We start from the raw sequence: 144,179 nt of genomic DNA, 5'->3' as shown, positions 1-144,179 counted from the left end.
CGAACATTTCTTCCATATACAATTAATAGTTTTCCAAAATAACTTTTTGGAAATGTTCAATTCCATTTTTTCATTAAATTTAATAAACATGTTAATGTAAATTCTTAATTAGGTGTATAATACTTCTTTTAAAAGCACTACGTATCGATTTTTCTGTACATAATGTATATAAGGAGATATATCATACTGAAGTTTGTGTAATTTTTACGTTCTAAAATTTTGGACTTAAAAATCCCTACTACTTCAAAAAATTCTGCAATCAAAAATTCCATAAGCAGGTTTCTTAATATAGCTGTGATATATATATATATATATATATATATATATATATATATATATATATATATATATATATATATATATATATACATATACATATACCATACAAATTTCGTCACATTTGTATGAATATTGTGGAAGAAAAATGGGATTTAAATGTAAAATTACAATTGGCAAACAAAGCATTATTACTGTGATAAATAGTTTGAATTCGGCGGAACAACTTCGTGACAAGAAAAAAGAAACTCAACCCTTTCAATTTTAGTCAAAAAACTTCACAAAAATGATCAAAATATCGATTTTTATCTCCGGAGTGTCGCCTTAATTGTCAGTTGTCCTAAAATGGCGAACTCTCCGTGGCGCACCAGCCCCTCACTGCTGGGTTCCGTGGTTCAAATCCCGGTCACTCCATATGAGATTTGTGCCAGACTCCGTTGGTCCCTGTCATCTTTCATTCCAGCAACACTCTCCAGTATCATTTCGTTTCATATGTCAGTCATTAATCATTGCCCCAGAGGAGTGCGACAGGTTTGGGCAGCCGGCACAATTCCTATCCTCGCCGCAAGATGAGGGCTTTATTCATTACCTTTCTGACCCGGTCGAATGCCTGGGAACAGGCTGTGGCATTCTCATAGAGTATAGCGAAAATGTAAGACATATTGGCTTAATATTTGTCAAACATCTGTCTTTGCTGGCCCACACTGTACTGTCACTTACCTGCATGTAGAAAAATATACTGTATGTTAAATCACCCCGCGTGGATGGGGGCAGTAGTATGCCCCGTCTGAGAAAAGATGTGACTAAAAGGGATATCCTACTTGGAAGAATGAGTCAACAATCATGGGACCCCTAGCTGAGTCTAGCATTTACTTGTGTAGACTTCGCATTTTCATCTTTTCCATCCGACCTCCCTTGATCATATCTTCTTCTCTACCGATCACGACAGTGTTAGGTTTCGCGAAGGTTAGTAGTCTTTGACTTTCAGGTCTTTTCTAGACTTTTCCTCTTGCGGGTGGGTATGGCAGAATCCCCTTCCTGACGTAAAAGCCGATCAAAACTGTAACTCCAGGGGCTCGCAGCTGAACTTAGCAAGAGCCTTGTCGATAGTTCAAAATTCAAGACCTCCCCGGAATAATGATGTAACCACCAAATTAGTAATTTTTAAGGAGAGAAGAAAATTATTTTTGGATTTATTTCATGGTATACACTATTTGAACCAGTTGCATATGCAAGTGTACAATTGAGTTCATCTGTTAAAAACAATATTTTATTGTTATAAATTAGGTTTTAAAATTAATGTATGAATTGGAAGTGATACAATGGAACCCCGATATCTCGAATCACCTCGGGAGCTAAATTTTATTTCGAGTTATCGAAATTTCGGGATATAGAGAATACCGTTTCAGAGGATGTATAGCACATAATTGAATCATATGGATCTACGGGATTATACTGAATACATTATTTTAACAGTACTTAAAAATATACAAACAAACTCTGTTTAACGACAAAGACACCTCCGTACAGGCCACGAAGGCCCTCGGAGGAGTGGAAGGTGAAGGCTTCCACCATTGTTAACCGCGGTACGTGATGGGGTAGAGTGGTTAGCTCTACGCCCGGCCGCCTTTGCCCCCAGGAATTAACCTGGTACTCATTTTTGGTGTAGGCTGAGTGAACCTCAGGGCCATATGCACCTCCGGAAGTGGAAATCTCGTTTCTTAAATGTTACGACTTCCTAACGGGTATTCGAATCCACGTCCTTCCGGCTCTGTTTAACGGCATCACTATAATTATAACCCGTATTAAGTTACAGTAACTTTTTTTTTCAAGACAGGATACAGTACATACAGTAGTGAAACAAAAAACATACCTCGGTTAACACATTTGGAAAAACCCGATAGCATCTTCTGTTTGTTACTTTTGACCTTTCCTCCCTTCACAATGAAACTTCTCGTCAATACCACGCAGCCGAGATTCATAACTGGAGCTTGTCATCCGCGACTTCGATGGTTGCTTTTCTACGTGAACGCTAATTAATTTACACCCGAGAAACAATGAGGCTTCCCCGATTTTCCGATCATTAGAAGTTTTAGTTCTTCGGTTCCCGTCATATTAGCTCCCAGCATCACTGTAAACCTTTCTTTACACATTAACTATTCCTCGAAAACCACAAACGTCGTATTCCACAGTTAATGTTGTACAAAATGCGAGTTACAGAGTAATTTTTTACTTCAAGGGAGGAAAGGTTTGCTTCGAGAAATCGCGAAATTGGTGTAATAGAATTTCGAGTAAGAAAGAAATAAGTAGAGTAACTCGGGGAGAGATGGCCCACATTTTGCAGCAAGTCTTCGGCAATATTTCGATTAGCTTATTTTTATGCTAGACGTCATTCCTTATATCTCTCCTCACTGCCTTTTGAAGAAAATGATCTGAATGTAAGTAGATTACAGAAAGAGATCGTTTATTTGAAAGTGTGCGCCATCTCTCCCGTAGTGTCCGGGTGAGATGGTGTTATGTACTTGATATGCTAAAGAGAGAAGAAATTAAGAAGTAAAATATGATTACAGGTTCAATACATTTATTTGCCTTATTTACATTCACTTGTCTATTACTCCTTGGCCATTAATGAATCAATAAATTATTTAAACTTCAAGATTTATCCCTCAGTCCTTTTAGGATATTTTTTCTTTACTCCCACTCGTCCACAATCATTACACAAGTTCTTATACACTGAACACAATTCATGCAGCCACTTGTTGCAGACGGTGCACTTAATCCCATCGTCCTTTTTTTTTTTTTTTGTGTCAAAGAATGATTCTCCCAGCACTCCACACACTTGTTGCAACCTTCAGATATTGCATTATTTTGCCCATCTTGAATCATTTTAGCTGCTTCATTGGAATGAGATTTTTCTCCTCTCCTACTCTTTCCCGTTGTGGCAGTGGTTGCAATTTTTCTTTGCACTTTGTTCTTTTTGTTCACCGAGATTTCTCTTTTGTTGGAGATATTACGCTTTAAAGTTGCATTAAAGGCATGAACCACAAAATTTGATTAGGTTGTTCTCCATAATTAGTATAATTTGACACACAATTAAACAATATATATATATATATATATATAGGCTATATACACTGACTGACAGAGCAAATGCAACACCAAGAAGGAGTAGTCAGAACTTTATGCCAATTGCAGGGTAGACTGACGTCACTGAGGTATGCTCAATATGTGAAATGCGCCGCTGTGCTGCGCACGTAGCGAACGATAAATGGGACACGGCGTTGGCGAATGGCTCACTTCGTACCGTGATTTCTCAGCCGACAGTCTTTGTAGAACGTGTTGTCGTGTGCCACAGGACACGTGTATAGCTAAGAATGCCAGGCCGCCGTCAACGGAGGCATTTCCAGCAGACAGACGACTTTACGAGGGGTATGGTGATCGGGCTGAGAAGGGCAGGTTGGTCGCTTCGTCAAATCGCAGCCGATACCCATACGGATGTGTCCACGGTGCAGCGCCTGTGGCGAAGATGGTTGGCGCAGGGACATGTGGCACGTGCGAGGGGTCCAGGCGCAGCCCGAGTGACGTCAGCACGCGAGGATCGGCGAATCCGCCGCCAAGCGGTGGCAGCCCCGCACGCCACGTCAACCGCCATTCTTCAGCATGTGCAAGACACCCTGGCTGTTCCAATATCGACCAGAACAATTTCCCGTCGATTGGTTGAAGGAGGCCTGCACTCCCGGCGTCCGCTCAGAAGACTACCATTGACTCCACAGCATAGACGTGCACGCCTGGCATGGTGCCAAGCTAGAGCGACTTGGATGAGGGAATGGCGGAACGTCGTGTTCTCCGATGAGTCACGCTTCTGTTCTGTCAGTGATAGTCACCGCAGACGAGTGTGGCGTCGGCGTGGAGAAAGGTCAAATCCGGCAGTAACTGTGGAGCGCCCTACCGCTAGACAACGCGGCATCATGGTTTGGGGCGCTATTGCGTATGATTCCACGTCACCTCTAGTGCGTATTCAAGGCACGTTAAATGCCCACCGCTACGTGCAGCATGTGCTGCGGCCGGTGGCACTCCCGTACCTTCAGGGGCTGCCCAATGCTCTGTTTCAGCAGGATAATGCCCGCCCACACACTGCTCGCATCTCCCAACAGGCTCTACGAGGTGTACAGATGCTTCCGTGGCCAGCGTACTCTCCGGATCTCTCACCAATCGAACACGTGTGGGATCTCATTGGACGCCGTTTGCAAACTCTGCCCCAGCCTCGTATGGACGACCAACTGTGGCAAATGGTTGACAGAGAATGGAGAACCATCCCTCAGGACACCATCCGCACTCTTATTGACTCTGTACCTCGACGTGTTTCTGCGTGCATCGCCGCTCGCGGTGGTCCTACATCCTACTGAGTCGATGCCGTGCGCATTGTGTAACCTGCATATTGGTTTGAAATAAACATCAATTATTCGTCCGTGCCGTCTCTGTTTTTTTTCCAACTTTCATCCCTTTCGAACCACTCCTTCTTGGTGTTGCATTTGCTCTGTCAGTCAGTGTATATGTCATTAAAAACTGATTGGAGAATGGAAACACATTTTACACATAAACGGAAATTCAAAGAATCCGCGCCATCTCACCCGACATTTGGGGAGAGATGGCGCACCCCTGCCCCAGGAACTGCGTTGGCCCAACATGGCGTATATCACACCAGCATAGTCGTTAACTAACCTATTGTCGCGGCCACCAAATTAGGCCGGTGAGGAAAACTGCGCTGTCGTCAGATATGGGAACGGCGAAGCGACAGATGGTCGAGAGTCGCTTACCTCCGGGCACGGATTGGCAACGCTGATCGTGCAGTGCTGTCAAACTGAAGCCCATCCGCTCCAGGCCACCTTACCCGAGTCATTCCCTGCCATGCAACTGTTGAGCTCGCACCGTAAGTGCAGTTAAAGATTGTTAGTGAATGTGAATTGATTTGGGCTCAAGTCAAGAGAGAAGTGGCAGAGAGGAACAAGACATTCAAAATGAAGGACGTAGAAAAACTCACGTCAGAAGCCATAGACAGTGTGACTGCTGCAGACTGGGAAAAGTGCTTCAATCGCGCGGAAAATCTTCAAACAGACGATCGGGCCAAGGAAATAGTAAGGGACGAAAGAATGGAGCCATTCATCATCATCAATGTAAAGGACGACTCGACAGATAGTGAGATGACTGATGACAGTGACTAAGAAATCTTAGACTGCCTTGAAGCTAGAAATCGATTCTTACTTCATTATAAATTAATGTAAACCAGTAGCGTATCCTGGAATCTACACTGAGGCATGCAACTAGTAACCATGCAGTTAACACAACGTATTAAGTAAATTTCAATTCTACTCACCCTAATTACATGTAGGTGAACTCGAGCCAAACAGTTTTACTGTAAGTTTCTGGATTGAACGTGCGTACACAATACTTGTTTTCTGTTTTTAAATTTACGAGGGTCCGCCTCTGTGGTGTAGTGGTTAGTATAATTAGCTGCCACCCCCGGAGGCCCGGGTTCGATTTCCGGCTCTGCCACGAAATTTGAAAAGTGGTACGAGGGCTGGAACGGAGACCACTCAGCCTCGGGAGGTCAACTGAGTAGAGGTGGGTTCGATTCCCACCTCAGCCATCCTCGAAGTGGTTTTCCGTGGTTTCCCACTTCTCCTCCAGGCAAATGCCGGGATGGTACCTAACTTAGGGCCATGGCCGCTTCCTTCCCTCTTCCTTGTCTATCCCTTCCAATCTTCCCATCCCCCGCAAGGCCCCTGTTCAACATAGTAGGTGAGGCGAGGTACTGGTCATCCTCCCCAGTTGTATCCCCCGACCCAGAGTCTGAAGCTCCAGTACACTGCCCCTGAGGAGGTAGAGGAGGGATCCCTCACTGAGTCCGAGGGAAAAGCCTCCCCTGGAGGGTAAGCAGATTAAGAAGAAGAAGAGGAAGAAATTTACGAGGGAAGGTTGAGGTCTCCCGGCTTTAACTATTTGAATCTTTTCATCAAACGAACGGCCAGTAAATGGCTTTTCAAACTGATTTACAATTATATCCGTTTTAGACTCATCCATCGTTAATACCACATCTGCGCAAGATATAATAAAACACCGAAAATACAATGAATTAACTCACTAGTTAGCCACAACTCAAGCACTGGAGGTAAGTCACCCCAGTTGCATTGGTCAGTTTCGTCACGTTGGGTTCTCGCTGGGGGGTAATCTGTGGGTCCCGTTCGCTGTAAAGATGCCGACTTTCTCCAAGTTGCTAACAGATGGCAGAGGGTAGCACGGATATAGGGTGACAAATTCTGACCAAGTTTCAATTGCAGCGACATCGTTCGGAGGGTTTCAGAACTACGTCTGCCACCGAATGCAATTTTAAGATTGAATGCCTTTCTTCCTGAACTCGTCCATTCGCTGTCTCTTTCTTCCTAGAGTGGTGTAGACGGCGAGACTACACCAGCACCACACGTAGTCAAGCAACAGAACCAGTACAGTTGCGCGGACCTTTTGAACTTCTGAGAGATGAAGTCGTTAATATTCGACTTGAAACAACCTAAAATCGTACATCAGACAGTTCTTTGTGTTATCATAACGCATGCAATGAATGCCTTGCATTCAAGGAGAATACGCCCCTGATGTAAACCTATTATTTAAAGTAGTTCTTTTTCTGTATCACTCAGTACAATATACAGTATTCAAATATTTAAAGTTATAATGTAATAAAACTGATACAGATTAATATGTAATCCGAAAGTAATTACGGCCTAATTTGGTGGCCGCGACAACAGTCATTCGCCTGTGGCAATGCAATGTTAATTTAGCTTGAACAACCCAGTCAGTGGGCTTTTATATCATGTTGCAGCAAAACTTTGAAGGTAGAGAAGATGAACTTACCAGAAATATCCGGGTCTTCAGGCGAAATCACTTGCACTAGGTGGCATCCAAACAGATAGCTTTTGTTCTCACGTACACACTGTCACTGCCTTCGTGATACACAAGCCGTACTGTAGTTCTGATGACGTCACGCTTTGGGTGGCTACGCATCCGCTCCGCTTGAAATTAACACATTCATTTATATTACTTAAGAAACCGTGAACACTTTATAAAACCAAAAACAATTCATAAACATTTGTTAGTTCTGTCATACAATGCATAACCTTCCCCGTAATGTTCTATTTCTCGCCTATATCCGTTCGTTTCTGTGAGTACAAGCTAACACTTTGAGATATATTCTTGCGATTTCTATTCATTTTCTCTTCATCTGGAACATTCACATCATTCACACTGATAGAAAACAAGCAACTAATTACCAATACAGTATACTACACATGTGAATTATTCCTGTACCACCAATTCAGTACATACAAGAAAGATTACGAGAAAGCTACCCTCCAAAAATAACAAAACATTTACTGTCACTGTCATGAAATTCAGTTATTGTTTTTAAAAAATGTAGATTTTAAACAGAAAATAATGCCTACCTATATAATTATTTTCATATTCAATTTTTATGGAATAACCCTGTTCCATTGCCTATGATATGAAATTTGATAGGAAATATTTCACAATACATTTCTATCTAAAGTGGTAAAATGCATAAATTGGATTTGAATTTTCAGATACACCGAATTCAAATAAGCCGTAAGTCTGATTACATAAAAATATAATGTTACCCATGTTTTTGACATAATAAGAAATTTTAACTCACTATCTGGACGAAACACTCTTATTTCCCTCAGGATTTAGTCTTCAGGAAACTGGTTGATACAACTGTGTGGTGATTAGCTATTATTTTTTCCCTAGGAATAGCCTTCTTCCATAACCTAACTCTTTCTTCATCAGAAGGAAACACAAATACTGGAGTGTACGCTCCCCCTTTATAATTCGCTTTGCAGCCAGGCACACAGCAACTCTTAGTATGGTGATTTCTTTCACTGGTAAACTTAATTAAATTATATACACATCGTGGATGATGATAATAAAACGCTCAATGCACTAACTCAGTTCGTTTTACACTATGGATATAACATTACACGAATAAACTACAGAATTAAAACACGGCAAAGCGATATCCTTAACCTGTAGCCTCACATGAATACAGTGCTCACACTAAGTTTTCTTCACTAATTGAGGACTTTTCGCCTAATAATGCAGTCGATAACGACTCCGTCTGATATATATCTGAGTAAACATGAGGCCAACGTAAAAAATTTCAATAAAACAGCGAAGAATTCACATGTAACTCAATTAAATCACGTGCTAAACTTCCCCCCTAACGATCAGCTGATTGCTTTCGCGCGCTTGCTACAGTACGGCCTGTACTTCACGAAGGCAGTGACACTGTACACACTCAAAGCAGTGGTGGAGCGATCTAGCGGGCGATTGCCGCACTGGCCTACCCTGTGCCATCTCACCCGGTGCGCCATCTCTCCCGGAATCACTATACACCTGAAGAATAGGACAAACGGGCGGGAAATTTAAGTTACTTCGAGATACTGAAAATTCGAATAATGGAGCTTCGATTGTATGTCTTACGTTTGTATATAACAGAAGATAAATCCTGTAGATGCACTTGGAACACAAATCGTAGCAAATAATATTAAGTAATAATAAAAGAACAATAATAAAAATGTCAAGAAAACATTTCAAAATCATCATCATCATCATCTGTTTACCCTCCAGGTTCGGTTTTTCCCTCGGACTTAGCGAGGGATCCCACCTCTACCGCCTCAACGGCAGTGTCCTGGAGCTTCTGACTCTTGGTCGGGGGATACAACTGGGGAGTATGGCCAGTACCTCGCCCAGGCGGCCTCACCTGCTATGCTGAACAGGGGCCTTGTGGAGGGATGGGAAGATTGGAAGGGATAGGCAAGGAAAAGGGAAGGAAGCGGCCGTAGCCTTAAGTTAGGTACCATCCCGGCATTTGCCTGGAGGAGAAGTGGGAAACCACGGAAAACCACTTCCAGGATGGCTGAGGTGGGAATCGAACCCACCTCTACTCAGTTGACCTCCCAAGGCTGAGTGGACCCCGTTCCAGCCCTCGTACCACTTTTCAAATTTCGTGGCAGAGCCGGGAATCGAACCCGGGCCTCCGGGGGTCGCAGTTAATCACGCTAACCACTACACCACAGAGGCGGACACATTTCAAAATACAGATGTGATTTCTTCTATGGCCTTTATTTATATGATCTATTACACCTGGTGATGAACCAACATAAGCACTGTCATCATCTTGACTGATGTTCCATCCTTACACCATGAAGGACAAAGTTCTGCCGGCTGCAAACCGGCCTGAAGTTCAAATGTAAGACACCACAGCAAAAATATGTTGGTTACATTCTTATTCCAGGGAGGTCTTCAATTCCTGGGGATCAGAGAAATCGTCAAGGAAAATTGAATGTGTTAAAGCTACGTTAATCATCCAAATGAATCATTCTGAACCTTATTTAGAAATGTATGAGAAAGTGAAATGGACAACGTCCTGATAACGAAGTCGTTGTTGTCACAGAAATACGACTCGTACACATTGTTGGCGCCATGATGGCTTCAATTGCAATATTGCAAACATTGAAATGGTCCAGAGACATTGTACAAATTTCAATTTCTTTTATCTATCTATATAAGTAAAATTGTAGGGGGTCCGCTGTCTGTAATTTCTTTTGTTTTGCCAATTTTTCAGATATTTATCCGTTTTAGGTCAACTCAAGACCGAATCGGTGGTTTTTACGTTTCGTGTCTGTTTGTTTGTCTGTTTGTCTGTCTGTTTGTCTGTTCCACCATCACGTCGAAACGGCTGGATAAATCTCAACCAAACTTCATATTTAGAGTATACTCATCCCGGGGAAGGTTTCGATATGCATATCGTTTTAAAATCTTTGAATACACGGGGGTTTATAGGAAAACCAGAATGGTTTTTCCACCATCACGTCGAAACGGCTGGATAGATCTCAACCAAACTTCATATTTAGAGTATACTCATCCGGGGAAGGTTTCGATATGCATATAATTTTAAAATTTTTGAATACACGGGGGTTTATAGGAAAACCAGAATGGTTTCTCCACCATCACGTCGAAACGGCTGGATAGAACACAACCAAACTTCATATTTGGAGTACACTCATCCCGGGGAAGGTTTCGATATGCATATCATTTTAAAATCTTTGAATAGACGGGGGGTTTATGGGAAAACCTGAATGGTTTTTCCACCATCACGTCGAAACGGCTGGATAGATCTCAACCAAACTTCATATTTAGAGTATACTCGTCCCGGGGAAGGTTTCGATATGCATATCATTTTAAAATCTTTGAATACACGGGGGTTTATAGGAAACCAGAATGGTTTTTCCACCATCACGTCGAAACGTCTGGATAGAACACAACCAAACTTCATATTTAGAGTATACTCATCCCGGGGAAGGTTTCGATATGCATATCATTTTAAAATCTTTGAATGGACGGGGGTTTATAGGAAAACCTGAATGGTTTTTCCACCATCACGTCGAAACGGCTGGATAGATCTCAACCAAACTTCATATTTAGCGTATACTCATCCCGGGAAAGGTTTCGATATGCATATTGTTTTAAAATCTTTGAATAGACGGGGGTTTATAGGAAAACCAGAATGGTATTCCTCCATTTTCTCTTATACTATTGAAACGTCTCTTCAATATAAACAACTTTCGTTATGTTCATAATTTACATTAGGTGTACTCTTCACATGACGGAGAAATTTACAATTTTCTGCGGGTATCATGCTCTGCATTGAGTGACCGACAGACCGACAACGAACCTACAGGTTACCATGGCAACGTCTCTGACTGCATGCCAGCAGGGAAGTAACGTATTGCCATTTTCCTCATCATGCTTTTAAATTCGTGGTTGTTCCTTGGGTAGAAGGCAAGAGAGGCGTCAATCGGCCTATCTGCGGGATATTGGCGGAATATCGTTGGATGTTATAACCGCCCTCGAATAGATTAAATAATAACACCATTAGTCATCTTCTTATTATTTGTTTACCTAAGAATCACTGGACCTAAATTTCTCCTCTGTTACCGCTTTATTATATCCACAACTCACACTAGCATAATTTATTGAGGGGCATTTGATTTTCCAATACATTCACTTGGCATTTACATATTTGTCGTTATCCGGCTGTCCTCAGTTATAATCCATTTTCTATCCTTTCAACTTTTTTAACTGTATTATTTTCTTCCTTAATTACGCCGTATGTACGCGAGTGCTACAGACTACTGGATGTATTTCCACCAAGACTCATATTTAGAATACACCTGTCCTTGATAGGTTTTAGGGAAAATATTGTTTCTAAATCCCTGAACTGACTGGGGGTTTGTACGAAACCGAAACAGTGATTTTGCACTTCCACAAAATATACACAACCAAACTTAATGGAAATCTACCTACCTTGGTAGAAATTAATTTCTAAACACTTTTTCTCATGCGCATCATTTCCATACGAGGATTAATAAGGGAGATATCATTAACGGACCGTTTTTCTGTACAAGTCCCATCGGACTTAACTCACGAGCGGGTGCGTGTAAAGCGTATTCCTTACAACTTGAAAACTACTGAAGACATTCGAACCAAAATTTATATTTAGCATCCACCTGTCCAAAGGTAGGTTTTAAACGTAAATAACGTTTCATGTTCCGGAATGGACTGGCGGTTTATAGGGAACCGAAATGGTGATTTTACTCTTCCACAATATACACTGACTGACAGAGCAAATGCAACAACAAGAAGGAGTGGTCAGAACTTTATGCCAATTGCAGGGTAGACTGACGTCACTGAGGTATGCTCATGATGTGAAATGCGCCGCTGTGCTGCGCACGTAGCGAACGATAAATGGGACACGGCGTTGGCGAATGGCCCACTTCGTACCGTGATTTCTCAGCCGACAGTCATTGTAGAACGTGTTGTCGTGTGCCACAGGACACGTGTATAGCTAAGAATGCCAGGCTGCCGTCAACGGAGGCATTTCCAGCAGACAGACGACTTAACGAGGGGTATGGTGATCGGGCTGAGAAGGGCAGGTTGGTCGCTTCGTCAAATCGCAGCCGATACCCATAGGGATGTGTCCACGGTGCAGCGCCTGTGGCGAGGATGGTTGGCGCAGGGACATGTGGCACGTGCGAGGGGTCCAGGCGCAGCCCGAGTGACGTCAGCACGCGAGGATCGGCGCATCCGCCGCCAAGCGGTGGCAGCCCCGCACGCCACGTCAACCGCAACCGCCATTCTTCAGCATGTGCAAGACACCCTGGCTGTTCCAATATCGACCAGAACAATTTCCCGTCGATTGGTTGAAGGAGGCCTGCACTCCCGGCGTCCGCTCAGAAGACTACCATTGACTCCACAGCATAGACGTGCACGCCTGGCATGGTGCCGGGCTAGAGCGACTTGGATGAGGGAATGGCGGAACGTCGTGTTCTCCGATGAGTCACGCTTCTGGTCTGTCAGTGATAGTCACCGCAGACGAGTGTGGCGTCGGCGTGGAGAAAGGTCAAATCCGGCAGTAACTGTGGAGCGCCCTACCGCTAGACAACGCGGCATCATGGTTTGGGGCGCTATTGCGTATGATTCCACGTCACCTCTAGTGCGTATTCAAGGCACGTTAAATGCCCACCGCTACGTGCAGCATGTGCTGCGGCCGGTGGCACTCCCGTACCTTCAGGGGCTGCCCAATGCTCTGTTTCAGCAGGATAATGCCCGCCCACACACTGCTCGCATCTCCCAACAGGCTCTACGAGGTGTACAGATGCTTCCGTGGCCAGCGGCCTCTCCGGATCTCTCACCAATCGAACACGTGTGGGATCTCATTGGACGTCGTTTGCAAACTCTGCCCCAGCCTCGTACGGACGACCAACTGTGGCAAATGGTTGACAGAGAATGGAGAACCATCCCTCAGGACACCATCCGCACTGTCATTGACTCTGTACCTCGACGTGTTTCTGCGTGCATCGCCGCTCGCGGTGGTCCTACATCCTACTGAGTCGATGCCGTGCGCATTATGTAACCTGCATATCGGTTTGAAATAAACATCAATTATTCGTCCGTGCCGTCTCTGTTTTTTCCCCAACTTTCATCCCTTTCGAACCACTCCTTCTTGGTGTTGCATTTGCTCTGTCAATCAGTGTATACAGAACAAGACCAACCTGACTGGAAATCGACCAAACGTGATGGAATTCCACCTCTAAACCTTTTTTTTTTTCATGTGCATTTTTTCGTCAGGAGGATTAATAAGGGAGATATCACGAATGGTCAGTTTTGCAGGTTAAGTCCAGCGGATATAGCCCAAAAGGTGTTTTACATGGAGCAGATTCTTTATCTATGTAAATCAAATCGTAACGACTGTGTGCCTCTACACTGACTATTTTGGCGAAATTTTCGTACAGCTTTCCGTTTAAGGGGTAATAATGACCATCTCCATAATTTTTGGTTTAGTTTCCTGAAAGTCCTAATTTTTACCCGCCTCGCCCAAAATCCAGATTGCGGCATAATCTGCCAGAAGAAAAAGAAGATAATTGAAATTTGACAAAATTATACGTTTTAGCCTGTAACGAACGGAAAACTACCAAGATCATTAATTTTTTCACTTTTTATCCCCGAAGAATATCGAAATATGCAGGCAATTTTAATGATGGTGCAGACCTTCGGAAATTCCTATCACATAACGGATTGCACAATCTCCGTTCAATTTGAAATGATATACAACCTTGGTCTTATGACTTTTTGCTGTATCTGTATCCATTTTACGTTTGATTTTTCTCTATTAATCGATGTTAAGTCAATTTGGAATTTTCACATGCATAATTCATACTTTCAATTACTTATATGAAATACAGAATCATCAAACTCTTCACGAAAATTGGCCCACCCAGTAGCCATATATGAGCCAAATGCTATGTATGTAGCTGTCACATAATTATCCGAAAAGTAATGTAATGTGAGATAATCTTACAAAACCTTTACCCTGTTCCACGTTTCTAACTCAATCTGACCCAAGACTAGATGACATATCATAGGACCAGCCATTTAGGCCACTAAATCCGGCGTGTCTTATGGTATAATCCTTTGTCGATATGACGTACGTTTAGTAGCAGTTAATCTGTAAATGAAGGTCTTCAATATTGTAAACACGCATATACTTTCGTATGTCGATCTATATATATTCACTGATGTCGATTTGTAGCGATCGAGAAAGGGTGGGTCTGCCATTGTAATCAGTACTCCCCACACCGACTTTGACTGGCAGTAGGAAAGGGTTCCTTCTCCAACTCCTGTGTAACTGTCATTAGTAAGGAAGGCCTACAATTGTAATGAACAGTTCCCTTCTCGATTTGACTTGTAGAAGGCAAGTAAGCATGCAGTTTTGTTTAAAACTCCCCTACCCGATTGTGTTTGGCAGTAGGCAAGGGTGCCCGCCATTATAAAGAAATGTCCTTATCTAAAATGTGACTGGCATTAGGCATAGTGGCCTGCTATTTTGATGGAAACTCACCAACTTGGTGTGACTGGCAGTAAGCTGGCTGGAAGTAGGAAAATGGGCCTGGCATTATAATGATAACTGCACAACTCAATTTCGAGTGATAGTAGGGTAATTGCCTGCCATTATAATAGAAACTCCTCAACTGTAATCTGTCTGGAAGTAGGAAAGGGGGCTGCAATTTTAACGAAAACTCCCCAAATCGATTCTGTCCGCGTAGAAGGCAATGGGGCCTGCAATTATGATGTAAACTTCCCAACTCGATTGTGAATGGCAGTAGGCAAGTGAGCCTGCCGTTATATCACAAATCCGTAACAAACACTTTACATTGGAAACAACGTACGGGGACCTCCCCATGCTCTTTCTCGGATAACGCTAAGAGACATGCAATTTTAAAACAATCTTATTTACTGCATGTACACTATTTACTTCGATATTCGAATACAATGTAGAATACCGTAGCGAAGCACGGGTACATTCGGTAGTTATTAATATTATTAATTCATACTACCTATGCCGACGGCCGTAGCCGTGTTGAAACACCGGATCCCGTGAGATCTCCGAAGTTAAGCAACATTGGGCGTGGTCAGGAGTTGGATGGGTTGCCACGCGCTGTTAGTGGGGGGTAAGGGAGCGGAAAGGAACTGGCCACCCTACCGCACGTAAACTCCGGCTCAGGAACACCTCTTCGGAGGTTCGGACCAGCCTTCGGGCAGAGTAACCCTTACCTTACCTATACTACCTATGATTACTTTTAGTTATTAATATTTAGATATAAATAGATAAGATACCTAAGCCAGGCGAGCTTTATATCAATCCTGTACAGTATCACAACAGCTGAGGAGAGGGGGTGGGAGTGGTGGTTGTAGTTGTGGTGTTTTCAAATGTTCAATATGAACCATTCATTTGTTCCGATTTCGGGCTCGGGAAATATGGTCCAAACCAAACCAATCCCATGGCGCAACAGCCCCGATGGGCCTTGGCCTACCAAGCGACCACTGTTCAGCGCGAAGGCCTGCAGATAAGGAGGTGTCGTGTGGTCAGCACGACGAATCCCCTCGGCCGTTATTCTTGATTTTCTAGATCGGGCTCGCCACCTCACCTTCAGATAGCTCCTCAATTGTAATCACGTAGGCTGAGAGGAACTGAATGGACCTCGAAACAGCCCTCAGATCCAGGTAAAAGTCGCTGACCTGGTCGGGAATCGAACCCGGGGCCTCCGGTTAAGAGGGGTCGGTAGAGGAAATATGGTCATCGAATGTATATATACCGCGTTCAGTGCCCAAACTAACAACAGCTTAATGTTCAACGTTTGCATTCTTGGCTGTAAAATCATGAAATACTCTTCCCTCGACTTTATCTACTACTTTTCTGAATATTTGAATTTCGGAACATTCTCCATTGTATCACAAAGAGAAATCAAACGCAAGCATTTCTTACGTTATTAGGGATATCCTTAATGTGAAGTTAATAGTAAGTCAGAGTTTCCTTACTAGAGGGCAAGAAAAACACCCTTCTTAGCTAAATGCACGGCGGCTGATGTCAGTCTCTCTTCCTCTGAGCGTAGAAAGCTGGATTATGTTTGTGTCCTTGGGAGACACTAGGCCTGTTTTCCGACTTACTCGTATCTCGGAACAAATATTTGTTTTTAAACCTCGTGCCGTACTATGGCCTAGTATTATGACATCGTTCAGAGGCTGCCAAAGGCTTTGCGTAAGAAGAAACAGCCAGCAGCTAAAATAGTTTAATTAAGAAACTGACTAGCCACTTCGTGTGGCCTCAAATGTAGAATGAGCGGTGAAATCGTTCTTCAGACACGGACTTGTAAAGAATCTTTGTGTTCATTATTATTATTATTATTATTATTATTATTATTATTATTATTATTATTATTATTATTATTATTATTATTATTATTTTACGGCGTTATGCCCATCTGTAGAGTGTGATAGAACTTGTTTAGCTGATGCTGATTTTTTCTTCTCCCCAAATCTCTTCATCTGGGCACTGAACATTTTCTTCCGGTCTACAGTCGATGATTGGTATTCATTTTCTCAGCAAAATGATGATTGTTGACTGCGGTTTTTTTTTTTTTGAAATGGAGTCGATATTGAATAATTTCCTGTCTAATTTCCTGAAGGTCTTTTTACTACAGTATTTCACCAAGCCAGTTCTTGACTTTCATTGAGAGAACAAGGTTGAGAATCCTTTTGGTGAAACTGTCATTGTTCGTTCAGAGAATGTGGCCATAGAACTTTAATCGCCTGTCCCTGATGGTGTCGGTGATCTTTTCAGAATGCTGATAAAGCTCCTGAGGCTTCCGTTTCACCAGATTCCCTCTGAGTAGACTGGACCAAAGATTTTCCTCAATATTTTCCTCTTCTGTTTCTCTATGTCCTTTATAAGTGATCTGCCTCCAATGATCAAGGTTTCCTACGCGTATACTGCTTCAGGTTTGATAATTGAGTTGTAATGTTTTAACTATGCGTTCCTGTATATATTGTTATTATTGCCAGCCCCATGCTCCCTTTTGCCCGGAGGTCGCATGTTCGATTTCTGGCCACCACAAATTGTAATCCTGGCCGAGGGCTGGAGCAGGGTTCACTCAGCCTCGTGAGGCCAACCGAGGAGCTGCCTGATACGAAAGACAGTCGGCTCGGTCTCAATAGCCAAGCAATACCTATAAGAACTTCGTCATGTTGACCACGTGGTTTCAATACCTACAGGTCATCTGGTTGGTTGAAAGTCGTCTTGGCAGGTCAGTGGTCTTAATGGGTGAAGGGATTGGTTTGGTTTTGTATTATTTATGTATTATATTAGAGAAAAAGGTCTAAAGAAGATATTTCGAGCCGAAATTTCTTAAAAGGGAGAAAAGTACGACTTTTTTCTATCTGTTAAACGGCGCAATTACACACGTTGAGCTGGGCATGGGACGTATCAGCCGTGACTTAAATTAAAGCTCATCCCAGGAACATGCCTGATGAGAGAATGGGAAACCATATAAAACCATTTTAAGGCGATCGAGAGTGGGAGTTGAACGCACCATGTGTCAAACGAAAACTCACAACCGTATGATCTGTACCGTATAGTCTAGTCAATGGTTGAAATTATCCGTTCCTAGAAGAGGAGGGGAAAGATTGATACTCGAGACGCCAGTAGTAAAATGACCGGCACGTAACTTGGCGGCTCAGGTAGAATGCGCATCGTCGCGACGTCGTTTGTGATGATGAGTTATGGTGAGTTGTACGTTCTTGTAGAGAGTGGTTGGCATTCAGTGACTGCGCTGTATTTTAAACTGTAGGCAATAAAAGGGCAGTACATTGGAGCCACCAGCTTCACAGAAGCAAGAAAGGGGCATGATTTTGCAAGGGGTATGTACCTGCAGTGTAGATGGCATACAGTAAAAGACCCAGTACAGCACCTTGATCGACTCGTTTTTCCACTTGACATACATCCCAACCCAGGACCGCACCACAGACTTCAACAATCAACTCCCGGACACCACTATCAAGTCAGAAACATCCACCCAAACAGGGGGAGAAGTGTCTACTGGTGGAGCGTTATGTAATGAGGTGGACGGACAAATGCACCATGTGGCGTGAGCCTTTGAACCATGCAATGCATCTTTCGAGAGGAAAAATTATAGGAACATACCTCTGGTAACCCGGTGTTTCATTCTCCAGACAAAAGAGTAAGCGGCAACGGGAATGGACGAACTAGACCTACGAGTGCTTCCTCGTTAAGTTCTGGAATTTTATGTCGGGAGTTTTTTTGTTTGTTTTGTATTCAATTTGCATTACGTCGCACCGGCATAGGTAGGTCTTATGACGACCATAGGATAGGAAAGAGTTAGGAGGAAAAAGGAAGCGACCATGATTTTCATTAAGGTATAGTCCCAGCATTTGCCTCGCGTGAAAATGAGAAACCATAGAAAATCATCTTTAGGGCTGCCGACAGTGGGGCTCGAACCCACTATTGCAACTAAGTGTATACTGAACGAACAAACAAACTAACTAACTAACTAACTAACTAACTAACTAACTAACTAACTAACTAACTAACTTTTTTGCAATTTGTTTTACGTCGCAACGACACAGATAGGTCTTATGGCGACGATGTGATAGGAAAGGTCTAGGAGTTGGAAGGACGGGGCCGTGGCCTTAATTAAGGTACAGCCCCAGCATTTGCCTGGTGTGAACGTGGTAAACCACGGTAAACCATCTTCAAGGCTGCCGACATTGGGGCTCGAACCCACGATCTCCCGGATGCAAGGTCACAGCTACGCGCCCCTAACTGCGCGGCCAACTCGCCCGATAACAAACAAACACATATATTACAGATTAGATTCAAATAAACATAATTATGTTTAAGACTCTTCATTCTCGAGAACATGGCTGCTGCGCAGAAAGTAGCCCTGTCTCTCTCTGCGCGGTCAACTGCCAAGTTATGTGCCGCCTACTATAGACCTCACTGGCGAATGAAGTACGGCAGCATTAGAAAATGTAAGAAAATGAAATCTTCTTGTGTAGCTGTACTTACAAACTGAATTACACTCTGGACTGGTCTGGAGAAGCAGACATGTTCGAAACTCTTGTCGTCCCCTCACCAATCATATCTGCACGTATCAGGAAACATCCTCACAGTTCCGCATTCCATAAATGTCACAAGAAGATGAGAGAGTTTCTTAGCTGACATTCTTGTACTCCGATATGGAAAGCCCAAATGGAGAAGCTCCCAGGATTTTGGATGCGTTATGGGAAATAACAATCCCAGGTTTATGTAAGTGACCTTTACGGTAAACAATTTCCCAATTTTATGATGAATATCTGTTCTTTACATGAATATTTAATTTTCACGACCGCATTGTGTTCGAAATAAACTTCCAGCTTATGAAGTCGTGTTCAATATATACAATACATGTCGAAGAGATGTCAAATACAGAGCAAAAATGACCACCCGGGCACTAGTGGTGTCCTAACCGACAACTTTTCGATTTTACGTTCGATGCTCTACCGATTGAGCTATAGTGGCCCTGATCATATTTGTTCTATTGGAGAGAATCTGAGCTACAGGTCTGGCACTTTAGAGAGCGCGCTTGTCACCAACTTGTTCCAACAGAACAAATTTGACTTAGGCAGGATCCGACGTGAAATGGGAAAGTTGTGTGTTTGGATCGCGCTGGTGTCCGATTGGCCAATTTTGTTCTGTACTTGACATTGCAACTTCTCAATATTTTGGGCGCCAATTGAAATTTCTCGATATTAATATTATCTTTAGTAGCCCCACGCTTGGGTGCCAATTGAAATGTACCTGTAACACTTGCCTCATTGTTGGGCGTCATTTGCTGATTCTACTGATTAATAATAAAACCACTAAGTGAGATGGCAGTGAGGTAAGGGGCACTCAGCTGTGAGCTTGCATTCGAGAGATAGTGGGTTCTAACCCCACTGTCCGCAGTCCTGAAAAATGGTTTTTCGTGGTTTCCCATTTTCACGCCAGGCACATGCTGTGGGTGTACATTAATTAAGGCCACCGCCTCCTCCTTCCCACTCCTATCCGACCGTCGCCATAAGACCTATCTGTACCTGTGGGACGTAAAGCAAATTTGTAAAAAAAATATTTAAAAGCATGGCGCAACAGATCCACTGTTCAGTCCAAAGGCCTGGAGACTACGAGTCGACGTGTGGTCAGCACAGCGAATCCTCTCAGCCGCTATTCTTGGGTTTCTAAACCGGGGTCGCCATCTCACCGTCAGATGGCTCCTCAATTGTAATCACTTAGGGTGAGTGGACCTCGAACTAGCCCTTAGATGCAGATAAAAATCCCTGATCTGGTCGGGAATTCAACTGCGGGGCTGGCATTTATTATTTTATCATTATTATTATTATTATTATTATTATTATTAATCTGTTTGTCCTCCAGGTTCGGTTTTTCCCTCGGACTCAGCAAGGGATCCCACCTCTACCACTACAAGGGCAGTGTCCTGGAGCTTCAGACTCTGGGTCGGGGGATACAACTGGGGATGATGACCAGTACCTCGCCCAGGCGGCCTCATCTGCTATGCTAAACAGGGGCCTTCTGGGGGATAGGAAGATTGGAAGGGATAGACAAGGCAGAGGGAAGGAAGCGGTCGTGGCCTTAAGTTAGGTACCAACCCAGCATTTGCCTCGAGGAGAAGTAGGAAACCACGGAAAACCACTTCTAGGATGGCTGAGGGGGGAATCGAACCCGGGCCTCTTGGGGTGGCAGCTAATCACACTAACCAGTACAATCCCGGAATGTATGGAGCATATGTGCGTAGGGTATACTAAATAGTACTTCCTCCGTGTACATTGTACCGAAGAAGGACATAAACCCAACTGTAAAATTGTGAGTTATATAATAATACATTCGAAAATACGGGTAAATAGGTGCCAAAGTTCACCAGAGGCTTATAACCCATCGACCTAATGACGTCTTGAGTGCTGTTCTTAAGTGAGTTTTTAAGTAGTGGCTGGATTTTTATTGTGTAAGGTTGTGCGTTTGAAGCTAATCGTAAATGATCAGACCTGGCGCCATTAGGCTTGCGGGATGAAGGGTTTAGGTGATGATGACCTTGGTTCTCTTTCAACCGAGACCTTCAGATTCATATTTCCCAAGCTCTCTGATGAGGGAATTTTCAGTCAAACTGAGTTTGGCATAAAGTGCTTGCGCTTGTTTCTTAATGCGTTGGGTAAGAGGAGTAATATTATACTCCATATATAAATCAGAGTGTCTCATGTAGCAAGGCGTCCTGGTGATAAAGCTCACCGCTTTGTTCTGATCTCGCTGCACTGCCCTAGAATAGGACTGGCATACTGTAGGGTCGACCGTATGATGGTCTTGTATAACAGGAACCTGTTTCCTGTTGTGAGCCCATTTTCGGCTTTCATAATCGGAAGTCATTTTGAAAGGCGGCGGCTAATCATTGCCGCTATGTTAGCAATGTGTTGTTGATACGTAAGATCTCTGTCTATTATAAGCCCTAGGTATCTGACCACCTATTAACTTTCCAAAACCCAGCTCGATAGCTGCAGTCGCTTAAGTGCGGCCAGTATCCAGTATTCGGGAGATAGTAGGTTCGAACCCCACTGTCGGCAGCCCTGAAGATGGTTTTCCGTGGTTTCCCATTTTCACACCAGGCAAATGCTGGGACTGTACCTTAATTAAGGCCACGTCCGCTTTCTTCCCACTCCTAGCCCTTCCCTGTCCCATCGTCGCCATAAGATCTATCTGTGTCGGTGCGACGTAAAGCAACTAGCAAAAAGTAACTTTCCAAAAGAAATTCAGAGGATCAGGGTCACTTCTTGTGACCTGAACTCTTTGTTACATTAATTTTGACTTTCCGCTTCTCTAGCTAAGGTTGTGAGTGGAGAGTGTGTCCTGAAGATTGATTTTTACTCTAGCTGGTTGCAATGAGACAGATGAAGTTGCCGTATCGTCCGCGTAAAGCTTCGCGTGCGTTTGCTTAAGCATATTCGTCACAAAAGGGTTGAAGAGAGGTGAGACCATCGACCCTGAGGCACGCCTGCGACGAGAGGGTGGGGGTGGGGGGTGGGGGATGCTCGAAAGGGGTCCGTTTATCTCGACCTGGAAGGTGTGATACAACCGGTAGTTTGTCAGAAACGTAATGATATTGTGTGAGAAACCAAGCAGACAAAGTTTATAAATGAACCGTTGGTTCCACACGTGATCAGTTACAATCGAAATGCCTAGGAAACAGATATAAGTCTCTTCCTGATACATGTTCTTGCTTTGTAGCTGTACGTTCGGCCACGACCTAGATTTGCAGAACTAGTTATTACAACCGAAGCGGTCAGTACATCTCTCCTTACGGAAAACATATTTTCCATCGGAGTCATAAAACAACCCAAGCGCTCAGTACTTCCTTCGTTCCAAAATATTAGGTATACACAACAGATAACACAATTCCTAGTCTCTCACAAATATAATACACATATAATAATATGCCATCTGATCTTAGTCAACTACAGTGCAATATTTAAATCGATTTTAATACGTACAATATTTAATCCAATAAGTTATATTTCTTTATAAAATAGGCACATCGATCGTAGTTGATAGCGACTACATTTCACACATTTAGGAGTTGTAAAAAAGAGCATGTTACAACATCTCGTCGGTATGTTTTTTCTTAAGTTGACGGAAATCTTTATCTCAGAAAGTTAATTAATTTCTCATTGGCGTGATGGAGTTCCATGATCTAGGCCAACGATGAGGATCTGATGTTCTTTATGAACGTTCCCTCAACTGTGCAGTATGCGAGCACAGCAAGGTCGGCAGTGTCCGTCAGGTGGTCGATAAGATGGGGCTCTTGTGGTGCAGCGGCTAGTATACGATGCAACTGTGTACTCTGAAACTCAGACGTTACTTTCTTCTCATCATTCTGCTGTAGTTATTGCAATCATGGCGGAAAATGTTGCGTAGTTAAAGCGGCGTTCTACATCTCCACATGTTCGTTTTAATTGACAGCGGGAACATTTATATATATGTACAGAGCATGAAGGAGAGGCAAAGTATTTATTGTGTGTAAAAGTGCTGACAAACGTCAAAAAGTTTAATATTAGGAGACATTATTGAACAGGTGTATAAGTTTATACTCCGCACGGCCTTACTTCTAAATTGAAGTTTCGCAAAACAAATGAGCATCGCCTTCCCTCTGTTGCCAGCGCGCTACGCCTGCGAGAACAGCTGATGCAATATGACCGCGGTAAACAGCCCTTGTAAATTGTAATACAGTATTCAGAAAAACGAATGAATATGGATTGAAAACAAATTCACAAGAACTACACTTTCTAACAATATCTGGCACTAAAAGAGAATATATTATTAACAATAAAAGAGAATGAGGAAATAACGCTCACTAACGGCTAATGGCTGGGACAGAAAAGAGGTTATGGCCTACAAAGGGAACACTCTACTGATCTCAGAGTCACTGGAACACTCTAACAATATGACAAACACACTAAATATTGAAGGAAAATTCAAAAGATCGCGAACCGTACCGAATATCATACACGCTGAGCGAGATAGGTTAACCACGTGGCGAATGTAAATATTAGAGTTGGCAACTGGGTTTCGAGATCGTGCTCTGCCGATATAAATCGATATGAATGGCAGCTTGGGATTGGTTGGATGTCTATGCTTCAGCGCATAACCACCAGACAGAGCCAAAATCTGCTAAAACGTCAATTTAGAAGTAGAGCCGTACGGAGTATAAGTATCTTGTAAGTATTGTGACTGAAGACCTTCACTCTATAACAGACAAAAAAGCTCGAATTGCCTTAGCCAAGGAAAGCTTCAACAAGAAGAAAAAACGGTTTTGTGGCCCGCTAGAGAAAGATCTGAGGAAGAGACTTGCAAGGTGTTACGTATGGAGTATAGCTCTATATGGCGCTGAAACATGGACATTAAGGAAGGAAGAACAGAGAAGAATAGAGGCATTTTAGATGTGGATTTGGCGAAGAATTGAAGGAGTAAAGTGGGAAGATAAAATATCAAATGAAGAAGTTCTGAAGAGAGTAGGAGGAGTGAGGAGCAAGCTGACCGTAATCCAAAATAGGAAGAAAAATTGGATAGGGCATAATCTAGGACACAACACTCTACTACGAGTAGTAATTGAAGGGATGATAAAAGGAAAATGAGGAAGGGGAAGGAGACGATATCAGTTATTCGACAGCGTTAGAAAAAGAAAGGAAGATTATGCAGAAGTGAAGAAAAGGGCACAAGGTCGAGAGATATGAAGGTCACAGCCATGACTGGACCTGCCGGATGGCAGAACAACCTATGATGATGATGATTCTATCTGTCATGCAAAGGATTATGCTTCTGAGGAGGAAAAGCTGAAAGAGAATTATTTTTCTTCGGTATCTGAGGGGGATATTATATATATAACTTTAAATTCTCATGAGATTGGAATTATTATTATTATTATTATTATTATTATTATTATTATTATTATTATTATTATTATTATTATTATTATTATTATTATTATAGCTGCCTCTGTGGATCCGTGGTAGAGTGTCAGCCTCCGGATCCCAAAATAGTGGGTTCAAACCCGGCAGAGGTAGTCGGATTTTTGAAGGGCGGAAAAAAGTCCATTCGACCCTCCATGTCGTACGATGTCGGCATGTAAAAGATCTCTGGTGATACATTTGGTATTTACCCGAGAAAATTAATTCAATCTCAGCCATAGACGCCCAAGAGAGATTCGGTTTACTCTAGGTCCGCTAGATGGCAGACAGAGTAAACCGGAACGTCGAAATTGACGAGCAGACAGCCACATGGCGTCAAATCGAAATGTCTGCAAACGGTAGCTGAGGCCATACGATTATTATTATTTTATTATTATTATTACAAATATAGTTTTACTCACGGTGGTATATGAGTGAGACTATCCTATTCTATTATTCTATTATAATTTGTCCACTTATTAATATATAAACATTTAGAAAAGCATATATCGTAACTAAAAATAGACAAGGAAAATATATAGTGAAACCTGAGAAAATGATTGGTTAAATGATACGATACGGTAACCAGACCCCGTTGACTGGACCCCAACACACTGCTTACTTATGTGTCTTTTCTGCTGATTAGTGTTAATAGAGAATTGTTGTCCAGCTATACTTCCTCTTAAAACAATAATAACCACCCTATCACCTCTCAAAACGTAAAAACAATGCAATGAATATTATGTCGATGAAAATATTTACAAGAAACATTTTACTTGTAAATTTGGAGCAGTTTCCTCTCAGTTTGTAGAGAGTACAGTTCTTCCTTGCGTATTTTAATAAGATCCATACTAATTACATTAATCGCATTCGCTGGTCTCTTCTCTCCAACGAGAAAAGGAATTTATCTATACACCATGCTGACGGGGTTAACCAGCAACAGCAGAGATCTGTGAACCCCGTTTGAGGAGTGCAACCCGCCGAGCAAGACTGAAGAAAGAGTTGCCTGGCAGAACACTGTCAGGCGAACTCACGTGATACTCCAAAACCGTAATAAGATCATCCACCTACGGTACGTTTCCATCCGCCATTCGAGAACCTTGTTTCTTTTGACGTCAAGCAGACGTCAGCAATAGAGTTTTGCTTTCTCATACTCACAAGATCAGACTGTGTACGCACAAGAAGAGAAGCCAAACAACGTAATTCCGAAAATTAGTAAATGCTTTTGTACGATGTATATTTTTGGAGATGAATGGGAATCGCGTGAAAAGCAATATCATGCCCCCATTCAACAAATCGGACAAGAGAGAAAATAAAGCTATTGAATGACATTTCAGAAAGCTCATGACTGCATCTATAAATCGTAGAAGGGGTCATAAAATTGTATAGAATAATGAATAGCATTCCAGGAAGTTCATGGCTCCATTCCATAAATCAGAGTTGATAAAATAATTGTCTACGTAGATTGACAATTGAATAACATTCCAGGAAGTTAACCACTGAATTCTATAAATTCGAGAAGGGATTATAAGTTTTCGCAGAATTTCATGCTAATCTCAAGCGATCAATATTTAACTTGATACTTTCACTCCCCAGATTATCAACAAATGCTTCTGATTTCAAGTTGGCAAGTTCGATCCTTGCTCCATCCGGTGGTATTTTTAAGGTTCTCAAATACGTCAGCCTCGTGTCGGTAGACTTATGGGCACGTAAAAGAACTCCTGCGGGACAAACTTCTGACACCTCAGCGTCTCTGAAAATCGTCGAAGTAGTCAGTGGGACGTAAAAAATAATAATATTATTAATTAATAATTATTGACAGCCGCCTTGCAGCCTTCTTTCTCAGGTCGTGGTGGTGATTGTTGTTTTAAGAGGAAGTACAACTAGGCAAAAATCTTCTATATAACACCAATCAGAGATAAGAAAATGGAAGGGATCCGACACTTCGAAAAATAAAGGTATCGGCCAAAGAAAGACAAAAGCCATAAAGGGCGTAAAACGAAAGACTCCCTAGCCCTCGAATACTCTATTAGCGTCAGGGTCGGAAAAGAGCAAGAGTTGACCAATGGAGGTCAGATAGGGTAGATGAAAATGAGGAACCTGGCACAAGTAAGCGGAATCAATGCCAAGGTTCAGCTAAGGGCCCCGTGGTCGCCAACAAACGCTCCCAAGTTGAGAGCCCGTAGGGCCCCTTTAGTCGACTCCTACGACAGCCAGGGGAACTGCGGGTGTTGTTCTACCACCCCCACCCATAGGGGGATCCATCTTTTCCATCCGACCTCCCTTAGTCAACCGTAGTTCTGTTATAACACCGCCGGTATTAAGTTTGCAAGTTCTAGGAAACGTTTAACGCTTTGCTGGCGCGACCTGGTGTTTACAGTGCACTATGTCTTCTGGTATGGACTAAGACAAATGTGTTACTTTCATTGATCTGTCTCAGTCTCAGTCTTGGATTTTAAGAGGGGACGGTTGTCCAGCCAGTCTTACAGTATATAGGGCTGCGAGGTGTCCCATATTATACGCGATTTTCCGTATCCGAAGGTCCCGTTTAGCAGTATACGAGGCGCCCTTTTTCTCATATTTAAACAACTCACTTCTACAGTGGTTAAAATAATCTGTTTACTGTAGCATTTACTGATCATGAATTTCAGTTCATTATTCTTCATCTAGCAATTCTGCATCATTGCTGGAAAAAGTTCGTGACTTCAGTGATGCTAATATTCTTAAGCAACTAGAGGATTTACGTTTTAAAGATGTTACATTTTCTGGTTTGTAAATATTATTAATTCTTTTAAATTTACTGAAATTTGTCCAGTTTTTAATTTGGATGGCTTTTATGGAGAATTTTCTTCCCATAACATTACATTAAATGGTGCTGGAGCTAGATATAAGATACCTATACTGATACTGGTAGTGATGAGAGTTGTAATATGAACTAAAAACTAGTGAATTCTTCCTTTAATGTTAATTTAGATGCCGTTATATATTTATTGAAAAACTCAACGACTTTCCAGACATTCTGGATTGCCACAAAGACAAAGTTTAACTACCGTACATCAAAAAATTAACAAAATTAGATTTGAACAATTAATAACACATTTTACAGTCTACAGCATTAAACATTTGGAAATACAAACAAGAATAATACATTGGTTATTAGGTGATTAACGGGAGCTACTGTGAATACAGTAGATGTTCTTAAAGCGGCAATTACCAAAAGATTGATTCTGGACTTCTGTAAGCCGAGTATATTTCAGAAATTCATTAAAACACTACTTATAGTGCTACGTGCTCCTGTCATTAAACCCAATACTTCCACCTCTTCTAAATGGTACTTTCCCCTGTAAAATTCGATTGTAGGTGTGTAGATGTCCTTTTCAGCGTTAACCTCCCCAAGCTGGCCGGTGTGATGCTCCATTCTGAGCTATAGTATACTAAATATGTTCTAATTATACCTGATTCGAATGCGTATGTTGAAAGAGTTATTTTTTCAGTTGCCGGGCTGAGTGGCTCAGACGGTTAAGGCGCTGGCCTTCTAACCCCAACTTGGCAGGTTCGATCCTGGCTCAGTCCGGTGGTATTTGAAGGTGCTCAAATACGACAGCCTCGTGTCCGTAGATTTACTGGCACGTAAAAAGAACTCCTGTGGGACTAAATTCCGGCACATCGGCGTCTCCGAAGATCGTAAAAATAGTTAGTGGGACGTAAACAAATAACATTAATTAATTAATTAACTTTTTCAGTTCTTAAATCAAATGGAATGATGAAAGGAATAGACTTTTCAGGAACTCTGATCTCACTTAATGTTGGTCATAGTTGTCAAGAAATTTCATGACTTGTTTAAGGAAGTTTCAACATTATTGAAAAAAAGGCTAAAAAGTTAAAAAATATAGGTTTTGAACATTTTATGCAGAAAATGAAACAGCAAAATACTATAATGAAGTTTGTGCTTACAATGTAACTATGTTGTTGTTGTTGTTGTTGTTGTTGTTGTTTGAGTCATCAGTCCATAGACTGGTTTGATGCAGCTTTCCATGCCACCCTATCCTGTGCTAACCTTTTCATTTCTACGTAACTATTGCATCCTACATCTGCTCTAATCTGTTTGTCATATTCATACCTTGGTCTACCCCTACCGTTCTTACCACCTACACTTCCTTCAAAAACCAACTGAACAAGTCCTGGGTGTCTTAAGATGTGTCCTATCATTCTATCTCTTCTTCTCGTCAAATTTAGCCAAATCAATCTCCTCTCACCAATTCGATTCAGTATCTCTTCATTCGTGATTCGATCTATCCATCTCACCTTCAGCATTCTTCTGTAACACCACATTTCAAAAGCTTCTATTCTCTTTCTTTCTGAGCTAGTTATCGTCCATGTTTCACTTCCATACAATGCCACGCTCCACGCGAAGGTCTTCAAAAACATCTTTCTAATTCCGATATCAATGTTTGAAGTGAGCAAATTTCTTTTCTTAAGAAAGCTCTTCCTTGCTTGTGCTAGTCTGCATTTTATGTCCTTACTTCTGCCATCGTTAGTTATTTTACTGCCCAAGTAACAATATTCATCTACTTCCTTTAAGACTTCATTTCCTAATCTAATATTTCCTGCATCACCTGCCTTCGTTCGACTGCACTCCATTACTTTTGTTTTGGACTTACTTATTTTCATCTTGTACTCCTTATCCAAGACTTCATCCATACCATTCAGCAACTTCTCGAGATCTTCTGTAGTCTCAGATAAAGTAACAATATCATCGGCAAATCTCAAGGTTTTGATTTCCTCTCCTTGGACTGTGATTCCCTTTCCAAATTTCTCTTTGATTTCCTTTACTGCCTGTTCTATGTAAACATTGAAAATGAGAGGGGACAAACTGCAGCCTTGCCTCACTCCTTTCTGGATTCCTGCTTCGTTTTCAAAGCCCTCGATTCTTATCACTGCTGACTGATTTTTATACAGACTGTAGATAATTCTTCGTTCTCGGTATCTGATCCTTATCATCTTCAGAATCATAAATAGCTTGGTCCAATCAACATTATCGAATGCCTTTTCTAGATCTACGAATGCCATGTACGTGGGCTTGTACTTCTTGATTCGATCCTCTAAGATCAGACGTAAATTCAGGATTGCTTCACGTGTTCCTACATTTCTTCTGAAGCCAAATTGATCTTCACCCAACTCAGCTTCAACTTGTTTTTCCATTCTTCTGTAAATAATACGTGTTAAAATTTTGCAGGCATGAGATAGTAAACTAATGGTGCGGTAGTTTTCACACCTGTCAGCACCGGCTTTCTTGGGAATAGGTATAACAACATTCTTCCGAAAATCGGATGGGACTTCTCCTGTCTCATATACCTTGCACACTAAATGAAGTAACCTTGCCATGCTGGTTTCTCCTAAGGCAGTCAGTAATTCAGAGGGAATGTCATCAATTCCAGGTGCCTTGTTCCTATTGAGGTCACTCACAGCTCTGTCAAACTCTGACCTCAAAATTGGGTCTCCCATTTCATCAGCATCAACAGCCTCTTCATGTTCTAGAACCAAATTATCTACATCTTTACCTTCATACAACTGTTGGATATGCTCCTGCCATCTTTCTGCTTTGTCTTCTTTCCCTAGAAGTCGCTTTCCATCTGAGCTCTTAATATTCATGCACCTAGATTTCCTTTCTCCAAAGGTTTCCTTGATTTTCCTGTATGCAGCATCTACCTTTCCCAAGACCATACAGCCTTCGACATCCTTGCACTTCTCCTTCAGCCATTCTTCCTTAGCTACCTTGCACTTTCTATCCACTTGATTCTTTACTCGCCTGTATTCTTTTCTGCCCTCTTCATTTCTAGCATTCTTGTTTTTTCGTCGTTCATCAATCAGGTCTAGTATCTCCTGAGTTATCCACTGATTCTTAGTTGATCTTTTCTTCCTTGCTAACATTTCTTCAGCAGCCCTACTGACTTCATTTTTCATGACTCTCCACTCTTCCTCTATAGTGCTTGCTTCAGCCTTTTCATTTAGTCCTTGTGCAACATGTTCCTTGAAACAATCTCTCACACTCTTTTCTTTCAACTTGTCTAGATCCCATCTTTTTGCATTATTTCCTTTCTTCAATTTCTTCAACTTCAGATGGCATTTCATGACCAACAAGTTGTGGTCAGAGTCCACGTCTGCTCCTGGGAAAGTTTTGCAATCCAATACCTGGTTTCTGAATCTCTGCCTAATCATAATGAAGTCTATTTGATACCTTTCAGTGTTTCCAGGTCTCGTCCACGTATACAGCCGTCGTTTGTGGTGCTTGATCCAAGTATTGGCAAGGACTAAATTATGATCAGTGCAGAATTCAACCAGCCGACTTCCTCTTTCGTTCCTTTGTCCCAGTCCAAATTCTCCTACTGTACTACCTTCTCTTCCTTGGCCTACCACTGCATTCCAGTCTCCCATCACAATTAGATTCTCGTCACCTTTTACATATTGTATTAAATCTTCTATCTCCTCATATATTCTTTCGATTTCTTCATCATCCGCTGAACTAGTAGGCATATAGACCTGCACTATTGTGGTGGGCATTGGTATGGTGTCTATCTTGACGACAATAATTCTTTCACTATGCTGGTCGTAGTAGCTTACCCGCTGCCCTATTTTCTTATTCATTATTAAACCAACTCCTGCATTTCCCCTGTTTGATTTTGTGTTGATAATTCGGTAGTCGCCTGACCAAAAATCTTGTTCTTCCTGCCAACGTACTTCACTTATACCAACTACATCTAACTTTAGTCTATCCATCTCCCTTTTCAGATTCTCTAACCTACCACAACGATTCAAACTTCTAACATTCCACGCTCCGACTCGCAGAATGTCAGTATCCATCTTCCTGGTGATTGCCCCCTCTCTCGTGTAGTCCCCACCCGGAGATCCGAATGGGGGACTAGTTTACCTCCGGAATATTTTACCCGGGAGGAAGCCATCATCAGTACATCATTCATACAGAGAGAGCTGCATGTCCTCGGGAGTTAGTTACGGCTGTAGTTTCCCGTTGCTTTCAGCCGTGTAGCAGTATCAACACAGCTAAGCTATGTTGAGTATTATTACAAGGCCGTATCAGTCAATCATCTAGACTGCCGCCCTTGCAACTACCGAAAGGCTGCTACTCCCCTTTCGATGAACCATTCGTTAGTCTGGTCTCTCAACAGATACCCATCCGATATGGTTGCACCTGCGGCTCGGCTATCTGCATCATTGGCACACGCAAGCCTCCCCACCGCAACAAGGTCACAGGAATAGCACAGTAAATTGTATCTTAGTGTTTTCCTGAAGAAACATCGTTATGACGCGTCGACATGACCTGTCCCTTATTAAACCAAACCAAACCCCATGACACTACAGCCCTTGAAGGGCCTTGGCCTACCAACGTGTCCCTTATTGGTATTTTAAAAACCTGGCCACCCGAAGTACACCACTCATCACCGCCACTCTTTCTAAGCCATTTTGTTCTCAGAGTTGTATTTCCCATTTATTATCCTTTTTTCTGTGTCATCACTTAGAGCCCGGATTTTTATGCATTAATAGGTTAGAATGCAAATTTACTCAAGCGAGTACCAAGTATAGTTTACCTTCACAACGATTAAGCTGTCAGGTTTGCATAAACATTAGAGGTACGACCCATCAGAACCTCTATAATTTATGTTACTCTTGCTACATTGTCGAAGAGCGGGTGACCGACACTCCGTGCTAACCAAATTAGATTGCAATCTAACCTGTCACTGTACAAAAATCCGGGATTTACGCTATCTCCTCTCCGTTGCCATGTGCATTCGGGCACGAACCATTACTGTAAGTCTACCAGCTGTAAAGCTAAATGCAGCCTGGAAGGGAAGGAAGTAAGTCACCTGTATAACTGTTCCCGAATGAAGCCTGACACTGAACTGTCAAACGGAGTGACACATGTCAGCTCGTTAAACAGACATATTTAACCGGGCGTTATGAAACGTGCACTACTTTGTTTTTCTCCACTCCTGTCATTTCCACAAGGCCAAGGTCCCGCCAGAGCGATGGCCAAGCGTAAGGCGACAGACAGCAAGGATGTAACCTAAAACGTGAACACCACTCCCAGCGAAATGTTAAGCCATTGAATGAGATTCTTCAGTTCATACGCTACGATAACTAAAGCAAATGGATAGTTTCATGCGAGTGTTTTATTTTATTTTATACATTAATCTTACAGCACTAAGTATTGCCAAAAAATTTAACTTTATTTTGTGTTGTTAAGGTCATCAATCCATTGACTGGTTTGATGCAGCCCTCCATGCCACCCTACCCTGTGGTAATCTATTCATTTCTTCGTAAATGCTACATCCTACATCTACTCCAATTTGTCATATTCACACCTTGATCTAATTAAGGACACAGACGCTTCCTTCCCACTCCTAGCCCTTTCCTATCATATCGTCGCCATAAGACCTATCTATGTCGGTGTTACGTAAAGCTAATTGTAAAATAATTAAAAAATCCTTGGTCTATCTCAATCTTTCTTATCGCCTACACTTCCATCAAAAACTAATTGAACAAGATATCCCATCATTCGATCTCTTCTTCTCGTCAAATTTCTCCAAATCGATCTTCTCTCACCAATTCAATTTAGTATATCTTCATTCGTGATTCGGTCTACCCATTTCACCTTTAGCATTATTATATAATACCACATTTCAAAAGATTCTATTATCTTTCTTGAGCTAGTTATTGTCTACGTTTCGCTTTCATATAATGCCACACGCTAGATCAAAGTCGTCAAAAACATCTTTTTAATTCCTATATCAGTGTTCCAAGTTAGCAAATTTATTGTGTTAAGAAAGGACTTCTTTGCTTTGCTATATCCATCTACTTCCTTTAAGACTTCATTTCCTAATCTAATAGTAGTAATGCTATTGTTTTTGCGTCCCACTATTTTTTTTTTTTACAATTGGCTTTACGTCGCACCGACAAGGATAGGTCTTATGGCGCCAATGGGACAGAAAAAGCTAGGAATGGGAAGGAAGCAGCCGTGGACTTCATTAAATGCCTTGGTTCTTATCGCTACACTTCCCTAAAAAAAATAACTCAACAATATATCTTATCATTCGATCTCTTTTTCTAATCAAATTTCGCCAAATCGATCTCGTCTCACCAATTCGATTCAGTATTTCTTCTTTCGTGATTCCATCTACACATCTCACCTTTAGCATTATTCTTGGTGTGAAAATGGGAAACCACTGAAAACCACCCATTAATTATTTTTGACGGTTTTCGGAGACGCCGAGGTGCCGGAATTTTGTCCCGCTGGAGTTTTTACGTGCCAGTAAATCATCTACTGACACGAGGCTGGCGTATTTGAGCACCTTTAGATTCTACCTGGCATAGCTTAACGCTTTCAAATACCACCGGACTGAGCCGGAATCGATCCTGCCAACTTGTGCTTAGAAGGCCAGCGGTTCTTCTCTCTGACCTACTCAGCCCGGCATCTGGGATACTGATCTGTCTCAGATCTTTCTCACTTTCTTGGAACCATCTCAACTTTGTCACCTTTGTTCGTGTGAAATACTGATTATCTTAGTCTATTATTATTATTATTATTATTATTATTATTATTATTATTATTATTATTATTATTATTATTATTATTATTATTATTATTATTATTATTATTATCTACTGTTCTGTTCTGGCTCAACGAGGAAAGCAAGTGCTACAAGATAACCACTATCTCTCAACTCTAATTAGAAAAGAAAAATTAAGTGTTCCTATACTTCGAAAGATGTGGAGGTGAAAGGTTCCTCGAGTTTCTTAGCTTTCATTTTTTTCTATCCGACCTCCATTGACCATTTCTTATCCCATTCCGACCACGACGGCATTCAGTTTTTGGGGCCTTAGAAATGTTTCATGTTCTCATCCTTGGTGGTCCACATCTTTCTTCTGTGGATACCGAACCTCTGTCGTTTTACCTCTAATGAGTGTAAATAGGGAATGGTTGTCTAGTTGTACTAAGAATAATCACCACCACTATCAACCTCGAGCCTCGGAATCTTAATACTGTCGCGTTCGGAAGAGAACGGGAATTGACGAAGGGAGGTTGAATGGAATTGATAGTGAAGTGTAGGTGGAATCAGGGCCAGACTTAGCTAGATGCATCATGGTTGACAAATCATTAACCTAAATTGAGCCCCTGGAGACGAGGGGAGTGGAGAAATTTGCAACTCCATTGAACTACAGCGCTTGTCAAAATGGTCGATCTCACTACGCCACTGTTCGTCATTAACTCGTCTTAAGTGTTAGAACGTGTTTGAATTAAAGTAAATTAATCGTCTGCCACCTGGGATGTAGCCAACGCTGCAGCGGGAGATTCAGAACCGCCACGACCTAGTTTAGCTGAGGGCCTTGGACAGAAGGCCGACTGTACACAAACATCTCCCGCCTGCTGAACGCGACCCTCAGTCTATCTCGTAATGCTGGGGATTCCCTAACCAACCTGACACTGACGTCATTGCCGGACCCAACGGTCGGGGTCACGGTAAGCGGACTAACACCCAAACCGAATTCCTCGCACATAGGGATCACCTTACAGTTAGATACACCAATGCTCCGCTCAACAGTGGCGCTCTTCAAAGTGGTTACTTTCACGTCTGAGACTAGTCTACACTAATATTATAAAAGAGAAAGTTAGTCTCTATATGGAAGTAAATCTCGGGAGTCACTCTCAACTGATTTCAGTAAATCAATGTTATTCCTTGACAGAATATAACACTTTAGGTTCCATCTGTTCAATATATCTTATGCTATTCATATTGAATAGTCAAGTTGTGTTCAAATGCAGTCGTGGCGATTACACGTGTTCTTCTTCTTCTTCTTCTGCTCGAATGGGTCACTTAGGACCACGCGGAATCAACCTTTGTTGAAATTTTCTCCTCGCCCAATAGTTCTTAATTTTCATCAATTGTTGTAATTTCTGTTCCACCGACCAAATAAGTCGTGCTGGTTTCTTCTCGTCTTCCTCAAATCCCCTTGTGTGAACAATTTTCCTAATTACATTTCTATCCTGTAGATTTGGTGATCATAATTCAGTGAGGTCTTTCTCTACTTGCTTATACCATTTTGATGTCGTACGTTTGATTTGCGTCCGCCTCTGTGGTGTAGTGGTTAGCGTGATTAGCTGCCACCCCCGGAGGTCCGGGTTCGATTCCCGGCTCTGCCACGAAATTTGAAAAGTGGTACGAGGGCTGGAACGGGGTCCACTCAGCCTCGGGAGGTCAACTGAGTAGAGGTGGGTTCGATTCCCACCTCAGCCATCCTGGAAGTGGTTTTCCGTGGTTTCCCACTTCTCCTCCAGGTGAATGCCGGGATGGTACCTCACTTAAGACCACGGCCGCTTCCTTCCCTCTTCCTTGTCTATCCCTTCCCATCTTCCCATCCCCCGCAAGGCCCCTGTTCAGCATAGCAGGCGAGGCCGCCTGGGCGAGATACTGGTCATTCTCCCCAGTTGTATCCCCCGACCAAGAGTCTGAAGCTCCAGGACACTGCACATGAGGCGGTAGAGGTGGGATCCCTCGCTGAGTCCGAGGGAGAAGCCGAACCTGGAGGGTAAACAGATGATGATGATGATGATGACGTTTGATTTGCAAAATATTGTGTATTTGTTAAGTAAGTCTATTGTTATTCATTCTTTCCAAATGGTTTATAAATTAATTCCGTCGCAGTCTCATCGTATCAGTAAGTTTAGACATTTTTGAGTGTAATTCTAAGTTGAGTTTGGAGTATTCCATTTTTAATTCTTGGCCCTAAGATTTTTTCTCATGATTTTCCTTTTTTAATCTCCAATTGTTCCTTTAAATTTTTATGATGAAAATTGAGGGTTTCTGAAACATAAACAGCTTCAGGTTTGATCACTGTTAAGTAATAACGAATTTTACTGTTGCAGGACAAGCATTTTTTGTCGTGCATTGTTCATCTATGTTGATAACACAGGAACTTTATTGTCACAGGTTGTATAAAAACACGCCGTTGGTTTCAGCCAGTGTCACGTAGCGCACTTGCGATCCTGTCAACTCGGAGATCCATGTTCAAATTCCTCCCCTGGGAAAGTTCTTTTCTTGGATTGACGGTCTTAAGGTACGCGCAGCTCTAGCAGCACCGCCTCACAAAGCCCATTTGAATTCGCCCGCGAAGCGATCTGATTGGCTAACTTCAGAGCTGATAAAATGACAACGGTGTGAGATATCGATTTTTTTTTTTTCAAATTATTTATCAGCATGACCAACCCTGTAACGCTCATATACCACCCTGTATAGTCCTACAAGTTACATTCTTGTCTCAGCCACTCATCCTAGTTTTAGTTAAATTGGTTACTATACTGTATGCAGTGATTTAGTTGGAAAAAAATCTTTATAGGAACTCACCTTATTAATTCAGCAATTCCCAGATGGACTCGTATTGGGTGTCAAAATCAGCGGCCTCATGTTTCCGACAAGTCGTTTCATCAAATGAACGTCTCCTCTTTCGTACCCATGACTTGACATATGGTTGTGGATTAAATATATGCACAGGAGGTCAAACGCTGCTTATGAAAATAAGTCCGCTTGATCTTGTAACCAGCAGCCTATTTCTCTTTTCGGTGTGGATCTCATTCATGGTACTGAAAGCTCTTTCAGCTTCTGCTGAAAAGATGGGAATACTCTGTACATTCTTGATTAAAGGCATCGCTCCACTGGAATTTCCTTGGTCTCGACATACTTTCTAAAAGCATTAATGTACCTCCTCTTGTCTGACATGTGGAAAAAGTCACAAAGGTTGCCAACACTCTCATCAGCATAGCAGCTATCCAAAGTAGAAGTGGCGGGCCAATTTTGTATAGTACCTTTGAATCACTGATAATTATGAACATAAAACCGTAAGGTTCAATATTAGTCCGCTAGAGTACACCCATGACGTTTCAGCGCTATGTATGGATTATAAGATTTTCTTACTGAATGTAAAAATGTTACGTCATTCTAAAGCGGGGAAATGTTTTCCGGAACGGCGTTCCGGCCCGTTCCGGTCCAACTAAACCACTGACTGTATGGATTTTGAAATCCTCTCATTTATTCTATTTTGTTCCCAAGTACTGTATAAGTGTTACTGGGGAATATATATTTATAACAACGGCAGGGGTTCTACAGAGCTTTCAAAGCAGGGTGCTAGCTGGAAAAGTTTGTGGACCACTGATGTAAAGGAAGGTAAGTAACTTCACTGCCATTTCACACATTCACACAATTCGGGACCTAGTAACTTGCCACTGTACTGTAACTTTGCACGTTCGCCTAAGTCCATTATAACTCACTGCATTCATGCTTAGAACTTACAGTCTATGAGAGTATAGATTCAGTAATCGTACTCTTGACCGGCCGCGCCGTGTAGGGGGTAAAGCGTCCGCCTGTCAGCCGGCGGCCCCAGATTCGATTCCCGGGCGGGTCAGGGGTTTTTAATTGTAAATGATTAATATCCCTGGCCTGGAGACTGGGTGTTTGTGTCGTCCTTAACGTTCCTTTCCTCACATTCAACACTTTACACTTCCGCCATTTACAAAAATACACGCAGCTTCCTCACATACGGTCCAAGTAGGGGCAAAAAACTCTTTCTAGGTCGACGCTCCGAACAAATAGCATTATTTTTTAAATCATACACTTCCTATTTCTGCACTAGTTTAACATTTTGTACTTGTCCTGTTTTGCACACGCAGTCGCGAAATAGCGTAACGTCTACCGAAGAAACATTAGTACTAACACTAAGGCTATTGGGTCCGCCTCTGTGGTGTAGTGGTTAGCGTGATTAGCTGCCACCCCCGGGTTCGATTCCTGGCTCTGCCACGAAATTTGAAAAGTGGTATGAGGGCTGGAACGGGGTCCACTCAGCCTCGGGAGGTCAACTGAGTAGAGGTGGGTTCGATTCCCACCTCAGCCATCCTAGAAGTGGTTTTCCGTGGTTTCCCACTTCTCCTCCAGGCAAATGCCTGGATGGTACCTAACTTAAGGCCACGGCCGCTTCCTTCCCTCTTCCTTGCCTGTCCCATCCAATCTTCCCAACCCTCCACAAGGCCCCTGTTCACTATAGCAGGTGAGGCCGCCTGGGCGATGTACTGGTCATCCTCCCCAGTTGTATCCCCGACCCAGAGTATGAATCTCCAGGACACTGCCCTTGAGGCGGTAGAGGTGGGATCCCTCGCTGAGTCCGAGGGAAAAACCGACCCTGGAGGGTAAACAGTTTACGAACGAACAAACTAAGGCTATTTGGTCATATAACATTACCAGAGCAGGTGGATCATAATGAAACTAATCACAACCTTAGAATAGTTTAAGTATCATGTCACTCTTTTCAAATAAATTATTTTGAAAATGAATACATAACAGTTAGTTGATAAAAAAATAAAGCATTCATTTCACCATTTCTGAACTATTTTATGTCTACATTTCCTTTGATATCCAAAAATTTGGCTGACAGCAGATTGTCCTCAGGATTAAGATATTTTAAAGGATCCGAGGATATCTCTACAGGATAGCAAAACAAAGAAAGTTAAGTGTATTCAGTATTACATAACGTACAGTAATATTTATATATAAGGTGATTAAGAAAGCTAAGTAGATGGTATTTAATTTCTACATTAATACTTAATAATAACATCAAAGCTACATGGAGAATAATTAACGAGTATATAAATAATTAAATACCCAGCGTAGCCCCTAGATATTATTATAAACCTGTTGTTTACAACAGACTTCTTTCCGCGAAGATTGAAGTATGTGGTTGGAAAGTCTTTTCCTAAGGGCGGACCATTCGAATTTAAAAAATTTCGATCAGTACTACATTTTCGTTCATTATCTTATTTACAGTCCGCCTCTATGGTGTAGTGGTTAGTGTGATTAGCTGCCACCCCCGGAGGCCCGGGTTCGATTCCCTCCTCCGCCCTCCTGGAAGTTGTTTTCCATGGTTTCCCCACTTATCTTCCAGGCAAATGCCGGGATGGTACCTAACTTAAGGCCACGGCCGCTTCCTTCTGTCTTCCTTGTCTACCCCTTCCAATCTTCCTATCCCCCACCAAGGCCCCTGTTCAGCATAGCAGGTGAGGCCGCCTGGGCGAGATACTGGTCATCCTCCCCAGTTGTATCCCCCGACCCAACGTCTGAAGCTCCAGGACACTGCCCTTGAGGCGGTAGAGGTGGGATCCCTCGCAGAGTCCGAGGGAAAAACCGACCCTGGAGGGAAAACAGATTACGATACGATCTTTCTTACAGCATTAAAACAAAATGTCGATTTCTCAACATGGCTTTAGAAGAAATTCTCTATTATAAATGAAGTCTCTAATCTACTGGACTACGTAGGAGTCTCAATGTGTAGCATTGTGATACCGGTAGTACACGTATCACAAACCCACATTATACCGTATTAATTATAACGTACATTATTTTTAAAGTCTCCGTGGCTCAGGCGGCAGCGCGACGGCCTCTCACCGCTGCGTTCCGTAGTTCAAATCTCGGTCACTCCATGTGAGATTTGTGCTGGACAAAGCGGAGGAGGGACTTGTTTTTCTCCGGGTACTTCGGTTTTCCCTGTCATCTTTCATTCCAGCAACACTCTCCAATATATTTTCATCTGTCAGTCATTAAGCACTGTCCCAGAGGAGTGCGACAGGCGTCGGCAGCCGGCACAATTCCTGTCCTGGCCGCAAGATGGGGGCTTCATTCATTCCATCCCTGACCCCGTCACTGACTGGAAAACAGGTTGTAGGTTTTCATTTAATTATTTTTGAGATTAATCTGATTTATCACCTTTCACAAAAAAATAATGTGTATTATCCTGTCATTTGGCAAATCTAGAATGTCCTGGGTCAGATTAAATAAACAAAAATACACAGTATTAATTTATTTCGTATGTTAAGTGTAAAGGCTGGAAGGCTTACTGTAGTGGATGTTGTATTTTAATATTGTATACGATACCTGGGAAATCAGAACCATTAACAGGAGGCAAACCATTGATGTAAGGTAGCATTGCGCTATCTGAGCTATATTTTGTCGTGGCTTGATACTGACTATCTTGATAGTCTAATGGAGTCTGATATGTGTTGTTTTCCAATATGATGTGTATTGCTGCAGAGCGTATTATACACTGCTTACATGGGCAGAGAGTGTAGGTACCACGTGTACAAGGATCTGACTGCTTAAAAATCTATGTCCCGTTCGCAAGGGATAAATAAGCAGCTTGTGTTAATAAATTGAAAATCTTTTTAAACCAATTGATAAAATAGGCGTGAATTTTAAGGTGCTGTATTAAGTGAAGTAATTCAAATCAGAATACCATGCGTCGATGGTTAAGTATTTATACACAAAATAAGTGAAGAGTATTCGAGACACATTTCTTTGCCGTTGCCCAAGTTCTAGCTACAAACGGTAGCTCATCTTTTGTAATATTTATTGAACCCATGACCTTTGAGTCATAAGGAGCCGGAGTCCTAAACTCATTACATGAGGCACCATATAAATTACAGGTCATGAGGAGCCCTAGTCGAATCTTTATTTCTGACCAAAGATGGCACGTGGAGAACATGTAGGGTGATTCTCATTCTCACGCTACAGAAATTACGTCACCCACACGTGTAGAATGTGCAGGGATACAAAGTAATTTGGCGGAACTATTTTTTTTTTTGTTTGTTAAAAGTCCATTTTAAGAAGAATTGCCGACGAAACCCCAGTGGTAAACGTCAGGAAATTGTAAGTGAAACAGTTTGGTTGTTAGTGGTAAAGACTTTAGAAGGATAATTGTCGAAGAAACGCGTCTGCTTGTTTAAATTATGTTACATCGACAAGAATATAGTGCCTAGCTTATGAATTAATTTAATGACTCAGTTGGTTAAGAGAGACCCTTAACACTTATCATCAACACAGTTACTGTACTGAACTAAGCAACTATCTGTTATGTCATAATCAGACGTAATTACATTTTCTGTGAGGTGAAAACAGTGTCAGTAAACTTTTGGCGATAGCTCGATTAGCTGCGACCAGTATCCAGTATTCGGGTGAGAGTGGGATCGAACCCCACTGTCGGCAGCCCTGAAGATGGTTTTCCGTGGTTTCCCATTTTCACACAAGGCAACTGCTTGGGCTGTACCTTAATTAAGACCACGGCCGCTTCCTTCCCAGTCTTAGCTTTTTCCTATCCCATCGTCGCCATAAGACCTATTAGTGTCGGTGCGGCGTAAAGCCAATAGAAAAAAAAAAAAAAAAAAAAAAAACTTTTGGCGGTGAATGCAGATGGCATGGGAGTGGGAGAACATTTGATAAAAGCACGCCGCGGGATTTGCAGTTTCCGCATTGTTTCCAGTGAATTTGAGGCGAACGCACGTCTTTCAGACTAATATTGTAAAGTTGTCAAGGTAAGGTAGTTTTGGCCAAAGGTGGCTATATAATGTCATCTCCACGGTACCGGTATTCCGAAATGTAGAACCGTCATGTAGATTCACATCCAGGCAACAGATGGTCGTTATAATGCCGAAATCCTGCAGTTGAATTAGAAAATATCATTATTTTGCTTTATTGAATGTGCGGATCGGTGATTTGACCAAGAACGTGTTCGGTTCGCGAGGAAGAGAACTTGTGAAGGGCATTTGTTTTTATGTCGTTATTTTCAGGTGAATGATATCAAATAAAATGAAAGGAAGGTTATGTTTTGTAAAGCCACTATCCGTCTAGATAAGAGACTGAGAAAGGCTGGTGAGCCTGTTATGATGCGAGGCCACGTACGACTTCCAGGTATGTAAACTACCCTGTAGTAAAGTGCATTTGTTTATTTCATTATGTCATCATTTTATTTGTGTATCTGTAACGCATTTTGGTCACCCATTTATTTCGTGAAAATGTCAGAGGAATATGACGAAAGATCATTTTATGTTTCTTGGATAATCGGGAGAGCCGCGAAACTAGCGTGTGAAATGTTGTACAGTAGTAAATTTGATGGCTGTAAAACGAATATAATGTATAGAGCGATGTATCATTTCCGTGCGTTTATTTCCTATATTTGTTGTTTGCCAAAGTTAACATATTATTACCACGAAGTTCTGTTCAGTGTAAAGATAAAATTCCTAAGTGCAATCCGTGGTTTACCATTTAGAGCTGTTGCGTAGTAATGTTGTGGAAAGCACACCATCCTGTGTTCGGAGCTGTAAATTTTTCTAGGGAAGGTACGAGGCAAAATTGGTGTGTGATTTGTGGAAGAGAAGTGTTATTCCAAAGGTTTGTTAAAATCTGTGTAGAACTGATGAGACGAAAATGACGGTAAAATTTTTGTAAGTCAAGTTGTGAGTTTCGGTTTTGGAAATATTGTGTTGTCAAATTCAGATATGCGAGGAGAGATGGTTAGTTTGTCACAGATTGTTTTATATAACAACATAGTGGATCAAGGAAGTGAGGTATTCCATATTATTGTCGTGAAGAGAATTTGAGGTAGCAAGTCTTGCAGAGATAGGAAGAAATGTGGATCAGGTGACTGAAATTTTGTAGTGTTGGAGATATTTTTGTCCCGGGATTTTCATTGTAGGGAACGCGAGGATTTGTTTTCTGTAATTTAATGATATGGGAATAGGTTGATTCCATAGTTAGGAGCCCACGTGAAACCGTTGGACCTTGAGGGATAGGAATCTTTCAAGTGACGTTTTAAATTAAATCTCTTCGCATATTCTGTGTTGGTTAAGAATTGTATTTAACGCGAGTTGTCAGCGAGGCGAGGTTTCATTTGATACGGTTCAAGATAACGTGTGTGCTTTCTTTAGAGATAGCGAGGAGGGGGTCTTCTTTCCAGGTAATAAGCCACCTGTTCTTGGCCAGCGAGGCAATTCATTGTCAGACAGAAACTGTAACTGAGATTTTGTCATTTATAATAAATGTTTGGAATTAGATCTCATTATTTAAGAAGAGAATCGTTTAGTAGAGAACTTGAAATTCATTATCGGGCGGCGGAAATGGCACGATGTTGTGTTATGTTGTGAATACCCATTTTCAGAGGTGTAAACATTTTGAGAACCCGTAGTGATGTTGCTTTGTGTTGTTGAGGGTTGACCAAAGCCTAGCAATTATTTTGTTTTATTTGAATGTCACGATAGCTGGTCTTTCCATAGAGTTCGTGATGGATGATTGTGTTGTTGTTGTTGTTGTTGTTGGTTTCCGAGGCACAAATGTACGTTCATGTGGTATGAGGTCATGCTTGTGGAGCACATGGGGTGCAATAGCCCATCCACCCTAGAGTTGGGTGAGGGGCATTACGACACTTGAGTCTCATCAGCCTAAAACCATTCGAAGGAGGTGCCGAAATTAGCCTCAAGGATAACCGTAGGCGTTATAAGCAATTGACATGGGTTGTTTTATTTTGCGTTGTGTGGAAATTTAGGCACATTATAAGATTTAAGGTTAGGATTATCCAAGCTAGTTTCTTAATAATTATTAGTGTTATAATGTCCAGATCCATTGCTAAATGGTTAGCGTACTGGCCTTTGATCACAAGGGTCCCGGGTTCGATTCCCGGCAGGTCGGGAATTTTAACAATAATTGATTAATTACCCTGGCACGGGGACTGGGTGTATGTGTCGTCTTCATCATCATTTCATCATCATCATCATCATCATGGCGCGCAGGTCGCCTACGGGAGTCAAATCAAAAGACCTGCACCACGCCTCTCCGGAGGCCACACGCCATTATTAGCGTTATAATGTAAACTTGTTGAGTGACATCATGAAATAAATAAATGATAGCGGTGGAGCACAATGTATTTCGCATTCCAGCTGCGGAACAAGAAAACTATGAGCATAAACCAATAGTAAATACATTTTTCGTAATAGGAATGTTTCTGTTAAACATGTCGAAGTGATAACGAAAACGTAATTGAAACCGTTAGGGAGTTTAAAGAAACCACTTCGTCCTTGATAGATACATTTGTTGTTAATTAGGATTATGAGATTACTTAATTTATTAACTTCATTGGAACCGTATTTTGAGAATTAGCTTAAAACCAAGTGACTAACTTGAAAATGTATTCTGGAAATCACAGTTTTATTATTCTGGGAAATTCCAACTTATTAACGTAACGATTAAGGGGACATGTCCGATGGCAAGGGACTTTACTGCCACAAGTGTTGTGAGCGTTTTTTGTTGTTGTTGTTGTTGTTATTTTGATTTTGTTTTGTTGAGTCAGATATGCTGGGGATTTATTAATGCCGAAACCGTGGTCGCCAACTACTTTAACATAAATGTGTTCAGCCTTCAGCTTAGAAGTTTGGATGGTCATGGAGTCATCAAACTCAGTGACTTAGATTAGGGCCATCTGCCAGTATAGCACAATTTTTCTTGCGGTCATCATCCATAATCACTTTAACGTAAATCACAAAATTAGATGTCGGTCCATGACATAGTCGCAAGTCACATCGATTCAATTAAGGGTCCATACCGTACAACCACTGTGTGGCACATACCCATTGGACTGCCTTAATTATACCAAGAGTCCAGAGCTCGTGTTACAGGGCTGGATCATCACGAATCATTATGGTGGTACATGCAGTGGAAACCGATAAGAGGGATCTCCAGACTTTCTTTATTTTATTCTTAAATTTAGACGGTGGTTTCTTGTAAGGATGCCCCTCAAGCAATTGAGTTAAGGTCTCCAAAGCCAGCGTCTCTCATCATCGTTGTTATTATTTTTTAAGATAATAAACAGGATCGATTTCGTTGATCATGCTGTTGTGAAACGTCACAAGTTTATTCGATTTCATTTCCAATGATAAATAAATGTATACTTTCAAACCGAATCCACGCATTGCAGACATTAGTTTAAAATTACTGAAACCCGCTTCTCACCTAAGCAAGTGACGAAGAACCCGTCAACGACCCAAGACAAATATCTCATGCCGATTTGCTCATAGGTAAGGAAGGTAGGTGTCCTTCGAAGGGCACCCGAGCTTTCATTATGCATATCGCTAGAAGAATGCGTTCGTTTCTGGGTGTTAATTTTGCTGATGTTCCGGTTTTCAATCGGCACAGTACGTCGGATGTGCTGAAGACAAAACTGGATCTCCTAACATCACTATGTAGAGACAAAAGGGCAGCGTTACAAAAATGTTTGCAAAGTTTGTGTTGGGAAGACTTGGGAGAAAGGAGACGAGCTGCTCGACTAAGTGGTATGTTCCGAGCTGTCAGTGAAGAAATGGCGTGGAATAACATTAGTAGACGAATAAGTTTGAATGGTGTCTTTGAAAGTAGAAAAGATCACAATATGAAGATAAAGTTGGAATTTAAGACGACAAATTGGGGCAAGTATTCGTTTAGAGGAACAGGAGTTAGGGATTGGAATAACTTACTAAGAAGCCAAACCCCATGGCGTAACAGCCCCGAAGAGCCATGGCCTACCAAGCGACCGCTGTTCAGCCCGAAGTCCAGCAGATTATGAGGCGTCGTGTGGTCAGCACGACGCATAATCTCGGCCGTTATTCTTGGCTCTCTAGACCGGGGCCACAATCTCACCGTCAGATAACTCCTAAATTGTAATCACGTAAGCTGAGCGGACATCGTACCAGCCCTCAGATCCAGATAATAATCCCTGACCTGACCGGGAATTGAACCCGGGACCTCCGGGTAAGAGGCAGGCACGCTACCCCTACACCGCGGGGCCGGCTCGATAACTTACCCAGGGAGATGTTCAATAAATTTCCAATTTCCTTGAAATCATTTAAGAAAAGGCTAGGAAAACAACAGATAGGGAATATGCCACCTGGGCGACTGCCGCAAATGCAGATGAGTAGCCTAGTGATTGATGATTGTGAAAGTTGTTCATTCCGGCGTAGTACAATCCTGAATGCTTCATTATCAGGCAATATTCTGGTTCGCTATCCCATCAGTAGCGGCTATTGGGAATTAGAAGGGAGGGGGGACAGAAAAACTTATAGACAAAAAATGTACGGAGATTCTGCAGAACACAGTAGGGCGGAGGGGTGTAGAAAACAAAACTGAAAAAAATGGATGCTCTCTGAGCGAATTTCGACAGAGAAATAAGGGTTGAAAGTTTACCAGCTTAAATGCGGTGACAATAGTTTTTTGAGATTTTGATTCGATGGTATACAAAAAACTTTCACCAAGAGAACAATTACATTACAATTAAATAGAAGTACGGCATTACTGTATTATACAATGTAAGCCACTTAGTATTTTACTACACAGTAAGAAAGTTAGAAAATGAAATGGCGTATGGTTTTCAGTGCCGGGAGATCCGAGGACGGGTTCGGCTCGCCAGGTACAGGTCTTTTGATTTGACTCCCGTAAGCAACCTGCGCGTCGTGATGAGGATGAAATGATGATGAAGACAACACATACACCCAGCCTCCGTGCCAGGGAAATTAACCAATAGTGGTTAAAATTCCCGACCCTGCCGGGAATCGAACGCGGGACGCCTTGACCAAAGGCCAGCACGCTAACCATTTAGCCATGGAGCCGGACAGTTAGAAAGTAACAACACTAGACAGAACTACAGACAAATTGACGGAGTGAGCCTGCCAGACAGGAATGCGCGCGGCAAGCGGGTGAATCTCGCCTCATTGTCCATGACTTTGGCAAAAATCCACACCTGTGTCCCTTCCCCACAGCGTATACTAAAAGTGTGATTTTGCATCCGGGAGAGAGTGGGTTCGAACCACACTGTCGGCAGCCCTGAAGATGGTTTTCCGTGGTTTCCAATTTTCACACCAGGCAAATGTTGGGGCTGTACCTTAATTAAGACCAAGGCCGCTTCCTTCCCACTCCTGGTCCTTTCCTATCCCATCGTCGCCATAAGCCCTATCTGTGTCGGTAAAGCAAATTGCAAAAAAAAAAAAAAAAAAGTGTGATGATTATCTAATGGCACAAAACTGCGCGAAGCCCCGAGCTTGGAGAGGAAAGTAGGGGAAGGAGGGTAGTGGAGGGATAACATCTGCTGAGCTGTTCGGAGCGAAATAAAGCCTTGTCACACTAACCTAGTCGCCAGGAGCCGAAGTGAACATTACTCCCCTCACTCACGCCGTAGCACGTGCGCTCGCAATTAAGGTTTTGTGCATTAGCTAGTAACTGCGTTACTAGACTCTGTTGCGCGAGTCTTAACTAGTTGCTGCGGCACTGTACGAATCGGTTACATGCGTCGAATGACATTTTTTTGTGTATTTACGCTAAATAATTTTTAATGAGTCCGCCTCTGTGGTGTAGTGGTTAGCGTGATTAGCTGCCACCCCCGGAGGTCCGGGTTCGATTCCCGGCTCTGCCACGAAAATTTGAAAAGTGGTACGAGGGCTGGAACGGGGTCCACTCAGCCTCGGGAGGTCAACTGAGTAGAGGTGGGTTCGATTCCCACCTCAGCCATCCTGGAAGTGGTTTTCCGTGGTTTCCCACTTCTCCTCCAGGCGAATGCCGGGATGGTACCTAACTTAAGGCCACGGCCGCTTCCTTCCCTCCTCCTTGCCTCTCCCTTCCAATCTTCCCATCCCTCCACAAGGCCCCTGTTCAGCATAGCAGGTGAGGCCGCCTGGCCGAGGTACTGACCCTCCTTCCCAGATGTATCCCCCCACCAAAAGTCTCACGCTCCAGGACACTGCCCTTGAGGCGGTAGAGGTGGGATCCCTCGCTGAGTCCGAGGGAAAAACCGAACCTGGAGGGTAAACAGATGATGATGATGAATTTTTAATGAAATTAGAAGAAAGTGGCGCTCGCCTTCTGACTCCAACTTGGCAGGTTCGATCCTGGCTCAGTCCGCTGGTATTTGAAGGTGCTCAAATAATTCAGCCTCGTGTCGATACATGTACTGGCACGTAAAAGAACTCCTGCGTGACTAAATTCCGGCACCTCGGCGTCTCCGAAAACCGTAAAAGTAGTTAGTGGGACGTAAAGTAAATAGTCCGCCTCTATGGTGTAGTGGTTAGCGTGATTAGCTGCCGCCCCCGGAGGCTCGGGTTCGATTCCGGCTCTGCCACGAAATTTGAAAAGTGGTACGGGGGCTGGAATGGGGTCCATTCAACCTCGGGAGGTCAACTGAGTACAGGTGGGTTCGATTCCCACCTCAGCCATCCTCGAAGTGGTTTTCCGTCGTTTCCCACTTCTCCTCCAGGCAAATGCAGGGATAGTACCTAACTTAAGGCCACGGCCGCTTCCTTCCCTCTTCCTTGCCTGTCCCTTTCAATCTTCCCATTCCTCCACAAGGCCGCTGTTCAGCATAGCAGGTGAGGCCGCCTGGCCGAGGTACTGACCCTCCTTCCCAGATGTATCCCCCTACCAAAAGTCTCACGCTCCAGGACACTGCCCTTGAGGCGGTAGAGGTGGGATCCCTCGCTGAGTCCGACGGAAAACCAACCCTGGAGGGTAAAATGACTATAAAAGAAAGAAAATTACATATGAGACAATAGGGTTTGCATACATTTTGTTAATAATATTCATAGTTTTGGATGGCTCAAATGGAATAATATTTTAATTTTTTCTCCCCGAAGTGCCTTCCCCTCCCCCCTCCCCTCCAACCTAATCGCCGCTACTATATCGAGTATGGCAGCTGGTTAATTGTTTACAAAGCATCAGTTATTATCAGTTTACGAATGTTGTCGGTGTTTGAATCCGTTCACTCCCATGCAAAGAGCAGGAAAAGAAGCGCAAAAGAGCGGTTTATTAGTAAAAGTAAAATAAAACAGACATTGTTATTATTATTATTATTATTATTATTATTATTATTATTATTATTATTATTATTATTATTATTTGTATTCTTCTCCTTCTTTTGCTTATTCTTAATATTTTATTATTATTATTATTATTATTATTATTATTATTATTATTATTATTATTATTATCATTACTATTATTATCTACATATTTAAAAAATTATGAAAAATAAAGCCACTCAGTCCGGTTATTCTATCTGGTCGAATTCTTTCATTTTTTTAAATTGAAAGGTAATCTTGCACAGATTTGTCATCCGCCTTCCTCAAATTATTTTTTCAAATTTTTTGTCTGTTTGAAGCAATAATATCTTTCGTTCTAATTGAGGTAAGCAGTTGGTTTTGGTCTAAAAACACTCAGTGGATCAAGCGCTTTCTTTTGAGGTAATAACTACTTAAATTGGCAGATTCTGAGAAAAGTTATGAGTAGATTTGTCTCCAAGATTTTTGAACGACTTTTTAACAGTTCGGCGCGTAGTGTTGTTCCAAGGAACATTTAATTCAATTTCTTTGTGTGATGTATTTTCAAGTCTTTTGTTGACATAATATTACATTCTATTACCACAGCAGATCATGTGCTTTATTTCATTAACTCGAAACTTTGCAAATACATCCGTGAGAATAGTGACGAACAACACCATACTGTGCACATTGCCGGCGGAGCCAGCGGGAAACTGCTAGTTATTATTATTATTATTATTATTATTATTATTATTATTATTATTATTATTATTATTATTATTATTATTATTATTATTATTATTATTATTATTATTGAACCCATGACCTTTGTGCCCTAAGAACATTATGCATAATGTAACAATTAAACTAAAAGTTAGATTCTTGATAGCATGGATTTGACACGTGGCGAGGGGGTGATTACCTTCGGGCCCACGCTCTGGGGTACGTGACGTCAGCCACACGTGTCGATGGCGGAAGAATCTCAAGTCATTTTTGTGAACTATTTCAAAGCGCGTGTACATGGCGTGACCCAAGCCAAGTCAAAAAAATATAGTGCCTATCAAAGGAGGTCAATCATCTCACAAATCGAACCCGTAAAAATTTTAAATGTCCATGAACACTACGGCCAGAAATGTAGCAAGCATGTAGTCACTTTCAAAACTCTTGAAATTACAGTTTAGGTAAGTCAGAAAATTTATAGAAATTTTCTTGGCGGCGAAGGGAGATATCCAAAGAGAGGGGGTAACTGCTATAAATATGAAGGGACGCCATGACGAAGTCTCCTTCTCCGGCATTTGTGATACAAAGCGGACGAAAAATTGTTGAGCTGCTCTGCGAAATCCAACCAACGAAAGTAGACTGAGTTCAACTGCAGATTTTAGCCATTGTGGCTAGGTCTTGTCTCCATGAGGAGATAGTTTTCTTGAGTGAAATAATTGTACCAGATAGGACGGTCAAAGTACTGAATAAATTCTAATGTGATTAAGTAATTCGTGTGCGGAAATAATTATAGTCCATCGTGTGCGCTCAGCAAACAAGTGAAGGGTATTTTCTTTTTTTTATGCTTTATTCCAGGAAACCTGAAGAAACAGCCATGAATGTAAAAATGGCTAAATAAAATGCCAGAGTCGCAGGTGAGCCCTATGACGAACAATGGTGTGACTACATGAGGTAGGTGACTTTCCATCTTACTACCTCTTATATCTTGTCTCATGATCTCTAAAAGTGTATTTGAATGGGGATATACGACGCAGTGGTCACCCCTACTAAGTTTTGTAAATGTGAGAATACGACTGAAAGAGTCATTTGTTTCATTTTCCACTTGGATAAAAATTTTGAAGTCTTGCGAGTGCCGTATAATGTTGTAAAAAGTTATTGAATAGGGTTTCGAAGTGATATCTCGTCCAATGTAGATCGTCATCCGTGTGAGTGTACTGCCTATATTTTGTGATGCCAAATTAAGATGTTCAGTCGACGTAAAATTTTTCTGTCTCCAATTTGACGTTAATAAGGTAGGAATCCATGGTTACTCATTTTCAATCGAGTGGAAGCGCGCTGTCGGGTGAGAACCTAGGGTGATGAATTTGGTCACGGAGAGAAACGTTTCTCTAGGCCCATTTTAAACTGTGTCTGACTGACAATAAAAGATCTAGTAGAATGTTTCAGTCATTTTCTCGTAAAAATCAAGTTATTAAATACGATATCATTTATGCGAAGTTATTCGTGAGTAATGCATTGTGCGATATTAGACGTCGAGATTTCTAGTAAGGATTTTATTCCAGTTCTTTGTCGATGATAATTGTGGAGCTGGGAAACAGAGGTTAGTTTTGTTGATATGAGATGTGTGAATCAGGTTGGACCTGTCGTTGAAGCCGGGACATGGAGGCCCGAGGAATGTTTTATATGAGTTGAGATGAGATGTGCGAATCAGGTTAGAGTCCTGTCATTGAAGCCGGGACACGATAGCCCGAGGTATATTTTATAATGTTGGGAATGGAAAGAAATTCATAGAAATCCATAGCGGTATTAATTGGCGACGCGTATAATTAGTGTGGGCATCTGGAAGCATAATCTGTGCATTTTGTTGGTTAGAATATCGTATTTGTTTAATTTGTCGGCAGAGTTTAAAGAGAGCATTTTGAGAAGCCAGTCAACTGTGAATAACCCAGGTGTTTCATGTTACTGCCAAGCGAACTTGGGGACGAGAGGCCTCAGCTGTGATAACGGGACAGGCGTGGAATTGAGATTGTACTGTATTCTCGGTCGGGGAAAACGTTAAAATGCTGGATTTAGTTGAAATTCATAGCCGGTAATGATCTGAGTATTGTGAAATACTGTAAAATTTGTTTAATTGGGGACGTAATGAACATTTGAAATCACGAACTTTGAGTATAAGGAACAGAGTAACCAAATTCAGGGTTGTCCAAAATATAGAGCGATGGTCGTGATGATTGGTTTGTCTGTGAGGGGTGTGCAAAATTCATAAATGGTATGACGAGATATGACATCGTAATTATATGGCGAGTTGTTTGGTTTGTACGTAGATTATTAGGATATCCAAGTGTTAATAACGGTCAGGACTAGATTCGATTTTAAAGTGTGAGATCACGAGACAAAATATATAACTGGACATGAATTATGTAACAATTCTTTTCCAGCCAGACAAACATCACAAGATTGAATTCACATCACAGCTGCGTAGAAATTTGTGAAGAAACCAGAGTCCGCGGAGATAAAATTTACTGTTCTTTAACATTTCGCTAAATCATTTAAATTTATTAAATTATTAAATTCAGTGAAACCGCATTTTGAAATAACTTTAATCAAGCGAATAACTTGGAGATGCATTCTGGAAATTTTAGTTTGTTTTTCTGGGGGAATATTTAAATATAAAGTGACGATTAAGGGGACATATCCGAAGGAAATGGATTTTACTGCCACAAAGTTTGTGAGCATTGCTATTGTTGTAATTAGTGAACTTTGATTGATTGAGCAGTGAATGTGCTGGGGATAGTAAAGTGGAAACTTTGGTCATCAACCGACGTAACTTAATTGTGTTTAGCCTTCAGCCTAGAAACTTGGATGGTCAGGGGGTCATCAACCTCAGTGACTTAGATTAGGGCCATATGCCATTGTAGCCTTATTTCCTTGCGGTCATCATCCACAATGACTTTAAAGTAACTTAGAAGATTAGATGTCGGTCCATGACATAGACGCAGGTCACATCGATTCAATTAAGGGTCCATGCCGTAGAACCACTGTGTGGCACACACCGATTGGGCGGCCTTAATTATACCCAGAGTCCAGAGTTCGTGTTACGAGGGGTGGACCATAACGAATCACTATGATGGTACATGTGGTCTCACGTGGAAGCCGAATTTAAGGATTTCCAGACTTTCCTTTCTTAAATGATTGATAATTGAGACAATGGTTTCTAGTATGAATGCCCGTCAGGCAGTTACGTTAAAGTCTCACACCAGTGTTCTGACGTTTATGTAAAAATGATTGTGGTGTCCAGTGGACACAATTGACTTTTATGATACCGTTGACATATCAGATTGCTTCAGAATTTTCCTGAATAAATAGGAATCTTTTAAACAGACCTTTCATTCCAGTAGATAGATTAGAATTACTGAACCCTACCTTTACCTCAGCAAGTGACGAAGAACCCGATACGACCCAAGAAACAGATCTCATGAACTTTGCTGATAGGTAAGAAGGGTAGGTATCCCTCTATACGGACCTAAAGGGTTTATTATTATTATTATTATTATTATTATTATTATTATTATTATTTATTTAGACGTTTACGGCCATTACAGACCAGAATAAGCAACATTTACACATTTTTTAGAACCTTTCTTTGCAGCCCTGTATCGTTGCATTCTTTCCTTGGCAGCCTGTTTCCTTTCTGCTGTCCACCCGCTGTTCTTCTTCACGAAAGCCCTTGAAGTTACTGGTCTGGTGTCGGTACTTGGTTCTGTTAACAATGTCTTCAGCATATAGTCCAATTTTTTTCAGATCTTTCCTCACCTCCCTGAAACACTCATCACGTGTGTTAGATCTACAACGAGCGTGGTCAACCGCTTGTCTTCCATTCTAAATACGCGGCCACAGAAATTGTTCTTTTTTTTACGTCGCACCGACACAGATAGGTCTTATGGCGACGATGGGACAGGAAAGGGCTAGGAGTGGGAAGGAAGCGGCCGTGGCCTTAATTAAGGTACAGCCCCAGCATTTTCCTGGCGTGAAAATGGGAAACCACGGAAAACTATTTTCAGGGCTGCCGACAGTTGGGTTCGAACCTACTATCTCCCGAATATTGGATACTGGCCGCACTTAAGTGACTGCAGCTATCGAGCTCGGTCACAAAAATTGAGTCGTCGTGCAGTTTTCGGATATATAGCTCCTCTCATCCTCTTCTTCTTCTTTATCTGTTTACCCTCCAGGGTCGGTTTTTCCCTCGTACTCTGCGAGGAATCCCACCTCTATCGCCTAGGGCAGTGTCCTGGAACTTCACACTCTGGGTCGGGGGATACAACTGGGGAGGATGAACAGTACCTCACCCAAGCGGCCTCGCCTGCAATGCTGAATAGGGACCTCGCGGGGGGATGGGAAGATTGGAAGGGATAGACAAGTAAGAGGGAAGGAAGCGACCGTGGCCTGAAGTTAGGTACTGGAACCTTTCCCACCGTCCCCCATGACTCATGGGACCATGTTCCACGGAAGTCGATAGTCAAGGGATCTTTTTGGTCTGTGCCGATTTCCCCTCATTGGGATTGTATACTTAATCCACTCACATGAAAGGTTATCGGCCATACGACTCTGCTAGATCAAAGCTACTCTCCCGTTCCTGAGGTCTGAACACGGACTCCTCAGGGCCGAAGACCGTTCGCGGCATATAGAGGCTATCAAACATAAACTATCTTAAAGGCCTACAATGAACGGAAGAGGATTCTGGATGCATGTTTTTCGGTATAGATAGGCGCAAAATCGTTTGGAACAATTTACTATTCACTCGGTGAAATATACAAAATTTACATACACTCTTGATACTCATTACACAATTGATATAAGCACTCACTTATTTCAGCAGCGGAAAAACCCGTACTGCCATTGACATCAGCTGTTACCTCCACATTCCACAGACAAAATCTATGTGAGCGGCAACGTTAACTATTACTTTCTCTAATCCAATAAATTTTCCTTTTTTTGACACAGACGTTAATATCCATATCCCTCTCTACCAAAACAGAGAATAACCGAGAGGTTGTTAATATGGTTTCACTTTTTTACATACTATCACTTTGAATTGCCTGTGTCCTATATTGCTTACATAATTATTACATTAGTTTGGATGTATGCTACACAAATTGTTTTGTGTATAATCGCAATTGTTTTGTGCGTGTCATCACCCGGTTTAGCATAAACCACTGAGTACCCTACCATATTCACAAAAACAAAACAAAACAAGCCATGTTCCCCCAATGCGAGTATTCCATGGGACTGAATCCCGTATTACACATTAGACTCTATTTACACAAAAGAAAAATGTCCGCTTTTGAATGGTCGGCTAACTTAAGGAATCAATGAAGTAACTATTAAAACATAATTAATCCGAACATTCTGACCATATCAGAAATCCGTCACTAAAACACGGAGAAAGAAAAAGGAATGGACTCAAGTCTTCCATATAAAATTAAACACAGACTTGAACAATGAACTATCACTTGCAATCACTACCAGTGGACTTTCACGAAGTCTAGATTCAAATCGACATCGATTATAAGTAAACAAAAAAAAACACATCCTGGAAAATAAATATATCAAACACATGTATCAATAAAGACAATGGCTGTAATTAACCCGTTGTAACCCGCTGTCTTAGCGAGCTGTTGATCCCTGCTGTGCCCACACGAGGTTCGAACCTGAGACTCTGGTCGTCTCCATCCAGGGAGCTGTAATGCAAAACCCTAACTAAGCTAATCATGTCTCATGCAGTAGTTACTCTCTACATTGTTTTACGGATCAAGGCTAATGGACAGTGTGTAGTATTTACATAAATTTTGTGTCTTCTTTCACACAGTAGAACGCAACATTCTACCAAAGATGTTTTCTTAACAAGGCGAGTTCTTTTTCTCTCTGGTCATAAATCAGGACCCCAGTCCATTCCCCCTCTCGCACCACGGCGAGACTAATTCACCGCATTCCCAGGTGGCCTTCAAGGAGCCAATAACATCATTCAATTTTGCTAATGCAGGGTCACCTGCTCAAATTAGCTCATTACGATCCTTATGACCAATAATTATCTATTTATTTTTATTATTCAACCAGATTATATCAAAAACTCCCTCATTATACTAGCCATTGGAATTTAACCCTTACATTCCAATCGTATCCTCATTCACACTTCCAACCGCCTTTCCTCGAAGAACAACGTCTCCTAATTTCACCCGTGTGGGTATAGATTGTGTACCTGGCATAACATTAACTTGCCATTTAAACGGATCGGCATGAAATCATCGATCAAAATATAAAATAATAATAATAATAATAATAATAATAATAATAATAATAATAATCCTCTAACCTTTTGCTTGAAATGTATCGGTATCAAAACACTGATCAAGTTACATTAAGAAAATAATAATAATAATAATAATAATAATAATAATAATAATAATAATAATAATAATAATAATAATTAATTAAAATTATTAAATCCTACCAAAAACACTAACAGACCTCATTAGTGTAGTGGGGGACAGGGGTTCAAACCTCGGCACTCCAATCCTTGAACATCTTCCAGTACAGCCACAACTTATATTATCATGCAACAAACTATATCTTTACGAACATAGTGCTGATTCTAGCCCAAGCCTTTCCTTTTTATACGGGCACTTGTTGATGACTCTGTCACCTCGCTAGTCCCTGCGTAACTTAGGCAATAGCTCAGATGAGATCTACATTATTAATCTACATAGCATTCTACTCCTTTTCCCCCCTCAATTCCTTCTCAGCACTAATTAAACAAAATATGATAACATGCAAATCTAGCCACAAAAAGGGGTCCCATATTCTATACACTAACACAGGATCACTCCCTTCCCATATCTAATTAATTAATTAAAACAAAAATGAATAAAAGGATTTCCGACCATTCTTGGGCGGATTAAGCCTATTTATAACGTTATTTTAACCCTATACTTCATGACTATTATTTACAAAGGGAAATACTAGCATTGGAGAAGAAAACATAACTTTGTACTCAACAGTTGATGTCTTCGGCCCTGTCCGGAGGCTCCGGAGGCCTAGCCATGTTGGATTACTCCATGGTATTGGATCCCGGAGTCCTGGAGTTCAGAAGTTCCATATCTTGTCTCGCGTAATCCATTTTTGTAGCACCGGATCACTGAAATTAGATTGTAATTTACACAATTTATCAATTTCTTGCACACCTGTTACCGTTTACTCCTATAACTTCTTTGTCTACCCACTGCCAGTTACATGGAGATGAATATATCGGCTACTTTCAGCTAGTCTACCCCAAATTGCACTGTTAAGCCGGGCGTTCCCAGCATTCGTATGATGCAGAGTTTTCTATCCCTATCTTCTGTATGGTTTAATAGTTCAGGAACACTCCTCACTAGATTGCTAATCAGTTAACAATCTGACCTGCGCTCTGTTCAGAAACAGCGTGGTTTTATACAGTCCTTTGTTCTCCTCGAGAAATTCTACGTACTATCAAGTAGTTGTTATGCAAAATCCTACTTCATATTTCACGAAGTTTTAGTCTACTTTGCAACCGAGATCTAAAGTACATCTCATTACCGTAATCTTCCGTTGCCTAACACAAATTATAATCGAAAAAACTGAAAGATTTCACTCCCGCTTTGTTTACACAGTATACCAAGGAGCGAACCGACCGTCGTTTCCCGTCGAAAGCTCCTCAACGAATGCTGAAGCTCCCTGGAAGTGCGAAAAACTTATACTAGCCCCGGTGGTAGGGGCGGTTTAGTGACTTCATCCCCACTCTTATTTCGACTGCTCCTGGATAAACCAGCCTGTCGAAATTAGCAATACGCTAGACTATGTGACTTGGTTATGCACAAGTACTCTATGATATGCGGAACTGAATATGTTCGGCGGATCTGTAGTAATTAATTAATCAGCTTGGAGGGGAAATAGGGAGTCCCCGAAGGCATCTGGTTTTTCACTAGGCGTACGTACGCGACCGGAGTTATATAAGTTGTTTACCAACGCCTTTCGCTTGGAGAGTATTTTCTACCAGAACTCCTGACTTTATAATTCCACCAAAATTCAGCACACTACTCTAACGGGTGCAGTTTTGTTAATCAAGCCTTATTTACGCCAATAATGCATTAAATTTAGCCCGATCGCTTTGACATCGCTGTACGCTGGCATTTGTTTTCCAATATGGAGTCGCTAAATAGTGTTCTTCTCCTGCTTCTTCTATGACGTGTGCCTAGTTCGGGGATTCTTTAGGCCACCCAGTGGGCGGGTGAAGGCGCCTTTCTGGCGGGCGTCTTATTGCACAACCTGCTGACACTCCCAACATCCACACAAAGAGAGCTTGCTACCGGCTTCCTTACCAAGCATATCCCTTGAAATAACTATTAATTGTGCCGATCCGGTCACAGTACTGTCCCGGCATTTGGCTGGAGGAGAAGTGGGAAACCACGGAAAACCACTTCCAGAATAACTGAGGTGGGATTCGAACCAACCTCTACTCAGTTAATCTCCCGAGGCTGAGTAGACTCCGTTCCAGCCCTCGTGCCACTTTTCAAATTTTGTGGCAGAGCCGGGAATCAAACCCGGGCCTCCGGGGGTGGCAGCTAATCACACTAACCACTACACCACAGAGGCGGACTCCTCTCGTCCTCGCAACCTGTACTGTCCATCCACGATCGGTGGGCCCATTACACTGATCAACAAAAAATGACTGTCGGTGAAATATCTTGGTATCCAACAAGCGTTCTAAAGCAACTGAAACATGCTGATTCAAAATATGCAAACCATTTGTATCTATCACCCACCGTAACTGAGATATGCGGCATCAAACATTTACATACGTTTAACATTGTGTCATGAAAAACAACTCGCAGACAGAAGTTTCATTAGATCACTGATTTCTACATGGAGTACTAATGAACAAGGCTTTAGCTAAGATCAGTGCAAATGCACCACGTGACACTTATTGGATTTGTCTGTGTAGCCGCACACATAGCAAAACAAATCCGGCGAACTTATGCAAACTCTGGACCCATAATGTCCAGTCACTGACAATAAAGAAGAAGCAAATGAAAATATTCATCTTTACATGAAAAATAGCGAAAAACTATTAAAGCAATCCTTGATGAACGCTATTCCATGAAAAATAAAACTTTGTCAGCATCTTCAAACTCTGACGTGATACAGCAAAACGATTTTCAGATTTGAAATCTGCATGAAAAACTGCATTGGAAACAGTAATAATCGCGTCAGATATCTGGCCCTTGTAAATCAGAGTTATCTTTCAAACTTCTCAGCTTCTCTCCGACCAGCCTTTCCAGTAACTCTGAGGCATTCACTTCCATAGAGACATTCGGGTTTAATCACCGTGTTGTAATGTCTGAGTTTAGCTTGCACTGAAATAGCTTTTTCCTTGTACACGGGCCTGTTCCACGAACGAACTTTGCAACTTTTCAACTTTGCACTTTTCACTTTTCAATTCTTGCAAAGTGCAAAGTCTTTCTTTCCACCGTGAACTAGGTTGCACTTTTCAATATCTTCGCAAAGTGAAAAGTCTTTGCGAATGAGTGATCCGATCGAGTTTATTCCATGAGCAAACTGTATAGGCCTAATACTCTATGATGTTAATGCTTTACTTTTCGCGGTGAATTTGGCGGTATACTTGTCGTACCGTTAAGGTTTTTATCATGGGGAAGAAAGGTTAGTATTACAAGAAGCTGGCTGTGCTGGAAGTTGTCAAGGAGAAACGTGACATCCTTTTTGGCAACTTTAAAAATAACCCCTCAAATGATGACATGCATCAATATTAACGAGAGTACCGTCAACACATCCACACACAGAAGGAAATTCACCCTTCATTAGAAATCCCGTCGCTATATTAAGTGGATGATCAGGCCAACGTCCTATGTTAGGAAATATTACATTTACTATAACATCTACGACTTTGGTAACAGTTCTGCAAATAATTGATTTTGATGTCCCATGCATTGCTGCTCAACCGTGCACCTGGGCACCATTTACTAACCAGTGTAAACACATAAGTATTTCGGAAAGGAATTGACTTCTTTTTGTTGCATGTTTCAATAAATGATAGATTATTTCAAGAACATAGTCAGCCTGTGTTGCGGTATTACGAAATCACTAGCGAAATTACGTCGAAGTGAGGTTATGAAAATTAATCCTGTCTTTGTACGTTCTATTATTGGATTCTTCATCACTGTCCCCACTTGATGCTAACAAAAGCTCACGTCGTAACGTGTTTATATCACTAAACCAAATTTTACGCCGAGAAACTAGTGTATATACTTGTTAATTAACATGTGAAAAGAGAAGCATCTCTTTGCAAGATTTATGAAAAGGTTTTACTTCATTTCTTTGCACTTTGCATTTCTGTACCAATGGAGGAACATAATAGGCTTGAAAAGTGAAAAGATTCCTAACTTTTCACTTTTCACATTGCAAGCTAAATCTGAAAAGTAATGGTGGAACAAAATCTGAACCGAAAAGTGGAAAGTGCAAAGTGAAAAGTTGCAAAGTTCGTTCGTGTAACAGGCCCCAGGTCGTGTGTTCTGCGAAACGATGCGGTCATCCTATCTCGCCTACTGTTGTTAACTTCTCTTTCATTAGATTCCATCTGCACAATCTCACCGAGATATTATTATCAGGAGTATATCTGCCTCGCTTCCGTACATTTTTATTCCTGGTTTCGCTTCTCAGTTCTTTCAAGTTCTTCCCGCAATTCCCTCTTCCTTTGTCACTGCAACGACAGAAAGAAACTACAGTCAAACTTCAACTCAAACGTCTTATAGCTCGAATTTTCTATATCTGGAATGAATCATCGTTTCCCGATGGAATCTTATATATTTTGTGTGTCATATATATTCGACTTCTTTCTTACTTTCTTGGTCAGTTTCCCGCCCAGGGTTAGTTTTCTCCTCGGACTCAGCGAGGGATCCTACCTCTACCGCCTCAAGGACAGTGTCCTGGATCTTGAGACTCTGGGCCAGGGGATACAACTGGAGAAGAGAACCAATACCTTGTCCAGGACGCCTCACCTGCTGTGGTGAACAGGGGTCTTGTGGGGGCTGGGAAAATGAAAAGGAATACACAAGGAAGTGGGAAGGAAGCGGCCGTGGCCTTATGTTAGGTACCATTCCGACATTTTCCTGGAGGAGAAGTGAGGAAACCACGGAAAACCACTTCCAGGATGGCTGAGGTGGGAATTGAACCCACCTCTACTCAGTTGACCTCCTGAGGCTTAGTGGACCCCGTTCCAGTCCTCGTACCACTTTCCAAATTTCGTAGCAGAGCCGGGAATCGAACCCGGGCCTGCGGGGGTGGCCACTAACCACTCACCACAGAAGCAGACTTATTTTCGATTACTCGAAGTTCTGTTGCTCGAATTTTTTGATACCTTGAATGATACTTCAAGCCCAGATGTATTTTTTTTTTTTTTTTTTCGTCAGCCGAAGTATGTAGAACATAACGTGTAAGAGCACGCGGTTGACCCCATATTCCTGTACTAGGAACCTTTATCAACAATGTACTTCCTGTTGTGTCACTAGCCTCATTCGATAGCAGCTTAAACCCCCTAGTGTAGCCTACTTCGAAACCCACAGCACAGTGTTATAGATAAAACAGCAAAGGAAAATGACGGATGCGCCTCTATGGTGCAGTGGTTTGTATGATTAGCTGCCACCCCCGGAGGCCCGGATTCGATTCCTGGCTCTGCCATGAAATTTGAAAAGTGGTACGAGCGCTGGAACGGGGTCTACTCAGCCACGGGAGGTCAACTGAGTAGAGGTGGGTTCGATTCCCACCTTAGCCATCCTCGAAGTGATTTTCCGTGGTTTACCACTTCTCCTTCAGGCAAATGCCGGGATGGTACCTAAGTTAAGGCCACGGCCGCTTCCTTCCCTCTTCCTTGTCTATCCCTTCCAATCTTCCCATACCCCCACAAGACCCCTGTTCAGCATAGCAGGTGAGGCCGTCTGGGCGAGGTACTGGACATCCTCCCCAGTTGTATCCCCGACGCAGAGTCTGAAGCTCCAGGACACTGCCCTTGAGGCGTTAGAGGTGGGATCCCTCGCTGAGTCCGAGGGAAAAGCCGAACCTGGAGGGTAAAAGGATTTTAAAAAAGAAGAAGAAGATGACGGACTTCTTTTCAAATACTGTACATTTGTAAGTATCCTAAAATGAAAATGCTTATTATTAAGGCCTAAACAAAAGTGGTTTCAAAATTACTGACTTTATACAATGATACAAGAAAGGGCAGCCTGGCCGAGGTGGTAAAGGTCGGGTCGGTTTGCCTCGAAGGACGTGGATTCGATTCCCCGTTAAGAAGTCGAAAAAATTAAGAAACGAATTTTCCATTATTATTATTATTATTATTATTATTATTATTATTATTATTATTATTATTATTATTATTATTATTATTATTATTATTATTATTATTATTATTCATCGTTAAGGCATCTAAGGACCGCGAGATCTCAACTGTTTGCCTTCTTGCGCGTCCACCAGGTTTTCATCCTTTCAGATGTGCTTTCATTCATGCATCAGAACTGACATGCTTCTTCTTGTTGAGTGGTGCTCGGAACTGAAGATCTGTTTCTGTGATTCCATACTTAAGAAAATATTTTTCGATCTCCACCAATTAAGGGGAAATCGTTTTAAGACTTCTGAAGTAGGATAACAAACGTTTACAGATTATTTCAGCTGGCAGTGTGAAGAGGAGGGCGTAAAATGTTATCCTTCTTTTCCGGATTACGCTTGATATATTTTCGGTGTGGATGTATATTTCTAAATTGCTCCGAAGTCTTTGAGATTGGGACCAAGAATTTTTCGGATAATCCTCCTTTCCTTAATAGTCAATTTTTCAATTAGGCTATATATTCGAAGTGTGAAACATTCCGCTGCATATAATGCTTCAGGTCTAATTACAATATGATGTCTAATTTTTGCATTTCGAGATATGGACTTTTTGTTATCTGTGCTTTGAGTGAGTCGGAAGGCTGTTTCAGACTTGTTGACACTAAGACGGCGATCTTCTCAGAATGATTGGATTCAACCCATTCACCAAGGTATATGGATCTTTCCACTTTCAAGATTCTACCCTGGATAATCAGAAGATATATATATATATTTGCAAGTTGCTTTACGTCGCACCGACACAGATAGTCTTATGGCGACGATGGGATAGAAAAGACCTAGGAGCGGGACGGAAGCGTCCGTGGCCTTAATTAAGGTACAGCCTCAGCATTTGCTTGGTCTAAAAATGGGAAAACACGGAAAACCATTTTCAGGGCTACCGACAGTGGGGTTCGAACCCACTGTCTCCCGAATACTGTCAGAAGATGTGATGGAGCATGTATGATGTTAGAAATGAACTGGGTTTTTGGTGTAAGAGATTTTGAGGCCAATCTCAACTGCGCATTCATGCAGGTTATTTATTTATTTATTTATTTATTTATTTATTTATTTATTTATTTATTTATTTATTTATTTATTTATTTATTTATTTATTTATTTATTTATAAGTAAATTGACCCCTTAGGATAGGATCACGATACAACTTAATTTATTTCTCTTCGTGCGGAGTTTTCTTTGTGTCCAATACGCCTTCGTGCGTTCGCTGGCCTGCTTCTGTTGTTCCTTCGACTTGAAACCCTTCCAGATTTGTTACTGTTTTCCTAAATGTATTTTCTGTCTAACATTTGGCCCTCCGAGATGTTTATCCTTTCCCTATCTTTCCGCGTTTCCTTGATCCATGCTGTAGTGATCTTCTTTTACCAGAAGTAATCAAATATCTGTTTGGTAAGTCTATTTCCGTTTATTATTGTTATTTCTTCTCCTTCTTTAGTCTCACTCTCTTTGGGGTACGCTAAATCAATAACTTCTCTGTGTGTTGTTATTTTCTTAGTGCCCAGTATTTCTTCCTTCTTTCTGATCTTCGTTTCCTCTCGTCTTCCGTGATAATAGGTTAGGCTTTTAATGTAGATTTGTCTTCGAACCTTATATTTTTGTCTTTGGTTATTATTTCAGCTGTTCGATCGAATAGTGAATTTTCCGTGATGTGTAATTCTACTAGGTCTTTTTCAGTTTCTTTAAACCAATTGGGTTTTGTTTTGCGGTTACGAAAGAAGTCAAAGATTTGTTTGATTAATCCATTAGAGTTAATTCTGAGAAGATGGTCGTAAAAACTTATCCTTCTTTTTCGCATAACATCTGAGAGTTTTTCAATTTTCAATTTTTCAATTTTCTTGTAGAGTGTTTCGTTCTTGGTGTATATTATCTTATTATCCTGAAATTTTGGTCCTACGATCTTTCTTAAAATTTTCCTTTCGTTTAGCTCGAGTTCCTCCATCTGGCCTTTGAAATTCATGTTTCATACTGTTTAATTTTGGACCCCCATAAAAGGGATTTCTTGTTGTATGTATCTTTTGTTAGTTGGAAGGCCAGTTCAAGTTTATTTTTCCTGGATTCCATTGCTTTGCATTCCGCAGCATTCCAACTAATCCATTCTCCGAGATATTTGAATTATTTTACTATTTCAATCTTTTGTTCTTGGACTTTGAGGTCTTTATGTGATTGTTTGCTGTTTGTCATGATTTTTTTTTCGAAGGAGATGTTGTGATATTTGGAACATCACAGCATGTACAAAATTATCGAACTGTGTAATTAATTGGAGAATAATAATTTCGTGTGGCTATTTCTAGCCGAGTGCAGCCCTTGTAAGGCAGACCCTCCGATGAGGGTGGGCGGCATCTGCCTTTTGTAGGTAACTGCGTGTTATTGTGGTGGAGGATAGTGTTGTGTGTGGTGTGAGTTGCAGGGATGTTGGGGACAGCACAAACACCCAGCCCCCGGACCATTGGAATTAACCAATTAAGGTTAAAATCCCCGACCCGACCGGGAATCGAACCCGGGACCCTCTGAACCGAAGGCCAGTACGCTGACCATTCGGCCAACGAGTCGGACATTAATTGGAGAGATGTATATATTTAATTAGTGGAAAAGTCATTTTAATTATTATGTTTATATATATAGGGTTTTTAGTCATCATTTCATTTCTTTGTATCACAACTATAACATATTCTGAACGAACGACTTCTTGAGTAAGGTATTACAACATCAATCGTATTAATAGCTTGGAGTAAATTTCCAGTAGCCGAGGTCAGGTGACCGGACTCACCATGTTAATTTTAGCCCATTACCAGGAAAAAGACGTCATCAAGCTTGCAAGAGTCCTTACCCCCTTTCCATACTCTGAAGAGACAGTTAAAGCCTTGTTAACGCCTACTTTTCGAAGTTCGCTACATGACGCTTTGATTGCCCGGAAAAGTTCAACCTATGTGAATGGACGTTATGGAACAAGATGGTGGATATACAGTGATGGAAAAGAGAAGGGATAGTACATAAGATCTTACTGCCCCATGTGATATGGTACGTGGAGGGAGATTTTGGAGCCTATATACTGTACATCAAAGACGACAGCTGGAGAGAGCGTCTATCGGTCAATTCTAATCTTTATCATTACATCGGACGAGGACTGTACGTCTTGACATCGGAGAAGGTCTTAACTGCTGAAGATCTTAACTTAGTTCACTTCGAATCTGAGTACAGCACTACTTAAAATTACTCTCATTGAGGCCTGGTTATCACAATGACGAGAATTAAAGTTAACGAGAGACCAGTTTCGACTGGTAAAGTTTGTTATGTTAGTTACGCTACAGTTCTGTAATACGGAAGAGTGCAAGTGTATGCTCTCCATGAACGTATCCCAAGGTGGTTTTGCTATTGAAATTAGGACTCATTACAACTTATGTAAGGAGTACTCTAGGAAGTGTTAATGTCAGGGAAGTCATTGTTCAATTAGTGAGCTATGCACGAATCAGAAATAGGACTGGTACCTACAACGAGAGATTACGATGTCAACACGAGAGGTCTATCAAACATCAGCTGCTACATAGATCGTGTCCAGGTATAACAGAGTCTAAAAATGGTGAGCTAATGGCATAAACTACTGCAAGTCTCCACGCAACAGTTCAGTTTATTAAATTTTATTTCATTCAGTTTTTCTTTTGCTTCCGTGAGTTCAAAGTTCGTATATACGCCGTCACGTTTTCACCCTAATAAACAGTGTTATTTTAATTGGTATTTTCAGTAATTCTTATTAACGATCCTTCATTTCCAAGTTAGAGTGTACTTAATGGTTAGTGTTCCGTTACTCCAACTCTGGGAATATTTAGAGTCTCATTACCTAATAATAATAATAATAATAATAATAATAATTATTATTATTATTGTTATTATTATTATTATTATTATTATTATTATTATTATTATTATTATTATTATTATTATTATTATAACAACTATCGTCTTCAAGCCGTAACTTTGCAGGCTGGCGCCCATGGGACATTGCTTATGGAGAAGTATATGAGCATGTATGTATTTATATTAAACTAAGGTGACCCAGCACGTCACATATTGTCGCACATCTGTGGGCAAGAGTGGGCACGTCACAATGTGAAGACATATTTTAGCTGCTTGTTTCTCTAGTTCAAGGATTCGCTCCCTTGCTTCCTCCATTGTTTCAGCAAACAAGGCCATATCATCTGCAAAAGCAATACAATTGATTTTTAACGTTCTTCTTTTTGCAACCCAGTCTAATTCCACTATTTATATTTTTGTGCCATTCGCTAAAAACTTCTTCGAGCACACAGTTGAACACCAACGGTGAGAGCCAATCCCCCTGTCGTACTCTCGTTATTATTTCGAAAGAATCTGCTAGTTCACACATGAATTTAACTTTCGAAAACATATTTGTGATAGTCGCTTTAATGATATTAGTTGTTTTCTTATCCAAACCTGTTTCCTCCAGGACTGATAAATGGGATACTATATCACTAGAATATTATTATTATTATTATTATTATTATTATTATTATTATTATTATTATTATTATTATTATTATTATTATTAACAGCATACTGCTTTCAAGGAGTACTTATTAAATTAGCTTGTGTATTGTTCGTGTAGAAATGTTCTGGTGGAAACCAGTGCACCTTTACCGTTTAGGACAATGTGTAAGAAATACTTTTACCAACATACATCATTATGACGTCACAGGGACGGTGAATGGTGGGAATGTGGGTTTACTAAGAAGGTGTCAGCAACGATCGTGCTATTTCTTTTCGGTCACACCTAAGTAGGTTGTTAGTTGTGGCGATCAGAAAAGGAGCATTTAACATTCATGGGCATGAAGTCGCGGTGGGCGGGGCGCCAAGCGGAAACTCACCTCAGCGAGTGGTATACTGCACATGCCAGACTGCGGAAAGGTACAGTTGTACCTGGAAAAGAATGAGTTCTTCGTGGCAGCTCATTCCTTTGGCATTACATAATATGGACACTTCATATTGCGTCTTATAAGGGGAGTGCCTCACGCCTCATGACGAAACATACTTTGAAACGTTTCTGATATAACCGATGTGCTACAAGAAGACATTCTTCTTCTTCTTCTTCTTCTTCTTCTTCTTCTTCTTTCCTGGCCGTATATGTACCCATAAAACTTGCAGTCCCGAGCTCACTCACGGTCGGCTCGTCTAACTAGGAGAGAGTATGTCCGGCGTTTTTACACCAGATCTAATGGCACTTCACTTCTCATTACGGCACCCTCAGCAGTTCGTTTCCATGTTACCTTAGGACGCCCTCTTCCTCTCTTACAATTCCACAGAAAAAGAAAATATGCTTAATTATACCCGCAAATGTAACAATAGGGATTGGGGATTTTTCCTAATGGCTTTACGTCGCACCGACACAGATAGGTCTTACGATGGGATAGGAAAGGCCTTTTACTGCCATCCGCTTATCACACAGGGCACCAGTAAGAGACAGCCATTTCATCCAACCAGCACTGATGCGCTGGTCGACTCTTGTACTACAAGAAGACCCCATGCAAAAAAAAAAAATTAGCTGCCTGCTGGGAAGCTGCGTGAACAGATTGTAACGCGAAGCGGCTGGACGTCCAAGTTACAAGATTTCCCAGATCCAAATAAGGAGCACTCGCGTTCAAATAGACTTTGATACGACAGGTACGCCTGACTTTGGCTTCTCATCCATTTATTTCTAAATATTCAGTAACTAAAAATAACCATAGGTACAGTAGTAAGGACAAATATTTCTTTCATTCTTTCTTAATCTGTTTACCCTCCAGGGTCGATTTTTCCCTCGGATTAATCGAGGGATCCCACCTTTAGCACCTCAAGGGCAATGTCCTGGAGCGTGAGACTTTGGGTCGAGGGATACAACTGGGGAGGAGACCAGTACATCGCCCACGCGGCTTCACCAGCTTCGCTGAACAGGGGCCTTGTGGAGGAAAGGGACAGGCAAGGAAGAGGGAAGGAAGCTACCGTAGCCTTAAGAGGTACTGAAGCCATTATTCCAGTCATCAAAAGGGACCCCTAAATTCACTGGCCAACCCAGCCGTAAGATACGTCGTTGTGAAAGGAGCATCCATTTTGTATCATTACTTGAGGAGCATCCTGTGTCTTCTTCATGTTTCATACCCCCGAGACAAGAGCGTTGAAGTTGATTTGCCATCTCTTTGGACAGGAAAGGAATCAAGATTTATAAGATCCTAGGAGAGAATTTCGGATGGATTCGAGCATACTCATGACTAATTTCTAAAATGCGGTAATTAGCCAGATGTAAATTAAAACTTGGATTAGTACAGTGAAACGCCCAGTAAATTGGAAGACATTATTCATGTAATCAAATCTCTTCTGGCCAAAGATGGAAAGTTTGTGCTAACCCGTGGGAAGACTCGAAGCTACACGCGTATGTCGTCATGGTGGGAGAAAAGTATTTATCCAACCCACGCTTCAGAATTTTTACCACTTAGAGGCAAATTAAAATTATAAAACCATGAAATTCATATTCGTCGAATTTTTCTGAACATTGAGGATATCAATATCAAAGATGAGACCCGTGGAATAATGAAATTTTGTAGTGTGGTGCAAACTTCTTGCCATTTTCTCGCGCCAAAACGCAGATGTGCCAGGATTGACGACTGAGGAACAAAGCAATCCATCATTAGCGGTGCGGTGTCGCTCTGGGTCACTTATTTACAGTATGTGCGGATGGTATCGAACATTCAAGATTGGTTATGGAAAGAGTAAATACCAGCTTATGGTAAGAACTGGTGTAGTGTGAAATGAAATAAATACTCATATTCGTGTGAATATTAAATTTGCCCGCGTTTAGCGAGGCAAGCGCTATAAACAAATACAGTAGAGACAATACGCGACACTGAGCGAGATATCGAGGGACAGCTATTGGAGGCTCACTCTAGCGGATAGACCTGAACGGTACTGATTCTGTCATAAGAGCACGTGTATTTTTGTGTGAAGTTTTTGGTGTTATTTATGCGTTTCAGTGAGTTGACATAATTAAATAGTAGCGTGTGTCATTCCTTGATATCTCCTCTCAACATGAGGGGAAAGGTATGTGCTGTGTTTGGCATAAGTAATTACGAAGTAGAGAAAAATGCGCGGTCGTTCTTCAGGTTCCCTCGTGACAAGAACATGTAAGTAATATTGTGTTTGCATATATATTCTTCCAGTGACAGAGATTTTTATAGTACTTCATAATCTTCTGACCTGCTCGACCCATGTTTTAACGGGCTTAAAATATAATACGCATATTTTATTGTATAATGCAGCAGTTAACCTTCAATACCGATGTGTTGTTGTAGGTGTGATCTGTGGGTTTTGAAATGTCACAGAAGGGATTTGGATAAAGTGTACAAGAAAGAAGGGACGTTACGCTTGTATAAGAATTATAAGATCTGTTCAGATCATTTCCAGGCCAGCGACTTTAAAAATCCTCGACTATACAGCCACGGGTATGTTACATTTTTACTCTAATTGTACGTAAATATTCCTCAAAGCATCACTATCAACAACATTTTCAAACTTTTCTTTCTTTTATCTTTCTTCTCAGATTAAAGCCGGGATTTTATAGATTTTCTTTCTGTTAGTAGGCTTCATGTTAAGAGGAAAATTGTCCAGCTATTAAATGTTAATTCATTGCATCATATGTGTAAGAAATGTGCCGATATTTTTATTGACAAATGTCTTAATGTCATGATACAATGTTTTTAAATGAGGAAAAAAGACAAATCCAACCGTAAGATTTCAGGCAGGTATGCTAAAGCTAAAAAAGTAATGCATAAATGAAAGATCAAGCCATTTCACAGCAGTCCATTTCACACCTTGTTTATATGTCTACTTTCAGTCTTTGAATAATAACCTTTTAAATAATTCTTCATTCATTTATCCAGAATTGCTTTAGCAACTTCGAAGTTAATATCTCAATACCACTTTCTTTCTAGACGTAATTTATTTATCCATTTCCGTATATACATTTCCATTGATATTTGAATTTAGCGCGATTTGTTCAGGTCAAGTCACTAGGAGCGCCACCGTCGAATTGTCTCCCATTTTAGCAAGGCGAAATCCGTAAGTGTCGTGTATTGTCTCTACTGTATTTGCTATAAATCAACGGCGTATCTCGGCACGTTAATCTCAATACAGTCCTTTGCCTGTAAAATGTGACGGATGGTATAAATATTAAAGTATGAATAAGAAGTGAATTGACAGTAAATATGTGTTAAATGTACAGTGCCTCATGTAAATATTATACATTATAAAGGTAAGAGTATCCAAGAAGAAACGTGTGGAATAACATTGAAGAGTCCTAAAAATTGTTGTTAGTTAAGAATCTCCGAGAAGAAATTTATGAATTGTGAATGGTGTGTATCAGCATGGTGTTAAGCCATAATTGAGAGTTCGGCGAACATGCTGATGCTCAGCAGAAAACCAGGTGGGTGACATGATTTGTATAATATTTACATACATCGGTATGTTCTGTGTAAATAAGGGCCGAAGTTTCAGGCCGATAGTTTGTTGTTTCCTTTGCTACTTAGTAAATATTAAGTGCTGTGTGGCACAGAGATGTTATGAGAAGTTTACGCATATTTTATGTTAAAATCCCAAATTTTCAGATGATTATGTTAAATCGGATTAAATGAGGCATCGAGTGAAGATAAGTTTCATACCAATTTGTCGTTAAAGAATATTAGTGTGCCAAGGTTTCGTGTCAAAGTATAATGTAAAAAAATATATATATATTTGGGTGTTGGAAATATTGTTTTTGTGGGTATCGAATAGAGATATCATAATGTCTAAATTAAGTCAAGATCGGCGTGAATTTCCTATCATTTGAAGTTTGATATTTGCTAGAATTTTGTTTTAGTAATTACTTAATTTCAGTACGATGACGAATCCATTAAATAAGCCGCGATATTAAAATGAAATGTAAAATGATATAAAGATAGGCCATATAACATGGTATAAGAAATTAATCTGAGATCATATAGACATCCAATAGCCGTGGTGAGAACGGACGAACCAGCAGGGACAGTGTTAAAATAAATGAGCTTAGTTGGATTCCGGGATGATATAATGATCGAGGGAATAATCGAACTCAGGCTGCGTCGATGCCGGGAGGATGTAATTCCCCGAGGAAATAACGTGTCGGAATGCTGTGGGAGGCTTTTGTAATGTCCAGGGATCGAGAACTGTTCGGTTAAGGCTAGATTTTATGAGAGTTAAATTCAGTTGAAATGAGTATATTATAATCTGGCTTGTTTCAGAGTGATTCTGTCCATGTAGAGTTACCGCAGGTAGAAAAACGACAGATTTTACGGGATAGGACTGGCGACCCGCTAGACCGAAGATTGATATATTTTTAGAATACTGTGAGCCCGTTACCAGACGACTGTCTGAAACATTTAAGATGGTCAAAAGAAATAATAATACTATGTAAACCTTATGATAGAGACAGAGATGATATTTTGTATACTGGATTAATGGTGTTTGAAAGGTGGAAGAGTGTGTTACGGTGAAATCTTGACACGGTTAGTTCGTTGTGGCAGTAGATTATTAATGTGTGTTGCGGCGAATTTATCGAATGATACAAGTAAATGTCGGCACACGTCTGTCACGCACCCACAATCTGGAGTTGTGATTTAGTTGTTAGATGGCCTCAGTTCTGGTTGTCTGAGGGACCATTAGGTTATTTGAGTTGCACAGCAGTGGTCTGTAATGATTGCGGCTAGACTCATACATACGTATTTTTAACCACACGGATGGTTGTAAGTATTTTGGGGTTAAAGGAACGTAACGATACAGAAAAGATTTTGTGATGTCATTATGTCCATTCCGTGGTTCAAATCCCGGTCACTCCATGTGAGATTTGCGCTGTCATCTTTCATTCCAGCAACACTCCCCAGTGTCATTTCAGTTCATCTGTCAGTCATCAATCATTGCCCCAGAGGAGTGCGACAGGCTTCGACAGCCCACACAATTTCTATTCTCGCCGCTAGATGCGTCGGGCTCCATGGCTAAATGGTTAGCGTTCTGGCCTTTGGTCACAGGGGACCTGGGTTCGATTCCCGGCAAGGTTGGGTATTTAACCATAATTGGTTAATTCCACTGGCACGTGGCTGAGTCGCCTACGGGCGTCAAATTATAAGACCTGCGTCTGGCGAGCAGAACTTGTCCTAGGACACTCACGGCACTAAAAGCCATACCCCATATCAGTTTTCATGCCGCTAGATGGGGGCTTCGTTCATTCCGGTCTAATGACTGGAAACAGGCTGTGGATTTTAATATTCTAAGGACAGGAGGTGGCAGGTTCGAAATCAACCTTGCTAAGAGCAAATACGGCGAAGAATAAACCATGAAACACTTGCTTCAATGTCCCATGTGTCCATACTCTTGTGTTGAAGATGAACTGTTTCAAACAACGCAGAATGCGCTTGACGTTGCGAAATATTGGTCACAAATTGTGTAACATAACTTTGGCGTTTCGAAGTAATATTTGGCTCTGTACAATATGTCTCTGACATAATAATAATAATAATAATAATAATAATAATAATAATAATAATAATAATAATAATAATAATAATTGTACCGGGAGGTACACCTCAACTCCGCTCATTCAAAATCAGCGCCTTAATAAACTCCTCTATCAATCAAAAGGCGAAATTGATACTATATGAAGTTGGAACTTTAATTAGAAGATGTCACCACTGAAATATTAAGTAATTACGTTATTGTGAAGTTTCCTAAACTCATTGAATTTCTCCTTGTTTTGTTTTGCTATACATCAAGACGCTTGGACATTTTTCCACAGATGACACTACCAAAAAAACTATGATCATGCACTCTGGTGAAAAGTAAAGGAAGTTGTTATTGAAAGAAATTTTGTGTCTTATTCCGCCAGTTTTGAATCTGGCCAATGAAAAATTTCAGTAATTAATTTTCAACCTATTACAGGCTTCTTGTTCGATTTTGAGTTAACTTTTGAGTTTAACCAATAAAATTGAGAGGGTGTGTACGGATTAGCCTAGAATCCTCTCGAACCTTCCCTGAGGGTATATAAACTGCGGCTTTTCATGTTTCCTTGTCAATTGATCACCATATTTCTAAGTGTGTGTGTCTTAAGGCAGGAGGCGGGGCGCATCTTTCTGCAGCCAGCAGAACATCTACAAGGTAATGGCCACGTAAATTCTATCTTTCTTTCTGTATCCGCAACTTTATCTGAGGGGAAGGTCCGAATCTTTAACTATGTAACATGCTTTTCTAAAATGTAAATTTTCTTTCGGCTAATGTAAAAGTTCATAAAATTTCATAAAGTCTTTCTGTAAATCGGGGATAGAGAGTGAGTTACCCTCTCGAGCTTCCCTTCATCTTGGTTTGAGGTGACTACGTTTTCGTAAGTGTTTTCTTCCTGTAATGTGTTAAAGTGATTTCCAAACCTCAGTAGTTTGGGAATAGCCCCTGTTTCATCGGCCGAGAGCCCTGTAGGATTTTATATTTCATTATCTGGAGCGCAGAGTTCGCCTCCATTCAGTTTGTGTTCGGGCCGTTTATTTAACCTGTTCTTTTGCGCAAAGGCCCAGTAGGTTGGGTACTAGATACCCTTGTGTAATACTATTTATATTTGTAATTCGTGCCTTGAGAGGCCAGAGAATGTAAGATTTTGATGTAATGTTGCCTCGTGTAGGCTGGAAGAAACTGAGAGCCTGTTAGCTCTTTTCAAAATTTTGTAATAGTGAAGGGTGCCTGTGGAAGGCTTGACATTGTAATTTAGGGAGCAAGTGCTTTTGAATTAGGGGTTTTCTGCCCTTACCTAAATAATACCACTTTCAGTTGTAAATTTGTAAACTAGGGGCTTGAAGCCCTAAATTGTTAAAGTTCTGATTTATTTATTTAGCGTATGGCTAACACATCACATTATAGATACAATAATAATAAATAATATTTACAATTTGAAGTATTTACAGGTTCAAATTATTTACATATTCAACACACAAGGGTGAGAGCAGAAAAAAGTCTCTTGGGTTTCCCTGGTAGGCAGTGAGAGGACACTGCTCCACAATGTGCCGAACTGTTTGCTTCACAGCACCACAACTGCACGCTGCCGAATTAAGTATTCCCCATTTATGGAGGGAGTCGCCACATCTGCCATGGCCAGTACGAATCCTGTTGATAGTTGTCCAGGTCTTCCGTGGAAGATCAAAACCCTCTGGTTTGTTTTTCAGCCATGGTAGATAGTGATATTCTGATGGAGCACTGGATATTCATACTTGCTTCCAGGCCTGAAGCAGATTAAAGTTAGCGTCTGCTAGGTTTCTGGCTGTTCTAACAGGTGGGCGTCTTGATTTTAGCCTGTTAATAAGAACATCATTCATGTCGCCATGAATTGGCAACTGACTGTTGTTAGTTATTTTCTTATAATCTCGTAGGAGAGCATTTTCTCGGCGGAGGTGAGGTGGTGGAATATGGGATAGTAAAGTTCTGAATCTTGGACTTTTTCAAATCTCATTTCATGATTGCTCATTGTACCTGCCATGTTGTTATTTGTTGATTTTTTATATTCTAAAGAAATATAACCTTTGTTAAAATTTTAATTCATTTCTTGATATTGTAGTTGGACCCATTCAAGCCCGCACCTTCTTTCACCATCTCTGCGTTCCACAAATACCCCGGAACAATAATAATAAATAATTTCCTGTGGCTATATCTAGCCGAGTGCAGCCCTTGTATGGCGGACTCTCCGATAAGGGTGGGCGGCATCTACCATGTGTAGGTAAATGTGTGTTATTGTGGTGGAGTATAGTGTCATGTGTGGTGTGTGATTTGCAGGGATGTTGGGGACAGCACAAATACCCAGCCCCCCGGGCCACTGGAATTAACCAATGAAGGTTAAAATCCCCGACCCCGCTAGGAATCGAACTCGGCGCCCTCTGAACCGAATGCCAGTACGCTGACCATTCAGCCAACGAGTCGGACATAATAATAATAATAATAATAATAATAATAATAATAATAATAATAATAATAATAATAATAATAATAATAATAAAAATAATAATAATAATAATAATCTTCTATGACGACGATGACTTCTTTATGAACACTTTTGTACTTTTCAAATCTTATACATGTCTAAACAAATCTCCGAATGATTAATTCGGATGATTAACATGGCCTTAACACATTCAATTGTACTTGATAATTTCCCTGATCCCCATCAATTATAAACTGTCGACAAGGCTCATTCCGCGGACCAAAATTGCCATTGAAGATGGTCTTGTACGGACTCATCAGTTCTAAGAAGTGACAAAAATAATTCGCAGATTTTCTTCAATTTGGGAACGGCTATGCCTCGTTTCAGTTATTTTAGAACAGACAACATTCGCTGTTCTAATGTCAGTTTCAGCCCATGCCACTCCGCTAAGGAGGCGTCCGTGATTTCTTCCTCCTCCATGCATAAACAGGTGAATAAATTAATAAGTATGAAATTCAGCACTTCAAATATTTTCCCGGGACACCAGGACAGACCTCTGAAATTCAGAACTGTCCTGATTAATTCAAGACGTGGACGTATGGTTACCGTATCTTTGGGTGACTTATGGTTGCTTGTGGCCAGATGCCGAAATAGATTTTGTTCGAAAACTAGCATAAACAAGATTATTTTTAAATTCCTTCACAAATTATATCACGTGAAACTGATGTTCATAGGTTAAGTTTCAACCCGTATCATCTGTGTATGGTGCTTGCCTTTTCTTTTGGGGGAGGGGGGGGGACGAGTCTGACAAATTCTTAAATTGCAACCAGCTTTTCAACCAACGACGCCATTCTGGACCTACGGACACCCAAACAGAAGTTCGTTCATATTGGTAGATTACTTATGTTCCGTGTAAACTTAAGCACAGAAGTTTGGAGCGTGTAAGTTTCTATGTTAACTTTTAAGGTTTAATTGAGAGTTTATATGTTTTATGTGATCCATTGTGAACTATTCCATTATATTAAAAAGCATCTAGTTGCTACGTTTAATTTTGATTGTGAATGAGGTCTTGGGTTCAGAGGGTTCGATTCCCGCATGGGTCGGGAATTTTAATCTTAAATGGTTAATTCCCTTGGCCCGGGTACTGGGTGTTTATTACGTCCTCAACATCCCTGCAACTCATACACTACACGCAGCACTATCCTGAAGTCCATCTCTACTAAAGACTCTGAACTTTGACATATTGTGATAGCTTTTTCTTCTATGGTTAGATGCCTCTGCCATCGATATACAAGAGACCTTTTGAGGGTAAAACCCTAACTGATCCTAAAATAAAGTTTGTGTTTATACACTGTGTGATCAAAAGCATCCAGACACCCCCAAAAACATACGTTTTTCATCTTAGGTGCTTTGTGCTGCTACCTACTGCCAGGTATTCCATAGCAGCGACCTCAGTAGTCATTCGACATCGTGAGAGAGCAGACACCTCAGTCTACAGTATATGATCGGACCGGAATCTCTACACGTCGACAGTCTTACGTCTACATATCAAGAAGTTTCTGGAAGTTACGCGATGACTCCTTCACCGCCGCCATCACCAACGCGATCACGTTCACCCAGGTCGCCACCAAAGGACATGGAAACTACTCAAACCAAACAACCTCGTCGTTTATCGGAATCTGGTTCTGGAAGTCCTGATGGAGAAAGGAAAAGAATTTGTCCGACACAATCCCTGATACAACGTTCTCCAGGCTCTGTCGAAACCTCACCGGGATCTCATGCTCGTCTGGAATCTTCTGGAACGGACCTTGGGATTCATTTGCTGGGCCCTGGACCATCGACCGCCCACCAACTGCCCAACCTGTTGGACCAACCTGCAACGTACATGCCTGCACATGTACGTAGTTATGCTCAGGCGGCGCAAAACCCAGCAATACCACCTAATATTCGCCAGCGCAGTATTGTTACTCCAACGCTCCAGCCAACTGTTCAACCGCCTTTCTATCTGATAAAGCTTACAAATCTGGACATCACCAAGGCCAACGTCAGGTGCATCTATCAACTAATTGCAAAATTTACGCCCAATCTTCAGGATTATAAACTTGAAATCCAACGGTCGAGAGATGGTTATAATCTTAAAACCTGCCAACCATTTTACCATCACTTCATGAATAACATCGGAGCTCATCAACTGGGGACACATGCACGGGCCACTAATGTCACCACACAGCGTCCAACACAACGTCCTGCACCGCCCACCCGACCAGCAACAATTCTATCTGTGGTTGCTTATGGAGTCGACCGAGACTACACCGACGATGAGGTGGCTGCTCAACTCCAACTCGAGGGTCACCACATCTACCGAGTCATCCGTATTCGGAACGCTCAAGGACCCACTTCCTTGGTTCGCATTCTATCACGCGACGTCTCGACGCTCGACGCCCTGCTCCGTGACGGCGCCATGATCTACGCCCGGCGCCATCGGGTGGAACCCTCCAGAACATCGCCACCTCAGAAGATCCGCTGCGGGACGTGCCAGAGGTTCGACCACGCCCCAGGGACACCATGTGTTCATCCGGAGGTATGTGCCATCTGTTCACGTGAGGAGCATCCTACTCATGCTTGTCCCAATAAGTCGAATCCAAAATGTGTTAATTGTAATCAAAATCATCCTGCTTTCAGTTATAAATGTCGTTCCAAACCTGCTCCTGAACCTGATCATCCTGAAACCGTTGTCCCTGTTCAATCTCAAGACCTACCTACCCCTGCCTCTTCCTCCTTCCTCCTCCCTCCGAGTTCTGAGAACATCATTCGTTTTATTACGATGGTGTTACAGAACGTCCTCCCCTTCCATCGCCCACACATCCTCAATCAGATCCAGCTAGCGGCTCGATTGGTTTTGAACACTCATGTCGACGTGGCGTACTCGGGGAATAAAATGCATTTTGCATTTTTTCCCCTAAGTACTGTTCACTTTATGCGTTAGCGTATTGAAGCTTTACTATGCCAACATAAGATCTCTTAAGTCCAATCGGCCGCTGCTGGACACCTCCCTTTCATTGTATGCCCCGGATATTTTTGTTCTGAATGAGACATTTCTGACGCCGGCTCAAATGCCTCAATTTCCCCGGTTTACTTTCTATCGCGCTGATCGTCCGACTCAAGGCCGTGGTGGCGTGGCTATCGGCGTCAGACGGGATTTTACTGTTATTCAGCACTACTTTCACTTCCCTACTAATTTCTCTGAATATCTAATACTCGAAGTAATTACTCCTCAGAAACCCATTACGGTAGCTACTATCTACATACCGTCTAAACCTTTCATTCCCTCTGATTTTATTAAATACATAGACGCTACATTTTCTGAATATATTATAGTTGCAGACCTTAATGTTACTTCATATACCCCTACTCAAATCTCCGAGTTCACTAATTTATGTATGTCTCTCCGGGGCATGCGCTTCCATTTTCCTTTCCACACCCTCCCCGCCAATAATTCCACCCCTGATGTCCTCCTTCTTTCTCCCTCCCTTGCCACATCTATCACCATCCAGCAGCTCGTTTCTATAGGTAGCGATCACGCCCCAGCCCTTCTCACCTTTCCTGGTGTTCTTCCCCGTCAGACCTTACCCCCTCCTCGCCCTCCCCCTACTCGTCGTTTCAATCACACTAATTGGAATACTTATCGCACTACTCTCACTAACTTACTCAGTGATGCTGTACCGCCTACTAATATTCCCACTCTATTCGCCCTAATTTCTAAAATAGAGCGAGCTATCCTTACCGCAGATTCTCTTCATATTCCTCGTCACTCCTACCACCCCTCTAAACCTCCTATACCCCCCACAGCTCTCCGCTTATTGCAGCTAGCTCATGACTACTTTACTGCATATACTCGAACCAAGGACCCTACTACGCTCCAACAACACCGCCGAACTTTACGCCACGCGCGCTCATATATTAAAGCTATTAAACGTAAAATGTGGATGGACAAGTGTACTGAGCTAGCTGATTATCACGACCCTCGACGTTTTTGGACGACTTTTCGAAAACTAACCAAAACTACCAACCCTCTTCCTCGCTACCCTATTACACATCCCCCCACTCATCCACAAACTGACCAAGACAAGGCTAATCTTTTCGCTGACTATTATCAAACTGTGTTTTCCCCCTCCCACGCCCCTAATTTCCATCATCCTCACGAACCTACCATCATTGCTTACTCTGATCCTAACCTCCCTGAACTTCAACCTTCATTCCTCCATTTTTCTCATGTTGATTATACTCATCCATTAAATGCTCCCATTACACCCACTGATATCCGGCTTTTCCTGAAACATCGGAAAAACACCTCCCCTGGCTCCGATACCATCTCATATCGTCATATTCAAGAAGCCCCTCCTATTCTTTTTTATCTTCTTAGCATTATTTACACCTACATTCTTTATACAGGCGCGTACCCCGATCATTGGGGTAACGCCAATCTTCTCCTATTCCTAAAACCCCATAAACTCCCATCTGACATTCGGTCTTATCGCCCAATCTCCTTACTCCCTGTCCTCAGCAAGATCCTAGAAGGGATTCTGAGTAGGAGACTTTCCTCCTATCTCGACTCTCTAGGTCTTATTCCATCCTCTCAAGCCGGTTTTCGATCCCATCATTCCACTCACGATCACCTCTTTCACATATCCTCTTCTCTCAATGCCTATCTTCGCCCCCGTAAAACTGCCGCTTTAGTTTGCCTCGATGTGAATAAGGCTTTTGATTCAGTCTGGCATGCTGGGTTGCTTTTTAAGTTACGCCATCTTCCCATTCCTATCACTATCATTCGATTTATTTTCAACTATCTTCAACATCGATCAGCACAGATCCTCATCCGTGGTACCCGTTCCTATTCCTTTCGTATGACTGCGGGCGTAGCCCAAGGTTCCCCACTTTCCCCACTTTTATATATTTTATATACTTATGATATCCCACATCCCGACCCCCCTTTAAGACTCTATCAATATGCCGATGATCTGGCTATCCTTGCACTTACACCTACTACTGTTACTCTTACCCGTTATTTACAGACCTACCTCTCCGTTCTAGAATCCTGGTTCGACGCCTGGCATATTGCTGTTAATCCCACCAAGACCCAATTTATTGTATTTTGGAAAAAATCCCGCCTCACTAGACCCCGTCACCGAGTTCTTTTAACGTTGTATAATACTCCACTAACAGAAACTAATACCCTAATTTACCTTGGTATTCAATTCCAGAACAACCTTCATTGGAAACATCATTTAACACAAGTATACAAACGTGCCCTTCAACGCTTCCGAGCCCTTCGTATTCTCACTGGTAAAACGTGGGGCCTCCGTCCTTCCCAAATCCTCACAGTTTATAAATCTTTTATTCGCCCTGTCGTAACATACAGTTCCTTGACCTGGCTCACAGCTGACAGACAACAATACGTGACCTTGCTTAAACTTGACAGACATGCTATGCGTATTGCATACCATCTCCCCTTTGACACCCCTTCTGCTGACTTCCAACCTCTTTATTCTTTCCCCACCATCCTTACTCATGTCCATGATCTTCGTCTCAAATACTTACAATCTGCCCTAGCCATCAATCACTCTGCGATTAAAGAAGCCCTCAACCTTTCTCCTCTTGCCACCGCTATCCTTAATAATGACCGCTCTCCTGCTATCTCTTACCTTTTCCCCACCCCTATCACGTAACTTCCCCCCCTGTCCCACTGCCTTTTTATTCTAATTTTTCTTTTACTGGATATTACGATGCTCCTCGCGGCAGTGGTACCGGCCTCCAATATCTGTGTCTGAGTGCTTTACGACACTACCAGTGTCATCTCTATCCGTGTTCATTTTCAATCATTCTGTGTTTTTCGCGTCCTCATTGTTCCACTAGTGTACGTCCATTTCTTTCTGCTTCCACCATAGTGTTTTTCGTATCGTACGTCAAGATGAACTGAAGACATTTCTCTCTCAGTACGATGTGTTGTGCGTTTATACTTTGTGTGCCAATCGAAATCAATGAAAAATAGACTGACATGGAAGAAATCACATAATATTTCCTTGTTATATACTTGTTTTTTTTTTTTTTTTTTTTTCTGCTTCAATCTGTATTTGATTATGTTTTGTTTTCAGTATGTACGAGACATACTTCTATGTATGTGTTTCAAAATTCTACTTTTATGTACTCACTCACCGGCCAAAGAGCTACATGTTTAGCTGGTGGCCCGCCTGCCCCTTACCGGGCAGGAATGAAATAACTATTTGAATAAAGAATAGAGAAGAGAGAGAGCAGAATGGGGTGCGGTGGTGTTATGGTGTGGTCGTGCTTTTCATGGAGGGGGCTTGCATCCCTTGTTGTTATGCGTGGCATTTTCACAGCACAGGCCTACATTGATGTTTTAAGCACCTTCTTGCTTCCCACTGTTGAAGAGCACTTCGGGGATAGCGATTGCATCTTTCAACACGATCGAGCACCTGTTCGTAATGCACGGACTGTGGCGGAGTGGCCTGCACAGAGTTCCGACCTGAATCCTATAGTGCCAGGCCTCACCGACCGACAGCAGCACTCCGTGAAGAATGAGCTGCCATTTCCCAAGCAACCTTCCAGCACCTGATTGAACGTATGCCTACAAGAGTGGAAGCTGTCATCAAGGGTAAGGGTGGGCCAACACCATATTGAATTCCATTCTTAACACTGCTGATTTTATTTCAACTTTATTATGTATTTTAATTATGTTTATTTAAACTACACATTCTGGGAAAACAACAGGAATATTCAGCAAGGACGTTGGACGTGGCATGAAAGGGCCGAGGATGACTACCGTGGTGACCCTCACTTTGGGGGTTACGTTTCCGGAGTATCTGAGGAATTTCATGGCATGTCCATGGAGTACGTTTGATTTTTTTTAAATTTTTATTAATATTGTTTTGTTTGCTCATTTTTGTTCTCTGCGTGTTTTCCTTTTCTTTTCTTTTTTCTGTACAGTATGTAGAGTTTGAAAGAGTGAATTTTGGCATGGGCTGAACATGTTATTTTTCTCATTTAAAGGATCAAATGGGTATTATTACTGTAGATCTAGAGAAAAATAATAAAGTATCAAAGTATCATATTGAATTCCAGTATTACCGATGGAGGGTGCCACGAACTTGTACGTCATGTTCAGCCAGGTTATTATTATTAAGCGTATGGAATTTACATAATGGACAAGTATATACAATATTATACAAAAGAAAAAAGAAAAACCTGCAAATAATACATGGTACTAAGTAGGGAACAATTACACATGGATATCTAAATTATTTATCCACTGCACTAGAGATACTGAGACATCAGCAAAGTCTTTCCGGTCTCCACCATAAGCACGCAGAGGGCATTCGTCCATGATATGATGCATGGTCTGGACCAATGCACCACAATCACACGCTGGAGAGTCCCTGAAACCCCACTGGTGAAGGGAGAATGCAGATCTTTCACAATTAGTGCAAAACCTGTTGAGTGATGACCACGTTCTCCTTGGCAAGCTGAAACCAGCTGGGGCGTGGTTTGGATTAAAGAGGCTTGGCCACTCCGGAGCTGTACGAAACCATTGCTCTTTCCATTCCTCTTTGAAACTGAAACCAGCAGCCATTAGATTCTTAGCTGTTTTCATTGGTGGCTTACGGGATTTCAGCCTTTGTCTCCAGAGATCTGCAACATCCCTGTGGATGGGTAGAGTTGGATTGGACATGATTTCAGCCAGGTGTCCGGATACTTTTGATCACATAGTGTATGTTGGTAAAATATTTTGCATGCTGTTGTTATTATTTTTAGTTCCGAAGTTGCACATACTTCCTCTACCACCTCCTCTAATTTTATCAGCCTATCTTAAGCTAGAATGTAATATCTCCGACCAATCTGTGTATCTCTTGGTTAATGGAAGCCGTTCAATGCGATCCTTGGATTGCAAATTTCTACAGTACATCTTTCGGGCTCTCGCTCTATATAATCTAAAGCATTTTCAACCTCGGTGTCTTGCATTCATGTTGTGATTGGATGCGAGTCGTGAGAGGGAGAGAGTTCCCGTCGGGGAAACGCTCGAGGTGGGGGTTACGGCCTGAAAAATGTTCCAACTAATAAGGTATGGCGCAATAAACCTATCTAAGTGTACTTAACTGCATGTGAAGTGTAAGGAAGATTTCCTCAGTTTTCATTTAAAATGTAACCGTTAGGGCTTTCTTTCCTCGTCATAATGTAGAGTGCTCTACGGACTTAAATAATTAATTCTCTCATGGGAAATTGGTCGTATGTAAGGGAGCATGAGTGGTTAACCTTGTAGTTCTCCCATTGAAATTAATTGAGTGGCTAAGTTTTTTAACCCTAAATTGAACCTACGCTTTTGCTTTCTCTTTTCAAAGCAACAACAACATAATTTACAATGAATAAGTTACTAGAAACGTAGCCCGGCTCCATGGCTAAATGGTTAGCGTGCTGGTCTTTGGTCACAGGGGTCCCGGGTTCCCAGCCGGGAATTTTAACCATCATGGGTTAATTTCGCTAGCACGGGGGCTGGATGTATGTATCGTCTTCATCATCATTTCATCCTCATCACGACGCGCAGGTCGCCTACGGGAGTCAAATCAAAAGACCTGCACTTGGCGAGCGAATCTGTCCTCGGACACTCCTGGCACTAAAGGCCATACGCCATTTCATTTTTTCATTAAAAAGGTAAAGCTTCAGAGATTGATAACTAACACGGCAGAAGGAGCTCCCATTCTACAGGTCTGTCATAGACCCACCATAAGTATATCACCTTTGGTATGCATATAGCAAGACTAGCTAGTCTTTGACCTAATCTTTGGTATAAGAAAATCTTCGGTTTAACCCGAGAAGCTGAAGCTTTCTTACCAGTTCAAAAAATATGGAGTAGAGGAGATAGAACTGCCACAACTTCACATTTACATAAAGTTCACTCCGAAGACAACGCTAAAACTATTTATCATGCACGACATACGCTGTCTTTACTCTAAGGGAAATCAATAACAATATAGAGATCAGAATGATCTAGAACACAGGAGCAGAAGCCTATGCTACACGGCCGTAGAATAAATAAAAAGCAAAAGCTCAATTAGAAATAGATCCAGTAACATGATTTGCCGTAAAACCTAATGGACCGGGCGAGTTGGCCGTGCGGTTAGGGGCGCGCGGCTGTGAGCTTGCATCCGGGATATAGTGGGCTCGAATCCCACTGTCGGCAGCCCATTTTCACACCAGGCAACTGCTAGGGCTGACCTTAATTAAGGCCACAGCGAAGGGCGCCCATACTCGGGGGCAATGGGGGGGACGCGGCCCCCCTCGCTCTCAGGGAAAGGAAAAAATCTAATATAGTCAAGTCTTTTTCTTTCAAGAAAATGATTTAAAGGCCGGTATTACGTAGAAGTGATAGCGGATACCATGGGTGGTATTCTACCGTGGAATACAAGTCGCCATTCATCTTCCAGAATATTAAAAATACTACATACCCCCAAGTCTACCCCCCCCCCCATGACAAGCTACCCTATGGGCGCCCTTGGCCACGGCCGCTTCCTTCCAACTCCTAGGCTTTTCCTATCCCATCGTCGCCATAAGACCTCTCTGTGTCGGTGCGACGTAAAGCCACTAGCAAAAAGAACCTAATGGGGCAGAACGCTCGGTGACATAGAGGATAAGCCATACTACGTTAGTGAGAAAGACGGAAAGAAATTACTAGCCTAAATTTCAGAGAAAATGTAAAAAAAAAAGAAAAGATAAAGAAAGCTTGGTCACCAAACAGCAAGTGAATAAGGGAATCGAGGGTACACAATCGAACATCCTAATTACGCGATACCCACTAGAGTAATTAAACTCGGTCCGCAGACAGCCTAGAAACCTACATATTACAGTTAAACTGAAATAAGAAACCCTACATTTAGAACTAAGGTAATCGCAACACACACTAACTGTTACATGCGAGAGGGGAACGCTATTATCTTCCCGTCGTCACACGCAATAGTTCACCAGTTAGGGACGTCAATCCGCCTACCTTACACACTGCACCAGTCAAGGATCATATAAGAGAAATGGATCCGTCACTCCTGTATAATAAAGTTCAGTGAGGAAACAGGCCATGGAAGCTTTAGTGGCCCCTTTTTCTCCGCCAACATAAGGAAATAAATACCACGATAGTACTTCGTAACAAACTTGATAATGACAGTTGTTACTTTGTTAAAATTTTAATTGTGATAGAGATAATTATTGCATTTCGGTAGGAAAGTTGTATCACAAGCTTCTCTCGTGTCTTTTACGTGAAAAGTAAATTGCAATTGCCGTATTTGTATGTTGGCAATCCTGTTATTACGTTAGCTTGTATCGTTGTTTCACCGTTCGCATTTTAATGTAAATTTACATCTATTAAAAATGCAACATTGATCACTGAAAATATGAAAATGTGAATGCAATTATAAAACCCCAAACGCCCATACTTACCTAAATCACGATCTAACATAACCTCATTCTTTCGCTCGTTCATTCGTTCGTTGAACCCTTCCCACGACTTTTATGTATGTGAATAGAAAACTGGAGAAGGAAAGGAAGAAGTAAAACACAGCATAATGCTGTGAATTTTATGTTTTTAATTTATTTATTCCAAACAACAGGTAAGAAGCACAAACACACACACACACACACACGTTTACTCGCAACAGCTAGGTAGTTCAATGTGAAGTAAGTTCGTGATCATAATACTATTACTTCACACTAAGAACGCGTATAATTCTAATTTCACTCCATACTCTCTAAACCGGATCAAGAAACTAGTTCAATGCGAAAGAATATCAACAAATTTCGTCTAACAAGCACTATTACTTGCCGTACGACTAAGTTCCCTTCGCGCGCAACGATAACGGTGTTGTGTTTTGAATTTCCTGTACCGCGCAACTGCATGTGTAATGCCAACCACTGCATTCTAAACTAACCCTCCAAAAGCGAATTTTAGTTTTCTCTAGTTGGCGGAGATTGAGGGACCCATCTCGGAACTGCTTGGAACGCTCCATATGAAGTGTCACTCCCCTGGCCCCAGTACGTCCATAGCCTCCTGTGAGTAGAACCTCACTTGTCGTTCACTCAACGAAAATCCATATAGACAGATATATAAAGCATAAGGTCCAAGATTAGCAGAAGTTATCGGGACGAGCTGGGAACTGATTGGTTGTTTTGAATAGAACAGACAGTGGTGGCAACTTAGAAACAAAATAGTTTAGCCATTTTGTGCCAACCCCTAAACAGAAGCAATACTATACTTAAGCTGCACACAATTATTATTATTATTATTATTATTATTATTATTATTATTATTATTATTATTATTATTATTATTCGCTGGGGCCATCAAGGACCACGTTAAGTCTTGTTACATTTGACAGTGAACTTTGCTTTCTTTTGAGCCCAGAATTCCCTCATTCTTTCTGAGTGGGCTTGCTTGCGTTCTTCTGTACAAGGGATACGTATCTTCTTTTCGGTTGTACGTCTCGGTTTAGCCCGTTCGTCACTATCTTCTTTCGGAAAAGACGTTTGTCAAAGGCGTCTTCCGGTTTGATCTGTATCACTTGTGTTTCTAAACCAAGACATTGTAGTTTTAGGGCTTGAATCAAATAGGTAAAGTAAACTCGTGTCCTCATCCCGAGGTGGTGCAGCTCTTTTCAGGCACACCCCCATTGGAGGTGAGCTGCATGTACCATTCCAATCACATACCGGCCCTCCTGCCATTCTTACATTTCTGGCAGTACCGGGAATCGAACCCGGGCCCCCGAGGACGGCAGCTAATCACACTAACCGTTACGCTACAGAGGCGGACAATCAAATAGGTGAAAGATCTCTTTGGTCTCAACCTGTTTCCGTCCATTCGTTTGAAGTGACCGTAAATTCGTGTCCGTCTTTTGTGGATCGTGTCTGCATTTTTCTCTATTTTGTTATAGACTTCCTTATTGGATCTTGTTTGATGGATGCCTTCTTGTAGTTGGATCCCATGATTCCCTTAATTATTCTGCGCTCCTGTTTCTCCAGTTCTTCGAGGAGTCCTTTATTGGCATTTAGGGATATGGTTTGGAATGCATACATAACTATTGGCTTCAGAATCGTTTCATAGTGATGTGTCTTAGTATACTGGGAAAGGCTTTTTTTTTTTCTTTTTGGTCGTGCGTGACTTTTGGTAGGCTATTTCAAGTTTGTGTATTCGTTCCCTAAGTTATTATTATTATTATTATTATTATTATTATTATTATTATTATTATTATTATTATTATTATTATTATTATTATTATTATTATTATTATTATTATTATTATTATTATTATTATTATTATTATTATTTATTATTATTATTATACTCATATACTAAATAGTGTGAGCCTCCGTGGCTCAGACGGCAGCGCGTCTGCCTCTCACCGCTGGATACCGTGGTTCAAATCCCGGTCACTCCATGTGAGATTTGTGCTGGACAAAGCGGAGGCGGGACAGGTTTTTCTCTAGGTACTGCGGTTTTCCCTGTCATCTTTCATTCCAGCGACACTATCCTTTCTCATTTCATGGCATCTATTAGTCATTAATAAATCACTTTGGGAGTGGCGACCCCATCGTACTAATAGCCCGGTCAATGACTGGAAAACAGGTTGTAGGTTTTCAAGTAGGTTTTCACTAAATAGTCTAGGTATTTTTACCGGAATATACTTAATTAATCTGTTTACCCTCCAGGTTCGAATTTTCCCTCGGACTCAGCAAGGGATCCCACCTCTACTGCCTCAAGGGCAGTGTCCTGGACCTTCAGACTCTGGGTCTGGGGATACAACTGGGGAGGATGACCAGTACCTCGCCCAGGCGGCCTCACCTGCTGTGCTGAACAGGGGCCTTGCGGGGGATGGGAAGATTGGAAAGGATACACAAGGAAGAGGGAAGGAAGCGGCCGTGGCCTTAAGTTAGGTACCATCCCGGCATTTGCTGGAGGAGAAGTGGGAAACCACGGAAAACCACTTCCAAGATGGCTGAGGTGGGAATCGAACCCACCTCTACTCAGTTGACCTCCCGAGACTGAGTGGACCCCGTTCCAGCCCTCGTGCCACTTTTCAAATTTCGTGGCAGAGCCGGGAATCGAACCCGGGCCTCCTGGGGTGGCAGCTAATCACACTAACCACTACACCACAGAGGCGGACTTTACCGGAATATACGTATATAAACTGGATCACTACCGTATGAACGAAAACCTCACACTGGCTGAACGGCAGTCATCCGTCCAATTCGACCATTAATTTGCTTTCCTCGGTCTGTGTGTGCTTTAAATCTGTCGCCAGTACTCAGTGTAGCGTGAAGTATTAAGCTTCTGAAGTGTATAATTGTACAGAAACAGCACTGCATTCTGCTCGCTTCTTGGAACAAACTCTGGAATCCACGAGCACTAATACATAAATTACTGGACCAATCCATCTAATAAGTGGACTATTTTTCTTAGGAAACGGATATGCTAACATGTAATTGCTTTCCAGGAAGTTTATTTTCGATGGCATGGATAATACAGCTCTTAGAGTTAATGAGGTGAAAGTTTATATTCCTGTAGGGTAGAGTGTCTCTGCAGGTTCAAACAGATACAGAAACTTAATCGGAGAACTTGTTTTGGGTAGTTGTTAAAAAACATGGAAATCCTGTTATCAGTGGGTTTTTGGACAAGTGTTAAGTATTCACGTGTAAAAATAAGGAAAGATCTTCATTGGGGAAATCACATTAATGAGGATTGTAAATAAAGGTTACTTATCTCTTCATATGGTTATGAGGGTATTTAGGAGTTGTAGTGAGGATGTAAAGGAGAGGGTGTGTCACTGGTAAGACACCATTTAGAGTATGGTTCGAGTGTGTGGAACTCTCACTCTCACTGGAAAAGATCCAAAGTAAAGCAGTAGGATTTGTTGTGAGGGATTTCCGACAAAGAGTTGTGTTACGAAAATGTTGCATACTGTGGGCTTGGAAGACTTGGAAGTAAGGAGACGATCTGCTCGACTAAGCGGTATGTCGGCGGAGAGATGACGTGGAATGACATCAATAGACGAATAAGCTTATGAAGATAAATTTGGAATTGAAGAGGACAAATTGGCGCAAATATTCGTTTATAGGAAGAGAATTAAGGCCGCTTTTATACGGCCCACCGCCTTCCATGCCACTCTAACTCCACTCCAAATCAGCACAGGTGTAGAAAGGGACCCGGAGTTATCAGACGGGACACCTCGCATGGCGCTACCTCCCTCCACGGTTCGTCAACAGCAGGCTGCTGTCAACCGCCCTGAAGTCTCTTCCACCCTTGGCGACAGGTAGCTCACCCGTCCATGGCCCAAAGTCAAACTCAAGGTTCTTAAACACTACTAACTGAGACAGGACTAGAAGATGCCGGCAAGTTGCAGGAACTGGATAGACAGGAAAAACGGAATGTCCGAAATGTGGAGTTGCAGTTGAGTGGCGCGGACGTGCGTGGAAAGCGGTTGACCGTATGGAAGCGGCCGTAGAGATTGGAATGATTTACCAAGGGAAAATGTTCGATAAATGCCCCAACTTCTATGCAATTATTTAAGAAAAGACTCGGTAAACATCTGATAGGGAATCTACCACCTGAGCGATAGCCCTAATGCAAATCAATGGTAACATTGATTGATTGATTGATTGATTGATTGATTGATTGATTGATTGATTGATTGATTGATTGATTGATTGATTGATTGATTGATTGATTGATTGATTGATTGATTGATTTAGCTGGGCTAAATCCATACAATCTGCCCAACCTAGGTACTTGGTAAAAGCCCAAGAAGAAGAAGAAAAAGAAGAAGAAGAAGAAGTTCAAGAAACCCTTACTTTTGTACCACTAGAAGACAATAGCGCTCCCTCGAAGAAGTAGTTAGAACTACGTTTATCTTCTTCTCTGATCACGACGTCATCCTACAGTAGATTGTAGTCTATGACACCATGTCATGAGTCAGACTTGGCGGGATAATAGGCATAACATATTCAGCGGATGGTCAAGATACGTTTCATTCAGAGTTCCGGCTTCAGTCCTCGTGATGATTACGACCACGCGTTAGCCTTGAGCTACTGGTTACTTGGAAGAATTGAGGAAACCACAGAACAGTCTAGTAGGAGTTCAAGAGGCGGTTTTATTCCTGTGAATTATTATGCTCTCCCTCATCATGAGGACTAACATTTAGACCGCTGATGGACTGCAGATAATATTTGCCACGAGCTCATCGTGATGATATCCTCAGCCATATTGCTTGGCTCTCGTACCAGACAGCTCCTCCATTGATCTCGAGAGGCTGAGCGAACCTTGTTGCAAACCTCACACCGGATTTAAATTACCCGGACTGGCCGAAAATAGAACCTAGGTCAGACGCGCTATCTCTACCCCACGGGGCTAGCCGATGACAATGTCCCATCAGTTATTTCTAGGGTTTCTAGAGCTACCGTCGTTTCTTTTGGGTTCTAACCAGGGGAGAGAGTGGGTTCAAAACCCACCGTCGGCAACCCTGAAGCTACTTTTCCGTGGTTTCCCCATTTTCACACCAAGCAAATTCTGGGACTGTACTTTAAATACGGCCGCGGCCGCTTCCTTCCCACTCCTAACCCTTCCCTCTCCCATCGCCGCCATAAGAACTATCTGTGTCAGTGCGAAGTTAAGAAAAGAAACGTTCTAGCCGGAGGTAAAACGACGGATCACATTCCTCATGCCTCACCCCCACCACCAAAAAAATAGACGAAAATTTCAGCCCGGGATCCATCGCGATTCGAAACTTGACCGTCTGTTACAGAAAGTCAATGACCAAGCCAATGCGCGAATATCGCTCTCAACAATAAATCTCTTTAATATCTAATGGACACAAGGGTCGCCAGACTACCGGTATTTTGCCCTGAAAATAATAATAATAATAATAATAATAATAATAATAATAATAATAATAATAATAATAATAATAATAATAATAATAATGGTAAAGACGAGCTTGGTTCACTCAGGAAGACGTGATTTTTATTCCCCGTTAAGAAGTCGAAAAATTCCATTTACTATTCTTATTTCTTTATTGCTAGTGGCTTTTCGTCGCACCGACACAGATAGGTCTTATGGCGACGATGGGATAGGAAGGCCTAGGAGTTGGAAGGAAGCCGCCGTGGCCTTAATTAAGGTACAGCCCCAACATTAGCCTGGTGTGAAAATGAGAAACTACGGAAAACCGTCTTCAGAGCTGCCGACTGTGGGATTCGAACCCACTATCTCTCGGATGTAAGCTCACAGCTGTGCGCACCTAATCGCACGGCCAACTCGCCCGGTAATACAATTCTAGAGAGGCTCTTGACCTCTGCGTTTCTCTCTCTGCCTTCTCCAAAAGTATTAGATTAAACCCTGAGGTCAAAGGCGGCCGAACGTGGAGCTGACCACTCTATCCCACATAGAGCCGAGCTTACGGACAGTGGTAGCCTTTATCTTCCACTATTCCAAGGGTCTTCGTGGCCTGCACGGAAAAGAATTGTTTTTTCTTAATACATGTATTTAACATCCTCTCAAGCAATATCAGTCTTTAGAGACGTTAAACATTAAACAAATAACCAGGTGTCTTATCCAAGCCTGGTAATTGGCGTGTCCTCCCGTGAGTTCCGATTCCCGTCAGTTCCGAATCCTTTCGCGAATTAGCTATCTGCCAATTCCACTACCTGAGCGAGTCCCGTCAGTTCCGAACACTACCTGAGCGAATTTTAGCTTAGTTTTCTACAGCAAAATCGTATTAAATTGTTTATTACTGAAACAAATAAGGACCATTGTTAGCGCCAGCCGGGAGTGCGTGCCCTCTTTAATTAACTGGCTCCTCTAAACAGGGGAGGGGGGGCGGACGCCATGGACCGGTAGCTCCCATAAACAGCATTCGCCTTGTCAGTATGTGTATAAGCATGTGCCTTCGTCAAAATAATCAGTTTTGAGTTATATTTACAAAATTCTTAAAATAGTATCAGCATGTCGCTTCGTTTTTGAACTGTTTTTTATCTTCGAAACCAACTTTCAACCTATTAGGTCATGTTACGTACATTCAGTACGTGTTGAACAGATGTTAAGTACAGAACAAAAATGGCCAACCAGACACCAGTGGGACCCGAACACACAACCTTCCGATTTAGCGTCGGTTGCTCTACCAATTGAGCTATGGTCGCCTAGGCCATCTTTGTTCTGTTGGAAAGGATCTAAGCTACAGGTCTGGCACAACTGCCATCACACGGTAGAGTGCGTTTAAGTCGCCCGTTGAGAGTCAATGAATATCGAATTTTCACGACCGCATTGTAATCGAAACCAACTTTCAACCTGTAGGTTACAATTTGGTCGTGAACATTCATTATTCTTTTTTTAAATCTTATTTGTAAGTCACTTAGTAATCAGTACGTAGCTTCGTTAAATTGATCTTTTAACTGAATTATTCTTCTCTTTATACTCTAATCAATATGTACAGCAAAAGAAACGTTTCTTAAAAGTACTGTTAAATCACCGGTCTCTTCAAACTGTTGAATTGCTGTTTGGATTCTGTCATCAATTGCAACATATTTTCTTTTCCTTTTTGTGGTTTGCGAATTCAACTCTGCCCGCATAATTTTTTCGTCTGAAGTTTGAGACTCCTTCAAACACAACACCAAGTCTCTGACACGGGGATGTGGTTTTCCGCATTTCAAATACAGCTTACGGTTCCAACCCTCTACAGAGTTATTCGTTCTATGCCTCTTCCCATGGCAATTCCACATTTCATTCGGAATGTTCACGTTTTCAAGCCATTGCTCGACAAAGTAATAAAAATCTCGATTAATTTTTCATTGTCCGGGGCCGTGCTATGAATGTGTAGCCAGCCGTCTTCTACTTTTTCTGGTTTCAGGAATGCAAGTGCAGCACACTGCCTGATGGTTTTTCTGATTTCCTGGCTAGTTTTACACATACCTGAAAGCCCAGTTTGTTGCACTTTTCTCCAAATACTTTGGCTGAAGTGGAAAAAACAACCTTGCACTTGGACTCTTGGAAATACTTCTTCTATCGCTTTGATAGCTCCAACCTTAAAATCCATGTTTACTATTTCAGGTGACCATTTAGGTATTACATCAAGAATTTTTTGAAGAGGCGAACATAAGTGGCATTATTCTTGTTTGGAAGCAGTACGAAAACAGCAGGCGTTACATTTATCCCCTCTTTGTTGCTTCCCAAGTCTACATGAATGGTGTACACTTGACAGAACTGCTTACTGACACTCTTAAATGTCCCGTCCATTAAGAAGGTTTTTTTTATTATTATTATTATTTCTTAGCCTCTAGGACTCGCAAATATCGATAATCAGTCGCCTTCACAGACGTCAGCCAATAAGAAGTCTGTGTCATCGGGCATACATAAGAGTTTCTTCAGCTAAATTTACTTCACCCCGATGCATTGGTTCTTTCTGCACTCCTTGTGTGTTACTCCGCCGTCTATACAATTAACTCTTTAAACTTTGGAACCGAGGCATTCGAGTCACTAACTCGTATCCTGTCTGATGCAAGTGTCCGAATTCTTCGTCGTATATCTGAAAAGAATGCATGGCGTTAGAATGATTCACTTTACCGCTTGTAATTATGTGTTGAATTATTAAAATATTGTTAAATTACAATAATTGTTAAAAAAGTAAACATGTCACATGAATCGTATTAGATCCCTAAGCATGATGATATTATTCCTAAGCATATGAGATGAAGATAAATATTATATTATTTAATCATTCATGCTTTAATCTTAACCTTATATTTAACATAATAATATAAAGTGGCTCAAAAGTCCAACAACCCTGCGTTCATTTTCTGTATTTGGTTAATAAAATAGCTTGTAAAAATAAATAAATAGAAGCAATAAGAAAGTTATATGAATCATCCTTACCTGTGAGACTGAAGTGTTATTCTCCTCGCGAGCTCTTTTCCTGGCCATGGAAGCTGCTTTGAACACTTCAACGCTGGCCACATCAGGAACACAATCATGGTCCACTTCTTTAATCATTTCCCGATTTTTTAAAATCACTTTCCGGTACATGGTTTTGCAGCACAAATCCACACTTCACTTGATTTGTTGTCACGTTTCTTATAAAAACGATAACCATTAAATATCAAAATTTGGTTTCTTTTAATGCTAGTTGTGAACTCCATGTTTATCTGCTCTACTCAAAGACACAAACACAAATGAGTTGCAAATAGCCCTTAGATACCAGGTGGTACCTCTACAATGTCGCGTCGTACTACTATTAGCTGGTCAAACCACAGAACTGACAGATGGGTTTTCCAGAGACATTCGGAACTAGTGGGACTCGTTAGCTTATTTACTCAGGCATGAATACGCGGTCGGAACTCATGGGACGTTTTTCCTAAGCAATTTGTTTTCGGAACTCACGGGAATGGAACTCATGGGACGGAACCGGTAATTGCTAACCTTGTCATTACCCCCAGCTAAACCAGGATCCAGTGATCAGGATTCCTGAACTGGAATTTACTTTCTGTAAGGTGACCGTGTCCTTTCTGCTCTGTAATGTTTTACTTCATAAGAACACTGAAATGTCATAGGTTGCTGATTTATTCTTATAAAATAATCATCCTCTGCTACAACATCATCAAAATATCACCATGACTACTATACTATTACTTTCATGGAGTCCATATTAAGCAGATAGCAAAGAGTATATTAACGTCCATCAAGACTCAAACTCCTTAGCTGTGTAGCGAGCAGGTACTGTCAATTCGATAATTCTCCACACTCCCACCTTGAGCCGTATCACGGTTGCTCAACTCCAATGGAAGTACCAGTTGAATGGGTCTTCGAAACACTCTTCCCTCTTTGTCAGTCAGCTCACAGGACCTAATCTTCCCATCTCGTCCTTTGACGAGTTTGGAGATTCTAGCTAGCTTCCAAATTTGCCTTGGTAGTTTATCGTCGCTTAGCAGCACCAGATCTCCTTGTTGAAGAAGTGGACGATTCTGGTTCCGTTGCTGAACTTCATGGAAACGATTTAGATCCAATACATACTCGTTCCTCCACTGCTTCCAAAATGTGTCCAGTGCAGACTGTTTTTCTATCCACATCTGATTAATTTCTTCTTTTGTTTTGTTACTATCCTCAACATTGGTCTTTCTGTCTGGTAGCTTTGTTGTGTTATCACTAGGGCCCGGATTTTTAAAAAATGCATATGCGCATATGCAATTGCATATTTTGACATATTTTGAGGGTTAGTGCATATTCTAGACGTAACAGCATATTCCGGTATATAATGTCTGAATTTAAGGATAATTACAAGAACTACTAAAATAAATCTGTTTTGTACATCCCTAGCTAGTTGCCTATTTTATGTGCATCCCTCGCTAATTGGTATTTTCGACTGTCTGTGTAACGGCACTTTACTTTCACAACTGACAATGGCAACAGATAGCTTAGGTGTGGGTAGGCAGGCTGGACTTCCCTGAATTCCTTTCTCTACCACAGCAGATAATAATCTCAGGGGGCTGGGCACTTGGTCAGGACAGAAGTATCTTCAGTTCACTATTTACGTTCCATTTTAATGCCCTGCATCTCATTTCTAAAAGTGTTAGTTTTTAAAAAATTCCTAAGGAAAAGAGCAGCAGAAAAGATTTACTAAATCAGTGGGTGTCGGGTAATAGTGACTATTCAACAGATGGTGTCATCATGTACTGCCAAGTTTGCTCAAAGGAAGTGAAATGTGAAAAGAAATTTAAACTTTAATAGCATTCAAAAACAACTGCACATATTCAAACAAAGGAGGAGAAGAACAGTACACCACAACAACTACTTCTTACACAGGTAAAGCCCAAGTCCTGTAGTCTTAATACATTTTCAAATGATCTTTGTAGGGCTTTCGTATGCAGCAACATTCCAAGGAATAAATTAAACAATCCAGTTCTGCGATCATTTCACAATCAAAAAATACCAGATGAATCAACTCTTAGGAAAAATTACCTACCTCCGCTATATGAATCTACCCTGGAATTGATCCGTTCTTATATCGGAAGGAACTGTGTCTGGATATCGGTGGATGAGACAACGGATTCGTGTGGCCGTTACATAGCAAATTTCGTGGTTGGTAAATTACATCCAGACGAACCCGGTAAGCCACATCTTCTTGCTTGTAAAGTACTAGAGAAAACCAACCATAGCACAATAGCAAGATTTGTAAATGATTCTCTGCGACTATTGTGGCCATCTCAAATTGAGACTAATTGTTGTAAAGTGCTTGTACTGCTTACAGATGCAGCTTCGTATATGTTGAATGCAGCAAAGGCCCTCCAAGTATTTTATCCAAAACTCATACACGTAACCTGTTTAGCGCACGGATTATACCGCATTGCAGAAGAAATACGCGCACAGTTTCCAGTTGTTAACAATTTAATTGGATGTGGGAAGAAACTGTTTCTGAACGCACCAGCTCGTGTCCATTTCTACAAAGATTGTCTACCTGAAGTTCCTTTGCCACCTGAACCTGTCCTGACTAGGTGGGGGACATGGTTATCTGCAGTATCATTTTATCAGGAACATTTTAATGAAGTGAAAGAAGTGGTTACAAAACTTGAAGATGAACATATTGCGTGTGTCCGTGATGCAAAAGTTGTGTTTGAAACCGCTACTGTTTATCAAGATGTGAATTTCATTCATGCACATTTTTCTATACTTCCAAAAGCCATTGAAAGCTTAGAATCTTCTGGTACTCCCCTCCATGAATCACTTGATCTCGTTGAAAAAGCTGCATCTTCGTTGAATTACGCTCCAGGCGAAATTGGAGAGAAGATTAAATGCAAGTTAGAAAAGGTGTTGAATTCGAACCCAGGACTGAAGAAGATTAAGTTAATTAGTCAATACATGAGTGGAAGTAGGGTATCCTTGCCAGATGTATGCTCCGAAACGTTGGTGCCCATATATAAGTACTGTCCAGTTACGTCAGTTGATGTAGAACGATCATTTTCAGCCTATAAACTCATTTTGACGGACAACAACATAGTTTGTCTCCAGAAAACATTGAAAGACTACTAGTTACCTATTGTGATGCTTCTTTTTGCAATAAATGATACCTGTAAATAGGTAAGTGAATAAAACTGCATGTTTTTTAGAGCATATTTCCTTATTTTCCGTGCATATATTGCAACTTTTTAGCGCATATTTGCTTGCATATTTTCAGGTTTTTTAGTGCATATAAATCCGGGCCCTAGTTATCACCAATAAGAAATTCTGAGGATCGTTTTCCACATACGTCAAGGGTCTACTGTTGATTGTTGCTTCAATTCCGACGAGAACTGTGTAAATTTCTTCATCATCGAACCGCCTGCTTCCTAAGGCTTTCTTCATACAGCTTTTCACTGTTTGTACCATTCTCTCCCAGAATCCTCCCCACCAAGCAGCGCGTTCGACTATATATTGTCAATGAATATTTTTACCATTCAAAAAATGCACAATGTCTTCTGTTTTCAGATTTTCCCATAATGTGCTAAGTTCTCTTTCAGCTTTCTTAAATGTTCGTGCGTTATAGGACCAAATTGTTCGACATAAGCCTCTTCGTCCAATAAATCGCTGTAAGGCGTGAATGAATTTCTCCGTACTCATATCTGTCACAAGCTCCAAGTGTACAGCGTGTGTGTCAGTGCATCTGAACAATGCAATGTATTTTTTCCGTAATATGCCTCCATTCTTGGAATATAACGGACCTGCGAAGTCCACACCAGTGGTCTCAAATGGTCTGCTAGGGGTTACGCGTTCTGCCAGAAGAGGGGGTTCAACTTCCGAAGCTGCCTTTGCTTTCAGTTTTTTGTACGGTAAGCACTGTCTAATGATTTTCTTGATGATCTGTCGTCCTTTAAGTATCCAAAAGTCTGTCCTTAAAATACTCAACAAAATTCGAGTTCCTACATGAAATTGAGTTTTATGTTCTTCTTCTACTAACAGTTTTGTGAAATGGTGGTCACCATTTAAAATAATGGGATGTTGCTCGTTTTCATTTAAACTGGCAAATTGTAAACGTCCACCAATTCTTAGGATGCCACGTTTGATGAATGGAGAAAACTTTCTAATTTTGGACTGCTTGGGTAGTTCTGACCTATTCTGTAGTGCTTCTATTTCTTCTGACAACGATTCTCTCTGTGAATGTTTAATCCAAAACAGCTTTGCAGTTTGGATTCGTCTAATTGGAGTGTGCCTAACGTTTCTTCTTGATAGCGTGTATTTCGTGTAAATCGCCAAATCCATGCTGTGACCCTGAGAACTTTGGTTAATCTACTATATCTTGTAATATCGAAAATCGCTTCTGTATGTTTAGCTGCGGTAGCATGGGAAACTGTTTTCTTTCGTTCTGTTCCTGTTTTATAAAGTTCTGTTTTTGATATTTAAACTGATTTCGGCCAATACTCTTCTGGTTTTACAAGCCAGTCTGGACCATGCCACCATGAGTTACTTTCACACAGTTGATTTGCTGTTAGCCCTCTTGTTATATGATCTGCAGGATTTTCCTTGCCGGGGCAATGACGCCACTGTGTTGGGTGTGATCTTCGATGTATTGTGTTCGAGACGAACATCTTCCATTCCGATGCGTTTCCTCTTATCCAGTGTAATACAATGGTTGAATCGGTCCAAAATTGGACGTGGTGTAATTCCAAGTGTAGTTCACGTTTTACATACTCCGCAAGACGAACTGCTATGATAGCTCCCATGAGTTCTAGTCGTGGTAAGGATATTTTCTGAACTGGTGCAAGTCGATTTTTGGCTGTGATTAATTCTATCCTGACATCTTCGTTTATGGTAGTCTTGATGTAAACTGCTGCGCCATATATTCGTTCGCTGGCATCACTGAAAAAGTGCAATTCCCTGGTCTGGTCTTGCTTGATCCAAGATCCTATCCATCGTGGAATTTTAACTGTATGTAGGCTTTTTAAACCTTCTAGCCAGTGGTTCCACTTCTGAACTAAATCATGTGGCAAAAACTCATCCCAGTCGAGGTTTCTCAGCCAAGTTTCTTGGAAGATAATCTTTCCTGTAATTGTTGCTGGTGATAGGAGGCCTAATGGATCGTAAATTCTTGCTGCAGTCTTCAGGACAACTCTTTTAGTACAGGGCATGAGTGCTGCTGTACTTACGGTATTCTCGAACGAGAATTAAAATTCATCTGTATCCGTATCAGTTGGAATGCCTAAAATAGATGTATTTTGGTGGACCACTTCTTTCGTTTCTCGCCACATCTGGTTCATTGTTATTGAGTTTGATAACCATTTGGAAAGTGGAATGCTGATCTCGTTGAAATAATTTTTCATTTCTGTATAAATGTCTATCGATTCTTCATTTGTGTCTCCGCCTGCTGCTAGATCGTCAACATACACATTGTCTTCTAGAATTCTTAATGCGTTTGGATATTAGTCTTTCATCACCGTTGTTAGTTGTCTTAAAGTTGCTGCCAACAGATACGGGCTGCATGTCAGCCCAAATGGTAGTCGACAGAAACGGTATGTTGTGGTCTCTTTAGTTCTCAGCCATCCTTCTTCTGAACGAATAATTTTAAACCAGAATCAACTGTAAAAAGCTCTGATTCCCGTCTGCTGCAATGTATTTGTTGAACGTTCATAACCGAAGTAAGATTGCTGTTGAATCTGGATTCAGATTGGGGCCAGATTCTAAGTTGCTGTTCAAAGACAATTCGCCTTTCTCATGTGAAGAAGCGTCAAATACGATCCTCACTTTGGTTGTTTCATGATCATCTCGAATTACTGCATGATGTGGCATGAAGTATGTTTTGCCTCTTTGTGATTCCTCACTACAGAATTCAACTTGTTCGTTCTCAATGTGTTTCTGCATTGCTTGTACATAGCGCTCTTCGTATTTCTTAACTCTTGGAAATCGCTTCTTCAAACTATCGAAAAGTTTTAACGCAATATTCCTGTTGTCATGTAGATCAGGTTCATCCTTTTTCCAAGGTAAGAATACTGTGCACCGTCTTTCAGTTATCGCAAATTGTTCATTGGTTGTTGCCAAGATCTTCTGTTTCTTGGCTGTGAATTTGCGAGTTTCTCAATCCCTGATTCCGATGCTCTCTAGCTCCCAGAATCTCCTCAATAGGTTGTCTGTTTCCGAGTGAATGAACTATGAAGTTGTTTCTTTTATCGAAATCCCAGTGCGACTTCCAAATAGAATCCAACCAAAAATACTTCTGCGAATAGTGAGTGAGTCTGATAAGCGGGTGATGTCATCTTGAAAGATACGTTCATGGTAATCAGCGCCAACTAATATTCCAATAGAGATGTTCTTTCGATATTTCATTCGAATCTGCAAATTTTAAACTGCTGAATTGTTGCCTAATATCCATTGGGACTGGTCTCAGAGCTTGAAAAGTATGTGTAGCTTCTAAAGCTTCTATCTTGATTGCAGTTCCCGTGGCTGCTCCTGTAAGTTGAAATCGTACTCGGTTGCGTATTGTTGCTTTATCGTGATGTTCAACCGTTCAAATAATTAAGGACACTTTTCCAATGTTTTCCAAGTTTAGTTTATCTGTTAGATCTTTGACGATATAACTGCGTTCACTTCCGGCATCAAGTAGTATTTTTGTCATATGCTGATTGCCGTTGCGATCAGAAATCCACACTAATGCTGTGTTCAAAAACATCTCATGCAATTGTGTATTCCTTGTCTCTGTAGTATGGACGGCTGTAACAGTCGTTTCTTTCGTAAATGACTCCCCTGTGGTTACTGCCGTTATTGTATTCAAGGGTGACTTGTAAATGGATTTATGATGTCTTGTGTTATTACAGACTCGACATTTCTGATCTTTCTTTCTACAGTCTTTCATTCTGTGGTTTTTGCCTAAACAGATGGAGCATCGTCCATCTTTCTTTAATTTTTCTGATCTGGCTGCACCTGAGACTATTTTATTGCTTTTATTACTCCAGTGGCCTCTTCTATCGCAAAAGGCACATGTAATTGGGTTTGTTTTTGTTTCATCGCCGTACGTTAGTTTAGGTGGATTATTTTGCTGTTCAGTATGCTTACTCTTTTTTATTTCTTTCTTGTATTGACTGGTGTGTAGATTCATTGTTGTAGAGAATTCTTCTCCTAAACTGTCACTGAACTCGTTCAACTTCTCTGATTTTTCTTTGCTGAGTACCCATTTGACCAGGAAATTAATCAGATCATCCAAGTTACCATCATGGCCCTGCGTAGTGTACCAGGCGAATTTTGTTTCATCTGGAAAGGCACGTGAAATATCTGCAGATAAAAAGGAACCAAGCATGCAGGCATCAAACCCAAGTCCTTTAAGAGCTGCAATATTCATCTGGCAACTGTCATATGTGCTTCTCAACTCGGTAGTAGTTGGATCTGAATTTTTTCTCAAGGTACGGAAGAAATCGATATGTTCCTGTTGCTATAATTTAATGTTGTCGAAGCGTTCCTTCAGCTTCTGAAGTGCGATCTTGTAATTTTTCTGTGACATTTTCAGCCCACTTATGAGATGTCTGGCTTCACCTTCTACCAAGTTCCATAGATACATATGTTTGTCAACTGGCGCAATTGCCGAATTATTATGAATTGCTGATTCAAACTGCTGATAAAATCTTGGCCAGTCCGAAAAGATGCCCATGAAAGGTTTAATTTCAAGCTTAGGTAAGCGTGGTCTCACGATTGCAGACTGAAGAATAGTTGTTTCATTCTTTGCGTTTGATTGCTGCTGGGGAAACCTAATTTCTGTGATCTTGTTTGCTATTGCAATTAGTTTTCTGCCTTCTATTTGACGGTTTTCACACTCTTCTGCATCCCGTTCGTTCGCATCGTCTTCCTGCAACGCCTGTATCCGTTTCTGAATTTCGCTCAAATCTAGTAGTAGTTCGTATAATCTTTGCGCTAATATTTCCATCTCGATGTCATCATATCCATCTTCGATCGCTGTTCGTAGTCTTTGAATAAATCTAGTTTCCGACGATCTGGTTGCTGTTCGAATGTGTCTTTCAGTCTGTAAAATGTTTGCATTTGAAACTGTAAACTGAGCAGTAGGTGCGTTAATATTCGTATTTTCCATGTTTCACTGGACTGAATTATGCACGAATACCGTACTCACTATGTACATGGACATAACCGTATTCCTGTCTTTAACCTATATCTGTAATGTAATTGGTATTCTACCGTAACCTGAAGTTATACTGCATTCGTAAACAGTCCGGGTTTCCGTATTATGTTTTTACGACGGTTAAATCTTAAGCGTTGGTTTCTTATAGTACTGATTCTGTCAACAGAGGCTTTACACACTTGTAATATTCATTGTTTTTGCGACGCACTTTGAAACGTACACTAATAATAATAATAATCGTATGGCCTCGATGTTTCGTAACACTTCAAGTGAGTCTGTTCGTAATGTACATATTACGTATATTCCTTCAAATGCACATCCGTTGCTTAAGAAATTGAATGTAAGTAGAGATCTTACTTGCGTTAGCTAGTTTCTTGTTGATGCGGCGATGTTCCGTGATGCTGCTTACTGTTGTCCGTCCGCGTTTTTCTTGCCGCTGATCGTTCCACAAACGGGTTTCGGCACCATTCTGTAATGTTTTACTTCATAAGAACATTGAAATATCATAGGCTGCTGATTTATTCTTATAAAATAATCATCCTCTGCTACATCATCAAAACATCACTGACTACTATACTATTACTTTCGTGGAGTCCATATTAAGCAGATAGCAAAGAGTATATTAACGTCCATGGAGGCTCACACTCCTTAGCTGTGTAGTGAACAGGTACTGTCAATTAGATAATTCTCCACATGCTCCTTCTCCAGCCAACTGCTCGTGGACAACCCATCCAAGTGGTAACCATTGCCAATATTGCTAACCTTTTGACATATGCACTGGTTCTCGGCGCATCGTTATTGAATAGCCTTCTTGTTTGAACCGTCGCTGCATGCAACAGTCGTAAACGCACACACCTGAAGCAGAAACAAGACAACTCCCAGTTTGATCACCTACTGAGTGAATGAACAACAGAATGGACTGGTATAACGAGCCTGGTATCAAGTTTAGCTAGTTCATTGTTCAAATATCAATCAATCAATCAATCAATCAATCAATCAATCAATCAATCAATCAATCAATCAATAAAGCCTGACTAATGCAGCAATACAGTAAATCTTCTGGAAGAGACAGCCAACATGGCTGGCTTGAGAATTTCGGAAGAGAAAACAAAATTCATGACGAATATAAAAATTGCTCCAAAATTGCTAGGAACAGATATTGGTTCAATCGAAAGGGTAAAGCAATTCAAATATTTGGGGGAAACAATCCAAGAAAATGGTTTGGAAAAATCTGCTATAGAGGCAAGAATACACAAAATGGAAAGAGCATATGGTATAACAAAAAATACATACAACAAAAAATCTTAAAATAAAGCACTACAACACAGTTGTGAAACCAGAATGCGTATATGCCAGTGAATGCTTAGTACTCAATTATAAACTTGAAAGGTTGGAAGTACTAGAAGAAGAATTATAAGAAATATATTAGGCCTTCTAAAAACTACAGAATTTTGGAAAGTAAGAAGTAATAACGAAATTTATCAGAACATAGAAAACATACCTATAACAGTGCGGAAGAGGAGACTGCTATTTTTGGACATATTTACAGAATGGACGACAATAGACTAGCCGAAAAGATCTTCACGTATTTTGGAAGAAAAAGTCAACAACCACGTATTCAAGAGATCAAAAAAGACTTGGAAAGAAACAACATCAGAGAAGAAAAAGTAATGAAAAGAGAAATTTTCAGGAAGAAAGTTTTAAAGATGGAACTATTCCAAGAGAGGGAGGCAAAGAAAATCGGCGCAAAGTGATCTGAAAAAAAAAAAAAAAAAAGAAACATAGTGAAACAATGAAGGAATACTTGAAGAAAAGGAAGGAACAACAACAAAGTATGAAGAATTGAAATTGGAACGTGGTCCCTGGTAGGCCCTAACGCAAGAAGAAGAAAAAGAAATAAATAACTCATATGCATTTAGAGCTGTCGGCCAGGTGGAAGATTTGCTATCAGTTGTTCACTTAGCTCTTTCTTAAACGTTTTCAAAGATCTAGGAGATTTATCGAACATCTCCCTTGATAATTTATTTCAATCTCCTACTTCTCGTCCTATAAATGGATATTTTTCCCAATTTGTCCTCCTGAACTCCAACTTTATCTTCATATTGTGATCTTTCCTCCGCTCAAGCTTATTCGTCTACTTATGTCATTCCATGCCATTTATCCACTGACAGCTCGAAACATACCACATAGTCCAGTATCTCGTCTCCTTAGCCCCAAGTTTTCCAGCCCAAAGTTTGCAAACATTTTCGTAACACTACTCCTTTGCCGGAAATCACACAGAACAAATCGTACTGGTTTCCTTTGGATCTATTCCAATTCTTGTATCAAGTAGTCCTGGTCGCGCACTTCGACTGAGCAGTAGTAAGTCCGGTTCGAGTCTGCCCATGCTCGTTCATTTATGGGTCTATCCTCGTTTGTTCCAGCAGCAGGTTCTGATCAAACTAGCAAATCGTAGAAGTGGAGAGGTTTAATCTCGTTCATTTCACGGCTCTATGAAGAACAATCTTAGTTGACATCATTAGCAATTATTTACAAACAACAACAATACAAGAGCCTCCGTGGCTCAGGTGCCAGCGCGCCGGCCTCTCACCGCTGGGTTCCGTGGTAAGATTTGTGCTGGACAAAACGGAGGCAAGACAGGTTTTTCCCCAGGTACTCTGGTTTTTCCTTTCATCTTCCATTCCAGCAACGCTCTCCAGTATCATATCATTTCATCTGATAGTCATTAATAATTTCCCTACAGGAGTGCGACAGGCTTCGGCAGCCGGTACAACTCCTGTCCTCGCCGCTAGATAGGGGCTTAATTCATTCCATTCCGGAATCACTGGAAACAGGCTGTGGATTTTCATTTTTTCGACAAGAATAGAGTCGATAACTCCGATGTCTCAGATTCCGGATACTGAACCAATGATTAAGTTCTTTCTTCCTCTTTTTCTTATCTTTCATTTTTCGTTGTTTCTTCAATTATAATCTGTCCCTTTTCGAATGTGTACTTTCTTATAGTATTTTCTCTGTTATTATCCATTATGTATTCTGTTATCTCTGTTATTATTATTTTAATTTTTAATCATATAGTCCCCTGCCTTCATTGTATACGTTATTTCTTTGTTTCTTTCTTTCTCTTATTTTTTCTTTAGCCGGGCTGAGTGGCTCAGGCGGTTAAGGCGCTGGCCTTCTAACCCCAACTTGGCAGGTTCGATCCTGGCTCAGTTCGGTGATATTTGAAGGTGCTCAAATACGACAGCCCCGTGTCGGTAGATTTACAGACACGTAAAAGAACTCCTGTGGGCCTAAATTCCGGCACCTCGGCGTCTCCGAAGACCTTAAAAAGTAGTTAGTGGGACGTAAAGCAAATAACATTATTATTATTTTTCTTTAACTCACTTTCCTTAGCATATGTGTGGTCACTGGCCATTTATCCACTGACAGCTCGAAACATACCACATAGTCCAGCATCTCGTCTCCTTAGCCCCTAAAAAATAAAATTCTCACTGATTTCTAATACTTTGATCGCAATCTTCCCGAGTGTTGGAGGAAAGTGAGGCCTTCCGGACCGCTAACCGTAATTTATCGCGGTGACAAAACATTCAAAAGCTGAAATGGATTACTTGCATAAATATGTGAATTAAATGCAAACATATGTCATTATAGTTAAAACCATGGTTGAAATACCAATATCAATATTTTGAAGATATTAATGGATCATTTTCAATACCTAAGTAATCATAATTAACATGGTAATGTGATTAAATGGTAAGAATTATATGACTTGTATGTTATAGTGATTCAAAGTGAAATTTAAGTTTATGAGTTATACCGAAGTTGTGGAAGTTTGCAGCACCATTGTGAAGATAACTCTTTACTGCTAAATGAAAGTAGGACCACTTTCATATCTAGTACCCGGGAACTGTTGCTCGATAGCTGCAGTCACTTAAGTGCGGCCAGTATCCAGTATTCGGGAGATAGTGAACTCGAACCCCCACTGTCGGCAGCCCTGAAGGTAGTTTTCCATGGTTTCCCATTTTCACACCAGGCAAATCCTGGGGCTGTACCTTAATTATGGTCACGGCCACTTCCTTTCTACTCCTATCCCTTTCCTGTCCCGTCGTCGCCGTAAGACCTATCTGTGTCGGTGAGACGTAAAGCAACTTACGAAAGGAAAAAATTCTCATTTCATATCGTACTGCCGGACTCTCCTGATTGGCGATATTACTGTCGAGCTAATATCGTGTTTCTAAGAAACCTTGTGATGATACTATGATTCAGTAAGATTAATGATACTATGATTTTATCATAGTGATGATACTATGATTGTATCCTCATGATGATTCAACCTTGTTTTTTTTAGAAGTAAGTTAAGTCACATTGCCCTAAGCCTGAATATGCCGTACGGTAAATCATGTGAAGGCAATTGAATAAATTTGACGCAACTTTCTTCTTATTGTTAGACACTCCACATGGATGATTACTGAATGTGTATAGTTGTATAGTGCATATCCTTTCATACCATGAAATAGTCAAAAACCTTAAAATATAGCCTACATTTTACGTAAGTGCCGTTTTCAGCGGTCAAGTAATTTTTTACTATTGCTACAAATGAAGAACGCGTCCTCACTTTCAACTCTCGAATCAGCGATCTAGGGCTATAGAAATCTGTGGACATTATACAGCAATACATGTGTTGTCTTCCAAGAGAATGCATAGGTCCCCTTTTCTCCGAAACGTAAGCAATCTACTTAGACTAAGTCTTTCACTAACCACGACGTCATCCAAGGTCGAAAATGATGACAGCACACAATGAGTCGTGAGTTACAACGTAACGTTTTCTGACAGATAGAATCCCGTGTTTTGTGACTTTTGCCAACAGAAGGGTCAGTATTGCATTTTCATTACTAACTGAACTTTCACTTTTTCAATGTTTCAGCATTCTGGGACGTAGCTTACTGGCGATATTACTAGCAAACAAATACAGACCAGTGTCATACACAGCCCATTAAGAGGGAGGAACACTTTATGGATCAAAAATGTGTAGAGACTGTGACGAAGCCGCCACCACAGGTTATTTGAGCGTAGAATACATCGCGCGGGTGCTGAATGCACGTTTGAAATGCGTTATTACTTTTTCTGACTGGGTTTTCCTCTTGCGAACGTTGTGAAGTGAAAGAGTGTTTCCATTCTCCAACAACTTGATTACATCTGGGCTCGTCTACCTCCATAGGGTAGAAGATAAGATCTAGAGTATGGTTGCAATGTAAGAGACCCCTCGCAAGGATTACTTGATACAAGAAATTTTTGAGCTGGATAAACTTGGGAGTAAGGAGACGAGCTGCTCGACTAAGCGGTATGTTCCAAGCTGTCAGTGGAGAGATGTCGTGGAATGACAATAGTACACGAATACGCTTGAGTAGTGTTTTAAAATGTAGGAGTCCAAAAGGACGAATTGAGGCAAAAATTCCTTTATAGGAGGAGGAGGAGTCTAGAACTGGAATAATTTACCAAGGAAGATCTTCAATACATTTCCATCTTCTTTGATATTATTTAAAAAATACTAGGTAAACAACTGCTAGGGAATCTGCCACCAGGGGTGGTTGTGGTTGTAGTCGTGATAATTGTTTTAAGAGGAAGTACAACTTTGTAACCATTCTTTATTAGCACTAATCAAAGGGAAAATATGGGAGGGGTCCGATACTTCGAAAAATGTAGGTATCGGCTGAAGAAAGACAATGGTCGCGAAGGGCGTGAAAATGAAAGACTCCCTAGGCCTCAACACCTAATACCGTCGGGGTCGGAAAAGAACAAGAGTTGACCTAGGGAAATGGAAGTGAGGAGACCGACATAAGTAAGAGGAAGCAATACCAGGACTCAGTTTAAGGCCCTGTGGTCTCCAATTCACACTCCCAAATTAAGAGCACCTGAAGCCCGTTTTACGGCAGGCAAAGGACACCGTGGGTATTATTCTATCGCACCCACCAACAAGGGGACTGCCATCAGGGTGACGGTCCTAAATTCAGATCAGCGATGAAGGAATGTTATTCGATTGTGGCTCGTGGCACTCGGCCGCCTCGACTTTCTTTCAACATGCTATACGTTCTCTTACGTGCAGTCTCGGACATCTTGGCCTTCTTCCATTTTCTTTGATTCACTCTTTCCACTTGTTTTCATTTACAGTAGGCTTGAACCTTCTTTAGATATTTCAGGAATGTCGACAAAATCCTCATAATTCCCCTAAATATGATTACAGATATCGACAGATCAAGAGTAGAAGAGACGAAAGCCATCGCGGGATTGGTGTTATCACGTCGCTTTCCCAATTATAGGCAAGCTCCAGCTCCGATTTCACCACAAAATGGCAGATCCGCTCACCGTTGCACCACCTTGTATTTTGGTAGGAACTTCCTCTTTTCAAGTTCGTTATATTTTATAGTTTATAAATTAATACATACCGAGCTCGATAGCTGCAGTCGCTTAAGTGCGTCTAGTATCCAGTATTCGGGAGATAAGTGGTTCGAACCCCACTGTCGGCAGCCCTGAAGATGGTTTTCCGTGGTTTCCCATTTTCACACCAGGCAAATGCTGGGGCTGTACCTTAATTAAGGCCACGGCCACTTCCTTCCCAGTCCTAGCCGTTTTCTGACCCATCGTCGCCATAAGACCTATCTGTGTCGGTGCGACGTAAAGCCAATAGCAAAAAAACAAAAAACAAAATTAATACAATGATGTTATTTGTTTTACGTCCCGCTAACTACATTTTTTATAATTTTCTGAGACCTGATGTACCGGAATGATGTCCCGCATGAGTACCTTTACGTGCCAGTAAATCTAGACCGAGGCTGACATATTTGAGCACCTTCAAGAACCACTGGGCTGAGCCTAGATCGAACCTGCCAAGTTAGGCTCAGAAGGCCAGCGCTCTACCACTCCCGGCTTGAAATGATTTAAGGAAGTGTGGTACAGGCTACACCTTTCTGTGACACTCGGATTGTTACGTACTGTACAGTTTTTGAACATGTGCGCTGATCTTTGCACCGCTGATGTAGGCTTTGTAATCCAGTAGGAGGTCGACATTTCGAACCTCTTTTTAATTTAATGCACAGTATGATGCTCTAGTTGGATTCGTAGAGCTTACGTCGAATGCACATCTATCCCTATAATCGAGGCGATGTGAAACTTTGACGCCCCACGGCACTCAAACCATACATTTCTGAACATGGGCTCCCCCTTGAAAAATGATCAGTTTGCGTACAGCACAATATACTAAGTTTTGTCAGTGTTGTTTGGAGTCACTCTGTATGAAAAACACAAACTAGGCCCTCTTCTTGGGTTTTTATCGACCGAGTTGGCTGCGCGGTTTGGGTTGCGTAGCTGTGAGCTTGCATTCAGGAGATAATTATTTCATATGCCACCGTCGGCAGCCCTGAGGCAAATACTGGGTATGTACCTTAATTAAGGCCCCTTCCGCAACCTTACCTATCCTAGACCTTTGCCAGCCTTGCGGCACCCCGTACACCCGTGGTATCGCCTACGTGTCATACGAGGTGACTAAAAGAGCCCCAGGGGCTCTTTATTTGAGAGCGTGGGTTTGTAACCACGTGGCCCTTAGCTGAGTCCTGACATTGTTTCCACTTTCTCCTCACTTTCTTCTAACCTATCCGAACACCCTTGGTCAACTCTTGTTTATTTCCGACTCCGACGGTATTAGGTTTAGAAGCCTAGAGAGTCTCATGTTCACGCCCTTCGTGGCAGTTGTCTTTCTTGGAAGTGTCAGACCCCTTCCGTTTGTTCTCTCTGATTAGTGTTAATAGATGATGGTTGCCCAGTTGCACTTCCTCTTCAAATAATAATCACCACTAACACCACCTTGCATCGCCAGAAATATTGTATGTACTAGTGCGACTTAAACCACAAACAATAAAAGAGCTTAATTCTGTGAAACAATTATTTTAACTTTAAAAACCCAATACTGATATGAAAGACAACGAATAAGAAAACCCTTTCTTACAGATTCTAGAATTTGATGTTGATATACAAGTATTTAGTCCAGCTCCATGACTAAATGGTGAGCGTGCTGGCCTTTGGTCACAGGGGTCCCGGGTTCGAATCCCGGCAGGGTCGGGAATTTTAACCATCATTGGTTAATTTCGCTGGCACGGGGACTGGGATAAGTGTCGTCTTCATCATCATCTCCTCCTCATCACAACGCGCAGGTTGCCTACGGCTGTCAAGTCAAACGACCTGCACCTGGCGAGTCGAACTTGTCCACTGACACTCCCGGCACTAAAAGTCATACGCCATTTCATACAAGCATTTAAACCATTCCAGTGAAAGGGTCAAGTAAATACGTATTCCACTTAAGGCCACTTCCGTTACCATCCCCATCCCTCATCTCTACTAACGTTGCTTCGACAAAAGTCTTCTGTTTGTTAGTGCGACGTTAAAGCACAAACAAAACAGCTCTTTTCTTCGATACATGTTTTTTTCTTTTTTTGCTAGTGGCTTTACGTCGCACCGATACAGATAGGTCTTATGGCGACGATGGGATAGGAAAGGCCAAGGAGTTGGAAGGAAGCGGCAGTGGCCTTAATTAAGGTACAGGCCCAGCCAGCATTTGCCCGGTGAGAAAATGGAAAACCATCTTCAGGGCTGCCGATAGTGGGATTCGAACCCACTATCTCCCGGATGCAATCTCACAACCGCGCGCCTCTAACCGCACGGCCAACTCGCCCGGTTACAATTAATTTAGCCGGGCTGAATTGCTCAGACGGTTGAGGTGCTTCTGACCCCAGCTTGGCAGGTTCGATCCTGGCTCAGTCCGGTGGTATCTGAACGTGCTCAAATACGTCAGCCTCGCGTCGGTAGATTTACTGGCACGTAACAGAACTCATGAGGGATAACATTCCGGCACCTCAGCGTCTCTGAAAACCGTCAAACGTAGTTGACGGGACGTACAACCAATAACATTAATTAATTACAATGAATTTAACTTTTAAAAACAGAATCGCGTAGCCAACTCACCCGGTGTACGTGAAATTCTATAAATGCTTGAATCAGTGGGCCTGTTGTCATCGAAGAGGGGAGTCCCACGCAAAAACTAAAAATTTACAGACAAAAAGTTACGTATAGCCTACATACCAGAAGGTGAAACAATTCGGCCATGTTCCCCGGGTTGTTGTTTGTTTGCTTTTTTGTCACAGTTAAGAATTCATTCACCATCATGTAATATTGACGAGATGTTTCTCAATGTCGATGGTGGATCCCCACTTGCAAGGTCACGCAACAGAGGATGTGAAAAGACCTTGACGAGGAAAGTCCTGCCTGCCTGCTTAACTACCTGTAAACACTCCTACATGTGTTTTGAAATCGGATAAATGTCCAGCCCGGAGGTGAAAACTCGTCTGTGATGATGTCTCAGAGCGACTGATTTCGTTAATCGTCCGGAATATTCGAATACCAAGCAATGCGAGCTGTGTATTCGGGAGGCGAGTGGGTTAGCCTCACCGTCCTCGGGATGCTAATAATGTTATTGGTTTTCACGTCCAACAAACTGCTTTGGCACTTTTCGGATACGACGAGGTGCCGGAATTTTGTCTCGCAGGAGTTTTTTCGCGTGCCAGTGAAACTACCGACAGGAGACTGACGTATATGAGCACTTTCAAATACTATCGGACTGAGCCAGGATCGAACCTGCCTAGTTGGGGTCAGAAGGTCAGCGCCTCAACCGTCTGAGCCACTCAGCCCGGCCCTGAGGATGGTTTTCTGTGGTTTCCCATTCTCACTCTCAGTCAAATGCCAGGAGAGTTCCTATTTATAGGTCACAATCGATCCGCACCTCAAATCACCGTCACACATCTACTGGCCAGAGAGAAGGCGTTACCCGCTAAGTGAAACAATCCGGCCATGTTCCCCGGAATGTTGTTTGTTTGTTTTTTGTCACAGGAATGAAAGTAAAAAATATATATTCGAAAACATCATTGTACTGAAAATTTCTTTGTTGCACATCAATAGAAAAGGTTGTTCAATTATCTTTGGTGCATGGGCAATTTTACATTTTAGATGACTCTGCGTTCATAAATTTATTGGAATGTGCTAACGACTCATGATTAGTGGCGGTGATTTTAGCGTTTTAAAATCAGAAATGTTCCATGTTGATTTGTAAGTGAGCATTATTTTTATTTTCGAAAACTTCCCTCTGTTGAATGGGCAAAGCATGACGAGACATTGAAATGTACTGAATAATTGCAGCATACAATGATAATTTTGTTGATTACATTATTCTTATAACGTACAAGAGTTATAGCATATAGCAATGATTTATAAGCAATGAAATTGAACCTCGTAAAGCTAACAGAGAAATAGTTAGTAAATCTGGAAGTAGTTATAAGGGTGGCGCTCACATGTGGATAGGTTTCCCGCCCATGTCAGCGTCCACATAGGCGAATTAGTTTATTTTTATGTTTTGTAACTTTTTTTGATGACTACCAAAATAAATAAAATCATGAATAAAAATATATAAATAAAATTACTCAAAAACTTAATAAAATTAATAAGCATGATTAACCGAAATGTCCGTAGTATGGGCGCCAGACTTCACCCGAATGGATCCCTCGAATTTAGATAAGAGCATGATAAACTGTATATCCCAGGGCGTGTACATAATGCTGCGTACTGGTACATCTGCTGCAGGCCTTACCTAACCTCCTGAAAATGACTAAATAGGTAGGAACTGCACCTAGGTTCATCAATAACACTGATTCTAAAATAGCTAACTATATTCTTAACAAATTCCGTGCATGAGCACCTCATCAACATACAACATTATACATATAATACACACATAACATATTGCTGGAAGACTAAATATTCACAACAACAACAATAATAATGAAAATCGTGGGAAAACGAAAGCGAGAACTAAGCTACCATTTGTAGATAGTCCGATGAACAATGTACATGTATGAATATAAATACCCTTCACTGTCTCTATATCGATTCGACTTACCGATTCTCATAATCGGCAGTTATCACATCACACAGATACTATACCTTGTACTACTGTGTTCACATATTTTAACCCTTGTTGTAAAGATATATACACACGTCTGTCGATCCTCAACATAAATTATGGAAAGTCTGAGATAGCTTTCACCAACATATAATGCTAGACCTCCACAAGTACTACAATACTTAATGCATACGCCCTCCACAATTTGTTGATCAGCCACTTTCCACGAACATCACAAGACTACGTTCCATGAACGTTTGAAGTCCAGTCCATTGCAGCCGTGTCACTCAAATACCGTATATCAGCACCACTTCCTACTCGTACAGTGCGTCAGTTGTCCTTCCTTCATACAGTGTTACTGGTTGTAGTTATCTTCCTTCTCGTTCCTTTACAATCACCTCGGTTGCCGCCGTATGATCAACCTTTATAGACATCAACACCCCCCTCCTCTCAGATGATACGTCTGGGTTGGTGCTTGCCCACCAATCATGAGTGATCTCTAGTCAAGACCAAGCCCTGAACTACTTCTTCCTCCCAAGACAATAACAAACTCTGGGGTACATTCCATGAGTCACCAAACTTTCCTAATACAACAACAAGCTCATCTCATCAGGCTGGGATATATACATGACTCATGAATTTCCCGACACAAGTACATCACAACAAACACTGGGGTAGCCATATGACTCAACCAAATTACCAGAGTTATTAAAGCAATGTTTTCCCACTCGTGCAAAACAAATTACTCATACCTACATATGTCGAAATCTTCCAGCTTACCAATATAAATGGCAAAATATACAAATGAAATACTGATAATAATAATAATAATAAGAATAATAATAATAATAATAATAATAATAATAATAATAATAATAATAAATCGAATACTGACAATAATATCTCTAACTTCTACATATAATTCGGGGGTGTGATATATGTACTATCACAGTTTTAAGGTTGGCGCTTGCATGTGGCCCGGATTTTGCGCCCGTGTGAGCGTCCACATAGTAGACTTAGTTTATTTTTATGTTTGAAGGGTGGCGTTTGCATGTGGCCCGGTTTTCCGCCCATGTGAGCGTCCACATTGTAGATTTAGTTCATTTTTTCTCTTCGTAACGGGAACATGTATTTGGGCCGAAAGCCTGTAATGTTCTTCAATAAATATCAATAGTAAATCTGGAACGTCTAACTTAAACTGCTTCCAAAAGTTTACTGTGAGTCGAGGATTAGTCCCTCGAGCTCCTACCATTAATCCTATCACTTTCATGTCCTTCAATCCAAATTTATTTTTAAAATAAGTCATGGTCGGTTCGTAGATCATCTTCTTTTCTCTATCAGCGCCTTCTGGCTGGTTTGTGGACATTTCGAAACGTTTTTTACAAGTTGCTTTACTTCGCACCGACACAGATAGGTCTAATGGCGACCAATGCGATAGGAAAGGACTAGGAGTAGGAAGGAAGCGGCCGTAACAGCCCCAGCATTTGCCTGATGGGAAAACAGGGCTGTCGACAGTGGAGTTCGAACCCACTATCTCCCGAAGGAAAGCTCACAGCAGCGCGCCTCTAACCGCACGGCTAACTCACTCTGTTCGAAACAAACTATTAATATGAAAACTTTCTTGATGCCAGGTGATTAGCAGTTGGGCCGTGTCGCATTAACACGCTCAGGCACTCTGCTCGGTGCCCGTTATGGAAAGTGGTGGTGATTATTGTTTAAAGAGGAAGTACAGTTGGTGAACCATCACCTATTGATACTAATCAGAATAGGAAAGGTCCGATACTCTAAAGAATGAAGGTATCGATAAAAGAAAGGGAAGGGGCCACAGATGGAGTGAAACTAAACGATTCCCAGCTTCAAAAACCTAATGCTGTCGGGGTTGAAGAGAACAAAATTTGACCAAGGGAGAACGGAAAAAGTGAAAGTGAGGAGCCTAATACAATCAATGCTAGGCTCAACTACAGGAACGATGGTGGTGGTGATTATTGATTTTAGAAGAAGTATCACTAGGCAACCATCCTCTATATAACACTAACCAGAGAGAAAAATGGAAAAGGATATGACACTTCGAAAAGTGAAGGTGTCGGCCAAAGAAAGACGAGGGCCAAAAGGGCGTGAAAATGGATTTTCTAGGCCTCGATACTTAATACCGTCGGGGTCGGAAAAGAACAAGAGTTGACCAAGGGAGGTCGGATAGAATAGATGAAAGTGAGGAGCCTGGGACATGTAAGTGGAAGCAATGCCAGGATTCAGCTAAATGCCCCCATGGTCGACAGCCCACGCTCCCACGTTCATAGCCCCTGGAGCACCTTTTAGTCTCTTACGACAGGCAAGGGATACCGTGGATTTTATTCTACCACCCCCTTCCACAGGACAACTTCACACAAACTTCCCAAATATTGTTAGTATTATTTTCTTTTCAGTTTATTTATATCGTACACACAGACAAGCTTGTACGTTGTCCTGATCGGACTCGCGGTTCACAAACCACCCCGATCCAAATTTGGCTTAGCCCATCACTTCGTACCGCTTATGTAACCTTCGTGAGAGCCTTGGGAGAGGAGGAGGAGGATTGGCTTGGCTGATGCAATCTAAAGAAATATTTCGTCTTTCCTGAATTCATTGACACTATGAACTTCGACCTGCGTTGTGTAGCCCACTTTTTGAGACAAAGGCGTTAAATTCTGGCCCATTATATTTATGGGAGATTTCGCGAGTACGCCTGTGGTCCGGTACAGAACTTAAGAGTGCATTCACGTCAAAAATTATTGTATTTCACTAACTAATTATTACCGAGCGAATTGGTCGTGCGTTCAGAGACCCACAGCTGTCAGCTTGCATTCGAGAGGTAGTGGTTTCGAACCACAGTGTCGGCAGCCCTGAAGATGGTTTTCCGTGGTTTCCCATTTTCACAACAGTCAAATGTTGTGCCTTTGCCGTAATTAAGGCCACAGCTGTTTCTTTCCCACTCTCAGCCCTTTCCTATCCCATTGGCGTCATAAGCCTGGCGTGAAAATAGGAAATCACGGAAAACCAACTTCAAAGCTGCCAACAGTGGGGTTCGAACCCACTACCTCCCGAATGCAAGCCGACAGCTACATGAGGCCCTCCAGTTTCACGTGATAATAAAGGCGCTTGGTTTCCTGAGAGGCCTTGTGCAGTTCTTTCGGGTTGACTCCCATGGGCGACCTGCGAGGATGGGGCCTGCCTAGGACGAATTCTAATGTTTAAGACGGCACACGCACCCAGGCCTCCCAGCCAGAAGAATTAAGTAATGCATGTTAAAATTCCTGATCCAGCTAGGAGTCGAACCCGGGTCAACCATGGCCGAAGTCTAGAATACTATCCACGTAGTCACGGAACCGGGCAGTTTAACGTGGAAACCAAACCATTGAGACTTGATATTCCGTTTCAAAAATCTTAGTACATTTGCCGGGATTCGAACCGGTGATGATGGGATTATTGTTTTAAGAGTAAGTACAACTTGACAACCATCTTATCTTAGCACTAACCAGAAGAAAAATGGAAGAAGCTATCGGTACGAGAAAGGGAAGAGCTTGGAAATGAAAGACTCCCCAAGCCTCAGATATCTAATACCATCCGAGCCGGAAGAGAACAACAGTTGACCAAGAGAGGTCAGAAAGGAATTTATGAAAGTAAGGACACCAGCACAAGCAATTGGAATCAGTGCCCGGCTCAACCAGGCGTCCTTGACAGCCGACCCACCCTCCCAAGCCTCTCAACGATAGGCAGGGGAATCCATGAATGAAGCCTATTCTACCGCTCCCTTCCACAAGAGGAGGAATTCGAACTGTGGCCGCCTCATTGTCACCTATCACCAGCCACACATACACGCACCCGCGTAAAAGTGAATAGACTGGAATACACATGCATATCTCAAGCTGTGAATCCTAGGAACGTCAGCTATGTTCACCAAGTGAGGCCCCTGGAAGGATGCTCCTAAGAAAGGTGCTCATCATCAAAGACGTTTTCATTCCCCACCCTGAAGGGGTGGGGTGGGCCACCTAGAGGGTTGCGCCCTCTCTCTGACCGGCAGGTGCTCTCAATCAAACGTCGTTATACAATTGGGAATAATATAATATTCTGGTCAACGACTCAAGATCTTTTGGAAGAATATGATGGGCGTATTCGTACTTTGAAAGGAAATGAATACTTTTTCAATATGGTATATAACCCTTTTCATTTCATTGTGCATTTAATTGGAAGATTCAAGGTTATTCAAAAGAATAACATGGCTTCTCATGAAAAAACTTGAATTGTTAAGAAACAATCCATTGCTTTTTGGGGGGAACAGAAGATAACAAAATGTTCCAGGTAGTACTGAGTATTTCTCTCAAATGTTTGGTAGTGGTGGTGATTATTGTTTCAAGAGGAAGTACAACTGGGCAACCATCCTCTATTAACACTAATCAGAGAGAAAAAATGGAACGGGTCCGACATTTCGAAAAACGAAGACTTCGGCCAAAGGAAGACAAGGGCCACGAAGGGCGTGAAAATGAAAAACGCCCTAGGATTTGCAAACCTAATTCCATCGGGGTCGGAAAAGAACAAAACATGACCAAGGGATAGCTGAAACTGAAGATTCTGGGGAGGCCCTGGGGCCAACTTAGGTCGCCTCTTACTACAAGCAGGGGATACCGTGGGTGTTATTTTCTCGCCCCCACCCACAGGGGGATATATAATGTTTGGCTATGTTCAGGCCAACCTAACTGAGCGAGAAAGCATTCTCACTTGTGAAGAATCTCAAGAACAAAGCACGATCACGATTAACTGATTCGCATCTGGCAAGACTGTTTACGTGTAGCTACAAGCAAGCGTCTTCTCTCAGGACTTCACTGTAATTCTGAGAACCGTTCAAGCTCAAGGATCTCATCATACTGGAGAGCTATTCGATTTCATGGTGCTTGCATACTTAGCATTACAAGTAGATGGTGCTCACAAACTTAAGAAGGTGGAGAACCCCTAATCTACGGCGTATTTCCGTTAAATGTTACGAAATGTCTGCCACAATCTATACAGTCTCCAGTGTCACGGTCATGGCACTGAAAGTTTTCAGTGTCAACCGTAACCTGCTGAATCATCCGAACGACAAAGACATATTGGTTACCGAAAGAAAGAGCACATCCTGTTGTCCGTAGTGCGGTGTTCGAAACCCGGATCCAAGCTTGGCAGAACAGCCACGGTGTTTGCTGGGTTTCTCCGGCCTCCACTCTGGCTGGGGATTCCCAACCGTGGGGCACGACGGAGCGAATGGTGGGGATTTGAGGAGAAATGGGAGGAGGATGAAAGTGCCGAAGAAGATGGGAGAGAGGGGAAAGGAGAGGAGGATCGTGTTATACTTGGTGCGTTGGCCTCATACAGCAACCCGGCCTTGCAGCAAGGAAGTCTTCAGAACGGAAAGATTCACAGGTTGGTATCTAACTAGAGGAGGCCACAGTTACAGGGTCACCGATTCCTCTCGAACTTTGGGAGGTTGTTTAATCTACATCAAACAGATACGTACTTCGGGTTTTCCGCCGTACGTTGGCCATTATTTAACGAAAAAGTGGATCTTTAAATTCAACAGCCTGCGTACCTGTTGTTCATTTGCGTGCGAGTATCCGTAGCATAGCTGGTTAGTATCCTCGACTTCGCCCGACTCGTTGGCTGGTCAGCGTACTGGCCTTCGGTTCAGGGGGTCCCGGGTTCGATTCCCGGCCGGGTCGGGGATTTTAACCTTAATTGGTTAATTCCAGTGGCCCGGGGTCTGGGTGTTTGTGCTGTTCCCAACATCCCTGCAACTCACACACCACACATAACACTATCCTCCACCACAATAACACGCAGTTACCTACAAATGGCAGATGCCGCCCACCCTCATCGGAGGGTCTGCCTTACAAGGGCTGCACTCGGCTAGAAATAGCCACACGAAATTAAATTAATTATCCTCGACTTCCAGGCAGGCGTCTTGGGTTGGAGGCACGCCAGGGTATTTTTTAATTCTTTATTTTCTTCTCCCTTTTTCTTTTCTTTCTTCTATTATCTTTTATCATCTTTCCCTTGTCTGTGTCGACTAGAAAATGCGAAAATTAAATACAGAGGAACTCGATATCTCGAATTACTTCGGGAGATAAATTTTATTTCGAGATATAGAGAATACCGTTTTTGAATCCAATGAATTTACGGGCTTATACTGAATACATCATTTTAACAGTATTTAAAAATATACTAACAAACTCTATTTTTCGGCATCACTTTAATTATAACCCTTATTTTAGTATTTTTTTAGAAGACAGGATACAGTACACACAGTAGTGAAACAAGCAACATACCTCCGTTAACACCTATGGAAAAGAAATCCGTTAGTCTCTTCTGCTTGTTACGGTTAACCTTTCCTACCTTCTCGTTGCAACTTCTCATCAATACCACACAGCCGAGATTCGTAATTGGATCTTCTCATCCGCGACGTCGGGGGTTGCTTTCGTACGTGACCGGTAATTAATTCACACCCGAGAAACAGCGAGGCTTCGCCAATTTTCCGATCACTAGAAGTTTTAGTTTTTCTGTTCCCGTCAAATTAGCTCCCAGCATCACTGTAATCCTTTCTTTACCTTTGAACTGTTCCTCACAAACCACAAATGCCGTATTGCACTGTTAATGCTGTACAGGGGGGTATTTTTTGCTTCGAGGAAAGAAATTTTTGCTTCGAGAAATTCGTGCAACCGAATTTCGACAAATAGATTTTATTTATTTATTTATTTATTTATTTATTTATTTATTTATTTATTTATTTATTTATTTATTTAGCGCATGGCCCATACAATCAAGTTGAGTTGATATAAATTATACACATATTTACATAACAAGAAAACAATGAACAAGAAAAGGCTCCCTACAACTGCATGTCAAGATCACTGATCCACTGTATTGCTTCTGGAGTTGCCATCAGGAAATCCACTTTGCTGCCTGTGTATGCCCGCGTTTCACACTGTCTGACAATATGATGTATGGTTTGTCGTGCAGCTCCACAGTCAGACGCGGGTGTCGGCAACTTGTTCCATTTAAACAGCATGTCTCTGCATCTGCCATGGCCTGTTCTTATTGGGGGTTGATGTTGCTCACGTCCGTAGGTTTAACCTCAAAATACCCTACACGTGACCCCTGGGTGGTGCTAAGCGAGCAACAAAATATTTGGCAGCCAGTCTATCACTGCGATCTCCTGGCAATTGCATACAATGACATATCTCGACAAATAGAGAAATAAATACACGCGAAGAATAGGACAAACGGTATGGAAATTTAAGTTACTTCGAAATACTGAAAATTCAAGTAATGGAGGTTTGACTGTATCAGCTGTATCATCAACTTGTGGCTTGAGAAACCTTCGCTTTTCCTCGTATTTTCGCAACCACTGCTGCAGTTATGGTAAGAAATGGGAACAGAGAGATAAATTGTTTACATTTTACAACACAAAAATCAGCAAAAATAATTTTTAAAAAAGCATTCATGATATGAATTGTTTTGAGAAAGTTTTATTTTCAAATGTCAATGTACAAGTCGACCATTTTCCATTCTGCAATTGTATCTTTGATAGACTTGAAAGCAAGGAAATGTCCCCCCAACTAGTTGAAGGAGGTAAGTTCAGTTGTGGGTCTGTCACCTTTCAGCTTCTGAACCAGCTGCATGGTACTGCAGTTCCTCAGTACTGAGATGGAATGGTTATACCACCATGACTCGGTTCCCAGAGCCTCGTCTGTAAAGGCAGGTTACTGCACCATGGGCAGAAAAGTACTCAATGGAAAATATCCCTTGAGAAAACTGAGATAATGGCTTTCTGTGGCAAGGAACCAGTAAGAAGCAAGATCTACCTAAATAACAACATGATGGAAAGAGCAAATGATTTTAAATACCTCGGCTACAAACTGTCTTTCGTTGAAGAATTGGACATATCCGAGAAAATCGCCAAATTCAACAGATGTTTGAGAATCATCAATAAAGTTTTAGACCATCATTAGTTCAAAAACACACCCGTACAAGAATCTAAACAACCTTGGCAAGACCTGTACTTTGCTATGGAGGTGAAGCGTTGACCCTGAGGAAATACAGTGAGAGAAGAATAACTACAGCTGAAATGAAATACATGCGGCGAACAGCAGGAGTCACTAAGTGTTGAATGACCTTAAAAGCAGACCTATATTGGAATACATATATGAATACCAGATAAATTGTCTAGAACACCTGAACAGGATGGACAGAGGCAGGATCCCCAGTCATGAACTACTGCCCCGGTGGGAAGAGATCTCTGGGACGCCCCAGGAAGAGATGGAGTGAAAAACAAATCTATTGTATAGACCGTATCAGTTCTTCTATAGGACTAACACATGAAATGATGATGATGACAAGTCTGCCATAGCTTTTCTTGGTAGCTTCATGAATCATTTTTATTCACAGATAAAATCTACAGATATTCATACGCAAATTTCCAACAGGTATAGTCAGTAACAGTTTTGTTCGTGCAGCTGGAATGTCGATACAGTTTGGCTGTTTTTTTAAAATAAATATAGAGGGTGAAGCCAAACTCCACCGACGAACTTTCGGAGGTTGTTCAGAGATGCCTTCTTCTGAGTACATTGGTATAAGTGTCCCGTGGTCTCCGGTGTCTCGTTACAAAGTAATAATGTCCGGCTCCATGGCTAAATGCCAGCCCCATGGTGTAGGGGTAGCGCGCCTGCCTCTTATCCGGAGGCGCCGGGTTCGATTCCCGGCCAGACCAGGGATTTTTACCTGGACCTGAGGGCTGGTTCGAGGTCCACTCAGCCTACGTGATTAGAATTGAGGAGCTGTCTGACGGTGAGATAGCGGCCCCGGTCTAGAAAACCAAGAATAACGGCCGAGAGGATTCGTCGTGCTTACCAGATGACACCTCGTAATCTGCAGGCCTTCAGGCTGAGCAGCGGTCACTTGGTAGGCCAAGGCCCTTCAAGGGCTGTAGTGCCATGGGGTTTGGGGGGTCCATGGCTAAATGGTTAGCGTGCTGGCCTTTGGTCACAGGGGTCCTGGATTCGATTCCCGGCAGGGTCGGGAATTTTAACCATAATTGGTTCATTTCGCTGGCTGGGGACTGGGTGTGTGTGTCGTCTTCATCATCATTTCATTCTCATCACGACACGCAGGTCGCCTACGGGGGTCAAATCGAAAGACCTGCATCTGGCGAGCCGAACTTGTCCTCGGCCACTCCCGGCACTAAAAGCCATACGCCATTTCATTTTTTTACAGAGTAATAATGTAATTATGATTTACCCCAATCATCCTTGTTCCTGTTAAAATACCTTCAAAGCAATGATAAAGCTTATTTTATGGTTATAAAGGATGTCTTAAAGGTAAAACCTCCGTGTCGTTGGCTTCCGGCATGTTAAAGAACTCCGGGACAATATTCCGACACCCCGACGTCTGTCAATAACTAGCACTTAGGACGGACGTAAAGTAAATGACTTTATTATTATTTTCAGTGCAATACAGATACAAAGCTAATTGGGGCAACAAACCAAACGAAATGCAATTACTCTGTAATGACCTACCGGAGACCACGGGCCCCTTATACCAATATACTCAGAAGGTATCCCTGAACGACGTTCGAAAGTTTGTCGGTTGGTTCGGGTTCACCTTGCATATTTGCTTCAACTTTTCTGGTAGAAGAATGGCGAAGTATGACGTCTATTTTTAATACATGAACTCAAATATTACATATCACGTTCAGAAAGTCCACATCTATGTTGAAAACATCCCAGGGGTATGAGCTACGAGTTTTAGATAAATAAAATAAAGTATGAGAAGGATTCTGTATTTATTCCTAAAACTGACAATCCTTTTCTTAATCATCGTCATCCGGTTGATTAGATTAGCAGTTTGCCTTTTACTACCACTACGAGCACTGGTGTGAGTCATTGGATTGTTTCACTTAAACACCACTACGAGTGCTAATGTGAGTCAATGCGGAGTTTCACCTAACTGCATTCGGTGTGGACAGTTTTCAGATAATCGAAAACCACCTGAGGGTATTGAACCAAGGGACACATTACAGAAAGAATTATGTAAATAAGTTAATTTGGTTAGGATTTGAATAAGAAAGAAAACGAATAAAGATAAAAGCGATTTTAGGCTGTTTTTCCGGAACTGTATTAGGCCGAAAGTGATTTTCGAAATTTGTTTCTTTTTTTTAGTTTGATAGAGCTATCCAAGACTTACACTCTGAAACACTCCTTTGAAATTCACTTGAAAATACTTAAAACACTATGTGGGCTTATGGCCCGAAGTCACAGAGGTTAAGCCTATACTACAGAGGTGACTAGATGGAGAGAAAATTTTAAATTACAAAAAAAAAAAAAAAAAAGCGCTACAGCCCTTGAATGGCCTTGGCCTACCAAGTGACCGCTGCTCAGCCCGAAGGCCTGCAGATTACGAGGTATCGTGTGGTCAGCACGGCGAATCCTCTCGGCCGTTATTCTTGGATTTCTAGACCGGGGCCGCTATCTCACCGTCAGATAGCTCCTCAATTCTAATCACTTAGGCTGAGTGGACCTCGAACCAGCCCTCAGGTCCAGGCAAAAATCCCTGACCTGGCCGGGAATCGAACCCGGGGCCTCCGGGTAAGAGGCAGACACGCTATCTCTACACCACGGGGCCGGCTAAAATTACAAAAGGAACAGATAAATTTTAAAGTTTACGAAAAGATAGTCTCCTCAATACTAAGTTGAAGGGGAATAAAAGAGGATTCACACTCTTTATTCCCTAAGTTAGACTAAGGTCTTGAGACTTGTTTGAAAAATTACATTTAAGATTGAATTTTACATTACGAAAGAATTTGAAACCTTCCCCTCAAACTAGCTCTCTGAGACTATTACATGATTACAATATGTCTGCCATTACCTTGAGCTGGTGGAACTTCCGGGGATGGGCAAGGCTAGACTCCTGCCTCCTCTACGAACACACTCTACTTCTTGACGGGACTGGAGCGATCGAAAAGACAACATGGCCCAAAAGATCCCAGCTTTTATAGCGGAGAGGAAGGTTCCAGAATGCTCCGGGCCGAAGCCCTGCACACACCCACAATTTTGATTGGTTGATTAAATAAATACCAAAAATTCTTGATTGGCAAAATTTTAAGTAGGCGGGAAGAGATAGAAGTGCTAGCAACCTTAGACCATCGAAAACAATCTACAAACAATTCAGTTTAGGAAACCAATGAATACAAAAATACAAAAATTGTCTTGAAATTTAACTGTCCATCCTCTCACCAGAGGGAGCACATGCTCCATGGGTCTTTTTTTAAATACCTTATCAACTTCCTTCCAGAAACGGGCAAACATGTAAACACAGCAAACAAAAACAGCCAACATGTATTCACATTCCAGCTGTACGAACAAAACTGTTACTGGCTGTACCTAGGCAGTTACATTTCAAGTGTCATTTTATCGTTAAATAGGGCATGTGTCAGGTAGGGCGTCCGGTCGTAAAACTGGGTTTAATCTATATCTATATATATATATATATATATATATATATATATATATAAAACTAGCTTATGTACCCGTGCTTCGCTACGGAATTCTACATTGTGTACGGAATTCTAGTGTACACGTTGTGCTCAAGATTGTCTTAAATTGCATAGCTCTTAACGTTATCCTAGAAACGCGACGGGGAAGTCACCAAATTTATTTTCTCATATGAAGACGGAGTTAGGGAATTAACACTGTAATGGTAGACCCGCTTGCATACCATCAGTCACAATCAGGTTGGGGAGCATTGTAATGGTAGACACTCACTCTCCACCTGCCTTTTTACATTCTCAGAAAGACTGTCTTAGTGGTTTTCCCAACTGAAATGAACATACATTACAATGACGTCAGTAGGAATGGCGCGATTAAAACCAATACTTTCATATGAAATACTCGATCAAATGAAACACCACACATTTTCTCACTTTTAACAAACAGGACTACACTGCCGATCTAACAGTCCAAAGTTTCAGAGCTGGAATGACCAAGCCGCAGACAGCCGTGATTCGTGAACACGCTTCGTCTTTTTTCGGCGGGAAGAGGGTCAATAGTGGAGACTCCCAGGGCAAAAACGATGCCCTTTTACTAATCTGTTTCCTAGGAGTACCCGATGAGCCGGAAAATACTGTATCAATTCACTACACTGGCGGCGGAAAAATCTATCTGACTTGAAGGCAAATTTTCCTCCAAGCCAGAGGAGAAACCCCCTCTTCGCTGATAATTTGGAATAAAATGAATGTAGAATTTAATAAAAATGAAGAGGAAGAAGCTTTTCTTAAGAAACAGCTCTTTTCAGGGTTGAATTTTGAGTTATTTAGTGAATTGTGGTGCTATAATTTGGAATAGGCCTAAACTGTTATTCCAGACCAAGCCATACTACTACTACTACTACTACTACTACTAAGTCAGCCTCTGCCTTAAGTATGCACACTGCTCATTCAAAACAGCGCGTCAGAGTAGGGATCGAATAACTGGAATACTCTGAAGAACCAGTGTGTTACGTACCAGCTGTATCAGAAAATGTATGAACCAGAGGAACGGCATGCTAAAGAAGAAAGTTTTCTAACTCTCCGGCTATTTCCCGCCAATATTCAGTCAGGCTATTATACTCGGTACGCAGCAGTAATCCCATCTATCGGAGTTGAGAGGCAGCATAAGAGACAAATAACATCACAACAAACAATGGTCAATGTAATGTTATTGTTGATCAATGTTATGCGCTTTCGATATTGTAGACCTTCACATTATTTAGTTTTCTTCCGACTCTGAAATACCACTCATCATAGTTGGTACGGTAAAACTGAATAAAACATAAATGATCGGAAATTGTATTCTCTGTAACTTTTGTTATGTAGTACTATTCGATAGCCCTTTCAGACCTGAAAGAAAACTGGAGGTGTGAATTTTTGTTTGTACGTCAAGAACTGACTAAAATGCTGCTCAATACACATATTAATAGTTTATTTTACAAAATAAAAACTAACATCCTAAAAACAGGACCTACACAATTGTGCGTATCAAAATTCAAAACCTCGTTGTATCACGTACGATGGTGTAGCTTCAAAATTTACGTTCACTAACCAATGTACACACTTCATTGAATATATTCCGGTATTCAGTAAAGCTTCTAGATTAATATAAACGCAGTAAATAAATACTTACTTTCGGCACTACTGCTTCCTGCCATCTCGCCGATCAACTATGCTTTTTAAACTCTTCTTCCTTCGCCCTGGCGGTCAAGCGCATACTAAAAGCAATTGAAATACATGCCACGTGTCCTGCACAATCACTGCAGTCCGGTGTAGCGCCGAAAAAACATCAAATACGGTCAGGGATAACTAAAATACGAACCCGCACAATTGTGCGTACTCGGTCTGAAAGGGATAGGACCAAAAACATAGGTATTTAAAAATTAAATTTTAGGTGCCTTCCCCTAAACTATAGTTTCATCCAGGGTGAATAAAATTGTTTATAGCTTAGATTGTATTTTCTTATTCTCCGACTCTATATACCGATTTTCATTAAATTCTGTTAACCCATTTTCTCGTGGCTCGGTGTCGATATGGACTTAGCAACAAAAATACAAATTCATGAATATCTGTGTTATCATAGCCGGTACGGTAAAAATGTATGGCCTGTTAGATCGGCAGCGTAGTACTGTTCGTTAAAGGTGTGGTTTTTCATTCGATCGAGTATTTCATACGAAAGCATTGTTTGTAATCGCGCCATTCCTACTGACGTCATTGTAATGTATGTTCATTTCAGTTGGGAAAACCATAAAGGCAGTCTTTCTGAGGATGTAAAAAGGCAGGTGGAGAGTGAGTGTCTACCATTATAATGAAAACTCCCCAACCTGATTGTGGCTGGGTCTACCATTACAGTAAAATTTCCCTAACTCAGTCTTCATATGAGAAAAGATTTTGGTGACTTCTCCATCGCGTTTCTAGGGTAAAGTTAAGAGCTATGCAATCTATACATATAAAATAGGAGTTTTGTCTGTACATTGCTCAGAATTTTAAAAGGATGGTATTTCTGTATCAGTCCTGCCCACAGTAACAAGGAAATGCACTTTTTACTTTTCCGTAATGTCTGTCTGTCTGTCTGTCTGTCTGTCTGTCTGTCTGTCTGTCTGTCTGTCTGTCTGTCTGTCTGTCTGTCTGTCTGTACACGCATCACGAGAAAACGGCTGAAGAGAATTTAATGAAAATCGGTATACAAAGTCGGGTAATAAGTCGCTATAATCTGGCTATAAATCATTTCACTCACGCTGAGTGAAATGGTAGTTTAGGGGAAGGCCTAAAATTTAATTTTAAAATATTTGTTATTAATGGTCGTATCTTAACGAAAATCTGTAGGGGAAGTCGAAGAATAAGTCGCTACAATCCAGGCCACAAATAATTGTATTCACGCTGATAAATATATATATATATAGTTTAGGGGAAGGCCTACAATGGAACTCAAACATTTATGTTATTAGTGGTCCTATCTTAATGAAAATCGGTATGCAAAGTCGGGGATTAAGTCACTGTAATCTAGGCCATAAATAATTTTATTCACGCTGAATGAAATGATAGTTTAGGGGTAGGCCTAAAACTTAATTTACCGGGCGAGTTGCCCGTGCGGTTAGGAGCGCGCAGCTGTGAGCTCGCATCCGGGAGATAGTGGGTTCGAACCCTTAAGTTGGTTTTCCTTGGTTTCCCATTTTCACACCAGCCAAATGCTGGGGCTGTACCGTAATTAAGGCCACGGCCGCTTCCTTCCCATTCCTAGGCCTTTCCTGTCCCATCATCGCCATAAGACCTATCTGTGTCGGTGCGACGTAAAACAAATAGCAAAAAAATTTAATTCACAAATAATTGTTATTAGTGGTCGTATCGATAAATACTAAACTAAAATTATGTAGTATTATATTTTCGATCATTTAGCCTATGTCTTATACGGTGCATTGTTACCACATCGGCTATGATCAGAGATATTTATGAATTTGGATTTTTGTTACTAAGTCCTTTCCTTATCAGCACCGAGTCACGTGAAAATGGGTAAGCGGTATTTAATGAAAATCGGTATGTGAAGTCGGAGAATAAGGAACTATAGTCTTCGCTATAAATAATTTTATAAGACGCCCTAATATCACTGAGTCGAAAGAAAACTAAATGTGAAGGCCTACAATATAGAAAGCTCATAAAATTGATCAACAATAACATTACATTGACCATTATTTGTTGTGATGTGATTTGTCTTCTGTTTCCACTCATCTCCGATAGATAGGATTACTGCTGCGTACCGAGTATTTTTTAAAATTTGTCTTACGTCGCACCGACACAGTTAGGTCTCATGGCGACGATGGGATAGGAAAGGGCTATGAGTGTGAAGGAAGCGGCCTTGGCCTTAATTAAGGTACAGCTCCAGCATTTACCTGGTGTGAAAATGGGAGGGAATCCACGGAATAACATCTTCGGGGCTGCCGATAGTGGGGTTCGAATCCACTATCTCCCGGATGCAAGCTCACAGCTGCGCGCCCCTAACCACACGGCCAACTCGCCCAGTCGTACGAGTGTAACAGTACTCCTAAATATTGGCGGGAAGTAGCTGAGGAGTTAGGTAACTTTCTTCTTTAGCATGCCATTCCTCTGTTTCATAAATTTTCCGATACTACTGGTACGTAACACACTGGTTCATCATAGCATTCGAGCTAATCAATCCCTACTCTGAGGCAGTGATTAGAATGAGAAGTGTGCATACTGTATTTAACGGAATAATGGCAGAGAAGTGTTCACGGCTGTCTGCGGTCTGGTCATTCCAGCTCTGGAACTTTGGACTGTAAGATCGGCACCGTAGTACTGTTCGTTAAAAGTGAGACAACGTGCAGTTTTTCATTTGATCGAGTATTTTATGTGATAACATTGCTTTTAATAGCTACATTCCTACTTACTTTTTTGTAATGACCTATGTTGACTTCAGTTAGGAAAACCACAAAGTCAGTCTTTCTGAGAATCCCGTAGCGAAGCACGGGTACATCAGCTAGTTTAATATAATCTTGCTCACAACGTGTACACTAGAATTCCGTAGAGAAGCACGGGTACATCAGCTAGTTCACACATAAAGGGAACAACCTGCCACAGTTTGAACGAAGTCAATGATCCCCTAGCTGTGGCCTTTCCTTGTAAGCAAATGGAATAGTATCAGGGTCACCTGACAATCGGGCTCGTTCCGGAAACTGTCTTACATTGTTTTGTGCTCTTTGGCCTACCTCAATGGCGCAATCGCTTAGTCAATTCCGGCCGAGGTTAGTGGCAGTTACAATAAGAGTGTTTAAATACGGAAACAGAGCTTCGTGACTTCCGGCTCGTTTAAGAACTTCTGTGAGATAATAATGTAATTTGTTTTTTAAAGTCCTTACTGCTCGGCAGGTGGTTAATTATTATATCCGTCTAGAATTAGAACTCTAAAATTCGACTATCTTGGTATAATTTACATTTATTTATTTACTTTCCTAATCTATTTACCCTCCAGATTTGACTATTTCTCGGATTGGGGGGGGGGGTTCCCGCCTTCACCAGCTCAACGGCAGTGTCCTGGAGTGCGAGACATTTAGTCGGTGGATAAAACTGGGGAGGAAGACCAGTACCTCGCCCAGGTGGCCTCACCTACTATGCTGAATAGGAGCCTTGTTGGGGGTTGGGAAGATTGGAAAGGATAAACAAGGAAGAGGGTAGGAAGCGGTCGTGGCCGTAAGTTAGGTACCATTCCTGAATTTGCCCGGAGAAGAAATGGAAAACCACGGAAAACCACTTCGAGGATGGCTGGGGAGGGTATCGAACCCCCTCTACTCGTGAGGCTGAGAGGGCTCCGTTCTAGCCGTTGTACCACTTTTGAAATTTCGTGGCAGAGCCGGGAATCGAACCCGAGCCTCCGCGGAAGGCATCTAATCACACTAATCTCTAAACGTCCGGCTCCATGGCTAAATGGTTAGCGTGTTGGCCTTCGGTCACAGGGGTCCTGGATTCGATTCCCGGCAGGGTCGGGAATTTTAACCATCATTGGTTAATTTCTCTGGCACGGGGGATGGGTGTATGTGTCGTCTTCATCATTTCATCCTCATCACGACGCGCAGGTCGCCTACGGGAGTCAAATCGAAAGACCTGCACCTGGCGAGCTGAACATGTCCTCGGACACTCCCGGCACTAAAACCATACGCCATTTCAATCTCTAAACAGCAGAGGCGGACTACTTATTTATTTATTTATTTATTTATTTATTTATTTATTTATTTATTTATTTATTTATTTATTTATTTATTTATACACTTAACCATATTTACAACACTTATCTGCAGATACATTAAGCTATAATTTAACAGAGTTGCATTATACTAACACTCTCACATGTACAAAAGTATTTTTTTTTTAATTCTGTAAAATAATTTGGAATTTCTGAATTAGTTACTCATAATCTCGTTCTAGAAATAAGTTTTTAATGTTTCCTTAGTAATAATTAAATATAAATACAGTTTTTACAGCTTCTCTTGAATTTTCGTAACTAACTGGCATAAAAGACTGCGATTTCCACACATCTGCAAAATAATACAGTTCCATTCTTTACGGTGGTAGCTTTGTCATAATGAGTCATATTCTGGTATTTGGTTTTAAAAAAATAACAGTTTGGTTGTAGTAAATATTCACAATGAATTACTTTGAGCACGATTTATAGCATCGGCATTTGCAGTATATTACTGTAATAGCAGCAGTGTCCGGGTTCTTAACTGACTGGTCAGCGTAGTACTCATCGGTTCAAAGGGCCCCAGGTTCGATTCCGCGCTGGAAATTTGATTTTACCCACTTCTGGTTAAATGGGGCCAACTCGGGGACTAGGTATTTGTATCCGTCTTAATATACATCTTCATTTACACACAACACACCGCACTACAAAAACGCGCAATAGTGGATACATCCCTTTAAATAGAGTTGGTATCAGGAAGGGCATCCGGCCATAAAACAGGGCTTAATTCACTCACAGAACAAATGCACGATGTAGAGTTTACGTAAAAATGAAAAGGTTGGCACAGGATAGGGTGGCATGGAGACTGCATCAAAACAGTCTATGGTCTATTGACCCGAACTACAACACGTTCTTCTCAGAAAGTGCTTGTGTGTAGAAAGAAATCATACATGTTATTGAGAGGATATATCTTACTTATTTCTGGTTCAGCCAATTTACAACAAATGCTAAATACATCCGGGAGACGGTGGGTTCGAACTACACCGCTAACAGCCCTGAAAATGAGTTTGCACCGGCTGAATCCTGGGACTGTACCTTGATTAAGGACATGGTGATTTCCTTCTTAATCCTAATCCTGTCGTCACCATATACCTGTCTGTGCTTATTATTATTATTATTATTATTATTATTATTATTATTATTATTATTATTATTTTCTTGCTTGCTTTCTTTCTTCTGGTTTCTTCCTCGGGCTCAGCGAGGGATTCCACCTCTACCGCCTCAAGGGTAGTGTCCTGGAGCGTGAGAATTTGGATCGGGGATACAACTAGGAAGGAAGACCAGCACCTTGTTCAGGAGGCCTTACCTCCTATGCTGAACAGGGGCCTTGTGGAGGGATGGGAAGATTGGAAGGGGCAGGCAAGGAAGCGACCGTGGCCTTAAGTTAGGTACCATCCCGGCATTTGCTTGGAGGAGAAGTGGGAAACCACGGAAAACCACTTCAGGGATGCCTTCCGAAGCTGAGTGGACCCAGTTCCAGCCCTCGTACCACTTTTCAAATTTCGTGGCAGAGCTGGGAATCGAACCCGGCCCTCCAGGTGTGGCAGCTTATCACGCTAACCACTAGGCTACGCCACAGAGACGGACATTATTATTATTATTATTATTATTATTATTATTATTATTATTATTATTATTATTATTATTATTATTATTATTATTATTATTATTTACGATGTGGCCCGCTAGGGATCACATGTCATTTTCGATCCATCCTTCCTTGTCGTTTCCTCTTCCTCTGTTTCCAATATTCCTTCATCATTGTACTATCATTTATTCTTCTCTCCTCACACCACTTTGGACCGGGTTTCCTTTTCATTTTTCTTGAAACCGTTCCATTCTCAAAACTTTCTTTTTAAAAAAGAATCTTTCCATCGTTTTCCCTTCTCACATTTTATTTCTTTCTAAATCGTTCTTAACATCTTGAATCCAGCACGTTGTTGATTTTTCTCCCAAATACCTGTTTTGTCAATCTGTTATCATCCATTCTATAGATATGTCCAAAAAACAGCAATCTCCTTTTTCTTATTGTTTCTGTTATATTTTCTATGTTCTGGTAGTTTCCATTGTTCTGTTGTTTTCATTGGACCTAAGATTTTTTCGTGATTTGTCTTTCTAGAACTTCAAGTTGCATCAGAATAGTTTTTGGCTCCATGGCTAACTGGTCAGCATTCCAGCTTTCAGTCCAAGTGTTCTCGAGTTCGATTCAAGTATCGGTCAAGGATTTTAACCTTCATTGGTTAATTCTTTTCGTTCAGGGGCTGGTGTGTGTGTGTGTGTGTGTGTGTGTGTGTGTGTGTGTGTGTGTGTGTGTGTGTGTGTGTGTGTGTGTGTGTGTGTGTGCTGTTTTCGACTTTAGATTTCATCCTCGGTAAGGCTCCATCCTCATAGACGTGCAGGTCTCCCATTGACATCAACACGAAGAACCTACACCAGGTCTCTCCGGAAGTCACGCGCGTTCATGATTATATAGAAGTACTGTATATTCTTTGATGACCCGAAGAATAACTTCTTAGGAAGAGGGAAATATAAAAGACTTTACAGTGTTATATCAGACCAAAAAGCTCCGAATGTGGATCGTTGGTAGAGTGTTGGCCTCCGGATACCAAGCGCGGGTTCAAACCAAGCAGAGGTAGTCGAATTTTTGATGGGCGAAAGAAGTCCGCTCAGGGCTCCATATTGTATGATGTCGGCTTGTAAAATATCTCTGGTGACATATTTGGTGTTCACCCGACGAAATTAATTACAACTCATCCATAGATCGTACATCAGAGATCTACATCTTTGTCATCTGATAGAGTAAAATAGAACGTCGAAATTGACATATGGGCAGCCTAGACGGCGCCAAATTCAAATGTCTGCACACAGCAACTGAGGTCATACGATTATTATTATTATTATTATTATTATTATTATTATTATTATTATTATTATTATTATTATTATTATTATTATTATTATTATTATTATTTGTATCAATTTAGGAAGGCTCGGCTTGTGCCGGTAACATAATGGGCTGACTCGGCCTAAGCAAGGAGTCACCCTCTTGATCATGAAACTACAGGTACATATATGTACAAATATTTACAACAGAAATAATTACATTATATACATTTATACAATAAATACAAACAACTTCAGACTTCTTATGTCCCCGTTTTGGGAATCTGTTCTTCAGTATTACTGGAACTGCGGCCTGGATCTTCATGCTGTTTGGCGTGAGTCAGAGGAAAAGTCGTTCCTAGGAACTTCCTCACAATGTGGCAAGTGCTCAGGAGAGTGGCTTTCTGTAGTTCTACGTATGTGTGATGATGCAGGTTTAATGCGGCCAGAGAGCTGTGCAAGCATTTTGGAATAACACCGGTACATGATATTACTATTGGAACTGTGGTGACTGATTCTAGTTTCCACAGGCGTTGTATTTCTATTGCCAATTCTGTGTATTTTGATATATTTGTGGCTATTGTTGTTTGCAGATTGGAGGTATTTGGACAAGCAATTTCTATAAGGGATGCGGATCTTTTTGATGTATCGATTAGAATAATATCTGGCCTATTGTTGCTGAGCGTGACATCGGTCATGACTTCTCGGTCCCATAGTAGTTTATATGAAGAGTTTTCGAGAATGGGTGGAGGTGTATATTTCCAATACGCAGTTGATGACTGAAGAAATCCACATTTTACAGAAAGTTTCAGGTGAATGATTTTTGCTACCTGATCATGTCGGTGCTTATAATCGGTGTTGGCCAAGTGTGGGCAACCAGAGATGACGTGCTGTATGATCTCTGTAGTTCTGGAACAGCGGCGGCAGTTGTCTGAGACAACTGTTGGATCCTTCATGATAAATCTACGGTAGTTTCGTGTAGCAATTACTTGATCTTGGATGGCCAGAACAAATCCTTCTGTTTCTGGGAAAAGACCGGAGTAGGTCAGCCAAGCTTGCGACGCAGGTTTGTCGATATGAGACTGATCCAGTTCATGGGGGTATTTCCCGTGAAGAGGTTTTTGCTTCCACATGGCCATATTCATCTCTTTTGTAGGTGGGGTAGAAACAGGCATTTTATTTATTATTTATTTTATTTATTATTATTATTATTATTATTATTGTCGCTTCGGCTAAGGACCACTTCATTTCAACTGTCTCCTTCCCCGAGTTTTTTTTTTTTTTAAACATTTGCCCAGTACTCTCGCATTCGTTGCCGGTGTTGTTGCTTTCTTTCTTCGGTCCACGCCTTCCTTGTTTTCAGCTTCGGCTTTTCTTGGAAACTATTGTGGTCTTGAAGAGTCTTCTCTTAAGTGGTTTGCGCTCCAGGATATCATCATGTGTGATGCCCACCTCTTGTAGATCTGTTTCAACCTCACTGAACCAGCCCCCCTTTGTCTTCTTATCTTGGAAGTTCGTAAAGCCTGGTCTACTCTTAATAGGATTCGTTCGGACCATGGTAACTGCTCAGATTTCCACTACAAATGGAAAATAATTTCTAAACCTAACTGCGATTGTGGTGCCTCCAAGCACACCATCCAGCGTATTATCACTGAGTGTCCGAAAAAGAAAGTACTGTGGCGACATCAGTGATTTATGCTTGTGCGTTTCCGGAGACAATTAGTTACATAAACAACCTAGGCATAAAGATATAGTTCGCTTTCCAAACTCATCAACGTATGTATTGTATCTGTAAAGTCATGCAATAAATAAATAAATAAATAAATAAATAAATAAATAAATAAATAAATAAATAAATAAATAAATAAATAAATAAATAAATAAATAAATAAATATCTTGGAAGTAGGAGAAGATCTGCTTGGTTGACCTCGCAGGGCTCATTTGTCATGTGATCATAGAAAGCATCTTCCGCATCGTATCGGTAATCTTTTCTACGTAGAGAAAGAGCTCGTGATTGTGCCGTCTTCTATATTCACCTTTATCTTTGATGAGGCCAAGATTTTCCTCAAAATCTTTCTTTCTTTCTTTCTTTCTTTGATCTCTCGTTTCTCAGTAAGGCCTTCTTTGTTCATTGCAAGACATTCCGCTGCATAGAGGGCATCCGGACGAATGATTGTGTGGTAGTGTCTGAACTTGTCGTTCAAGGATATTGATCTTTTGTCGTATGCACCCTTGGGTAGGTGGTATGTCATTTGAATTTCATTCATGCGTGACAGGAATGCTTCTTTCTCAGACATGTTGGGTTCTATCCACTCCCCTAGGTATTTAAACTTTCCTACCCGCTTGATTTTTCCCTGTTTCACATGTAGCTCTTTCGGTGCCTCCTTCATGTTTGTTGTATATAAACTGAGCTTTCTCAAAGGAAAACTGAAGACCTGCTTTTGCTGCCTGTGTCTTAACCTTCCTGATGTGTTTTGTAGCTGTTTGTAGCGAGTCCGTAAAGACTGCTAGGTCATATTATTATTATTATTATTATTATTATTATTATTATTATTATTATTATTATTATTATCGTTCCGGCCATCTATGGACCACGTTTTACAGTCTTTACGTTATTTTTCACCAGTCCTGACTTCACATTCTGCCAGTACTTTTTCATCCTTGCACTGACTTCTTTCTTCTGTTCTTCTGTGTAGGTTCTCTTCTTCTTCTTCTTCACAAGTTCTTCCCCAGTCTCCTGGAAACCCTTGAACTCCTTCACTTTTTGTCTAAATTTGTTTCTGTCTAGTACGTCCTCTTTTTCTACTCCTATCCTGGCCAGGTCGGTCCTTACTTCCCGAAACCATTTTGGTTCCGTCTTCCTTAGGCTGAAGAAGCTGAAAATCCTTTTTGTCAATCGGTTGGTGTCCATTCTCTGTAGATGTCCATAAAATTGAAGCCTTCGCTTTTTCATCAATACGACGACTTCCTCTGTCTTCTGGTATAGTTCTTTGTTGGGTCTAAGTCTCCTCTCCCCACCTTTCATTTTCGGGCCCAAGATCTTCCGGAGCATTTTCCTCTCTTTCTTTCTGATGTTCTCTAGATCTCCCTTACCAATCATGTCCAATGTTTCTGCTGCGTATAAGTATTCAGGTCTGATGACTGTGTCCAGATGTCTTAATTTGGCTCCGTATGACAAAGCTTTCTTGTTGTAGGTGTCTCTAGTGAGCTGATACGCTGTTTCCATTTTTCTCGCTCGTTCTATCAGAGCTAGCTTCTCTGATCCATTATCTTGAACTATTTCTCCAAGATACTTGAAGCTCTTTACTCTTTTGACTTTCCCCTCTTTCAGCTTTAACATTTGGGGAGCCTCTTTGATGTTGGTCATAAATTCAGTCTTACTGTATGATATTTACAGTCCAGTCATTTCTGCTATGCTATGGAGTTGTTCCACTCTTTTCTTTGCTATTTCTATGTCACTGGCAAAGACTGCGATATCATCAGCATATGCCAGGCAGTCTATCCGTATAGCACCTACCCCTCTTCCAATACGGAATGCTTCTTTGTCTGGGATTCCTTCTTTCCACTTCCTTATCACCTTTTCCAAGACGCAGTTAAAGAGAATTGGTGAGAGTCCATCCCCTTGTCTCACACCAGTCTTGACTTCAAAGGACTCCGATATTTCACCCATGAACTTCACCTTTGACTTGGTGTTGGTAAGTGTCTGTTTGATGATATTCCTTGTTTTACTGTCCACACCAAATTCTTCCAGTATTCCGAATAACGTCTCTCTATCTACCGAATCGTAGGCCTTCTTAAAATCCACGAAGACTACAACATATTTGCTTCGTCCCAGCATCTTGTACTTTATGATGTTCTTGAGATTAAAAATCTGCTCAGCGTATGATCTGCATTTCCGGAATCCAGCTTGGTACTCGCCCAGTTCTTCATCGAGTCTTTCTTCAACCCTGGTTTGAAGGGCTTTAGACAGCATTTTATATGGGACCGAAAGCAGCGAAATTCCTCTATAATTATTGACATCCTTCTTGTTCCCTTTTTTGTGTAATGGATGTATTAAAGCAGTTAGCCAGTCTTCTGGAATTATTTCCGTTTCCCAAATAATTTTAAATAAATGGGTCAATGATGAGATTAATTCTGCATTTCCCATTTTGAGCAGTTCTGCCACAATACCGTCTTCACCTGCTGCCTTGTTATTTTTTAGTTCCCGGATGATTTTGAATACCTCACGTTCGTCAGGTGGCTTTGAATCTGGCATTGTTACCTGCGGTCGTTTAATTGCCAGTCTTTCTTGTGGACCGTCGCAATTCAGTAATCTTTTGAAATATCTGGTGAGAATTTCACAGTTTTCCTTATTGTTCATTCCTAGTTTACCCTCTTCATCCTCAAAAAGACCAGGTGATTGATATCCTTTTAACCGTGACTTAAAGGTCTGCTAGAAATTTCTGGTGTTATTTTTCTAGAAATCTTCTGAAGTCTTCTTCAGCTGATCTGTTTCATATTGTCTTTTCGCTTAGAGGAAGTTTGTGCTGTCAATCTTATAACGTGCTCCTAATTTTTCTACCATTCTACGTGATTCTACGTCTGCTACGCTCGACATGCTGCTACTAACCTCTGTGTGTGTGTGCTCTCTTCGCCCGTCCACCTGGTACTGTTCGCACTGTTGCCCTCCCTCCTTTCCTCCCCTATCACCTCGCTGCGCAATGTGTACCTTCTGCTCTCGTCTTTTCTGGACGTTTCCATCGTAATATAAATAAGGCCTGCTCTGGGCTCTATCGGCGAGTTGGATGAAGAAGACGACTTGTGTGGAGGGAGGACTTTCTTTTATTTACGCTAGCGGCTGGTCCGTGTGCAATGTTTTTAAAATAGTGTTTGTTGTTCATGATTGAAGCTCAAGGACTGCTGGACGGGTGAGCGAACTTATTCTCTTCCCATACTTAATTTTCTCTTTAAAGCGGTATTCCCCTATTTCATCATGCCGAACTGGCTGCTAAAGACTGTTCACGCTACCAAATATCACTAGTCAGAGCTATTGACATTGGTGTTTGTCTTGGAACTACACTACGATTTTTTCCAAATTTCGCTTTCTACTACGTGAAAATTACTGTGATATGAAACATTGGATACTAAAAGACTTGGTGAACAAATGCAAGAATAGGACTAACTATTCATATTAACGCCTAGCTTCTGTTCGAATTTCAGGATTGTATTAATACTTGTAGGTTCTATCTTTCCTAATCCCTGTTGCCAGCCTTAGGTACTGTTCTCTTCCTCGTCCTTCCTTTTTCCCCACGTTCCTGTCCCGGGGTTCTCTTTTCCTTTTCTTTTGCGATTGTACAGTGGCCTATATGCCTTTTCAAATTCTTTTCAAATTTTGTATTAATGGGTAATATCTGTTTAGCATTCGTAGGATACTCCTAATGAAAACTATTGTAAAATTCATCTCTTGTTTTGATTCTAGCTGTTTTGGGTAGAAAATTGTGTTATTAAATGGTCGTCCCATTTATTTTAAAAATCCGAAATATCTATTTTTGAAAATATTGTTGTTCTCTTTAATCATCTGTTCACTTTCTTTGGCATGTAAATATCGTTTTTGGTATTTGTGGTAATACATTATTATTATAAAAAAAACAGTTCCTTCTCTTTCCCTGATTACTGTCACACGTATTTCCTTGCCCCTTATTTTCTGTACTTACCTCGGTCCCTTTGGAAAATGGACACAGCAAAATGCTTCCTTGTGCGCTCTGCTAAAACGCTTTACTTTGAAACTGAAATCTGAGTACTTGTATACGCATGGATTTTGTGGAGAGCTGTAATCCTTTTCGTGGCATGCCATACTTGATTAATCCCTGATTATTTGTGAGTGTATTACAATTTTGGCCGTGTTTACTTTGTTGGTTTATTGATTTGCCATTTCCATCCTGCTGCATTTCGATTATTCTGAGTGTACATGCTTACCCAGATACGACACATCACACCCAAACTAACAACATTACAATTTTCTTTGATCTCTGAAGGCAATCAAGTCACAGTTCCTTCTGGTGGAACTCCATTTCTTCCATGCCTCCATTCTGCGCAAGAGTGCATCTTCACATGTTTCATTCCACCATTCATGTTTCTTTCGTTTCGCCAAGAGAATGATTTTACTTGCAGCATGTTTAATATTGTCTCGAATGTCATCCCAGTTTACTGAATTAATTTTTTCCAGCTCTTTTTGGTACTGATGCTTTATTTCCTCACTAAGTTTTAATCTTCCCACATCGTATCTTGGTACTCTTTTCCCCTTTCGTCTTTTCCTGAGTGGGAGAAGTCTCATCTTTATTTTGGTTAAATAATGATCAGAATCAACTTGGGCACCTCGTAATACTTTCACGTTCATTATTTCTTTTTGCGCTTGTTTAGAGATCGCCACATGGTCAATTTGGAATTCACCCAGAATCGGATTGGGAGATCTCCACGTTTTTTGTTTTCTTGGCAAGTGTCTGAATTGAGTTGACGTGAGTTGTAGATTAAAGGCTCGGCACAACTCAATAAGCCTCTCTCCCATTGGTGTTCTGTGCTCTCTCCATTCCTGTTTGTCCGCCTGTGTGCCGGATATTCCTCTAGTATTTTTCTCTCTTCCTATCTGAGCATTGAAGTCCACCATTAATACCTTCACATTTCTTTCGGGAATCCGGGAGATCTGATCTTCCAATTCCTCCCCAAAACTATCAACTTTGTCTGCTTTTTTGCGGTTGTCTTCATTGGTCGGGGCGTGGGCATTGATTAATGTGTACGTTTTGTTTCCACATCCTAAATGCAGAAATGATAGGCGTTCAGAGAAACTCTCTAAACCTACAACGGAGTCTATTAAACACTTGTCTACAATTAATGCTGTTCCGAATAGTGGGAGAGATTTAGTGTGGTCCACTATGATGGTTGGTTTTCCTTTAAATATCCTAAACTTTCCAGTATCGAGTAAGTCCTCGTCTCTGTATCTTGTTTCTTGAACAGCCAAAACTCTTGTTTCCCTTTCTTCCATTGTCTTTGTTAGTTCTTTCAATTTTCCGACCTTAAGTAGTGAGTTTACATTCAGAGTTCCTAGCCAGAACTTGCGTTTCATCTTGAGTCTGTGGTTCCCAGGGGACTCCGACTTCCCCTCGCGTTGTGGTGCAGGCTCTCCAGAACCCTTTGGCCTGCTTGCACCACTTATCGTGGCGGTGGATTTCCCTTTTGGGCTACGACCTGGAGTAGTTTCATCAATGCACTGGTAGTCCATAACGCGTTAACTGTCTAATCATTAGACGTGGCGAAGCAAGAATTGCTTCGCAGATATAGAACTGAGATTGTAAGTCCCAGAGCTTCCATTAACAGCCGCCCCTAACATGGGATAACAGACGCTGACCAGCAAGCCGCCTCATGCGGGAACAGACACCATAGCTGGATTTGTGGTTCATTGCCCCTTCCGCCTCACTTGCCATACCGAAGAACTTCTTCTCTGCCAAGTCAACCGTTGAGGTCTTCACCATAACCCCGGCAAGGGCCCTCCATACTTATTACCCCTGGAGAGAGGGTGTCCCAGTATTATAAAGCCCCCAGGAACTGGGCTGATTATTATTATTATTATTATTATTATTATTATTATTATTATTATTATTATTATTATTATTATTGTACCGGGCGGTACACCTCCACGCCGCGAATTCAAATATTGCGCCAGTTGAAACTTCTCTGCAGGAGAAAGCCTGAACGCCTGAACTTTAACAAACTATATTAACTCAACGGTTTCTCGGAAGATGTCACTATTGTAAATTTGGTAATTTTGAAGAGTTCTGAACTGTGTCTATTTCGATTTGTGTTTGTTTATTCCGTATCAAGAAGTGTGGACATTCTCTTCTAGATGTCTCTACAGAGAAAAGACTACGATTGTGCACTCTGGTGCGAAGTGATGGAACTGTTTTTTGAAGAAACCTTGTATCCATAAGTTTGTTCTTGGTTAAATTTATTTCTTTCAGGTTTTGGGTTGGCAATATTGATCTCTGTTTCCGCCAGTTTTGAATTCAGCCAATCCCGAATTTTCTAAATTAATTTTCCTCCAATCCTAGGTTTCTTGTTCATGTTGTGTGTAACTTTTGATGTTAGCCAATAAAACGAAAGGGTGTGTGTACTAATTCCTATAAGGTCTCGAATGTTCCACGAGGGTATATAAACTGCTGATTTTCTTGTCTCGGGGCCACTTCAGTAACATCTCTCTTAGTGTGTGAATATGTAGCAGGGGGCGGGAAGCGCCTCTTTCTTCAAGCAGCAGTCCATCTACAAGGTAATGGCCTGTTAACTTCTTGCTAGCTCAGCAGTTTAACTCTCGGGGAGGGTTCGAAACCTTTAGTATGTAACCTACCTTTTTAAAATGTAAATTCTTTTCTGTCTATCTATAAATTACAAATCTGTAAAGCGGGGATAGAGAGTGCTTCACCCTCTCGAACTCCCCTTCATTTTTGAAAAAGGAGGTGACTACGTTTTCATAACCGTTTTTCTTTTCTTTAATGTAGTAAAGTTTTCAAATACGTGTCACCTCCCTAGCTTGGGATTAGCCCCTGTATGATCGACCTAGCGCCACATAGGTTTTAGACAAAACTTGGTGTAAGAGTGCAAGTTATCGCCTCCATTCAATTTTGTATTTTGGGTCATTTACTTAACCCGTTTGTTTTCCTTCCTGCGAAGGCCCAGTAGATTGGGTACGATATACCCCTGATTCTTTATTATGCCTTGATGGCAGGTTATGTAAGAGTTCGTTATTGCCTTTATAGGCTTGAAAGATCGAGAGCGGGGCAGCTCTTTATAGTGTTGTGGTAAAAGTGCCTTAGAGAGGCTTGAGATGTAAAGTTGGGAGCTAATGCTCCATGTAATTAAGGGTGTTCTGCCCTTTGGTATCTTGTTATTGTGAGCTGAGAGCTCAGAAATTATATTTGGGGCTCGAAGCCCAGATCTTGTAATAACCCCCTAAATTTTGTGATTTCTTTGTACCTGATTTTGGCTTGTTGTTGACTTGTTAAGTTTACAAATTCTATGTCACCATTGTTAAGTTTTGAAAATATAACCTTTGTTAAAGTTTTAAATTAACTTCAATTTTGTAGTTGAGACCTATTCCCGCCCGCACCTTCTTTCACCTCTAACTACCACAGATATCTCCGTAACAATTATTATTATTATTATTATTATTATTATTATTATTATTATTAGTGCGTATGGACCCAATGGATCACGCAAAGCTCTAACGATTCTGTTTTCTGAGTTGCCAAACAGCTCTCATCCTTTCTCCGTGAATCCTTTTTCGTTCTTCTGTTCACTTTGCTCCAGTCCTCTTTTTCACTTCGTTCTCTGGTTGCACTTTCCATCCATTAATTTTTTTCCTGTAGAGGTTTCTGTCCGCGGTGTCATTTGAGTTCATTTGGGCTTGTTCCAGATCCTTCTTCACTTCCAGTACCCATGGAATATTGTTTAGATGTCCTATGTAGGTGAGAATCTTGTGTGTCAGTCTACTTGCCGGCAGTCTGCGGACGTGCCCATAACATTTCAGACGTCTTTCGCGGATGTCTGCTGCAATGTTGGAAAGCTCTTCTGTTACTTTGCGTGACCTCAGTCTATATCCATCTTCTGTTTTTCGGGGGCCGAGAATTTTCCTTACGATTCTTCTTTCTTGGCGGGACAAGCACTTTTTATTGTAAATGTTGTGAACCCTACTGTAGGCTTTCCGAAATTTTTGAAAGCGAATTTTCTGGGCAGCCTTCTCGCTTCCTGTTGGTTCAAGTATTTCTCCCAAGTACTTGAAGTGTGGTACTCGGTTGATTTGCCCATATATCGTGTTCAAATTTTGGATGTCAAGTTTTGAGCAGAAGAACTTCGTCTTTTCAAAGGAAATTTGTAGGCCAACCTTTCCAGCACATTCACTAAGGGTTTCAATTTGTTTACCGGCTGTGACTACATCATCTGATAGTATGGCAAGGTCATTATATTATTATTATTATTATTATTATTATTATTATTATTATTATTATTATTATTATTATTATTATTATTATTATTATTATTATTATTATTATCAGATGAAAGAGCTGTAAGTGCCCTCAGAAGTCG

The sequence above is a fragment of the Anabrus simplex genome, chromosome 9 (assembly GCF_040414725.1).
Source record: "Anabrus simplex isolate iqAnaSimp1 chromosome 9, ASM4041472v1, whole genome shotgun sequence".
NCBI classification, from domain to species: domain Eukaryota; kingdom Metazoa; phylum Arthropoda; class Insecta; order Orthoptera; family Tettigoniidae; genus Anabrus; species Anabrus simplex.
Note: the sequence above shows the minus strand (reverse complement) of the source record.